Source organism: Lycium ferocissimum, chromosome 9 (assembly GCF_029784015.1).
Source record: "Lycium ferocissimum isolate CSIRO_LF1 chromosome 9, AGI_CSIRO_Lferr_CH_V1, whole genome shotgun sequence".
NCBI classification, from domain to species: Eukaryota; Viridiplantae; Streptophyta; class Magnoliopsida; order Solanales; family Solanaceae; genus Lycium; species Lycium ferocissimum.
Genome location: NC_081350.1, coordinates 44,135,653 through 44,265,976, shown reverse-complemented (window position 1 = coordinate 44,265,976; position 130,324 = coordinate 44,135,653). Strand labels below are relative to the sequence as shown.

At 33.6% G+C, this 130,324-nt stretch overlaps 6 protein-coding genes, 18 non-coding genes and 4 pseudogenes across 27 annotated transcripts; 4 read left to right on the top strand and 24 right to left on the bottom strand.

The window, feature by feature from the left end:
* Positions 1-27,649: 27,649 nt before the first annotated feature.
* LOC132031012 (proline-rich receptor-like protein kinase PERK1) lies at positions 27,650-33,063 on the top strand (annotated as a pseudogene).
* A 4,871-nt stretch (positions 33,064-37,934) lies between these two features.
* On the top strand, positions 37,935-44,795 carry LOC132031011 (chloroplast processing peptidase-like). The gene is made up of 5 exons (XM_059420844.1): positions 37,935-38,450; positions 41,871-42,008; positions 43,427-43,513; positions 44,126-44,193; positions 44,288-44,795. The coding sequence occupies exons 1-5, from the start codon at positions 37,998-38,000 to the stop codon at positions 44,421-44,423; spliced, it is 882 nt and encodes a 293-aa protein (XP_059276827.1). The 5' UTR covers positions 37,935-37,997; the 3' UTR covers positions 44,424-44,795.
* Positions 44,796-46,506: 1,711 nt separating this feature from the next.
* On the bottom strand, positions 46,507-46,593 carry LOC132032268 (small nucleolar RNA U61). Its single transcript, XR_009408408.1, has one exon. It is a non-coding gene; the product is annotated as a small nucleolar RNA U61 (small nucleolar RNA).
* Positions 46,594-47,645: 1,052 nt separating this feature from the next.
* On the bottom strand, positions 47,646-47,741 carry LOC132032252 (small nucleolar RNA Z43). Its single transcript, XR_009408398.1, has one exon. It is a non-coding gene; the product is annotated as a small nucleolar RNA Z43 (small nucleolar RNA).
* A 672-nt stretch (positions 47,742-48,413) lies between these two features.
* Positions 48,414-48,493, bottom strand: LOC132032262 (small nucleolar RNA Z101; annotated as a pseudogene).
* A 796-nt stretch (positions 48,494-49,289) lies between these two features.
* On the bottom strand, positions 49,290-49,383 carry LOC132032255 (small nucleolar RNA Z101). The gene has a single exon (XR_009408401.1). It is a non-coding gene; the product is annotated as a small nucleolar RNA Z101 (small nucleolar RNA).
* An 873-nt stretch (positions 49,384-50,256) lies between these two features.
* LOC132032261 (small nucleolar RNA Z101) lies at positions 50,257-50,350 on the bottom strand. The gene has a single exon (XR_009408405.1). It is a non-coding gene; the product is annotated as a small nucleolar RNA Z101 (small nucleolar RNA).
* A 9,910-nt stretch (positions 50,351-60,260) lies between these two features.
* On the bottom strand, positions 60,261-60,332 carry LOC132032260 (small nucleolar RNA Z101; annotated as a pseudogene).
* A 538-nt stretch (positions 60,333-60,870) lies between these two features.
* LOC132032256 (small nucleolar RNA Z101) lies at positions 60,871-60,964 on the bottom strand. Its single transcript, XR_009408402.1, has one exon. It is a non-coding gene; the product is annotated as a small nucleolar RNA Z101 (small nucleolar RNA).
* A 1,192-nt stretch (positions 60,965-62,156) lies between these two features.
* LOC132032257 (small nucleolar RNA Z101) lies at positions 62,157-62,250 on the bottom strand. Its single transcript, XR_009408403.1, has one exon. It is a non-coding gene; the product is annotated as a small nucleolar RNA Z101 (small nucleolar RNA).
* Positions 62,251-62,860: 610 nt separating this feature from the next.
* On the bottom strand, positions 62,861-62,952 carry LOC132032259 (small nucleolar RNA Z101). The gene has a single exon (XR_009408404.1). It is a non-coding gene; the product is annotated as a small nucleolar RNA Z101 (small nucleolar RNA).
* Positions 62,953-66,246: 3,294 nt separating this feature from the next.
* On the bottom strand, positions 66,247-67,631 carry LOC132029260 (uncharacterized). The gene is made up of 2 exons (XM_059418574.1): positions 66,620-67,631; positions 66,247-66,512 (listed from the first exon to the last, which is right to left on the bottom strand). Exons 1-2 carry the CDS (start codon positions 67,041-67,043, stop codon positions 66,496-66,498), a joined length of 441 nt encoding a protein of 146 aa, XP_059274557.1. The 5' UTR covers positions 67,044-67,631; the 3' UTR covers positions 66,247-66,495.
* A 10,117-nt stretch (positions 67,632-77,748) lies between these two features.
* LOC132032253 (small nucleolar RNA Z101) lies at positions 77,749-77,841 on the bottom strand. The gene has a single exon (XR_009408399.1). It is a non-coding gene; the product is annotated as a small nucleolar RNA Z101 (small nucleolar RNA).
* Positions 77,842-77,896: 55 nt separating this feature from the next.
* LOC132032277 (small nucleolar RNA snoR14) lies at positions 77,897-77,981 on the bottom strand. Its single transcript, XR_009408417.1, has one exon. It is a non-coding gene; the product is annotated as a small nucleolar RNA snoR14 (small nucleolar RNA).
* Positions 77,982-78,087: 106 nt separating this feature from the next.
* Positions 78,088-78,166, bottom strand: LOC132032267 (small nucleolar RNA U61). Its single transcript, XR_009408407.1, has one exon. It is a non-coding gene; the product is annotated as a small nucleolar RNA U61 (small nucleolar RNA).
* Positions 78,167-78,311: 145 nt separating this feature from the next.
* On the bottom strand, positions 78,312-78,411 carry LOC132032251 (small nucleolar RNA Z43). The gene has a single exon (XR_009408397.1). It is a non-coding gene; the product is annotated as a small nucleolar RNA Z43 (small nucleolar RNA).
* Positions 78,412-78,475: 64 nt separating this feature from the next.
* LOC132032248 (small nucleolar RNA snR60/Z15/Z230/Z193/J17) lies at positions 78,476-78,567 on the bottom strand. Its single transcript, XR_009408394.1, has one exon. It is a non-coding gene; the product is annotated as a small nucleolar RNA snR60/Z15/Z230/Z193/J17 (small nucleolar RNA).
* Positions 78,568-79,004: 437 nt separating this feature from the next.
* LOC132032254 (small nucleolar RNA Z101) lies at positions 79,005-79,098 on the bottom strand. The gene has a single exon (XR_009408400.1). It is a non-coding gene; the product is annotated as a small nucleolar RNA Z101 (small nucleolar RNA).
* A 58-nt stretch (positions 79,099-79,156) lies between these two features.
* On the bottom strand, positions 79,157-79,244 carry LOC132032276 (small nucleolar RNA snoR14). Its single transcript, XR_009408416.1, has one exon. It is a non-coding gene; the product is annotated as a small nucleolar RNA snoR14 (small nucleolar RNA).
* A 113-nt stretch (positions 79,245-79,357) lies between these two features.
* Positions 79,358-79,436, bottom strand: LOC132032266 (small nucleolar RNA U61). The gene has a single exon (XR_009408406.1). It is a non-coding gene; the product is annotated as a small nucleolar RNA U61 (small nucleolar RNA).
* Positions 79,437-79,733: 297 nt separating this feature from the next.
* On the bottom strand, positions 79,734-79,832 carry LOC132032250 (small nucleolar RNA Z43). The gene has a single exon (XR_009408396.1). It is a non-coding gene; the product is annotated as a small nucleolar RNA Z43 (small nucleolar RNA).
* Positions 79,833-79,936: 104 nt separating this feature from the next.
* On the bottom strand, positions 79,937-80,030 carry LOC132032249 (small nucleolar RNA snR60/Z15/Z230/Z193/J17). The gene has a single exon (XR_009408395.1). It is a non-coding gene; the product is annotated as a small nucleolar RNA snR60/Z15/Z230/Z193/J17 (small nucleolar RNA).
* A 4,519-nt stretch (positions 80,031-84,549) lies between these two features.
* Positions 84,550-90,567, bottom strand: LOC132031009 (protein CONTINUOUS VASCULAR RING 1-like). Its single transcript, XM_059420843.1, has 7 exons — positions 90,339-90,567; positions 87,326-87,378; positions 86,339-86,448; positions 85,893-86,060; positions 85,705-85,802; positions 85,075-85,201; positions 84,550-84,880 (listed from the first exon to the last, which is right to left on the bottom strand). The coding sequence occupies exons 1-7, from the start codon at positions 90,465-90,467 to the stop codon at positions 84,798-84,800; spliced, it is 768 nt and encodes a 255-aa protein (XP_059276826.1). The 5' UTR covers positions 90,468-90,567; the 3' UTR covers positions 84,550-84,797.
* A 3,639-nt stretch (positions 90,568-94,206) lies between these two features.
* On the bottom strand, positions 94,207-99,793 carry LOC132031008 (uncharacterized). Of its 3 annotated transcripts, none has more exons than XM_059420841.1 (5): positions 99,646-99,793; positions 97,694-97,765; positions 96,073-97,584; positions 95,813-95,957; positions 94,207-95,111 (listed from the first exon to the last, which is right to left on the bottom strand). In XM_059420841.1, exons 3-5 carry the CDS (start codon positions 97,576-97,578, stop codon positions 94,477-94,479), a joined length of 2,286 nt encoding a protein of 761 aa, XP_059276824.1. In that variant the 5' UTR covers positions 97,579-97,584; positions 97,694-97,765; positions 99,646-99,793; the 3' UTR covers positions 94,207-94,476. The 3 variants fall into 3 exon arrangements, with proteins under 3 accessions (XP_059276824.1, XP_059276825.1, XP_059276823.1); XM_059420842.1 differs by lacking the exon at positions 99,646-99,793 and adding an exon at positions 99,413-99,619; XM_059420840.1 differs by lacking the exon at positions 99,646-99,793 and having other exon boundaries at positions 97,694-99,619.
* Positions 99,794-106,005: 6,212 nt separating this feature from the next.
* On the top strand, positions 106,006-106,078 carry TRNAK-CUU (transfer RNA lysine (anticodon CUU)). The gene has a single exon. It is a non-coding gene; the product is annotated as a tRNA-Lys (tRNA).
* A 2,030-nt stretch (positions 106,079-108,108) lies between these two features.
* Positions 108,109-112,026, top strand: LOC132031005 (rho guanine nucleotide exchange factor 8-like). The gene is made up of 7 exons (XM_059420836.1): positions 108,109-108,640; positions 109,264-109,380; positions 109,528-109,682; positions 109,782-109,856; positions 110,309-110,575; positions 110,775-111,095; positions 111,585-112,026. The coding sequence occupies exons 1-7, from the start codon at positions 108,373-108,375 to the stop codon at positions 112,023-112,025; spliced, it is 1,644 nt and encodes a 547-aa protein (XP_059276819.1). The 5' UTR covers positions 108,109-108,372; the 3' UTR covers position 112,026.
* A 600-nt stretch (positions 112,027-112,626) lies between these two features.
* LOC132031007 (probable protein ABIL5) lies at positions 112,627-115,946 on the bottom strand (annotated as a pseudogene).
* Positions 115,947-118,022: 2,076 nt separating this feature from the next.
* Positions 118,023-120,838, bottom strand: LOC132031006 (probable protein ABIL5). Of its 2 annotated transcripts, none has more exons than XM_059420838.1 (8): positions 120,485-120,838; positions 120,020-120,102; positions 119,216-119,363; positions 118,971-119,070; positions 118,837-118,870; positions 118,546-118,682; positions 118,390-118,454; positions 118,023-118,302 (listed from the first exon to the last, which is right to left on the bottom strand). In XM_059420838.1, the coding sequence occupies exons 1-8, from the start codon at positions 120,593-120,595 to the stop codon at positions 118,204-118,206; spliced, it is 777 nt and encodes a 258-aa protein (XP_059276821.1). In that variant the 5' UTR covers positions 120,596-120,838; the 3' UTR covers positions 118,023-118,203. The 2 variants fall into 2 exon arrangements, with proteins under 2 accessions (XP_059276821.1, XP_059276820.1); XM_059420837.1 differs by having other exon boundaries at positions 118,546-118,691; positions 120,485-120,820.
* Between the last annotated feature and the right edge of the window lie 9,486 nt (positions 120,839-130,324).

The window sequence follows — 130,324 nt, the reverse complement described above, 5'->3', positions numbered from 1 at the left end:
AAATTAAATCTTAACATTCAATATTGAGTTGTCACCTGATTAGTCCTAAGTGAACGTTGAGAGAAGGAGAGAGAAAGTGTGTTCATTTCAAGATTGGGAAGAAGGTGGCATTGGAAAAAGTACTTTTCGAGAATGTTATGTCAAACAGCTATTTTGCGTCTAAAATATCGTTTTTGAAATAAAAAGAAAGATAAAATTTAGAAAATTTGGAAGTTTCTGAAAATCAGCTATTCATGGGTAGTGTTTTTTTTTCTTTTTCAAAAAACAAAATAATTAATTGGATGATTTATTCCCTTTTAATATGAAAGGCGCGTTATAATATGTTTGGTGGTGTTTCCATCCAGCTGTTTTCCCCCATTTTACTTGAGATTGCAGATCAATCTTTCATAGGGTCCGGACAAAAATGACTCAATAAAAAACCAAGTGAACCAAAATACCCAATAAAAAAAAAAGTTACAAAACTACGCCTTAGTGAAGAAAATACTGCGCTAAAAAAGCGATTCAGGAGACGGGCCGTTCAAGCTGCTTTAGCGGCAAGAAAAGAATTTTTTTTTTGTATAAGCGCGAGTATTTCACTTGCAAGTAATTACTAACCGAAAAAAAAAAATTTGGTAAACTTTTTTTTTTTGGAAAAAATTGAGTTTTTTCATACTTTGACCAACGATTAGGTGTGTGTGAAGACTCAAAAACGTTAATATTTTATATAGAACTCGATATTTTTCTACGTACAATAATGTAGGCCCAATACATCAAGGATACATAGACGTTCGGATAGTCGATTGAGGGGTTGAAAAGGTGCCGAAGTAAGTTTTGTTTGTTGTAAGGTTATTTTAGTCAACTTTATATGTCGAGAAAATTAGTCGACTTTATTTTCAAAAATTAGAAACGCGAAGGAGTGAAATTGACATTCACAACTACATTACCCCCGAGATTTTTACGTTGAAATCTATTGCGTATCATCATCTTATAAGTAAATAAAGCTGAAAATTTCACGCCAATTTGGGGAAAAGTTGAAATTGAATGGGATAAAAGGTGTTTTTAAAAATCGCTTACGGCGGCGGTTTGTCCGCATAGATCTCGAAAAATACGCAAGTTCAAAAAAAAATTAAGACAATTGCGGGAAGTTATGGACAAGGCTACTTTTTGACTTTGAAGTAAGTGTAAGTCGCATATTCATCTTTTATTGGTATGAAGTACGAAGGGTACATTTGGAATAAGGAAAGTTGGAAGTTAAGAGTTGGAGGAAATATTTCATGAAATAGCCAAGAATGGCCAAGTGGCCGTGGGTCCCACCCATGGTTGGCCAATTGTCTTAAGCCATGAAGAGGTACATGTGGTCACCTTGTATTTGTAGGGACTAAATGTGCATGAAAACAAAGATGACAAGGCAAGCAAGACAACTCTTCATCTTTTGTGACTTAAGGAAAAATCTAGAAAAATGGAGAAATTTGGAGGGAAAGAAAAAGAAAAAAAAAGGAAAAAAAAAGAAGAGCACATGATCAGCCATGTGCATATACTTATATATATATATATATATATGAGCAAGTCATGAGAAGGGAGGCACAACACTTCATTATTTACTTCTCTAGAAAATTCAAGAAAGAAGGAGAAAAAAAGAGAAGGAGAAAAACGGCCAAAAGGGGCTGGCTGAACCAGCCCCATAAGTTTGATCAAAAAAATTTTGTTCTTCATGCTTTCCTACCAATTGGAAGGTCCTCGTCGACGTGGAGAAGTTGTTGGAACAAGAGGAGCATTCGTTGTTGTTATAGACACTCCTAGCCGTGTGGAGGAGTTGCATGAAAAAGGTAAGGCTTAATTTTCTTTACATGTTTTGTGGATGAATTATGTATGTTGAAGTAGGTAGAAATGGATGAAGTTCATGGAATTATGGTATATGAGGTGTAGCCGTGTGTATATGATATGATATAGGAATGAAAAATTAATTTACTTAGCATGTTTGAATTGTTGTATTACGGATAGTTGAGTATGTTGTAATGTGAAGGAACGGATGAACTTCATGAATTTATGTATGTTGAAGCTTAGCCGTGTAGGGGCTGTTTTCGGTGGAACATGATGAATTAATTCTATGTAGTATTTTGGTTGTCGTATTGTGAATTCTACAAGGTGAAATGAAGATTTAATGACTTATGTTGGTGTTGCAATTGTTGTGGGCTGTTTTGAAAGTCAATATGATTTTAATACGTTTTCTCATAATTGTAAAGATCATGTTGTAATGTATGGGATTGTGGAGGTAATTTATGAATTTGGAGGAAGAAAATGTGTTATGAATGTTCCTAATGGAAGTAGAAGGTTTCGGCCACATTGTATGTTGGAGGGGCTGATTTGGAGCTTAATGTGATTTCAATATGTTTTCTTAAATTTATGGAAATGATGTTGTTAACATATGAGATTGTCGAAATAGTTTATGAATTTGAAAGAGAGAAGTGTGGTTATTGTTTTATTGGAGTTGGAAAGTCTTGAGAGGAAGTAGTATGTTGATTGAATTGCTAGAGTGTATCTTGGGTTGATTATTGAAATTGTTAGTATAATTGTTGGCATTGTTGTTGATAGATTGGCCGGGTTGAATTCCCGGATTGTTGTTGATTAAAATTTGCTAAGTTGAAGTTTTGGAGATGGTGTATTTATAGGGGAGGTCTTTCGAAATTTCGGTAGACAAGTGTTACTTTAAGATTTGATTTCTAAATGCTCTAATTAATGTTTGGCGAATGTGACCAAATTGTAGATTTTGGCGAATTTGGAGCTTGAATTTGGAGAAGTGTAAGAAGCGGAAAAGGTATGTAAGGTTTCACCTTCCTTCTTTGGCATGTCTTAGACGTATTAGGTTTGGATATGGGCCTCGGGGACGATCCTATTCCTAGAAATCTAAGATTGAATTTGACCCTTTTTCATTTAATAGAATTGAATTAAATGTTCTATGAATAGTTGGAAAAAAATGTATAAACATTTAGAACTTGCAAATGATAGGACCCGACTACCTTAAAACACTCGCAAGTGATGTCATAAAATGTAACATATGTAAATTGTGTATGCCACCTCATTTGACTCGATGGGCCCATAGTTGAAAATCTCGATTTTCTTTATTGCTCCGTTTATCAAACGATAAGTGTTGTAACTACTCTAATGAGAATATGTCTATGATAAATATGGCAAGAATGCTTCCATGACTAAGAGTCTTAAGTTAAGAATCTAATACGAATATGAAAGTGTTAAACTAGTTCTTGATCTTTAAGTTTATTCCTTGGTTATGATACTATTTTCAAAAGATTTCAAGCATATGAACTAACGTTTATGATGTCCATGATTTCGTTTCATGTTTTCTTTTAATATTATTTTCCGTTAATAGTTCCGACCTTATGTCACTCCGATGGATATATGATTTTCCTTGGACCCTCCCCGATGCTTATATAACATATGTATATGAGATATGTATATGTACATGGGCTGGGGGGAAGGGATACATGGGGGAATGGGAAGGGAAACATGTTTCATTGCCACCCAGGGAAGGCGCGTTATCATCCCGACGCGGGATGCCACGCCCGACGCGATATATGGGCGAGCCGATACATATTTCGGCGCTATGTGGGCGAGCCGACGTTGTTCGGTGCTATGACATGACACGATATGATATGACATGACACGATATGATATAACATGACACAATATATATATACGATATGCTATGACATGATACGATATGAAAATGACATGATACGATATGATACGATATGATATGATATGATACGCTATGATACGACATGATATGATATGATATGATATGACATGACATGATATAAGTTCTATATATATATATATGAAAAGAGATCCTTTTAAAAAAAAAAAAAAACAAGCATGCATGGTATCCGCCAAAAAGGCATTCACATGTACGGGTTACTCTCTTACCTCATTATCCGTTCTATGATCCCATGATGTTTATATTCATGCTTTATATCCTTCATTATGTTATTACTACCTTACATACTCGGTACATATTCCGTACGACCCCTTTCTTCGGGGCCGCGTTCATGCCGCGTGTACACCCGGTGAGTGAAGACATTAGCGAGAAGGTGTTCCGGCGAGATTGGCGAGCTCCATTTTCTCCCGGAGTGCGCCGAGTCGAGTATACGTATGTTATGGTATCTCGATTATGTTAGAGACTTTGCGACGAGTCATGTATATAAGATGTCCGTTGTCAACGGCTATATAAGCCGTCGTATTGCTATACATGTTATTACGATTTTGTATGTTACAAGTTTTGTTTGATTTGAAAAGATATAAAGTATGTTCGTTTGTCGAAAATTTTTCATTATGCATTCATGATATGACTAAAGGCCCATTATGACTACGAGTACTATGACACGTAGGGTTCGCTCGGCCCTAAGTAAGGGTCGGGTGCCCATCACACCCTATCGGATTAAGGGTGTGACAAATTGGTATCAGAGCGGTTCGTCTTGGGGGTGTCTGCAAAGTCGTGTCCGGTAGAGTCCTGTTTATGGTGTGAAGCGCGCCACACTTATAAACAGGAGGCTACGGGGCATCTAGGATGGTTACTCTTCTTTGCTATCTTAGATCGTGCTGTAGAGCCAAATTATAGGAAATGAGATCCTTTGTACTAATCTTTGATTTCGGATGTTGACGAGGAATGACATTGACGGGCGGAAGCGATCAGTTATGGAAGGTTACAAAGCACGCGGTAAGCAAGAAAGTGTGATATGTGTAGTCGTGCTGAGCATATGAGGTAAATTTAATATCTTCGGACTCTTGTGAATATTGGGAGCCCCGTGTGGCTATGATACGATACAATATGACATAATATGTATATATGACGATGGCCCTGTGAGGCACTGTTGGTATTTCCTGCGTGCAGGTTTTGGAATAGTAAGAAATATAGAGGAAACTCTGCCGAAATTTTTCTAGAAATAATACGAGAATGGGATACAGGTTGGAAAATATTTTGAAAGAGCCGGGATAATAGTAGCGATGAAAGTTGACTGAGCTGTAAAGTACGGCTGCCCTCTAGGAATAAGTTAGCTGTGGAATGAGTAGTGAAATAGTCAATAAGACGGCGGTGGAAATATGGTAGTAAGGAAATTTGGAAGGACTTGTGCTACTAGGAGATGATTTAGAAAGGACTGGCAGGTTTGGATGAAGTGATCTAATTAAGATAAGCGTAGGAGGAAAAAGAATCGTGACGAATAGGAATGTATCGATTGATAAGACGGGTAAAATGTCGTGTTGTAAGGGGACGTTTTGAAATATGTTAAAGATCCCGACTTACTCAGAATATGTAATGAAGGTTGTGCGGTGAGGTGGACGCGATCATACGGGCGCTTAAAGCACCGATTTCATTAAAGTCTCAAGGTTAAGCGTGCTGAAGTGAGAGCAATTTCAGGATGGGTGACCCCCCTGGGAAGTTTTCTGAAAGTTTTGCAAATTTCGATATGAGAAGTAAATAAGAAGCTAGAGTGGCCTAAAGGAAATTAGAGTATACGGAGTGGATGAAAATCTTAAGAGACCGCGTAGAACGGGGCGGATCAGGTCGGTGAAGAGAAGGAGTTAAGGGAAGAAAGGAATAAGAAGAGAGCGAGACAACAGTGTAGTAATAGGTTATGACGTATAACTGAGGCCACGGGTACCATGAGTGACAAGATTGTGAAAGGTTAAGTTATAGAAAGACGAGGAACAAGGCAGGATGAACGCTAGAAAATGACTGGGATGATACGGATAAAATGTGAACGAACAGAATACGTTTTGGAAATGAAAGAGGGACTATGTAAGAGTAGTGTGTTCTGAACGACACAGAGGTAGCATAAGATTTCTCGTGTGCAGAAAAAGAGACAGACATGAATGGATGATGGTATAAGCATACCCCTAAAGGGGGGAAGCGGGTGAGAGAAATGCAAGAGGATGATAGGAACAGTTGATGCGGTAGTGTGTTTGATATGAACGCTTGGGCTACAAATGAGACCCTTTACTGAAGTGAGTTAGTAAGATCGGAAAAAAAAAAAAAAACAACAATAAGTGTATAAGAGTCAGGATGGTGTTTGAGGCAGTGTGAAAGATAGCGCTAGTTATAAAAAGGGAACTCCCCCGCGGTGCTTATGAGACCCCGTAAGACTAGTTGAACATTCGAGGACGAATGTTCTAAAGGGGGGAAGGATGTTATATCTCGCATTTTGTACGTCGGAATATTTTAAGACAATTGCGGGAAGTTATGGACAAGGCTACTTTTTGACTTTGAATTAAGTGTAAGTCGCATATTCATCTTTTATTGGTATGAATTACGAAGGGTACATTTGGAATAAGGAAAGTTGGAAGTTAAGAGTTGGAGGAAATATTTCATGAAATAGCCAAGAATGGCCAAGTGGCCGTGGGTCCCACCCATGGTTGGCCAATTGTCTTAAGCCATGAAGAGGTACATGTGGTCACCTTGTATTTGTAGGGACTAAATGTGCATGAAAACAAAGATGACAAGGCAAGCAAGACAACTCTTCATCTTTTGTGACTTAAGGAAAAATCTAGAAAAATGGAGAAATTTGGAGGGAAAGAAAAAGAAAAAAAAAAGAGAAAAGAAGAGCACATGATCAGCCATGTGCATATACTTATATATATATATATATATATAAGTCATGAGAAGGGAGGCACAACACTTCATTATTTACTTCTCTAGAAAATTCAAGAAAGAAGGAGAAAAGAAGAGAAGGAGAAAAACGGCCAAAAGGGGCTGGCTGAACCAGCCCCATAAGTTTGATCAAAAAAATTTTGTTCTTCATGCTTTCCTACCAATTGGAAGGTCCTCGTCGACGTGGAGAAGTTGTTGGAACAAGAGGAGCATTCGTTGTTGTTATAGACACTCCTAGCCGTGTGGAGGAGTTGCATGGAAAAGGTAAGGCTTAATTTTCTTTACATGTTTTGTGGATGAATTATGTATGTTGAAGTAGGTAGAAATGGATGAAGTTCATGGAATTATGGTATATGAGGTGTAGCCGTGTGTATATGATATGATATAGGAATGAAAAATTAATTTACTTAGCATGTTTGAATTGTTGTATTACGGATAGTTGAGTATGTTGTAATGTGAAGGAACGGATGAACTTCATGAATTTATGTATGTTGAAGCTTAGCCGTGTAGGGGCTGTTTTCGGTGGAACATGATGAATTAATTCTATGTAGTATTTTGGTTGTCGTATTGTGAATTCTACAAGGTGAAATGAAGATTTAATGACTTATGTTGGTGTTGCAATTGTTGTGGGCTGTTTTGAAAGTCAATATGATTTTAATACGTTTTCTCATAATTGTAAAGATCATGTTGTAATGTATGGGATTGTGGAGGTAATTTATGAATTTGGAGGAAGAAAATGTGTTATGAATGTTCCTAATGGAAGTAGAAGGTTTCGGCCACATTGTATGTTGGAGGGGCTGATTTGGAGCTTAATGTGATTTCAATATGTTTTCTTAAATTTATGGAAATGATGTTGTTAACATATGAGATTGTCGAAATAGTTTATGAATTTGAAAGAGAGAAGTGTGGTTATTGTTTTATTGGAGTTGGAAAGTCTTGAGAGGAAGTAGTATGTTGATTGAATTGCTAGAATGTATCTTGGGTTGATTATTGAAATTGTTAGTATAATTGTTGGCATTGTTGTTGATAGATTGGCCGGGTTGAATTCCCGGATTGTTGTTGATTAAAATTTGCTAAGTTGAAGTTTTGGAGATGGTGTATTTATAGGGGAGGTGCTGCCGAAATTTCGGTAGACAAGTGTTACTTTAAGATTTGATTTCTAAATGCTCTAATTAATGTTTGGCGAATGTGACCAAATTGTAGATTTTGGCGAATTTGGAGCTTGAATTTGGAGAAGTGTAAGAAGCGGAAAAGGTATGTAAGGTTTCACCTTCCTTCTTTGGCATGTCTTAGACGTATTAGGTTTGGATATGGGCCTCGGGGACGATCCTATTCCTAGAAATCTAAGATTGAATTTGACCCTTTTTCATTTAATAGAATTGAATTAAATGTTCTATGAATAGTTGGAAAAAAATGTATAAACATTTAGAACTTGCACAGATAGGACCCGACTACCTTAAAACACTCGCAAGTGATGTCATAAAATGTAACATATGTAAATTGTGTATGCCACCTCATTTGACTCGAGGTGGGCCCACTGTTCCCGGATTTTCTTTATTGCTCCGTTTATCAAACGATAAGTGTTGTAACTACTCTAATGAGAATATGTCTATGATAAATATGGCAAGAATGCTTCCATGACTAAGAGTCTTAAGTTAAGAATCTAATACGAATATGAAAGTGTTAAACTAGTTCTTGATCTTTAAGTTTATTCCTTGGTTATGATACTATTTTCAAAAGATTTCAAGCATATGAACTAACGTTTATGATGTCCATGATTTCGTTTCATGTTTTCTTTTAATATTATTTTCCGTTAATAGTTCCGACCTTATGTCACTCCGATGGATATATGATTTTCCTTGGACCCTCCTGCATGCTTATATAACATATGTATATGAGATATGTATATGTACATGGGGTGGGGGAAGGGATACATGGGGGAAATGGGAAGGGAAACATGTTTCATTGCCACCTGGTCCCGGACGCGGATGCCGGACGCGTTATCATCCCGACGGACGCGGGATGCCGACGGTTCGGTGCTATGACATGACATGATATGATATGGGCGATATGCCGACGACATTTCGGCGCTATGTGGGCGAGCCGACGTTGTTCGGTGCTATGACATGACACGATATGATATGACATGACACGATATGATATAACATGACACAATATGCTATGACATGATACGATATGCTATGACATGATATGATATGCTATGACATGATATGATATGATATGATATGATATGATATGATATGATATGATACGACATGATATGATGATGATATGATATGACATGACATGATATAAGTTCTACTTTCTATTCCTACGAAAAGAGATTTTAAAAAAAAAAAAAAAAAAAAACATGCCTGGTATCCGGCCAAAAAGGCATTCACATGTACGGGTTACTCTCTTACCTCATTATCCGTTCTATGATCCCATGATGTTTATATTCATGCTTGATGCTGCTCATTATGCTGCTTTCTGTACCTTACATACTCAGTACATATTCCGTACTGACCCCCTTTCTTCGGGGGCTGCGTTCATGCGTGAGCTGAAGACATTAGCAGAAGGTGTTCCAGCGAGATTGGCGAGCTCCATTTTCTCCGGAGTGCTGCCGAGTCAGTGTATACGTGTGTTATGGTATCTGATTATGTTAGAGACTTTGCAGACAGAGTCATGTATATAAGATGTCCGTTGTGAGCGGCTCTATAAGCCGTCGTATTGCTATACATGATATTACAGATTTTGTACGGTCGCAAGTTTTGTTTGATTTGAAAAGATATAAAGTATGTTCGTTTGTCGAAAATTTTTCATTATGCATTCATGATCTGGTTAGGGCCCATTATGACTACGAGTACTATGTTGACGTTTCGTAGTCTTGACACACGACTAATCGTTGGTCAAAGTATGAAAAAAACACTTAAGTTTTTTCAAACAAAACTTACTTCGGGCACCTTTTCAACCCCTAAAATGATTATCCGAACGTCAACGTATCCTTGATGTATTGGGCCTACATTATTGTATGCAGAAAAAAATTATCAGGTTCTATATAAAATATTGTCGTTTTGGAGTCTTGACACACGACTAATCGTTGGTCAAAGTATGGAAAAAACACTTAAGTTTTTTCAAACAAAACTTACTTCGGGCACCTTTTCAACCCCTAAAATGACTATCCGAACGTCTATGTATCCTTGATGTATTGGGCCTACATTATTGTACGTAGAAAAAAATATTAGGTTCTATATAAAATATTAACGTTTCGGAGTCTTGACACACGACTAATCGTTAGTCGAAGTATGGAAAAAACACTAAATTTTTTCAAACAAAACTTACTTCGGGCACCTTTTCAACCCCTCAAATGACTATCCGAACGTCTATGTATCCTTGATGTATTGGGCCTACATTATTGTACGTAGAAAAAAATATCAGGTTCTATATAAAATATTAACGTTTCGGAGTCTTGACACACGACTAATCGTTGGTCAAAGTATGGAAAAAACACTAAATTTTTTCAAAAAAAAAAAAGTTTACCAATTTTTTTTTTGGTGCTAACAATAGCGCAGATAAAATCTTGCGCTGCAAAAAAAAAAAAAAAAAAAAAAAAAAATTCTTTAGCGCGGTAAAATCTCCTAAAGCATTATCTCCGTCTCGTGACCGCTTTTTAGCGCGATTTTTTCTGCGCTAAAGGTAGTTTTGTAACTTTTTTTTTGTTGGGGTATTTTGTTCACTTGGTTTTTTATTGAGTCATTTTTGTTCCGGACTCTCTTCCATACTAAAATATCCTATGTAAACAAAAAAAGAAAATGTAATATATATCCGCTAACTAATCCTTGACTTAGTTAGCCTCACATTAATCATTTACTTTAATCTAAGCTATATTTGTATTCACAACTATAGGTTATTGAGTGATTATAATAACAAATAAATTTTTATCAGTCGACACCTACTTCGATGACAAATTATTTAGCACTAATAATGCGTGAAGAGTAAAAACTTACTCGCATATATGCTATGTTTACACTAAATCAACAGATTCATTATATGTGCTAATAATGCGTAAAGAGTAAAAACTTACTCGCATGCTATGTTTACACTAAATCAACAGATTCATTATATGTGTGTGTGTATATATATACACACACTCACATCATTCAATTACTTAATTATGATTAGTTGAAATGATTTGATTTGAACATTGACCCAAAAGAAAGGTACAATATGATTACCGTGTGTGTAGTGTGACTCTCACATGGCCATGGGGATTGCCCCTAACATTGTTAAGATAGTAACTTACTCGTACTCAATATTTATATCTAATTAATTAAAGAATATGTGACATGTATTTTTTTTGTATATACTTATATCACTTAACAATAACTAATTAATGCATATTTTACTACACATCACGTAATCATGATTAATTAATATTATACGCGTAGAATCGTGCCACACTTTAAAAAGGAACTAGACAACCATTTATATCAATCTGAAAATCTACTTACTGCATTTTTGAATTCGGCTTGCAGGATCTGTGTAACCTATATTTAATGATTTGGTTCCTTTTCATTACAAAAACTAGTAGAAAAGATAATTAATTTGACGCGTAGAACATTAAAAGACATTCCATTTGGAGTCTGGAAGACCGTCACAAAACCAAACAGAAAAATAAAAAAAATAAAAAAAATAAAAAAAAGGAGCAAGGAATGTCAAGACAGCAGCCGTTACTCTTAAGGCCGTTTTGTTTGTACAGTCAAACCTCTTTATAATTTCAATTTGTTTCTTGGCGTTTCATTAAATGGCCTGATTTTCTCTGGAATCGATCTTTCATATTATATTTTACTTCTCTGTAACAACGTTTTACTTATAACAGTTGTGGCATTCATTATACCGGTATACTCTTTGTAAAATTACCTCTCTGTAATAGCCATACTCAAATATTGTGTAAAAATATTTTGTAAGAAATATATTACAATATTGTTTATACGGAAAATCGTTACAGTTGAATTTGTGTATGTGATCAAGGACACGTGAATCAATATGACGAATATTGAGATAATATGTAAAATTAAGCAAGATAATTATAAAGAAAGGTAAAGGAATTTAAAGCAATAGCCCGAGCCTTGGAGAAGCCTTTGAGCTAGAGTCTCTAGGCAAGCGAACAATCAGACCTTTGCTTAGTTGAACAAAAGCAATTAGAAACTAAGAGCAAAATAAGAGCAAATTAATTCTTGTATATATTTTCTGATGATTCTTACGGTGAGATAAGCACCTCTATTTATACTTGAGCATTGGTGTGCATGATCCACAAATCATGCCCTCTTCACTATCAATATTAATGCCAAAAGTAATAAAAGGTAATAAAGGTATTTAATGTAGATTTAATGTTATGACAATGAATGGCAATGAAGGGCAATAATGCACATTTAAGACAGGAGGAAGACTTGCGGTTTCTTGTAACGGTTGCATATTGAATGACGTTTAACTGGTGAGTTGGCATGCTTCTCCGTACCCTTTATAGTTTCTGTCTCCGGTAGCGGCTGCCAAGTTACTCCTCCGAAGCATCGTTATACTTTCCCGGAACCCCTGCTTGTTGACTCAAATCTGACATGTCACCATCGCCACGTGTCATCCTTTGATATGTCCACTTGGTGTCGACGAATTTTACCCTATGCAGATAGTCCCCCCACTTTCTGGTTATTCGCTCAGATGTGACCGGGAAGTGGAAGGTTTTTCCCTTCTTGCCGGAAAGTCATGTAATCACCCTTCGCCTGCCTCATTAAAAACCTTGCCATAAAAACTCAATTGGGACCAAAACTGGGCAAAGGGAAAAAGAGTACAGGATTTAGGGATTCAGATGACAACTCCGCCACTGGTTTTGTCTTCTGTCAATGACCGGTTAGTGATGAAAAAGTATCATCACTATAGAAAGCTTGATCTCAGATTTTTAGTGTTTATACGAAAATTTTAATCGTTGAGTTTCAACTCTCGGGTTTTTAGTTTTTCCTAAAACTTTTAAACTTTTGAATCTTGAGTCTTGTTTTTTTTTTTTTAATTGTTTTTATTACATAGGGGGTAGGAAAAGAGGAAATGAGGTAGGGGATTACAATGTGGGGATTCAAGCCCTTACCAACAAGGTAAAAGTTCAAGTAACCAATCAATTGAGCTACTAAGTCCCTACACTCTTGGGTTTTTAGTTTTCCCCAAAACTTTTATAACCTCGCAGTCTTAGAAGCAGGGGATATTAATGACTATGGATTTAAATCTTCTGGTTTTGGTAAAGTTCGGAATAACATGTCCGGTTAACTTTATGAGCTAGAAACAAAGCATCCGGCTTTTTTGCCATTTAACTTGATAGCTTTATAAGAGAAGGCCCTTTTATTTCGGTGCTTATGAAGAGGACGTCTCCTGTTCCTTTAGGCACAATTGTTTGGATTTGTAATCGTTATTTGCTTTTAAGGGTGAGCAAATTTAAGAATGATTTCATTTCATTCAGATGTATACAAGAATATTCAGAAAGTGCAAGTTTTGCTTCATTCTATTCCTTGAACGTACACAAGTGTTTACAATTTTGCGTATATGACAGTTTACATGAAATGAAAAAAATACATTGCAAGAGAATTATGGTCGGGCTGACATCTATTGGGTCTAGCCTGTTCCTGATTCTGATTCCTTCTTTTTTTAGAGATTGATCTGGCAACCCCCATTTCTTTTCTTTATTCCGGAGCCAGTTCAGTCTCTATATATATATATATATATATGTTGTTTTTGTTGTTGTTGTTGTTGTTGTTGTTATTGTTCCGGAGCCATCTTTAGATGCTTCCGGTACTTATTATTGTGGTTTCCGCTGCTTTGATGTAACAGTCCCTAGTGTCTTTCCAGTGACTCGCTCCGGAAACTCTTCTGCCTTTTGCTAGTCCGTGGTCCTGACGAGTATAGTTCAAACCGATGAATACCTCCGATCAAAGTTCAGTTGACCTTGATTATAGGCCGTAAGAGATGCCGGTATATTTACATGTTCATCTTCTACGGGAATCTTCGACGTACATCGATTGTAAACATCTTCCCACGTCGTTGCCTGAAACTCTAGCATATTTTCCTTAAGTTTTCGTGAAGCAACCGAATTCAGAGTGTTGAGACCCATAGTGAAAGCCTCAGCTCCCCATTCATCCGGAACCACGAGCAGAAAACATCCTTTCCTTCTGGAACCGGGTGATGAAGTCACAGAGCAACTCGGTCTCCGCTTGCATTAAGCGGAAGATGTATTCCTTTCGCGTTCGCACCTTCCGGACTCCAGCATGTGCTTTGATAAATATATCTACGAGCATAGCAAATGAATCAATAGAGTGTTCGGACAAAAGAGAATACCAAGTTAAAGCCCCTTTAGCCAATGTCTCGCCAAATTTCTTGATCAAGACTGATTCGATCTCATTCAGTTTTGGGTCATTTTCCTTGACAGCCATGTTATAAGCCGTTTTGTGCTCCTGCAGATCTGTCATCCCGTCATACTTGGAGATGTTCGGCATTTTGAACCTGTTTGGGATCAACTCCGGCACGGCTTCGGGCTTCTATGCTCGCTGACTATATCTCTTTGCATCTGGGCCCTTCAAGACTGGCGGAGCCCCCGATATTCGATCCATACGGGCTTGTAACTCCTTCGCGTTCTTTTCCCCTTCCTTAGCGCTTTTGTTCATCTTATCAGTTATGTCTTTTATAAATTGCAAGACTTGTGTTCGGAAAAGATCATCTTAGACAGATTCGCTCCTGGACGCGTCTTCATTCCCAACTGTCTTTCCCTCAATTCGATCTCCACTGGGTGTATTGTTTCCAATAGTGGGTGCCGGAAGAGTCCCCCCGGGCCTTCTGACTCCGGCGTTTGGATTGCCAGAAAGTGTTGAGATAGTTTGCCTCATGAATTTCATCTCCTCCATCAGTGACTTTTGTTGCTCCCTCGCGATCTACATTGCTTCTTGGGGTGTTTCGTCAGCAGGCATTATTTCCTCTGTAACCTGCTGATTTAGACCGTTTCCGAGGGCAGTTGCTCCAACGTTGTTTCTGGGAGTGATATGAGTTTAATCATCGGTAGTGTTTGTCATATCTGAAATATGTGTTCTAATAAAAAAGACTTAAGAGAATTAATATAAGACAATGAGTCACAATGATACCACAATTAGGTGGGCACCAAACTATTTACACGGAAAATTATTACAGTTGAATTTATGTACGTGGTCAGGGACACGTGGATCAATATGATCAAATAGTGAGATAATATGTAAAATTAAGCAAGATAATTATAAAGAAAGCTAGAGGAATTTAAAGCAATAGCCTAAGCCTGGAGAAGCTTTTGAGCTAAAGTCTCCGGGCAAGCGAACAATCAGATTTTTGCTTAATTAAACAAAAGCAATTAGGAACTAAGAGAAAAACAAGAGCAAAGTAATTCTTGTATATATTTTCTGATGATTCTTACGGTGAGATAAGCACATCTATTTATACTAGAGCTATGGGGTGCATGATCCGCAAATCATGCCCTCTTCATTACCAATATTAATGCCAAAGGTAATAAAAGATAATAAAGATATTTAATGCTATGATAATGAATGGCAATGAAGGACAATAATGCACATTGAAGACCGCAAGAAAACTTGGGGTTTCTTGTAACAATTGCACATTGAATGACGTTTGGCCGGTGAGTTGGCATGCTTCTCCGGACCCTTTGTAGTTTCTGTCTCCAGTAGTGGCTGTCAAGTTACTCCTCTGGAGCATCGTTATGCTTTCCCGGAGCCTCTCGCTTGCTGACTCAAATTTGACATGTTACCATTGCCACGTGTCATCCTTTGATACGTCCACTTGGTGTCGACGGATTTTACCCTATACAAGTATGTATAAAAATAATATATTAAAATATTTATGATAATCATCATTAATGTCATACACACAGAAAATTTCAAGTAAGAATATCTACAAGGATAAAAATTATATTTCTCATAATAATCTGATTTAGTTTTGCAAAATTTCAAAACCAATTCAAGTGTTATATGATACTAAGAGACCGGGATTTACGAAACAATCTACAATCGTAAAATTCTTACGTCAAACTTGAAATATTTAAGTTTTCAATTAATTTTAAATGCATATGTTCCTTAGATTTTAAATCTTTATTGGTATAGTACAACTAATTATGGATTTATTAGTAACTTATTAGTATTTTCAGTTTTTAATTAATGAAAGATGAAAATTAATTGAAATTAACAAGTATTTTGTTTTATTTTATAATATCAAAAGTAGAGAAAAATATTTTTTTGCGTACTTTTGGTTATAAGAACTAAATGAGATTTAAACATCATATACCAGTATACATGCACAATAGCACCTCATTATAGCAGTCATGAAATTTTCGGATAGACGCTGCCATTATAGAGAGGTTTGACTATAAATAAAATATAGGGAGATTAATTGATATTAATAATATGTTACTAATGGTAATATAGTAGTATTAAATTGCATTGAGAGAACAGAAAAGGGTTATATATACCCTTCTACTTTCAAATAAGGTTCATATATACCCTTCGTTATACTATTGGAACATAAATACCCCTACCGTTATAATTTGGGCTCAAATATGCCCTTATCACATGGAGGGTTGAGATTAATTTAAAAGACCCGGGTCATTTTTGCCCTGTCCAACAACCAAAATTATCCATGACCCGACCCAAATGAAGCTTCAAATATCAACAATGGAGCAATGTCGAAGTTCTTTCCTCAATTCAGTTTTGACAGTTTCAAAAACAATAAGTTAATGATTCTCAACGTCCAAGATGACACGACACTTCAAAAATCTCAGCAACTCATAATTTGATGAGTCAACAGTGAAGAACTGTTGATGAACTTTGATATTTTTTTTATTTTTTTTTTAAAATAGAGCTCAAATAATTTTCAATACTCAATTGCTTTACAGCAACTTCTAATACGAACTTTAAAAGTTTATCGACCACAACTTCGAATGTCAAGACCCAACAGATTCGTTTCCAACTTCTCCACCCAATGTGCATTCTAATTTTAGCTTAAAAATCCAAACCCAATTGAATTTCAAGCACCACATCAATTGAACTTTCGAAAATTCAGAAGTGAACTCAGACAATAAACTCAACGAGAATACAATGAACTAGTTTTTGAAATTTTGCATCTTTTAGTTTTTTTGCATTTATATTGCGTGAGGCTAATCATTTGTTTTGACCAACAAGTCGTTTTGTTTTCGTTTGACTTAATGGGTTTGGGCAAGAAAGTATTTAAGTGGGGGCAAATGGGTTCAGATGGGATACAAGTATGAAGAAGATCTGAACTGAAATGGCTTGAAAGATGATTGCTTAATGATATTTTAATTAATGCCTAACGTTTTAAGCCTTGATTTTTGCGAAGTTGCTGAGATATTTGAAGTGTCGTGTGTTTTTGGATATTGAAATAAGCAAAAACGAGTTGGGTGAATTAATTTGACGGGTCGGATTCAGAGAATAATTTGATCCGGATGAAATTATAAGGGGAAATGGGTTGGGCGTCTAGGATTAGGACACGTGGCAGTCTGGTTAGATTAGGGGTAAATTTGGACCATAGTATAACGGTAAGGGCATAATTGGCCCAATAGTATAACGAAGGTGTGGATAAACTATTTCTCAAAGTTCAGGGGTAATTTTGGCCCTTTTCTGTCGAAAGAAACTGGATGCACGGGCTAGACGTGTTATAAGTTACAGACTTATCCAATTATTCTTTATGCCGGCCGGGGACCATGTGAACACTCAAACACATTATTAGAAAGTTAATACATTAAGCCATCAAATGCGCCTTAAATCTAGTTTCATTGCAATTGGACTTTTTTTTTTTTTTTTACCATAATAAGTTCATAACCATCGACTTATTTATGGAAGATTTAATATTATAATCCAATATAAAAGTTATATAATTATATGATTTCTGCTTAAAGAGGATTGATATATTGACTATAAATACAACAGGAAATGAAATGACTTTATAGAGATTTCCTGCGTTTTATTACAGATATTCTGTGTCATTTTTCTCACTTAGTACGCTTATCCAAAGATAGTTAATTGACACTCCTTTGCAGAAAAATTGCACAGTGTAAATAAGAAAAAATATTTTATGTATATACACTACTCCATGTCAAATCCTCTTGATCTTTTCTAGTGTTTAATTAGTTTTTCATATTATAAATCTTCTTAGTAAGTTTATATTCTTCACTATCTTAAATAAAAAATTATAACAACAACCACATATCCAATGTAATTCATAATTAGGGTCTGAAAAGGATAAAGTATACGCAAACTTTATTCCTACCTTGATAGACAGAGAGAAGAGAAAGCATGACAAAGACGATCTTAAATAAAAATTATGTAATTAAATATTTGTAATAAATTACAAAGCCAAATCTCTCTTTTACTCGATTTAAAACCAGTAAGACTGAAAAAAGGAAACAAAGGAAAAGCAAATCCAAAAAGTAGAGCTGTTAAAGAAAAAGTATAATTTATTTAGATTTAGAGAATAAATAAATAAATATCTCCTTTTATTACTTCTTTTCTTCTTCCCTCTTTTATTCCTAACGACTACTACAGTACTACTATACTAACAGTCTGTTTTCTTTTTCTTCTGTCTCCCTCTCTCCTTAAAGGAGCAAAATTCCTTACGGAGAAACAAAAAGCTATACAAAACTTTACAAAAAACCACAATTCTTCCTAACAAAGTTTTAAGTTCTAACCAATTCTTTGTAGAGCTCGCATTTATTTCTGTGTTTGTCTCTCTCTCTCTCTCTCTCTCCATGGGACTTCAGCATACCATATGGATCTTCTTAGTTCTTGTATATTACGAAGTTAAAGTAATTTTGTCATAAAATTATTACAAGGACTTTTGTTGTCGTTTTCTGGAATATAAAATTTCTGTATTCCATACTTTATTACATAATAATTATTAACATGATGATATTATTTGTTATATTTGGATTTTACGTTTATCAGATCATAAGATCAATCTTAATTTGTAACTGTTTTATAGAATAATTTATATTTTACTTAGGGTCGATACAGACTTTATCCCAAGCTTATAGCCAAATCCTCGTTACACATTTCTTTTTTTACAGGAAGTTTTTACGCATCAATTTTTTTCCAGCAGAGTCCAATGTCAAAGCCGAGTGGAGCAATGACAACAACAGGAGGATTTTTCTATTTATACCCAATAAATTCTTCTCATTTCTTTAATTTGAGATATTATCACTTTATTCCCATTCACAGTATCCAGCCCAAAGGTCATGGATTCGAATCTCATTCACACAAAAAAAATATCTAACAATATACATAAATAGTAGGGCGTTATGCTATATTAGTGTGCTTTAACTAGTTGGGAGTAAGTTACCATATTTTCTTAGTTTATCAAAACTACACTCATTAACAGTTATAGTAATTTCCTCTAAGCGACTTCATAAGTAAAAATGCATATAATTTTTTTTTAAAAAGGGTCAAACACGCTGGACGGTCCAAACAACCAAGAGCTCACCAAAGAGGATCAAAGGCTGCTTTGATGTACGTGGGGCAGCAACTAGAAGTAGCGAGGAACAAGACAAGGTTTCAGCATTTTTGTTTGAGTTTTAAGTTATGTGCACTCATAGATTATAAGTAAAATATGTTTATAAAAAATAATTTAATTTGATATCATTAATAGGTAGCTATAACAGGTTAAGTTATATTATTAGTGTTATTACACTCTTAGTTTATATATATTTAAAAATGCTTTCTTATTTCAATAAGGTCTTGGGCCGTTTTATTATAATCCAAGATAAATATTCTGGGATTAATTTATCTCAAATTTGGTGCAACTCTGGTTTCAATAATTATTATTTTTATATCATACTTTACTCAGGATTTAACACTCCCAAAATTATTAATTCCGAGATAAAACAACAAATTTACGCAGTTCACTGATTCAAGTGTTTTAGATTGGATTGACATACATAAGAGTTTGAAAGGGCGAGTGAATTTCCAATCTCATAATGTTCCCTTCCATTTGGTTCGTATACATGAATTAATATTATTCCATGCATGCATTATCTTCTTTATTGCAGGCCTTTCCAAAAAAAAAAAAAACTTCTGGCAACTAGTTGGCATTTGACAACGTTCATGCAAATTTGCATTCAACGACATGTTCGTTGCGTTTTTCTTTTTTAAATTCATCAAATATTCACCTACATATTTAGAAATCAATAAAATTGTTTATTGTTACAAAATATCATTACGTTAACGCACGAAAAAGTCTAATGCCTGCCGTTGAATTAAGAATCGTGCATAACTTAATTATACTTTATTTGATGGTCTTTGACATGGTATCCACTGCCTCGAATAGAATTTTAAATATAAATAGAACATTAATTCCGAGCATACAAAATTTATTTTATATGTCCTTAAAAGATTTAGCCTCTCACAAGGGGAAAAACTTACTCTCATAAACTAAGGTCCTATTTTTTAATAAAGTAAAAAATTTAAAACAAGTAAGAAAATTAACGTTCCATAAAATTCTTGGAGCGGGTGGGGATTTCAAATTAAACTTATTAGGAATAAGGAAATTGGCTTCAAATAGGTGATTCCTTATTAACTTTGTTATATGCATGTGGTCTATTTTATCAAGCATTCTTCTTAATAATAATTAGTTTCAACTATTTGATCATCAAATATTATATACGAATTTTAACCAAACAAGCTAATGTCTCTTTACTGATTTTCAATTAGTATTAGGTTAGTCTTTTATATTTTATTTCATGAACTTGAGGGGAATTTTGATTATTGTTGCATGTATATTTCTCCAAATCCTTGTTTTGAAATATCGAATGTCAACTTTTGAGAAGGCAAATAATGTTGAGTGACGCGAATATTAGAAGATATTAGATTGAGATCAAGAGGAAGTTTTGTCATAATTGAATTAGAAGGGAAAATGAAAAATCAAATTGTTAAAGACGATTATGTTATATTGTCCTTAAAAGGTTTCGGTGTACGGAAGGATAAGCAATATTTTAAGGTAGCGAAGTGGTTAGAAAAAACGTTTCGTATGCTATAGGCATGGGGAAAAAGATGAAAGGCTAAGAAAATCCATATAAAATTGACACGCGATCAAAATGTCAAATCTTTAAGCTTTCCTTTCACGGTGGATAGATTTATTAAAGAACATAACCGTGAGATGGCTTCACATTTGCTAAAATCACCGTTCTATTAAAGCCAAAAGCTAGTTATTGAAAATATGGTTAATGCTGGTATAAAACAACCTATTCTTACTGCGAGAAGAAGGGGCGATGTTTTTAGGCTGATTCAAAGAAAGATTGTTTTAATTTTATAAACCGATCTAAGGTGGAAGGCAGGGATGCTCGAAAGTGTTGTTAATGAATTTAATAATAGACAAGCGAGTGAAAGTCTCTTTTATTGCAACTTGATTCGAAGGGCTGTGGCTAACTTTTAATCTAGAATTGACTATGAGAGGTGATGTCGTTTCTTTTGATACCACGTTACAAACAAGTTTTGATTTGTGCAATTTATTGGAATAAATCATACCGGCATATATGGTTGTGCTTTTTTATGCGATGAGTCGGCGAATTTTCAAATGGTTATTCTCATTTTTAAAGTCGATAGAGGCATTGCCCGCATACTATTAATTCGAGGAATGGGAATTGCTATTAGAGAAGTGATGTAGAACTTTGGGATCCCCCGAAATTCGTTTGGGCTCACTTAATAATGATAAAGGTTTTTCTAAACTTTTCAACAAGTGTATAAATGTGATTCTATTCTTGGAGTTTGAAGAAACCTTGAGATGATACTTACGATGTATAATATAGAAGAACATAAATGGTTGAAGAATCTTTACAATATTCGACACACATGTGGTCCACTTTTAATAATGATGTCTTTAGTGCTGGATTGAAAGCCTCGTCTCGAAGTGAAAGTACTAATCATGTATTAAACGGGCTTGGTGACTTGAGCACTTATTTGCACATATTTGTCACTATTCATTAGCATGAAGACTTCAAGTAAACAAGGTAGACCTACTCTTCCCAATTTTAGCTCGGGTTTCTATCGTCTACACTCGCAAGATTTATAACTGTTTGAGAAAGAGTTTCTCAAAGGAGCGGGAGCATGTTATATTGAGGCACAAGTATATTGTGATGATCAAGTGTCCAAATATGAAGTAAGAATGCATAATTCAACCAAGAATTTTGTGGAGTTTTCCAAACTTTACATGTGACATGCACTTGCGAAGTTTGAATGTATTTTATGTGCACATTGTCTACTAGTTTTCACTTCTAATAAGGTTAGAGAAATTCAAATATATTTTGAAGAGATGGACCAAAGATGTGAGGAAAAGAATAAAAGATTTGCCAAGCAAAGTATTCTGCAATGGAAATTCGGTATCATGCGAGATTGTTTACACTAATAGTGTGATGAAGACTTGTTACAATCTTGTTTATCTTAGCAAATCTGTTTCGAGAAATTTTTCAAAGACATCTCGAAAATGCTAAGCAGATGACTATCTATACAACACTCTTTATTAACCGACTTGGTAAGAAAAATATAGAAGACAAGGTATTGGATCCTTTGTAAGAGCACCAGGGCGTTCGCAAGAGCGTATTCAAAATCATTGAGAAATCCAAAAAAGAAAAAACTAAATTCATGGGAGAACTAGTAAGTATTATGTAGGTCTTCATTTGATAATATACTTTTGTAATAATCTAATTAGTTTTGTTTGATTATAGTGAAATCTCAAAAAGTTGATGCACCGCCAATAAAAGTTTGTTTGAGAACAATGTATACACTCCTAGTCAGCAACACCGCCTATATCAGAAGTCAATTTACAAGTTAGTTTTTCTTTTATTCTTTTTCATATAAATTTCTTATCTTAAACAATTGTTCTATATTATTAATTTGTCTTTTTTAAGGATCTGCTTTTGACTTGGATTTGGATGACTCAAATGTCTCAATTTTAACCTTGTTACAAGGTGTTGAGAATACTACACAGGTACTCTCACAACGTTAGGGGTAATATAATTATGATTAATATATTTGAATATTTTTTAATTCGAATTATTTCTTATTTGTGTAGCAATCATCTGCAAGTACATGGAAATCAGGACGAAACTACAATTGAAGTGTCATATCTTCACGGAGAATGATGTGATACTATGATTTTGAGGCATTTGGGCAGGAGAAGCTAGTCCTTTAATTTTTAGATAGTAGTATACTTACACACATTCGTAAAAGATCCTTAATTTCTTTTGTTGGATGGTAAATTTTTTTTTAGAAAACTTTTGATTGGTTCGTTGGTTAAAGCAACCAATAACAACTTATATCTGCTAGTTGAACACAAATTTTTCATTACCGAAATCTTCTTTGTTATTGCAGATTTCTGATTATTATATTTAGGTAGAGTATTTGTCGTCTATCACATCCATACTCTTAAAAGCTATTTTGTGAGGAAACTAGTTGACACGCCTTAATTAGTTTTCGAAATGTTTGTATGCGGAGTGTAGCTATGGTTTTCTTGGTGGTTCATGGTTCTAATATTTGTTGAACGATATTTAGATATTGTTTTGTATAAGCGTTTTGTAGCCAAGATGTTGCAACTTGGCATCTCCTCAATAGAAACAGAGAGAGCCTTCAGGCTTTCTTAAGAATCATTTGAACAACAACAATATTTGTTTATGTATTGTGGGTGTACCATTGAAAATACATATAGTTATGACCTTTGAGATGTAGTTAATTGCTGGCACAAAAGTGTTTGATAAGTTAAAAAAAAAAAACAGTCAATTACTTATTGTTAAGAAGATAAAAGAAATAGTGTGAGAATATTTTTATATTATTAATTAAGTTTATGTGCAAAAATTTGGTTAACTAGGGTTAAGTACTAATATTTATAGTTAAATAATGTAACAAGTGTCTTTATTTATTAGTTGGGTGTATACACGAGTGCGGGATAAGTTTTTAAAAAATACGAGGTTTGAATTATTTTCTTCCAGGATAAAATAAAATTTATCTTTGTTAGAACAGCAGTATTTCAAATCCAATAACTTCGAACGCCAAGACTGCAACAAATCACACAAGACTCTATATTTTAATTAATAATTCTTTCAAAGAAGCGACGACGATAATGCTGTGCGAGAATTTACTTTCTTTTCAACTTTTTAAGTCAGTGTAGAAGTGTATTTTCTTATATAAAACCAACAAATTCTTTTCTTTAGTGCAATGTGGGACAACACCCCTTTATTTCCCATCCCTGCACAATCCACATCACTAACCCCAGCAGTACTACAACCAGCAAAGACTTCTGAGTTAAACATTTTTAGTCAAAAAAAAATATACCGCATATATATTGAGAGAATAATTTTTGATATCTCAAAAAGAACTACTAAATTCCTAACATTAGATTTGGGAAAATTGTTTGACCATTTAATGGTCTTGAAGAGCTCTCATTGTGTGGTATTATTGTCTGTTACAAAACGTTTTCTTTTACCAATTGTAAGAATATTCATTAGCCATTACTATCCTTCATTACATTTTTGCAAATACTACATTAGTTTCAGCCATTGAATAGTCTTTATGGTTTTTAATATTCTTTAATCTGGGGAAATTACCATCAGGGTATTACCCTCTACCCATTTTGTTGCCTATATAAATTATCCTTCAACTTCACTTTAAAAGGTATAAAAGATAAAGAGACAAATTCATCTATTGTTCTTTTCTTGTGCTGGATTTTGTATAAGATAAATCTTTATTAGATTAAACTATTTTATGCGATACTGTGCAAAATATCGTAAGAGACGATATATTAATTGGCAATTAAATTCTTAACATTTTCCGTAAGATTTCCAACAATATAAAGGTCAAATATTATATTTCGTACATATAAATTAAATCTTAACATTCAATATTGAGTTGTTGACCTGATTAGTCCTAATTGAACGTTTCAAGATTGGGAAGCAGGTGGCATTGGAAAAAGTATTTTTCGAGAATGTTATGTCAAACAGCTATTTTGCGTAAAATACCGTTTTTGAAATACAAAGAAAGATAAATTTAGAAAATTTGGAAGTTTCTGAAAATCAGCTATTCATGGGTAGTCTTTTTTTCAAAAAATAAAATAATCTAATTGGATGATTTATTCATTTTTAATATGAAAGGCGCGTTATAATATGTTTGGTGGTGTTTCCATCCAGCTGTTTTTCCCCATTTTACTTGAGATTGAAGGTCAATCTTCAATACTAAAATATCCTATGTAAACAAAAAAGAAAATGTAATATATACACGCTAACTAACCCTTGACTTAATTAGCCTCACACTAATCATTTACTTTACTCTGAGCTATATTTATATTCATAACTATAGGTTATTGAGTGATTATAACAACAAATAAATTTTTATCAGTCGACACCTACTTCGATGACAAATTATTTAGCACTAATAATGCGTGAAGAGTAAAAACTTACTCGCATACGATGTTTACACTAAATCAACAGATTCATTACATGTATATGTACACTCACATCATTCAATTACTTAATTATGGTTAGTTGATATGATTTGATTTGAACATTGACCGGAAAAAAAAGTACAGTATAATTACCGTGTGTGTAGTGTGACTCTCACATGGCCATGGGGATTGCCCCTAACATTGTTAAGATAGTAACTTACTCGTACTCAATATTTATATCTAATTAATTAAAAAATATGTGACATATATGTGACATTTTTTGTATACACTTATATCACTTAACAATAGCTAATTAATACATATTTTACTACACATCACGTAATCATGATTAACTAATATTATAAGCGTAAAGTCGTGCGACACTCTAAAAAAGAACTAGACAGCCATTTATATCAATCTGAAAATCTACTTACTGCTTTTATTATGAGAAAATCAGTATATGTAGTTATTGAATTCGGCTAGCAGAATCTGTATAGACTATAGTTAATGATAATTAAGGAATGATAATTGATGATTTGCTTCCTTTTCATTACAAAAACTAGTAAAAAAGATAATTAATTTGACGCGTAGAACACTAAAATAAACTAAAATAAACATTCCATTTGGAGTCTAGAAGAACGACCGTCACAAAACGAAACAGAAAAATTCCAGAAAAAAAGAAGGAACGTCAAGACAGCCGTTACTCTTAGGCCGTTTTGTTCGTGCACGAACATCTTTATAATTGCCATTCGTTTTATCGGCATTTCACTATAACGGTCTAATTTTTTCTGAAATCGATTTTTCATGTTACTTTTTTATAACAACATTTTACCTATAACAGCTGTGACATTCATTATTACAATTATACACTCTTTGTAAAATTATCTCTCTGTAATAGCCATACTCAAATAATATATAATAATATTTTGTAAGAAATATATTACGGTATGTATAAAAATAAAATGTTAAAAATTTATGGTAATCATCATTAATGTCATACAAATAGTAAATTTCAAGTACGCATACCTAAAAGGATAAAAAATATATTTCTCATAGTACTCTGATTTAGTCTTGCAAAATTTCAAAAACAATTCAAGTGTTATATTATCACTAAGAGACCAGAATTTACGAAATGACCTACAATCGTAAAATTCTTACGTCAAACTTGAAATATTTAAGTTTTCCATTAATTTTAAATGCATATTTTCCTTAGATTTTAAATCTTTATGGTATAGTACAACTAATTATGGATTTATTAGTAACTTATTAGTATTTTCAGTTTTTAATTAATGAAAGATGAAAATTAATTGAGATTTTAAAATTAACAAGTATTTTGTTTTATTTTATAATATCAAAAGTAGAGAAAAATATTTTTTTGCGTACTTTGGTTATAACAGCTAAATGAGATTTAAACATCAAATACCAATATACATACATAACAACACCTCACTATAACATAAAATTTTTGGATAAATGTTGCCATGATAGAGGGGTTTGACTATATATAAAATATAGGGAGATTAAAATACATGAATTGTGATATTGATATTAATAATGTGTTACTAATGGTAATATAATGGAGTATTAAATTACACTGAGAGAAACTGAATGCGCGGGCTAGACGTGTTATAAGTTACAGACTTATCCAATTATTCTTCTATGCCGGCCCGGCGACCATGTGGACATACAAACACATTATTTTATTAGAAAGTTAACACTTTTTGTCTTTTTCATCATTAGAAAGATAATACATTAAGCCATCAAATGCGCCTTAAATCTAGTTTGATTGCAATTGGACTATTTTTTTTTACCATAATAACCGTCGACTTACTTATGGAAGATTTAATTTATCATCCAATACAAACGTTAGATAAATTATATGATTTCTGTTTAAAGAAGATTGATATAACTGACTATAAATAAAACAGGAAATGAAATAACTTTACAGAAATTTCCTGCGTTTTATTACGGATAATGTTCTGTGTCATTTTGTCTTACTTACTACCCTTATCCAAAGATAGTTAATTGACACTCCTTTGCAGAAAAATTGCACAGTGTAAATAGCAAAAAATATTTTATGTATATACACTACTCCATGTCAAATCCTCTTGATCTTTTCTCGTGTTTAATTAGTTTTTCATATTTTAAATTTTCTTAGTAAGTTTATATTCATCACTATCTTAAATAAAAAGTTATAACAACAACCACATATCCAGTGTAATTCATAATTAGAGTCTAAAAAAGATAGAGTATACGCAAACTTTATTCTTGTCTTGATAGACAGAGAGAAGAGAAAGCATGACAAAGACGATCTTAAATAAAAAGTATGTAATTAAAATAATATTTGTAATAAATTACAAAGCCAAATCTCTCTTTTACTCGATTTAAAACCAGTAAGACTGAAAAAAAGAAACAAAGGAAAAGCAAATCCAAAAAGTAGAGCTGTTAAAGAAAAAGTATAGAGAATAAATAAATATGTCTTTTCTTCTTCCCTCTTTTATTCCTAACGACTACTACTACTATACACACTAACAGTCTGTTTTCTCTTTCTTCTGTCTCCCTCTCTCCTTAAAGGAGCAAAATTCCTTACGGAGAAACAAAAAACTATACAAAACTTTACAAAAAACCACAATTCTTCCGAACAAAGTTTTAAGTTCTAACCAATTCTTTGTAGTGTTCGCATTTATTTCTGTGTTTGTCTCTCTCTCTCTCTCTCTCTATATATATATATATATAGAAGGGTCGCCTGAAAATGTCAACTCCGACCGCCCCTTCTCCTAAAATCACCGCCAAGTAATTCTACTTCTCCGCCGCCGTCAACTCCACAAGCTCCACCTCCGGCCACCCCAACCCCACCAGCAAACGCTCCTCCTCCGGCCACCCCAACCCCACCTGCAGCAACCCCACCACCAAGAACCACCCCATCACCTCCAGCAACAAGTCCTCCACCAACAACAACTCCTACCCCACCAGCAACATCAACTCCACCACCAACATCAACAACTCCATCACCACCATCAACAACTCCATCTCCTCCTTCGCCGCCGTCAACCACCCCATCGCCGCCGTCTGGTTCTTCACCATCACCGCCGTCTAGAGGGAATTCACCGCCAACACCTTCCCGGAGCACTCCGGTGCCATCTGGTGGAGGAAGGCAATCACCACAGGAGTCAGATGGGGGAGGGTCATCATCGGGAATATCGACAGGGGTAGTTGTGGGAATTGCTATTGGTGGTGTGGTAATACTGTTAGTGTTGAGTTTGTTGTTTGTATGTTGCAAGAAGAAGAAGAAGAGGAGAAATCATCAAGATTATTATGTTCCACCACCACAAGGAGTCAAAGGTAACATCTTGTTTGTCTTTTTTTCAGCCGAATTTGGTTTTAGTTGTCTGTTACACTTTTTTTTTTTTTTTTTTGATTCATCAAATATACTACTTGTTCTGGAGCCTGGACAATTGAGTACCTTGTTTGGGTAAAATTCACAAATAGCCACTTTTCAAGTGGAGTTTCAAATTCCAGCCTGTTGAATTTGAAATTTCTATCATAATGGCTATTTTTCTTAAGATCTTGTTTTATTTTGATTTTAATTATCTCTTGCACATTTTTTTAATTCATCAAATATACTTGTTCTGGAGCCTGGACTATTCAGTACCTTTTTTGGGCAAAATGCATAAAGATTCAAGCTTTAAGGGTGTGTTTGGTATGAAGGAAAATATTTTCCATGCAAAATGTTCTATTAGACAAGTCATTTTCCTCCTTTTTAAGGAACTTGTTTTCCTAGAGAAATTCTTTTCCAAAACCAACAAAATTGGAAAGCATTTTCTGAAAAATATTTTCCTCCATACCAAACACGTCTTACGTGTCTATGGATAGCTTTTCCTGTGAATATTTACAGAGTTTTGCATTATGACAAAATTTTGTCATCCATTATGTATAATTTTAGTTCTGGTTGATCATGAACAGGAGGTTGTTGACTTTTTTTGACCATCTAGTTTAATTGTAAAAAGGCTTTGTGGGGTTTAGTATCAATATTCAGATAATTAGCTGTGATAAAAAGTGATGAGCTTGAAAATTTGTTGGACAAACTTTGAAGTTGTATGCACTTAAAACATTGTAAATTCGTTTGTTCTGATATTTTTTGACTACTATAGTGAAATGCTGTTATAGAGAACATATTATAATAAATATTACATGAAAGATCGGTCCCACTGAGAAAATGGTTGTTATAGAGAATGACTGCTATAGAGAGGTCATGTATAAGCCATTGGGTTTTTTGAGAGCCTTATGACAATTTGTCATCATGTATAAGCCATTGGGTTTTTTGAGAGCCTTATGACAATTTGTCATTGTCATCCGAAATTTGTTCAGCTCAAAGTATCAGTGGTTGTCCTTCAACTTATTGGTCAATAAATTTGTTTGTTAAACGTGATAGTATCTTTTTTCTTTGTACGTGAAAGTGAATGTCCCTTGATGTTGTCATGTTGGTGAGACCATATGCAATATTTATGACTAATGTTGATAGTGTTTGTCAGCTGACCAGTATGGTGGGCCTATGCAACATTGGCAGCAAAATGCTCCACCTCCGGCAGATCATTTAGTCACAATTCCGCCTAAACCGTTACCTCCGCCACCTTCACATGCTCCACCACGTGCACCTTCACCTCAGCCTCCATCTTACATGAACAGCAGTGGAGCATCTTCAAACTATTCCGGGTCCGAAGTTGGGCCTTCTCCGGCCATGTCCTTAGGTTTCTCCTCACAGAGCACATTCATGTACGAGGAATTGGTTCGGGCAACTGATGGCTTCTCAGATGCTAACCTTCTTGGACAAGGTGGTTTTGGATATGTGCACAAAGGAGTCCTTCCTAATGGGAAAGAGGTTGCAGTTAAACAGCTTAAGGCTGGGAGCGGACAAGGTGAACGTGAATTTCAGGCGGAAGTTGAGATTATTAGCCGAGTACATCACAAGCATCTTGTGTCTCTCGTTGGATACTGCATTACTGGTGCTCAAAGATTGCTCGTTTATGAGTTTGTTCCAAACAATACTTTGGAATTTCATTTACACGGTAAATCTAATTTACTCCCTCTCTAGTAGAAAAAGCTTCAAATCCTGGATCCGCCTCTGCCTTAAACATGCTGATCTTTCTACTAATCCAAATTCTTATACTTGGAATTTCTTAGGAAAGGGAAGGCCTCCATTGGATTGGCCAACGCGACTAAAGATTGCTCTAGGGTCTGCTAAAGGACTGGCATATCTTCATGAAGACTGTACGTTTTTTCTCTCTTTCTTATTCTTGATTTCCATGGTTAATAAATCATGTATGCGAAATGAATCGTTTTCTCTCACAGGTCAACCTAAAATCATTCATCGTGATATCAAGGCAGCTAATATACTTCTCGACTTCAATTTTGAGGCCAAGGTAACAGTCTTTTGCACGTCGATTTAAGAATATGTAGCATTTTGTTTGTGTGATTTTTGAATCATTTGCGGTGATTTTCCAATCCCTTTTATAAATAGTTTTTGCAAATTATACATTATGGATTCCATCAGAAGCTGAATTCAGTTGTACTTATCTAGTAAATACTGTATCCTCAAAGAAGCTTTTTTGTTTTCTCAGGTTGCTGATTTTGGACTTGCTAAGCTAACTTCTGATGTTAATACTCATGTCTCCACCAGAGTGATGGGAACTTTTGGGTAAGACTTGGATTCTTGTGTCATAATTAGTTACTTCCTTTTCTTAACCTTGTTAGTGATATTCCTGATTAAAAAAACAGGGCTTTTTACACATTTGGTTGCTCACCCAAAAAATATACATATAATTATGTATAAGATATGTATATAACAATTAATATACAAAAATATACATTTGCTGGCTATTATTTTGGTTTGCTGCTTCTTTTCCATTTGATCATTTAGTAGATTTGACGTGTTTCTTCGTTATTGCCTATCCTAGGTATTTGGCTCCAGAATATGCGTCTTCTGGAAAACTTACGGATAAATCAGATGTATTTTCCTTTGGTGTAATGCTTCTAGAATTGGTAACGGGACGTCGGCCTGTTGATTCCAATCAGTCATACATAGAAGATAGTTTGGTGGACTGGGTGAGTAGTAGTTATGCAGATGTGTGGGCCCTTTTTTAATTTTCCTTCCACTAGTTCTACAGTTTTGATTTTCGTTCGGTATGTTTCAGGCACGGCCATTGCTCACACAAGCTTTAGAAGATGAAAAGTTTGATGCCCTTGTTGATCGTCGGCTAGGTAATGATTATAACCATAATGAGATGGCTCGTATGGTTGCTTGTTGTGCTGCTTCTGTCCGTCATTCAGCAAAGCGTCGACCAAAAATGACTCAGGTGAAATTCCATTTTGCATTAAAGATTATTTTATTTGTAGTGAATAGACATTAAAAGTAAAACATAGAAAGCATTGATGAAGTTTCGAGTTACGATAAGCTGCAACCTTGTACAGGTGAGAAATATTGAAAATGATGTTTAGAAGTTCCACATACACTCAACTTTTTACCCTTGATATTTTGTACTAAATTAAAGCTATAAAGCACTAGTTGTGATGCTCTAGTCAAGATGTAGATTGCAAACTTAAAGACCTACTATCTGCAAGCTTCAAGGGGTCGTTTAGATGTTGGTTAGGTAGTGAATTATTCATGTATTAAAACCAGCATAACTAGTACTCCCTTTGTCCACTATACTAAAAATAGATGCCATTTTTACTCGTCCAGTTTGTTTACCATTTTAACCTTATCATTAATTACTATATAATTATTTCTAATTCATTTCCCAGCATATAATTATTAGGTGTGATATAGTAAATTACTATTTTATTTATCGTTTCTTAAGGAGTGTGCGCCAAGTCAAACATGGACAAGTTAACATGGACGGAGAGAGTACCATGATTGGTAGCATTTTAGTTGTTGGGTATAAAATTTCAGCACACCAAGTACGATGACGGGTTATCAACAATCCCACGTAACAAATACATGTACAAGTTATGAGGGGATCTATGTATTATTTATTATGCAGGGCAGGGGTGGAGCCACGTTAGCTCCATGGGGTTCATCCGAACCCCCTCGGCAAAAAATTACAGTGTATTTTTAAAGTTAAAATTATTTTATTATGTATATATAGTAGATGTTGAACCCCCTGACTTCTTCGTGTATTTACCTTTTAGAATTTTTGAACCCCTTAGATGAAAATCCTGGCTCCGCCACTGATGCAGGGTAGAAGATAGAATAACTAAACTCTGCATAACTAATCCCTGTGTTGCTAGTCTAAAAAAAAATCCCTGTATTACTTGCATAACTCTAACCAGCAACCAAACAACCACTAAGTTTATACCGTATAATTGAGCAGGTTCTTAGAGCTTTGGAAGGAGATGTCTCATTATCAGACCTTAATGAAGGGATTAAACCCGGACACAGCACAGTATATAGTTCATATACAAGTTCAGATTACGACGCACTCCAGTACAATGAAGACATGAAGAAATTCAGGAAGATGGCACTAGCGACAAGTCAAGAATATAACAGTAGTGATCAGTACAGTAATCCGACAAGTGAATATGGGCTATACCCGTCTGGATCAAGTAGCGAAGGCCAACGCACAAGGGAAATGGAAATGGGTAAGGTGAAGAAAGATAGCAGAGGATTTAGTGGAAGTAAAGGCTTCAGTGGAAATTCTTAGTGCAAAGAACTCCATTTCTGTATAATCTTTCAACCTAACACTTTAAGATGTGAAGGGTCATTTTACTTGTTCAATAGACAGGGTTTTTTTTCCAGTGTTTTTTTTTTTAAATGAGAAAAGTTCTTCATTGTATGTATAATGGCTTTTACAACAGAGGGATGAGTTATACTGTTAATTCTTTTATTCTATTTCTTAAATGGTCATTTGACAGTTGGATTTGAATCAACTGATTGGTAGATGACAAAACCAAGCAAGTTGTATGTAGTGTTTTGAGTAGTTTATTCAACTTTGAATTTTCTCTTCTTTTGAATCCAAGCTGTCAGGACAAACTGCTGACTTTTTTTTTTAACAACTGTGAATATGTCACGTTTGGAGGCATCTCTAACTGCTGAATTCTTACAAGATGCGCATATCCTACGTGCACAGCATCATTAAGACTCTTTGAAGCACATTCAATCGCATAATGTAAGGGCAGTTTGTGCACGCCTTTACGATTTCACTGAGGGTGTGTTAGGTATGAAGGAAAACATTTTTCGGAAAATGTTTTTTAATTTTCTCATGTTCGTTTGGTCAAAAATTTTGAAAAACATTTTCTTTAGGAAAACAAGTTCCTCAAAAATAGGGAAAATGACTTTCCTAATAAAAGTAGGGAAAACAAGTTCACAAGTACATTCCACCAACCATCCAACCCACCCTCAACCACCAAACCCCAACCACGCCCACCACCCCACCCCTTGCCCTCACTCCCCACCCCACCCCCTCCCAAAAATAATTTTGTTTTGGAAAAAAAAAGTTTTGAATTTTTTTTTTTTTTGGTTTTTTGCACCACTCACCTTCACCCCCACCCCCCAACTATCAAACCCCAACCACTTCCGCAACCATGCACCACCCCACCCTCCAACCACTCCTGCAACCCATACACCACTCCCCCACGCTGCACCCTACCCCCACCCTCACCCTACCCCCACACCCCATTTTTTTTTTTTTTAAAAAAATTTCTTTTGGGTTTCTACATGACCACATCCCTTCAGCCCTTCCCCCTCTCCCTCCCAACCATGCCACCACTCCACACCCTACCCCCACCCCGCACCCCACCCTCCCTAATTTTTTTTTTTTTTTCAAAAAACATTTCTTTTTCGTTTCTACACCACCACATCCCTCCCCCCTCCCCCCCCACTGAACCCACCCTCCCCCATTTGGGGTTTGGGGGGGGGGGTGGGGGGGGGGGTGGGTGGTTGTGGGGTTTGGTGTGGTATGGGTCCCCGCGAGGTGGGGGGGGGGGGATGTGGTGGTTTAGAAAATTCAGAAAAAAAAATTTAATGCTAAAAAAAAAATAAAAAATTTGGGGGTTGGGGGTGGCGGCGTGGGGGTTGGTGGTTGTGGGGGTTGGTGTGGTATGTGTCTCTGCGGGTGGGGGGGTGGAGATGTGGTGGTTTAGATGGGGGGTGGGGGTGGAGTTGTGGGGCTTTGGTAGGTATTTTCCTGAAAATATTTTCTACCAGCCAAACGAACATGAAAAAATAAGTAAGAAATTCACTTATTTTCCGCTACCTAAACGAACATGAGAAAATAAGTAGAAATTCACTTATTTTCCAAAAACACATTTTTCAGGAAAACATTTTCCTCTATACCGAACACACCCTGAATATCTGCTTCTACGTTCCATCAGCGCAAGTACCACGTAGTTCATCCATTAACGATTAGATAGATGAGAAATTACCGAAGTATTTCTTGTTATTGCTAGATTTGTACCCGAATGATTTTTATAGGCCACACCCTTGGATGCTAAAGGGTTGAATTTTATAAATTTTAAGGCAGTTCCTCTAGTACATATGCTTGTTTGTCCAGATTTTCTTCATTCATTCGATTTCTTATCCAGATTGTAAATTGGACAAGTTATTAGAAAATCTAACCTCTCATATGAAGAAAGCTTGACTAAATGTTTAGATAATGTTGATTTATGTTTTTTGGTGCATAAACAAGTACTACCATTAATTGTTTAATGGAATTAGGAAGTGGTCCTTTGTGGGGAATTCAGTGGTAACATGTTACACAAAAGAAAAGAAAAAGTTAAAAAGGGGTATCCATCAAATGGTCAAGACAACCTTTTTGCACATGCAAGAAAAACATGGGGACAAGTCACAAGAATTTGGCAGTTGCAAGTTGCTAAGATCTCACCATATTTATTGACTTTGTTAAAACTTCAGCACATGGGTTTTTCTGCCAACTGTTGTATCTTATCAGTTGGTTGTATTATTCTGGTATGTTTGTTTGGTTAATCATTTATTTGGTGTTGTTGGTAACCAAAGGGGTAGGTTTAAGGTTGAGGGTTCCAGCTTGTCCCAATAATCCCATTTTTTTATTAGATAAAAAACAATCAGCTGCGAAGCTAACCTTTTCTTTAAGAGAGTCACAAAATTAAAAAAAAGTAAATATACAAAGAATTCAAAGGCAATTCAACATATATTATATATATCTTGAAAAATAACTTTGATCTTGTATATACAGTCAGGGGCGCATCCAGCCTTATAAATGGGGGTTCAATTGAACCTCTAACTTTCGACACGGAGCATAAATTGATGTGCAAAAAATTATTATAATTGTAATATATAGTAGATATGAACCCATAACTTTAAAAATATAATGGGTTCAATACTAAAAATCTTAAGATTGTACCCATATAATTTAAATCTTGGATCCACATCTGTATACAGTGTAATTTTTCGGCGAAGAGATTCGGATGAACCCCTTGTGCCTCTAGCTCTGCCACTGGTGGTGGAGCTACTCTTGTTCAAGGGGTATTAAAATGACTCTCCTATGCTGGAAATTATACTATGTAGATAGGTAATTTTTTATTATATTTATTTATGTATATCTACTGTATGTTGAATCCCCTTGGTTTCTTCATGTGGTTATATCTTTATATTTTGACTTAGTAAAAATTCTAACTCCGTAGTGTGATCAACTATATAAGACGAATTTCCAATTTAAAACACAATGCAAATAGATATTTTCCTGCGAAGCAGTAATGCAATTTGAACATAAAAACCCCATCTATTTTTAAGACTCAAAGGTGTGCTTAGCGGTTAATGAAGTGGATAAAAATTATGAGAGACTAGAGTTCAAATTCTAACATAGACAAAGAAATGTTAACTTTTTTGATATGTCTAAACATTAGTGGTAGAGTTTTAGTACCAATGTTGGTGGAAGGTAATAGATGTCTGATGAAGTAATTGGCAAAGCACATACTGATCCAAACACCACTTTCAGAAGGAAAAAGAAACAGAACCAACCATTTTCAGACTCCACTTCAGTGTCAAAACAACATTGTGCACTATAGGCCTATTTGTGGAGAACTTTTGGGCCGAATATGAAGAGTAGGAGACTGATGGACCATGCTAAGGCCCATGAATAACTAGGAAGCAATGATTAAGCTGAAGGTGGTGAGGAAAATTATAGCCCAATATCTTTGGGTGATCTAGTTTATAAAATAGCCAGCAAATGTATATATTTTGTACATTTATACATAAATATCCATATACTATACATATCCATATTATACTATACATATAATATACATATACTGTACATATAATATACATATCAATGTATATACTTTGTATATTTGGACCACTGCAGGTAATGAAGTTTGGCCGATAGAACGATGGAACATTTACGTAAGAAGCCCAAGATGGTGAACCATTGGCCCGTGCCTGGTGATTTGATCTGATGGGCCTCTGCCACTACTGGGTGCCAAAATTAGAGTAGAAAATGAGAACCGAGAGACAAGGAAGTTGGACTAGTAACTGATGACTTATTAGTGCATGAAAGTTGAATCATACTGTATTTTGTACACAAAAAGTGTAAAGATTTTTTACAACTAAAGGTTCGTTAAAAGTCAATTACAATTAAGTGGACATAACAAGATAATATGTTAACCTAAAAAAGATGATAGTCCACTTGCCACAAACATATACATGCCTATACAAAATTTTCAATTGATTTTATAGAGACAAGGAAGTTCTATTAGTAGTTGAATTTTAAGTGTGGTTTGATTGCATCTCGTGAATTGTGCCAAACGTATGTGAAGATATTGACTACCTAAGAGAGAATTTAGATGCAATTGCTTTTCTTTTATGAGGACAAATTAAAATAGGTAGAGTAACTTTCTAGATATTTTTTCAAAAACTTTAGCATATGAGATTTGTTGGGATGAATATTTTGATATATGAATTGTACGTGAAGCTGGTGACTCTTTTGATTTGCTAATGCATAAGTAAAGAAGTGTACCGTTTCAATGGTAAAAAAGTTTGAAGTGCATGAAAATTGACCCGATTTTACACCTTGATAGTATAAACTTCACTTACATTGTATTATTAAAAGTCAATTTACAGCTAAGGGATCATGACAAGATGATTGTTAACATGAAAAGATGATAAAGCCACCAGCTCCCTAATTTGTTTAGAACATCTTCAGATCCTATTTGTTTCCTTTCATGGAAGTTGATTTTCTCTTAAAAAAAAAAAACACAAGAAAAGAAAAAGCGGAATACAGGGATAACCTCATAAATTTGCTAGTAAATTTTATTTAATCACTAAATCTATTTCAATTGATCACCTGAACACAAAATAAAGTGTTTCTTAGATATTAATTCAAATTTAAGGAAAAAGAATTGCACTATTATCAAGCGTTTTTTACGTAAATAAGTTACTATTTAAAATATGTCGCCTCCTTTAATCATATACATCGCAACATCAGCCTCAATTGGAACATGTTTGATATTTTATGACTTATTGGAACTAATTGTATAAATAAAAGAGGTGACATATCTTAAACGATAATTAACTTATCTACGTAATAGGCGCTAGAAAATATCTACAGAAACGTTTTCAAAATTTGAATAAAAAATATTTAACAGGAATATTTTATTATGTGTTCAACTAGTCAATAAGTTATAGTTGGGATTATTAATAAAATTTTAATAACAAATTTAAAGGATTACATGTATTCTGCCATAAGAAAAATATTGGGAAAATGAGTGAGAGGAGAGGATAACCCCAAATGGAGAAAATAATGATATTAACTACCAATTCAATTTCAACACATATTGGAGGGGAAACTCTTGTAACTGTTTTAGCTAAAAAAAGAAAAATTCAATGACAACTCTTCAGCTCCTTCCTCAGTTCCCTTCCCTTCAAAACCCTAACTTTACCATTATCCACTCTTCAACACCCTCAAGATTTCCAACTTGCAAATTCAACCCCCAAAAGATTCAAACTTTCAATCACTATACATATAACAAACCTCAAAATCAATGCTTTATATGTAAAGGGGTTAAAGATGAGACAAAAAAGACAGTTTTGGACCAAGAAGGAGGTGGAGGTGATGGTGGTGGAGATGGTGGTGGTGGTGGAGATGATGAACAATTGGAGGGGCAAAATGGGGTTTTGCCAGAATGGTTGAATTTTAGTTCAGATGATGCTAAAACTGTTATTGCAGCAGTGGTTATATCACTTGCATTTAGGTCATTTGTAGCTGAGCCAAGGTTTATACCTTCTTTGTCTATGTATCCTACATTTGATGTTGGTGATAGAATTGTAGCTGAAAAGGTAATTCTTTTGCCTGATGTTGTTAGAAATATAATTTTGAATATTTCAAGTTCATGCACTTTGATGTTATGTATGTCGCTTTTAGGATATCTATGTGATTAGATGCATAGAATTTAAATGTTATTAGGTGCATTTGTGTTTATGAGATGACCAAGTTCATAGTGAAAGTGTGAAAGCATTTAGTAGTTTAATATCTAGAATTATCCTTTAGCACCTATATATACCCTCTTTGTAATGTTATTATGTAAGAGTGGAGTTCTTTATAATGATATGAAATGAGCATAATGTCTCTCTCCCTCTTCCATCCTCTTTGTATCCTGTGATATTATCAAGGGCCCGCCTTATATTTCCAACAAATGTGAGTTGAACTTAAATGAAGTAGTGAGGATTTATATAGCGGGCCCGACTTGTTTGAGACTGACGCGTAGTTGTTGTTGTTAATGTAGTTGAACTGGGCTTTTTACACATTTGACCGCTCGGCCAAAAATAATTACAACCGCTAGCCAACCAGTGGCGGATCCAAGATTTTCACTCAAGTGGTCCGAAAAAAAATAACAAAAGCTAAACATAAGAAATAATGTTGTCCCTCAGACGCTGGAGAGAATTTTGAACACCCTAGACCCCTTGAGCTACTGCTAACCTTTTGGATTTGTTTAGGGTATTCAAAACTTGTACATGTACACAAACACAGATTATCTAGCCCATATATACAAGTGTAATTTTTTGCCGAGTGTGTTCGGATAAAATTACACATTAATTCTGTATAAAATATGTATATTGCAATTAATATGCATTTGTTGGCTATTATTTTGGTGGGTGGCTATACAATGTAGAAATTCAGTGTAAAAACAGTCTAGCTGTGATGAATCATCAAAACTAATAGAGATGATCCATATAAGCTGACCCTGGTTATTTTGGGATTGAGAAGCAAAATGGGGTTTTGCTAGAACGGTCAAATTTTAGTTCAGATGATGCTAAAACTGTTTTTGCAGCAGTGGTTATATCACTTGCATTTAGGTCATTTGTTGCTGAGCCAAGGTTTATACCTTCTTTGTGTATGTATCCTACATTTGATGTTGGAGATAGAATTGTAGCTGAAAAAGTAAGTTTATTTTTTTTTGACTATATGTTTGTGAGTTTATTCCTCTGGTTGTTGATAAAAATGAACTTTGCTGAGTGTAGTTGGTCTCGAGTCTTGATAAAGGTGGAGTTTTAAGGTAGGTTGAATACCAGTGTAAAAGTAGTTTAACTATGACAAATCCTATATTGCTCGGATTCTTTGAAAATGTTGCAAGGTGTGTGTTGGATCTTCCAAAAGTAGGCATATTTGGAGGAACCGCTGTCTGGGCGCAACATTTTTGAGAGTCCCGAAGCGAGGCTCAAAACATGTTGAATGAATGGGCTGAGTGTCGTATCAAGGCTCTAAGACATACTTTCCTTGAAATGTAGTCTCTGGAAGAGGACACAATGTTGATATTTCACTTTATCGTGATGTTTTTACAATTTCTTTGTCCATATATTTGTTATTCATGATTTAACTTGGATAAACATCTATATTTGTATTTTGCATCATGTTTTTTTCACTAAAGCCCACACTTTATTTGGGAGGTCCCCAAGCCTTAGAGCTTTTTTGCGCTTATTTTTTTGATAAAGTGGAGGAACCGCTACTGGGTGCGTCAACATTTTTGAGAGTCCGAGCGGCATAGGATGAATCAACAAAATGAATAGAGGTGATTCATATAAGCTGACTCCGACTAGTTTGGAATTGAGGCACAATGTTGATAAAGTTGGACACTTTTTTGCTGAATGTTTCCTTCTGATTTAACTAATAACATCTGATGTATTTAGTAGCATGTTTGGCACTTTTGGAGAAAATATATTTTTTTAGAAACTGGCCACGCTTTTAGGAGAAAATAAGTGATTTTAGGGAGTAGCAAACCTTTTCCCAAAAAAAAAAAAAAAACACTTTGGAGAAAATATACTAAGAAACAGTTTAAAAAAGCTTGACCAAACAACCAATTGCTTCTCAAAAGTTCTTTTCGAATTAATTAGCCAAACAAAAAGTGCTTCTCACCAGAAGTAGTTTTTCGAGAAACACTTTTCAAAATGAACTGGTTTTAGAAGCTTGGCCAAACATGCTAAGTTTCCAACATTTGATGTTGGGGCAAATCGAATAGTGGGGGAATCAAATGTTGGATGCAATTGAAATGTAGAGGACAACATTTTTGTGGAATTTATGCTTCTTGGTCCCTCCTAGACCTAATGTTGAATTTGAAATGAAAATGTTAGTATCAGAAGTATAGATTATGTTGCTCAGACTCTCCAAAAATGTTGCCGCACCATGTCGGACCCTCCAATACTCTACTTTTGGAGGATCGGACATGCACCCGTTAGGATTTTTTGAAGCGTCTGAGCAACATAGAGTATAGACGTTGAAACATGGAATAGTTTGACTCTTAAATATGATTTTAGGATTGTAGAACTTACAGTGATTAGTGATTGCTTTGCTATTATTATCAGTTGTAAATGCATCAAATTGCCCTTGATGTTAGAGATAGAATTGTAGCTGAAAAGATAATTTGTTTTATCTTTGACTATATGTTTTGTAGTTCTTATTCCTCCGGTTGTTGATGAAATTGAACTTCGCAAACATTATTGGTATCGAGTCTTGATATAGGAGGAGGATTAAGGTAGGTTGAATGCCAGTCTAAAAATAGTCTAACTATGATGAATCATTAAAATGAATAGAGATGATTCGTATAAGCTGACCCCGGCTAGTTTGGGATTGAGATGGAATTGATATATAAGGAAGATAGTGATAAAGTTGGATCCTTCTGATTTAATTAACGACAGTTGTTGTAGTTAAGTTTTCAACATTCGATGTCGGAGACAAATTGAAATGCAGGGAAATCAAATATTGGGACGAATAATGCTTCTTTTATTGCTTTCTCCTGAGAGGCTAAATGTTGAATTTGAAATAGAAATGTCAGCATCAAGAAGTATAGTCATTGTAACACGGAGTAGTTTGACTTTGTATTTGGTTTTAGGAGTGAAGAAGTTGTAGTAATTAGCGGTGAGTTGCTATTGTATCAGTTGTAAATGCATCAAAGTACCTTTTACTAGGTGTCAGAGAATTACCTGCAAATTGCATCTATATCATTCTTGCAAAATAGTGTTTTTTGTTAATGCTGTTGTGTACCTGTGTTGCAATCATCAAGAGACAATTAGCTGAGGCTATGAACTGGGAACACATGTTTAACCTTCCTAAAGAATCTTATTGAACTAAAGTTAAGCTTCCTAAGAATTGGTTCTTTCCATCTTATTTCTCACCTGATGTCCTTCTATGTGTGTAATTATTAATATGCCGAATCGATTATTTCAAAGTCATTTTTGTTTGTAACATATGATGATCTTATGCAGGTCAGTTACTATTTTAGAAAGCCATGTCCGAATGACATAGTAATATTCAAAGCTCCTCCAGTTCTTCAGGAAGTAGGATACACAGATGATGATGTCTTTATTAAGAGGATTATTGCAAAGGAAGGTGATATTGTCGAGGTGAGTTCACTACATAATACAAGCAGTACTACTATTTTTTAATCGGAAAAGGCTCAAATATGCCATCGAACTATCAGAAAAGGCTCATTCATGCCACTCGTTAATAGTTGGGCTCAAAATTTTTTAAAAACACATAAAACTATTAATGAGTGGCATGAATGAGCCTTTTCTGATAGTTTGATGGCATATTTGAGCCTTTCCATTTTTTAATTGCTATGAACTTGAACTGCTGAGTTGTCACTGATCAGTTGGTATTTCATAGCCAACACTATTTTCTGTTATGTTGACTCCGCCACCCTCTACCCTTAAATGGCTATATAAGCAATGAAATGGTTGATAGGATGCCTGGGTGACAATACCCTCATATTTCATTTCTGCTATGGTCTCTCAACAATAAGAGTTAATAACACGTTCGGATAAACTTCCAAAATCTGTTTATTTTAAAAAGTGCTTCTCGGAAAAGTACTTTTGGAGGGTCGCAGTTTGTGTTTGGCCAATCAAATTGGAAAACACTTTTGCGAATATTAGAGCAGTAATTTGTGCTCGGACAAGCTTTAAAAACAGCTTATGTTACTATTCAGAACCACATTTTTTTTTTTCCTAAAAGCTTGGCCAAACGCCTGACCTCTCTATAATAAGTACTTGAACTAATTCCTGTGTACGTTGTCAAATAGCATGCTTCCTAGTCTCTGCTCTTGAGGAGAATTCCTAGTGAATTTGTTTACAACATTGATGTTCAAATTTGAGATGCTTGAAATATTTGATTCCACTGACGAGCTAGTCCTCAGCAAGATATTGGGCATCTAATTAGTCCCTTCCATTTTAATCACAAAGCCGAAGCCTCTCTTTTTCTTTCTGGCCAACCTCAGATGCTGTCGACTTCATTGAAATGGAAAAATTTATTTAATATTTTAAAAGAGAAATTATATACAATCCTCTTTGAGACTTTCCAATATTACATCCGAAAGATAACTCGAAAGTTCGACCTACTTTCCCATTTAATTATTTTACGTTGTCACTTTCTTCTGACTAATTTCTTCAAATAAAAAAAGAGCTTCAATTTGATATAGAGTAAAAGATTTACTAGTTAGGAAGTTTATCCTGCTTCTTGCTTCGTAAAAGATTTACTAGTTAGGAACTCGTAGCAGTGTTCTAGTTAGATCCTATTAAAAAAAAAGAAAAAAGAAAAAAAAAAGGAAGGTTGGAGAATTTTGCCTTCTTATTTTCCTTTCATATACTATAGAGAGACCCCTCTCATCCTTTTCGTGATGAATCTCCAACATGCACACACTCCAGTCGTTGCTATATTTCGTTTTTTTCTTTCTTTTTTTTTGGTGGGGTTGTTGTATTACCAGATATATGTCCAAATTGCCAGGAATAGTAAAAGGAAATAATTTTGGTGATTCTTGGTAGTGCAGGTTCATGAAGGAAAGCTGATCGTAAATGGGGTTGTAAGAAGTGAAGATTTTATAAATGAGGCACCCAAATACGAAATGACACCAGTGGTATGTTCCATTTTTACTGATTCACCTAACTCATCAATCAGCTTCCCTCCAATTCTTTTCCTTACGAAGTTTTGAATATACAAAAGTATTGGCTCATCCATATTTGACTGATACTAGAAGCCAAAAACCAGCATAGTCGTGGCCGAGTCTGTTGTTTAATTCCATTATGGTGTGTTTGGTATGAAGGAAAATGTTTTCCCCGAAAATAAGTGGGTTTCACTTTTTTTTTTTCTGTGTTTGGTACGTAAGCAGAAATTATCATCCCAAAGACCTTTGTATATAATCTAGGTAGTCATTATGGAGGTGGGGTTGAGGGCAAGGGGTGGTTTTGGGGGCGGGGGGTATGGGAGGTGGGGGATTGGAGGGTGAGGAGACAATTAGTATGAAATGCTACTTGTGGAACTTGTTTTCCTTAGTTCCATTAGGAAAGTCATCTTCCTCATTTTTAATGAACTTGTTTTCCTAGAGAATGTTCTCCAAATTTTTTGACTAACCGAACTCCGAACATGAGAAAATTGGAAAATATTTTCTGGAAAATTCCTCCATATGAAACACACCCTTCGTGTAAGAATAATGCATACTGTTCTTACATCTTTTTATGTCGTACTGCAGCGTGTACCTGAGAATTCGGTATTTGTTATGGGCGATAATCGGAATAACAGCTACGATTCGCATGTGTGGTGAGTTTTCTGGTCTCTAAAAAGCTTAAGCATCTCCTAACCTGCTAATTCGTTAAATGTGCTCACCTTAAGTCTGATTTTTTTCCTAAAACAGGGGAACCCTTCCTGCGAAGAACATAATAGGCAGGTCCATATTTCGGTATTGGCCTCCAAAAAGAATTGGCGGGACAGTTCTTCCTGAAAGTTGTGCTGTCGACAAGCAGCAAGAGAGTAGTTTAACGCCTCAATAACTTATTTCGCCTGAAAAATTGAAGTCGCGGTTTCTCCTTTCTTCTTTTTGGAATTGATGAAAATGTTGAAGTAATGATCTATTCAATATTTGGCACTGCAATTATTTTTGCATTGTACCATAATTGGAAACAACATCACTATCCCACAAAGGTAGGGTCGGCGTACATGCCACCCTCTGCATACCCCACTTGTGGGATCACACTGGGTTCGTTGTTGTTGTTGTAGCTGTACCATAATATGTCTAGTTTGAGGTAGGATGTAATGTATATTAACAGGCATTTGGCTTAGTGCTCTTTTCCAAATAATATCTCTTCCCTATTCTTCAATTGTATCAAAGATTCTCCCCTTGCAATGACAGGGCTGCCTTAACAGTTAACTTCCTGGCATCCGTTTTTTTTATTTTTATTTTTAAAATCATCGCGTTTCTAGACTGCCAGTGGTGACTCTGAAACAAATACCCAATAATTTCGCCGGATTTAGGTACAATATAGCACAGAAAATGAGACTCAACAATGGTGGCGAATGAGGGTGTTTTCCGTTCACAAGATGTATGTGAGGTAGCATGGAGGAGACTATGGGCAACAACATAGAACATCCCAAATGGCTATTAATACTATTCTTGATATTCATGAGAAGCTGTATGCCAAAGATAGATTGAAGAGATGGGAAATTCTCAAGGACCAAACATGTTCTATCTGCACCGCGACTGATGAGAGCCTAAAACTTTTTTTTTTTTTTTTTTTGAATGTCAATTTAGTAGACATTTGGTACAAGTTATTACAGTGGCAAGAGATCAATAGGCAGGTATATTACCATGGCAGGATGAAGTTACTGGAGCTAACAGACATGCTAAAAGCAAGAGTGCAGGTTCAATGATTTATAATGGCTTTTGCTGGATGCATATGTCATATGAAGGGAAAGGAACTATAGGGTATTTCAGGCCAAGGGGAGAGCAACAGATGATCTTGTTAGGCAGGTGTTAGAAGCATGAGGCAACACCAAGCTAACTAGTCGATTACAAGTGTTGGACTTTTATCCTTTGCTCAATAGTCTGGCATTAGTAATGCAAGATTGGAAACATTTTCTTTTGAATATTAAGGTGTGTGCAAGTAGGGCTTCAATACCATCGTTGTGACAAAATAGAACAGGACCAGCACAAATAAAGATGTTTAATTAATCTGAAGAAAATGAGGATGTGTAGATATAAATTCTAAGCTAGACCTAAGATATGCTTAGTGACCACATTTCTCATAACAATACTCTATTTTTCTCTTCCTTCCTATTTCACCTCTGTTATGTGTTTTGTTTCTACACCTTACTATGGTTTGCAATTTTTTTGTTCTTTCTCTTTTCTGTGATTGCTCTCTTATAGTTTGTTCTTTAAAGCTGCTCCGACTTTTTGATTTAATTCTTCTTTGGCGTGTGAATTTATTGGCTTTGTTTTAATGGTCGCGCTTAATTACAAAGTCATAACTTACAAAACGTGCCAAAATTGATTAAAAGGACAGAAAACAAGGAACTTATGATTCAAAAAATCTATCATTTATATACAACAAGCTTAGTCTAAAATGTGATTGCCAGGCAACATTGACAGGACACTCACAACAGAGATATATTCATGTAGCTCTTTCACGTCCCAATTCCACAACAACCTGCTCTACATAACAAACGTAGTTGTTCTACAAGGAATACAAAATAATGTAATACTATGGATAGATCTTAAATGGATAGATCTTAAATTCATCCTTAAACTATGATGATGCTTCTTGAACAGATGAGCAACCACCAAGAGACTTGCTGCCCAACTCCGTTGGTCTTAACCGACAAATAATTTGTCTTCACTAAAAGAGACGAATTCATGATTTGAACTTGGTAGTTTCTTACTAGTTAAACACAATATTTTTATATATCAACTCGGAAACTAAAAAATCGTCAAAACATAAGAAAAGGGCCTACTATTTCACTTCATTGTTCCTCAACACAAATTAGTTAAAATATATATTAAAAAAAAATTATGCAAAATATTTACAAGAAAAAACCAACTAAATAATAGAAAATATGTGAGTTGAAATTGAAAGATAAGTGCTCAGAACTTCTTAGAGGGTTGTGCAAACCATCACAGACCAGAAGTCCAAAAGTCTCCGACACAAGACATTTTCATCTCAGCACAAACTTATTAAAAAGATGGGATAAGGCACGCTTCACATACCCTGTAACACACCTTACCTTTCGGGGCGCTATTTAAACTTATTTAAAACGGAATAATTACCCCCCTAAACGCATTTAAAACGGAATAATTACCCCCTTAAGAGAGTGTGTTTCACTCTCTTTGAGAGAGTGAAAACATAAAAAGGGGAAAACTTAATTTTTTTTCTTAAAAATCTGCATTTTCTTAAAATTTGAAAATAAATCTAGTCTTCCACATTTAGTTTTAAAAAAAAGGGTTTTCCACATGTTAAGAAAATAATTAATTTTTTTCAAAATTTTATAAAAATTCAGTTTTTTTCACATTTTGGCAAGAAAAACACTTTTCGATTTTTATTTGAAAAATAAAAGTGTCCTAAGAAAATGAAATCAAGATTTTTTAAGACATTTTAAAAAAAATCAAGTTTTCCATATTTTTAACAAATCCATTTTTCCATATTTAAAAAAAAAAAATCATTTTTCAGTTTTTTTTTCTTTTTCAAAAAAACGGGTTTTAAAAAAAAAACAAATTTTCAATTTTTTTTTTTAAAAAGGGTTTTAAAAATCCTTTTTTTAAAAGAAAATTCAGTTTTTTAATCCATGTTTTTAGTTTTTTTTTTTTTTAAATGGGTTTAAAAAAAATCAAATTTTCAAATTAAAAAAAAAACGGGTTTTAAAACTCATTTTTTTTAATGAAAATTCGATTTTTATTTTTATTTTTAAAAAAATTGACACGTAAAAATTTGAAAAAATTAAAAAAAAGGGAAGAAAACAAATAAATACACATGTAAGGAGAGTGTATGTCGGCTAACATGAGAGTGGGCATTAATTATTAGTTTAAATAAGTTTAGGGGGGTAATGGTGACACTTTGGGAAGGTAAGGTGTGTCGTAGCGAATTCGGGTATGCTTGCACTTATCCCTAAAAAGATACAGTAACAAATTTAACACTTAAAATACATAATTAAAGGATTATAACTCAATATAAATAGAAACTACAAGTAGAAAATAAGTGAATTAACACAAGAGATTAATTATAGGACTCAGTTTATGGATGGTGATATATCAGAATGGTCGTCAAGGTGGATTTAACATCATTACGTGCTTGTCTATAAAATAAGTTTAATCATCGGCCAATGATATTAAAACAAACAAATCACCTGAAGATTAAAGTTAAATTCTGACCTGTTTCAAATATATCAAGATGAATATTTTAAATATTTACCAACACATCTCTTCAAAATTAATACAAACTCCAAATATCCAAGATTCTATTATCAATTTAAAAAAATTGCAATGGTTAGATCAACCCAAACTTTCACCAATCAATAAAGGGAAAATAATATTCCATGTCTATTTGAAGAAAGTATTTATCCAGAACGGCCCATATTTCCAATATTACCCGAATGGTGCTTTTATACATTAAAAAGGTTAATACATAGTCTATAATAAGTGTATAATGTTGTTTATAGTGTGTATAAACACTGTTGCACAAAAAAGTTGGCTATGCAGATTAAATTAAAAAAATAGCTACGTGAATATTATGTTGGACTCCATATTATTAAAATTATCCCATCAATAAACTCGACGCGTTCTTCAACAATCAAGCTCAACAAAATTCAATAAAATACCAATAACAGCTCTTTGACCATTTCTGTCTTTTTTTAATTCTAGTAAACATAGTCACTGGCTAAAAAAAGATAGAGATAGCTTTCTGAAATAGCTGATGATGGTGTCTATTTATATAATTTCTAAATCCCTAAAAGACTGTTTACAACAACAGAAACAGATATAGAGAAAATAATTTAAAAGGCATCAGTTCTCCAATGAAAAATTCAGACGCAAATTAACCTTTTACGATATAAAAGATTTCATCATATGCCCATAAAACTTTAATTATTTCAGTGTTTGAGGCATTGTTGTAGTTGTAGTTGTTGTCCGCAACATGTGATCAGAATTGTTTCTGTTTGAAACTTAAATAGTTACAATATTCATAATAGTTTACTGCTTGGAGTGTGATTGGATTTTACAAATTAATTTTATACTTTTTTGTTTTGTTAAGGTGGCGTTTCTTTCTTGATAAGCTGACGTGGGGTTTCCAATTGCTCATATGCAAACGGTGGTTAGAAGAAGAGTTACCGGAGAGGACGAGATGGAGTCTATGGAGTCGGAGAACGAGATGGAGTCAAAGGACGAGATGAAGCCTATCAAGTCGGAGAAAGGATGGGAGACCATGGAGAAGGGAATCACAAAGTTGAAGAAATTCTTGGATAAAACAATGGACGATGAGGAGCCTATCAAGTTGGACAAAGGATGTGATGACTTAGAGGAGGAAGAAATCACAAATTTTGTGAAAGCCATGAAAAGTTTGTTATGAGTGCTTGCGCCTCAAGATACATTATTCACCTCTAAAGAGTACACGATGATTAGGGATGGCAATTGGGGCCGGGCCGAGCGGGGCAAAACTTGATTTTTGAAAATTTTAAACGGGGCAGGGCAAAACTTTTTTTAATGCCAGTAAACGTAGTCATTGATTAAAAAAAGAAGGCTATAGCCAAACGCGAGCTGCTGTGATGTTTCTGAAATAACTGATGTTGGTGTCTATTTATATACTAATTTCTAAATCCCTAAATGAAGTTTACCATCAAAACTATGAAAGAAACAAATTTAGAGCAAATAATTTAAAGGGCATCAGGTCTACAAGGTGATCACATCAATGAAAAATTCAGACGCAAATTACCCATATACGATATAAAAGATTTCATCATTTGCCCATAAAACTTTAATTTTTTTTTAAACAAAGAATAAACAAAAAATGACTCTTACAATGATTAGAAACTGTGGGGATTCACACTTTACATCATAATATGTATTTCAGTGCTTGTAGCATGTGATAAGAATTGTTTCTGTTTGAAACTTAAATAGTGACAATATTTTTACTAATTCTTGCTTGGAGAGTGATTGGATTTTACAAATTAGTTTTATACTTTGTGTTTTGTTAGCGTGGCGTTTCTTTCTTGATAAGCTGATGTAGGGTTTTCAATTGCTCATATGCAGACGGTGGTTAGAAGAAGAGTTACTGGCGAGATAGAGCCTATGGAGTCGGAGGCCAAGATGGAGTCGGAGGACAAGATGAAGCCTATCTAGTTGGAGAAAGGATGGGAGACCATAGAGAAGGGAATCACAAAATTAAAGAAATTCTTGGATGAAACAATGGACGATCAGGAGCGTATCAAGTTGGATGAAGGATGTGAGGACTTAGAGGAGGAAGAAATCACAAATTTTGTGAAAGCCATGAAAAGTTTGTTATGGGTGCTTGCGCCTGAAGATACATTATTCACCTCTGAAGAGTACACGGTGATTAGGGATGGCAATTGGGCCCAGGCAGGGCGGAGCTGGGCAAACACTTAATACGGCAGGGCGGGGCAAACTTTTTTTTTTTTTTGAAAATTTTAAATGGGGCGGAAAAACTTTTTTTAATGCCAGTAAATAGTCACTGATTAAAAAAAGAAGGATATAGCCAAACGCGAGCTGCAGTGAAGTTTCTCAAATAGCTGATGTTGGCGTCTATTTATATACTAATTGCTAAATCCCTAAAAGACAGTTTACTATCAAAACTACAATAGAAACAAATATAGAGAAAATAATTTAAAGGGCATTAGGTCTCCAGGGTGATAACATCAATGAAAAATTCAAACGCAAATTACCCATATACGATATAAAAGATTTCAGCATATGCACATAAAACTTTAATTTTTTTAAAACAAAGAATAAACAACAAATGACTTTTACAATGATCAGAACCTGTGGGGATTCACACTTTACATCATAAAATGTATTTCAGTGCCTGCAGCATGTGATCATAATTGTTTCTGTTTGAAACTTAAATCGTGATAATATTCTTAATAGTTTACTGCTTGGAGAGTGATTGGATTTTAAAAATTAGTTTTATACTTTTGTGTTATGTTAATGTGACGTTTCTTTCTTGATAAGGGCGATGTGGGTTTTCAATTGCTCTTATGCAGACGGTGGTTAGAAGAAGAGTTACCGGAGAGGACGAGATGGAGCCTATGGAGTCGGAGAACAAGATGGAGCCCATCAAGTTGGAGAAAGGATGGGACACCATAGAGAAGGTAATCACAAAATTATAGTAATTCTTGGTTGAAACAATGGACGATGAAGAGCCTATCAAGTTGGACGAAGGATGTAAGGACTTAGAGGAGGAAGAAATCACAAATTTTGTGAAAGCCATGATAAGTTTGTTATCAGTGCTTGCACCTGAAGATACATTATTCACCTCTGAAGAGTACACAATGATTAGGGATGGCAATTGGGGCCGGGTAGGGTGGGGTGGGGCAGGGTAAACACTTAATAGGGCAGGGCGGGGTAAAACTTGTTTTTTGAAAATTTTAAACGAGGCAGGGCAAAACTTTTTTTAGTGCCAGTAAACGTAGTCACTGATTAAAAAAAGAAGTATATAAGCCAAACACGAGAAATCTTTGTGAAGTTTAAAATAGGCGATGTTGGTTGTCTATTTATATACTAACTAGTAAATTATATTTCGTAGAAAAATATTAATGCATTTATAAAATTAAATTACATTCTCATATATAAAATTATGTGTATTGATATCATACCAATAATAATTTGACCAAATACAACACTAAATATATTAATTTATATAGAGCAAACATTTTTTTTTCCTCTAATTGAAAGAGAGATAATCTGACAATATTTTAATCAACCAAAACTTCCTCCAAGAGATAATAATGCATCAATAATTATTAAATCCATACAAATTAATTAACTGTTGCAACAAGACGCACCAATCAACGCCCAAAATTTACAAAACCAAAAAGAAGGAGAAAGAAAAAATAAAATAAAAACTAACACGTTAAGCACAACTTATATTTCAATTTTGTGCAATTAAAGCGACAAAAGGCTAAAAGCACAGTTCAAAAGTACAATATTCCCAACTAAGATCAACAGAAAAGTAAATAATACAGAGGCTTTTCTCTATAGCTATTGTTGTCTTTCGGCTATGAAAAATACTCTACTTGCCAATTAAATAAAGCCTGAGAAAAAGTTACAACCTAATTAGGAGTTATACAATTTAAGTTTCAAAGGGCCAGTGATTTCGTTATAGCCTTTTTATGCAACTAATACTCCAGTATTTTTCTTGTTATTATAAATTGGTTTTCCTAATGCTTGGTTTTGGATTGACACGGCCTTAACATAGGTAACTAATAGCCTGCCTTTTGACGATTACGGTAAGATTTGGTTATTAATTTAACTGATAGAACGATGATAACCGATCGATAACCGCTAAATCAATATCAAACAATATCATAGCGGTTCAATTCGTGGTTTAATACATCTAAAATCAATAACCGATAAGCGAAATGTTAAGTACAAATATCCAACCGATAAGCACCCATTCTTCTAATTTCTACTACTTGTCAGAGCCTCAGTAATCTCCACTACTGATTTTGTGATTTGCTTTATACATACTCCCCCGTTTCAATTTATGTGAACCCATTTGACTGGGCACGACATTTAAGAAAGAGTGAAGACTTTTGGAACTTGTGGTTCAAAATAAGTCTTGAATATTTGTATGACTGTAAATCATTTCATAAAATGAATTTTCCAAATTAGGAAAGAGGTCATTTATTTTGGCACGGACTAAAAGGGAAATAGGTTCACATAAATTGAAACAAAGGGAGTATTAAATATTTGAATTATATTATGAGAATTAAGGACTCGCACAATCTAAGATCATTTGAGGAAAAATCTTCAACATACGAAAGACAAAATGTTACACCCTGTATCTTCGAAGAAGCACTTATCAAATTTGAAACATAAGTACGTTGAGTATTGTTAAGTAAAACCACTTAGGAATATAAGGAGCAAGCATTATTCAAGATATTTAATGAGTGAAGGATGTATATAAGGTATCTTTAGAAAGGTTTTATAAGGAAATGAGCGGAAGAAATGGAGTGGTACGACTTTGGAGAAAGGATGGGTAAAGTTTCGTGTGAAAATTTTGGTCCAACTTGAGGGAAGAATATCTCTTAGCATATGAAGTGTTTTGAAGTAAAACAAAAGCCTAAAATGAAGTTCAGTTCATCGTCTAGTTTCCAACGCAACAAACCGCTCGTCGATAGGACATCGGAGTAGAGAATTATGGACATTACAAGTTCGGATGACAGAGCAGAAACTCGTGCTACAGTAACGGCTACAGTGACCGGCTTGCTACAGTACTGCTACAGTGACCCCCGACCCGACTTTTGAACCTTATAAAAGGGGAAAAACCCCATATTTTTCACCCAAAATCAGTTTTAAAGCTCAGCAACATAAAGGGCAATTATGTCATAAAAAGTTGAGGGTTTGAGTATTTTTCAAGTGGCGGAGTATTAATCCAAGCTCGGATAAAGCATAGATGTGATTCTAGTATGGTTTTGCGGTGGCTTCAAGGTGGATATTGAAGATATTGCTGTTTTAACAAAAATAAGGTATGAATCTCTCTTTATTAATATTATTTTTGATTTATTTACGAAGATAGAGTGATTAAATGATTGTATAATAAAGTTGTTGGCTGAGAAATTGGACGAACATCGCGTGGGATGTTTTATGAAATATTTTGTTATTGATAATGATGTTGTTGATGTTGGTGCTGTTGTAGTTGTTATTTTGTTGGTATTGTGATTTCGGGCTAGGGATATAAACGGGGGAGATGCTGCCCGAATTTCGACAAATTTTAAGAGGATTTAATTTGAAGGCTTAAGACAAGCATATGATAATGAGCCTAACAATAGTATGAATGATCTTATGTAGATTGCAAGACAGAAAGTAAGTTGGAGAAGTCGAGAAGTAAGCTTCCAGGTATGTTAAGGCTACTTCCTTTCTTTCTAAAGGCATGATTCTTTTTCCTATGAACGCATACATGTATTCCATAATATCCTTATTTCCAAAAAGCTCGAAGTTCATGATTCCCAAAGTTCTTGTGATGCTAAAGATAGATGTTTCTGTGATGGTAATAATGATGATGATTCCATTTCTTAAGATTCCTACTATTGAGACCTCTTTGACTATTCGCACAAAGATGTGCTATTCACGAAGATTATTCTTGGGTTACCATAACCCTAGTGTAGTACTCCTCTCTAGTTAAAAGCTAGTATAAGAATAGTTGAGTTATATAAGATGATTGAATGTCAGGAGGTATAATTAGTGTATATGTTGTTTATAGGCTATTATGTTGCCTTCGAGTTATTATTATATGCATACGCACAGCCTATGGGTCATGGAGTTGTTGCCTAACCTACGGGTCATGGAGTTATTGCACGACCGACGGGTCACGAGTTGTGCGTACCCACGACCTGCGGGTCGTAGGTTGATTATGCGACTACGGGTCATGGAGTTGATTATACCTGACCTACGGGTCATGGAGCTACTTATACCTGACCTACGAGTCATGGAGTTGATTATACCTGGCCTATGAGTCACGGCGTTTTATTTATGGAGTTATGTTATCTATGCCTGACCTTCGAGTCACGAAGTTATATCTATAGAGTGATGTTATCTTGCCTCAGATGAGAGGCAACCCAGGTAGAGCACCTCCGGATGCTTTCTTGAAATATCCGGAGTATAGTTTGTTATTTCATTTCGGTTATGTTATCTTGCCTTACATATTCGGTACATTATTCGTGCGACGTCCCTTTGTGCGGGGCGGCGGTCATGCCCGCGGGTTCGGGTAGTCGGACGGACGATTCGGCTCGATGGGCCTTCCACTCGGCCACGGTCGGTGCACTCGCGCTTGGTCGGGCTGGGTCCGGCCCTTTGGTGGTATGCTATTTTGACATGTATATATGGGTGTGACGGGGCCTTGTCCTGTCCTTTCTGCAGCTCGTGTTCCCTAGAGGTCTGTAGACAGTTGTATGTAGTTGGGATATTATGTAGCCATGTTGGCTCTCAGTTTTGTTGTTCAGCTTACATAGCAGCCTCGTCCGCTTGCTCAGTTGTGTATATATATTTTAGGTGTGTGTGTGTGCCCAGTTCAGACGAGATAGACAGCATTTGTTTATATATATCCAGATTACGGCCTCGCCGGCTGGTTGATATTGTCGGTGTGCAGGTAGGCCTTAGCAGAGTTTCAAATTTAGAGTGGCTCGCTCGGGGCCTAGTTTGTTGCACGAGTGCGGTCACTAAGCCGTCAACGGGCCGATTTCACGGTTCTAACCGGTTGGACTTGTAAAATCGGAAAATCGGTTAACCGGTTCCTTAACCGTTTATTTTTTACCGGTCCGGTTTCAATTTTTTTAAAACTGGAACCGGTAAAATCGGAATCGGACCGGTTAACCGGTTAAACCGTTGAAATTAATTTTTTTTAAATTTTTTTTTATAGCCGTTGGGCTATGGACGTGGTGGACTAATTGGACTGTTGGCAACGGTCCATTTGCAAAAATGGCCGTTGCCAAATGGCCATTTACTCCTTTTTGCCCCCCCCCCCCCCCCCCCCCCCCCCCCAACCCCCAAACTTTTTTTTAACACTTTAACCCATCCCCCACCCCTATATAAACCCTTCTTCATTTTCATTTTAATCCATACCAATTCATCTCTTTCTCTCAAATCTCAATCTCTCAATTATAGTTACTTTGCAACAATTAGCCACTTTAAATTTCTCTCAAATAAATATTATAAAGTCTTATTATAGTTTCAATTATTAATTTTGCAATTATAATATTGTTGGTGGAGTTAGTGATTTTGCAACAATCCGAAGTACCTTTGGTGGATTTGCAATTCTAGCCGCCTTCACTTTCTTGAAATTAATCCGGCAATTTGGTACCTTCGTTCCAACTCTATCTTTATTTTTCGCAATTTAATTTACGCAATTTAATTCTAGCAATTTAATTTGTTGCAATTTATTTTCTTGTGATTTATTTGAGTGTTATTTAATTAATTCTATTTAATAATGGCAAAGAGATTTAGACGTGGTGCGGTAGTAGTAGTGGTATTGTTAGGGGTGGGCTTAATGAGGAAACATTTGTGGAAGAAACGCCTAATTTAGGTATTGATGTTGGTGGAAATAATCCACTTTTAGGTCATGAGGCAATGCAACAATATTTTACCGACACTTTTAATGAAATTGATGATGATGAAACACAAGCCCCCGAAATTTCCATATAAGATACATGTCCTGCACAATCACATACACAAGACAAACCGCCTAGAACTCGAAAGTCAACCGCTAAAATTTGAAAATTTATGACTAAGGATAGGGAAAGCCACACAGCTAAATGTAGCCTATGTGGACAAATATTTGCTTTTAGGCAAGAAACTAGTAAAGATGGTGGAACGGGTACACTAAATAATCATATGAGACTTAAACATATGGATGTTTGGGGAGAGCAAACGGGTTCAAATGTGGGGGTATTCAAATGACGATAGACCCACGAACCGGTAGAAATTTTAAGTATGACAAGAAAAAAGAGCGTGTAGAAATAGCTAAAATGGTAGCTTATGATTGTTTACCATTTTCATTTCCTTCGGGTTTGGGGTTTGTTACTTACATTCAACGTTGTTTATAATCCGTTATTTGAGGGTATTCCTAGAAGTACTTGTAGAGCGGATGTTATAGATTTGTACAAAAAATATAGATTTTATTTGCGCCATGTATTTAATTCTTTAAATTGTAATGTTTCTCTCACCGGTGATTTAGGTCTTAGTCTTAACAAATTAGATTTTTTTGCTATTACATGTCATTGGGTTGATGACAATTGGATTATGCAAAAAAGAATTATAGCTTTTATATGATGAAGGAAAAGGTCGTCACGATGGAAAATTTTTAGCGGATTCAATGTCTACTATTATGAGATTTTTTAATATATATAGAAAAAACACTTTGTATTGCTTTAGATAATGCTTCTAATAATACAAAGGCGATTGGTCTTTTAAAAAGAGAATTAAACCCTCCGCTAAAAAATATTTTTCATGTGAGATGTAGTTATCACATTTTAAATTTAATTGTTAAAGATGGTCTTAACTATTTTGACGAGTCTGTTCAAAAAGTTAGAGATGCGGTTGCGTTTCTTTTTTGTAATGCTAATAGGGGAAGACTTAGAGATTTTAAGAATGCTTGTGTGGAAAATAACCTTAGACCTAGGAAAATTCAAGTAGAAATTGAGACTAGGTGGAACTACACTTACATTATGCTACAAAAAGCATATGAGTATAGGATTCCCATACAACAAGTTCACAACAAATATAATATTAATAGTGATGATTGGTTAAATTTTACGCATTGGGAAGATGTTAAAGAATGTATTGAACTCTTAGAAAAATTTTATAATGCAACTCTTGCTTTTTCTAGACAATTCTATCCCACGGTAACCGAAATTTTAGCCTACTTAGCCGAAATAGCTAGAGTTTTACAAGAGTATAAATATAAACCCAGTTATCAAGTGGCTATTTTTGAAATGACAATTAAATTTAAGAAGTATTTTTTTCCATCCCAACTTTATTTATATTGGATTCTCTATTAAATCCTTGTTTAAAAGTGTCTTATACTAAAGCATTGGTTGGTCAAATTTATACATTTTTAGAAATTGAAGCGGGAGTTCAACCATCTTTAGCTGAAACCGAACTCGCTATTGATGATGAGTTTAGAAAAGTTTTTACTCATTATTCTAATTTGAAAGAACGTGCTACACCCGTTGCTCCACGCCCTACTACTTCTCAAAGTAGCAAAAAGGGCTTGTCGGGTTTATCGCATTTAAAAGTTTTACATTCACAGCCAACTCCTTCTTCTAGTGCAAACTTTGATGAATATAACTTTTATTTGATGCAGCCAAATGTGGATATCAAGGAACTGGATGAATTGGACGTCTTAGCATGGTGGAAGAAGTACAAGGCAAGTCATCCGATACTCTCAAGAATGGCTCGAGATATCCTTACGGTTCAAGTATCAACCGTGGCTTCGGAGAGCGCATTTAGCCAAGGAAGACAAGAAATTGGAGACCATAGACACTCATTATCCGGCTTTAGCTTGCAAGTACTAGTGTGCATTCGCGATTGGATTAGATCGGAGCGACGCAACCAAAACTTAGAAGCGGAGGAAGGCGAAGAGGAAGAAATTGAAGATTTGATAGCAAGTGGACCGGACCAAATGGAAGACTTTGAAGATATCTCCATGGCCGAATATGATATGGAGGAAATTAACGAAATGATTCACAATTGGTGATTTTATTATTCTACTATTTCTTTGCAACTCATGTATTATTTGCAAGTTAAAAAAAAAACTACAACTTGCAAATAAATTTTATCCAAGAATGAATAAAATATATGGCTCATTGAGCTTTCTTCTATTTACTTGTGTTCATATTTTTATTTATATTAAGTTAGGAATATACCTAAAATATACTAAGAATATACTTATAATATATATAACTTAAAATATATATATATATATATATATATATATATATATATATATATATATACTTATAATATATAATATAATATATATGTATAACTATATGTAAACATACATATATACATATACGTATATATATATATATATATATATATATATATATATATATATACATACACACATATATATATATATATATATATATGTGTGTGTGTGTGTGTGTGTGTATATATAATATATATATATATATATATATATATATATATATATATATATATATATATAATATAAGAAAAAATATATAAGCTATAAATATATATATATATATATATAAGATTATAATATATTATAAGTTATATATATATATAATATACTTATATATATATATATATATATATATATATATATATATATATATATATATAATATATATATATATATATATATATATATATATGTATATGTATATATCTATATACTATATTTTAGGTATATGTAGTATATACTATATAGGTATACATTAATTTAATATATATATAAGTATATAACTAATATATATATATATATATATATCTCTTACTATATTTTAAGTGTATATGTAGTATAACTTAAGCCGCTTAAAAGCGTATATAATATATATATATATATATACACACGTTATTGCTTTGTATTGCCGAACTTTGTAGGGCATCGTTAAATATTTAAACTTTACTTATAAACTTATATAACATATGTAAATATACCTACAATATACTAATAAATACTATAATATATATATACTATACAAAAAAAAAAAAAAGGGGTTTTGGACTGTTTGAACCGGACCGGTTTTGGGTTTGAAACCGGTAAACCGGAACCGGTGGCCGGTTCCTATTTTTTAACCGGAAACCGGCCGGTTCCGTAACCGGTTACCGGTCAGGTTCCGATTTAACCGGTTGACGGGCTTACCGGCCACACCGCTCCAAATTTAGGGCGTGACACAAAATAGAGTTGCCACTTCAGGAATAGTGTGTGACAACATAATGGCATTTCTATTGGTCCTTTAATTAATATCACTTTGAGATAGAACTACAATCTACTAGAGAAATGATTTCTTTAATTTCGTTTTTCTTTCCGTCATTTTTGTTGAATCTGCTCCATAATAACTGCACCAGTAAAAATTTAACTCTGTCATAATACTATGTTAGAAAATATGTTAGAACAATTTGGTAGACGATTATGCTTCGAAACAAAACTCTCATTCAACCAATTAAATAATGCTTGTAAACCTAAACGATTTATCTACTACAGAGTAATTGTTTTGGTAAAAATGCATGGATTTTGGCCCAAAAAAGAAAGCATTTATGTTGCCTAAACAGTAGTGTAAAAGCATTTATGTTGCCTAAACAATAGTGTACTTACAAACTAATTCCATCCATTTGACAGATTTCGTTTTGTTTTATGGATTAAGCTGGCATTGTCATTATAGATAATATTTTCAAAATAAATTACATGAATATCGTAATGAGCAAGAAAAGAAATAGCAACATATGTGGAGAGTGATCGAATGATTAAACTTTTTGAGACAAACCATATCGATGTGAAGTGTTCCACCGCTATTTGAGTATATGTTTCACCGGCTTTAGTACAATTTCTATAAACAAACACAACAAAAACATGGAATATTTGAATGATTATAATAGTTTGTTTCTCGTTTTAAAAATGAAAGTCATAGATGAAAATAAAAGACATAGAAAGACTCATGCTAATACCACAATTCCATTGCAAACGGAGTGGATTTTTTTTTTTTTTTTTGTTTCTAGTTGAAGAAAGATTCTTCACTTCTTCCCACTACTAAATAAGGCGGTGGAACTCTACCAAAATACCAAGCGGCAGTTATTATAGTTTTTGGGTAACTGTAATTAAATAAATAACGTAATTATGTAAGATTAGGAAAAGACGTGACTGTTGGAATAGTTTGAAGTAGTGACTTTTGATTTTTCCTAAAAAGAAGTGTTTTTTGTTCTTTTTTAAAAACACATAAATAATAAAAAATGAGAGAAAGGCCAAAAATTTGAGAAAAAAGATAAATGCAAATTCTAGCCTAAGAGAGCGCCACGTCACAGGGCCTCTGTCCTGCAATTATATATACAAAGGCCTGGTGACGTGGCACTCTCTTAGGCTAGAATTTGCATTTATCTTTTACAATCAAAACTACAAAAGAAACAGACATAGAGGAAATAATTTAAAGGGCATCAGGTCTCCAAGGTGATAACATCAATGAAAAATTCAGATGCAAATTTTCATCATATGCCCATAAAACTTTAATTTTTTTTTTAAAACAAAGAATAAACAAAAAATGACATTTAATGGAGGATTAATTGATTAATGATCAGAACATGTCGGGATTCATACTTTACATCATAAAATGTATTTCAGTGTCTACAGCATGTGATCAGAATTGTTGTTGTTTGAAACTTAAATAGTTACAATATTCTTAATAGTTTACTGCTTGGAGTGTGATTGGATTTTACAAATTAGCTTTATACTTTGTGTTCTGTTAACGTGGCATTTCTTTCTTGATAAGCTGACGTAGGGTTTTCAATTGCTCATATGCAGACGGTGGTTAGAAGAAGAGTTACTGGAGAGGACGAGATAGAGCCGATGGAATCGGAGCACGAGATGGAGTCGGAGCCTAAGAGATTGCCACGTCACCAGGCCTTTGTCCTGCAATCAATATATATATATATATATATATATATATATATATATATATATATATATATATATTTCTAAATCCCTAAAAGACAATTTACAATCAAAACTACAAAAGAAACAAATATAGAGGAAATAATGTAAAGGGCATCAGGTCTCCAAGGTGATAACATAAATGAAAAATTTAGACGCAAATTACCCATATACGATATAAAAGATTTCATCATATGCCCATAAAACTTTAATTATTTTTTAAACAAAGAATAAGCAAAAAAAAAAAAAAGACATTTAATGGACGATTAGTTGATTAATGGTCAGAACCTGTCGGGATTCACACTTTACATCGTAAAATGTATTTCAATGTCTGCAGCATGTGATCAGAATTGTTTCTGTTTGAAACCTAAATAGTTACAATATTCTTAATGATTTATTGCTTGGAGTGTGATTGGATTTTACAAATTAGTTTTATACTTTTGTGTTCTCTTAACGTGGCGTTTCTTTCTTGGTAAGCTGACGTAGGGTTTTCAATTGCTCATATGCAGACGGTGGTTAGAAGAAGAATTACCGGAGAGGACGAGATAGAGCCTATGGAGTCACAGAACGAGATGGAGTCAGAGCACGAGATGGAGCCGAAGGACAAGATGGAGCATATCAAGTTGGAGAATAGATGGAGACCATAGAAAAGGGAATCACAAAATTAAAGAAATTCTTGGATGAAACAATGGACGATGAGGAGCCTATCAAGTTGGATAAAGGATGTGAGGACCTAGAGGAGCAAGAAATCACAAATTTTGTGAAAGCCATGAAAAGTTTGTTATCAGTGCTTGCACACAAGATACATTATTCACCTTTGAAGAGTACACGATGATTAGGGATGGCAATTGGGGTCGGGATGGAGTTGGAGGACAAGAAGGAGCCTATCAAGTTGGAGAAAGGAGAGGAGACCATAGAGAAGGGAATGACAAAATTAAAGAAATTCTTGGATGAAACAATGGACGATGAGGAGCCTATCAAGTTGGACGAAGGATGTGAGGACTTAGAGGAGGAAGAAATCACAAATTTTGTGAAAGCCATAAAAAGTTTGTTATGAGTGCTTGCACTTGAAGATACATTATTCACCTCTGAAGAGTACATGGTGATTAGGGATGGCAATTGGGGCCAGGCAGGGCGGAGCTAGGCGAACACTTAATACGGCAGGGCGGGGCAAACTTGTTTTTTTGAAAATTTTAAACGGGGCAGGGCAAAACTTTTTTTAATGCCAGTAAACATAGTCACAGATTAAAAAAAGAAGGATATAGCCAAACGCGAGCTGCAGTGAAGTTTCTCAAATAGCTGATATTGGTGTCTATTTATCTACTAATTTCTAAATCCTTAAAAGACAGTTTACTATCAAAACTACAAAAGAAACAAATATAGAGGAAATAATTTAAAGGGCATCAGGTCTCCAGGGTGATGACATCAATGAAAAATTCAGATGCAAATTACCCATATACGATATAAAAGATTTCAGCATATGCACATAAAATTTCAATTTTTTTTAAACAAAGAATAAACAAAAAATGACTTTTACAATGATCATAACCTGTCGGGATTCACATTTTACATCATAAAATATATTTCAGTGTCTGCAGCATGTGATCAGAATTGTTTCTGTTTGAAACTTAAATAGTTACAATATTATTAATAGTTTACTGCTTGGAGTGTGATTGGCTTTTACAAATTAGTTTTACACTTTTGTGTTCTGTTAACCTGGCGTTTCTTTCTTGATAAGCTGACATAGGGTATTCAGTTGCTCATATGCAGACGGTGAAGATACATTATTCACCTCTGAAGAGTACACGTTGATTAGGGATGGCAATTGGGGTCGGGCAAGGCCGACCTGGGCAAACACTTAATAGGGAAGGGCGGGGCAAAACTTGTTTTTTGAAAATTTTAAACGGGCAGGGCAAAACTTTTTTTAATGACAGTAAACATAGTCACTGATTAAAAATAGAAGGATATAGCCAAACGCAAGTTGCTGTGAAGTTTTTGAAATAGCTGATGTTGGTGTCTATTTATATACTAATTTCTAAATCTCTAAAAGACAGTTTACTATCTAACTATAAATGAAACAAATATAGAGGAAATAATTTAAGGGGTATCAGGTCTCCAAGGTGATAACATCAATGAAAAATTTAGGCGCAAATTACCCATATACGATATAAAAGATTTCATCATATCCCAAAAAACTTTAAAAAAAATTTTAAAACAAAGAATAAACAAAAAATGACATTTAATCGAGGATCAATTGATTAATGATCAAAACCTATGGGGATTCACACTTTACATCATAATATGTATTTCCGTGCCTGCAGCATGTGATCAGAATTGTTCTTGTTTGAAACTTAAATAGTGACAATATTCTTAATAGTTTACTGCTTGGAGTGTGATTGAATTTTACAAATTATTTTTATACTTTTGTGTTCCATTAACCTGGCGCTTCTTTCTTGATAAGCTGATGTGGGATTTTCAATTGCTCATACGCAGACGGTGGTTAGAAGAAGAGTTACAGGAGAGGATGAGATGGAGCCTATGGAGTCGGAGGCGGAGATAGAGTCGGAGGACAAGATGGAGTCTATCAAGTTCGAGAAAGGATGGGAGACCATAGAGAATGGAATCCCAAAATTAAAGAAATTCTTGGATGAAACAATGAGCGTTGAGGAGCCTATCAAGTTGGAGGAAGGATGTGAGGACTTTGAGGAGGAAGAAATCACAAATTTTGTAAAAGCCATGAAAAGTTTGTCATCAGTGCTTGCGCCTGAAGATACATTATTTGCCTCTGAAGAGTACACGATGATCTACACGTATCCATAACATTCTTTGTGCTTAGAGTTCCTTTTTTTCTTTCTAAATCATGTTTGCTGCTTTAAACTTTTCATCCTTTTGGTTGCTACTTCTTTTTGGATTATCCTTAATTTGAAGTACATCATCATCTAAATTATGTGTACACAGAATCCCCTCGTGATTACTCTCAGCAGCTATATGAGAAATACAAGAAAGTTTTTGAAGAATATATCCATTCTACAGCAAGAACCATTGGCTATAAGATTTTCTCTATACCAAAGTAGCCTTATACGGCTCATGGGGGTTGAAGTTTTGTTGATAGTATTAGTGTGGGCTCATAATGTTTATTAACTTCTAATGCACTAAGTGGATTAAATCTTGCCCTGACAATGTTCACAAAATTCATAATTCATTAAATTTTTGAACAAAACATATGTATGGACCTAGTTCCTATGTCATTGAGGTGATTTACTTATGGAAGTAACTCATACTTCATTTTTCCAACACAAACTCACATGTAAAGGTATGTTGATCCCTAATAGTGAAATGGTGCAAATCCATCCAAAATACTTGTTGAGTTAGCACAATGCATTCTCATTGCTCATTTTGTCCTATTCAAGTTTCCCATCTGTGTTTGCATTCTTTTTTAGGTTCTCCCTTCTTTGAGAGAGAAGGATGGTGACGTTGAGATGAGGGAGCTTGCAAAAAGATGGAAAAATCACAAACTTATGGTTAAGCGGCTTTCACGGTTCTTCCACTATCTAGATCGAAGTTTAATTGCTCAAAAGTCACTCCCTACACTTAATGAAGTTGGTGTGACGTGCTTTCGTGATTTGGTTAGTCTTTGGCATTTTTATGTGATATTTGGTTTAATTATCTTACATATCTTTTATATTTCAAAGAAAATAGTTGTTCTCCCACTAACACTTTGGTACACAAGGTTCTTCTTCACATCTAACAAAATTGAAATTTTCAATTGTCTTGTTTAAGCGTATGTTCCAACTTCGAGAAGCTTGCTTTAGTCCATAAATGGGCTTTTGTAGCTTGCAAATTTTATTATGATCAGATGTGGATATGAAACCTTCAGGTTACTGTCATGTACACATCCTCTTCCAACTCACCATTAAGGAAAGTTGTTTTCACATCCATTTGCCATATTTCATAATCATGGTATGCTGTTATAGCAAGCAAAATCCGAATAGATTTGAGCATTGTCACGGGAGAGAAAGTCTCGTCATAATCTATTCCTTCTTTTTGACGATATCCCTTGGCAACAAGTCAGGCTTTATAGGTGTCTACTTTTTCGTCTGCTCCAATCTTTTTCTTCAAAACCCATTTACAACCAATAGGTTTTATATCCTTTTAAGGTTCAACTAAAGTCCATACTTTATTGACCTTCACGGATTCCATGGCTATTTGCCATTTCTCATAGTCAGAACTTTGTATTGCCTCTTCATAATTCTTAGGATCATTATCATTATGATCGATCCCATCTAAAACATCATCTTATGCCATTAGATTCAACCTATTTGGTGCATGACATTGTCGTGTAGACTTCCTAAGAGGTTCGTGTACAACTTATTCCCCTTGTATTGGATCTGGTTGTTCAACTTGGTTTGGAACTAGTTCAAGACATCCAATTAAGGTTCATCAACTTGTATCTCATCTTCTAGATCTTGTGTTGAAACATTAGTTTCTTGAGCTTCATCAAATTCTATTTCCTGACCATCATTTCTTTCTAAAAGAAATTCCTTTTACAAAAAAGTTGCTCCTCTTGCCACAAACACTTTATGGTTAGAGGGGTGATAGAAATAGTATCCCATAGTCTCTTTGGGATACCCAATGAATCTACACTTTATCAGATCTTGAGTCAAGTTTATCAGATTGCAGTCTTTTAACGTAAGCTAAAGAACCCCAAACTTTTATATGTTTAAGGTTAGGCTTCCGTCCTTTCCATCTCTCATATGGTATTGTAGAGACTGACTTAGTGTGAACTTTATTTAGTAAATATGTTGTTGCTTCTAAAGCATATCCCCATAAGTTCATTGGAAGATCAGTGAAACCCATCATGGATCTCACCATATCTAATAAGGTTCAATTCCTTCTTTCTGACACACCATTATGTTGTGGTGTTCCAAGAGGTGTCCATTGTGAGAGAATCCCATTCTCTTTGAGATATTTAGTAAAATCATCACTGAGATATTCTCCACCTCTATTAGACCTCAGTACTTGATACTTTTACTAGTCTGTTTCTCAACTTCACTGTGAAATCTTTTGAACATTTCAAAAGATTCAAATTTGTGTCTCATAAGATACACAAATCCATATCTCGACATATCATCAGTGAATGTAATGAAGTAAGAATAGCCACCTCAAGCTTGAATTTTCATTGGTCCACAAACATCTGTATGAATTAGGCCCAATTATTCAGAAGCTCTCTATCCACTTTCAATAAATGGAGATTTGGTCATCTTTCCTTTGATACAAGATTCGCAAGTTGGGTATGATTCAAAATCTTACTTGTCAAGGTAACCTTTCTTGTACAACTTGTTAATTTTTTTCCGCCACTATGACCAAGCCTACAATGCCAAAGGTATGTATGATTCACTTGACTATCTTTTTTTCTCTTAATACTAGAGACATGCATAATCAAATTAGCAGTCGCATTGGGTAAGACAAAAATACCACGTTGTAGACAAACATTCACATATAAATCATTACCACAAAAAATAGTGCAAATGCCATTCTTTATAACAACGTGAAAACCATGCTTGTCCAGCAAAGAAACTGAAATTATGTTCGCAACAAATGTAGGAACATAATAACAATCTTCTAATAAAGTGTTTCGCCCGTAGGCACTATCAAAGAAATTGATCTTACAGCTAAGGCCGCAACTATTGCACCATTTCCAACTTGCAGGTTAACTTCTCCTTTCTTCAACTTCTTATTTATCTGGAGCCCCTGCAACATATTGCAGATGTTAAAGCAACAGCCATTATCTAATACCCACAGTGAAGAATCAATAGTAGTTAAAGAAATCATGAAAACATTTTTCATTAAATTCTCACCTTGTTTCTTGTCATTCAAAGTTGCAAGATACCCTTTGCAATTTCTCTTCCAATGTCCTTTCTTTTTGCAGTGGAAACACTCTGCCTCAGATTGGTTAGTTTTGCCTTCTTTAATTTTGGGTTTGGTCACACCACCCTTAGGCGCAGTAGGCTTCTTTTTGGTTTTCGTCTTACCCTTATCCTTCCTTTTAGAAGAGTTACCAACCAGCATAACAGGTCCTTTCTTCTTCTCAGATGCAAGTTGATTCTCATAATCAATTAACATGTTAAGCATCTCATGAAGATCAGAATCCATTTTATGTATATTGAAATTAATAACGAACTGTGAAAAGGATTCAGATAGTGACTGCAAGATCAAATCTTGAGAAAGCTCTTTTCCAAGTTTGCACCCCAGTTTTTCTAGTTCTTCAATAAGATCAATCATATGATTGACATGGGTCCAATTGGAGAGTTTGCAGTCAACTTGGATCCAAACAAAGCCTTAGACAACTGGTATCTAACTGTCCTACTCTGTGTACCAAACATCTTCTTAAGATGTTTAATAATAGCAAGTGGCTCCATATCTTGATGTTTCCTCTGGAGTTCAGAATTCATAGAAGCGAGAATGATGCATTTAGCAGTAAGACAGTCTTCCATGTATTTCTGATAATACATGGTGTCCTCAGCATCATCCTCAGCTGGGACTTCCTTTTCAGGCTTATCGATCACATCGATAAGCTTTTCATGCGTGAGAACAATTCTCAAATTTCTGTATCAGTCTTCAAAGTTTGGTCCTACCAACTTGTTGGCATCAAGTATACCGCGCAGTGATATAGTTGACATATTGAGAAATCTAAAATAGAAAAGCAAAGACAACAATATAAGAACATATTTACACATTATAATTAAAAATATGGACTTTTATATAAATGATATCTCCACTAAATAGTTGAAACTATGTGCCCTTATTATAGTTTTAAGAAATCTTCATTTCTTTAGTGTAGTAAGGAATCCTCCAACAACATATATGAGCCTCTTGTCGTTTCTCACACATATTTTAAAGGTAGGTACTTTTACCAATTGCATCCCTATACAATTTCCTTAAATTAATTTGCTCTATGCCAAATAGTCCCCTAGTGGTCAGACGATCCTATTGACATAGTTGAGTTCAACTATCATGACGACAAAGAATTAATTAAATTTAATACTTTTCGGGTAGTCCAGACATTTAGTATCAAATTAAATAATTCTTTTCAACCATACATCTAATGCAATAAATAATTTTAATCATTCTTAAACTACAAGTCTCCTGCTTGTCAGGCCGCTACTTGTAAACAAAATTAAATAAATAAAAGTATTTATCTTGATGGATAGCTTACAATAAATATCTTATATTTTCTTGTTTAAGAACTCAATTTTAATCATTCAAAGGGTCTTTTAATAATTTGGTGATCAAATCAATCATAGCATGTTAATTTTCTGTTCTATTAGTTATGTGTTTAGTTCCAAACAAATTTACATCACATGTAATAGATAATTCATAATTTTATATAGAACAAACATTAAACAAATAGATAAAATTCCATATGAATACATACATATATTTCACATATATATCATACAATTTTGATTTAAGCTACACTCTCATACATCACATGTCAATCTGTCCTTATATTATTATTAACTAACATCTCATGAATCATTAACAATAATAAAGTTATTGTCTATTAAGCACGTATTATATGTTCAAATATAAAGGGTTGAACAAAATAGTAAAAGATCTTCAAAAAAAAACTTTTCATCACGGCATCATATGCAATTGTGGACTTTCTTATGTATCTGGTGAGTATTGTATCCAGTACAATATTTCACATTTATGTAATTAACTTACCATTAGTTTGACATTTATCTTTATTCATAATAAAATTAACACATAAGCTCTCAAAAAATTTGACAAATCCGCAAATACTATAGTTGTACTCTTCAAATATATAAACAAAGATTCAATAATAAATTTTAAATATAGACAACCAAGGCTCTGATACCACTGAAGGATTGCATAGGGTGTTCATAACACGCAGTGAAAGACAAAGACAATCCTAAGAAGATCTAGTTGTATTTTAAAATTTATTCACATGTCGAAGAATGGATCCAAGACAAACATGTTGGAGAAAGCCTTGACTTAAAATCTCTTCGATAGTACGAAGAGCCTATGTGTATCCACACCGAGACTAATCCCTGCTATCAACTCCTTGATTAATAGAACCCTCGAACAAATTGAATGAAAATAATTGTGCTAAAAGTCTCTTAGAATTTCAGCACAACTTGAAAGAACAAGAAAGACAATTTCTTGGTTCTCTTAGAATTTTTAACGCTGTGTTAATATTTTTGTTCTCTGCATATTCACGTTGCCCACAACTCCTTTTTATATGATATGATGGCAAGAGGTAGACTTCTTCTCAAAGTCCAATTCTGATTTGAATTTTGCAGATTTTCTGGTAAAGAATCAAATCCCATTCAAAATGGGATCACATGCACGTAATGGGAATTATCCCATGTCTCTCAAATTCTAAATTAGATATTACATAGGAGTCCTTAATTAATATTTACACATATCTCTATATAAATAAATATTAATTATAAGTATCAAATATATATCACATAAATACATTGATAATTATTTCAACCAAGAGATACAATTTTATTTACTATTCCAAATAGCAAGATTCAATTTATTCACAATATTAATTATATTCTATGTGCTAGCAATGAATATAATAATATTCTATTTGCACTAAAGTATTATTTATTTGACTAACTAAATTCTATAATTTAATTATCAAACATGAATAATTAATCCTTTAGCAAAGATTAGAACACTCGTTAGTGTGTGACCCCATAGGTTCAATACTAAACCGGTAATAAATCGATCCGATCAATATACTAATCAAGGGTGGCGTCTAGCAACACTCCTTAATGACCGGCTAACATGAAGTATACAAATTACTCTCAAGAATCCATAGAAGAATAACATATTATTTCCCTCTGTCTGTATAGCTCCGAATCACCCTAGGATATAGTTCAACTGTCAAATCCTGATAGGCGATCAACTATGCTTGCATGTAAAATATAACCAACTATTGAATGATCTAAGAAACTCTTTTCTTCTTTCATTTGAATGCCTTGTCCAAGGTCTTAAGTTAGTCGTTTACAATTCATGACAACATAGAGCTTCAACTCATTACCAATGACAGATTCCATTTTGATCATACCTAATATCCTTTCGACTATCGCCCTAGGTCCATAGGCGTCTGGTATCAAAGTACAACAAACAACAAGTCAATAACCATGATGATCTCAGGTCAAAGGAAAAATTAGTACATTACATTCTTCAAGAAAATATCTTATTGACAGTTTATGGTAATTATAACCATTAGGATTATTATTCAATGAGTATGTTCAATGATCATACCTCTATATGCATCATCTATATATGTAATTTAGTTAATGAGATCAACAAATCTTTATCCAATAAAGACCACCACATACATATTGATCTAACCGGTTACTAATATCCTAATTAGTAATCCTACGATCAAGAACATTTTTAGATTAAGTTATAAGAGACATGACTCTCTCATTATCAGAATCTCTATCATGATGTCACGTCTCAAAACTTTAATCAAGGATCTTATCATATTTAATCAAACAATTGATAATAAGCATGTACGATAAAAGAATATCAGATGACATATATTTATATTAAATAACGCTCAAAAAAATATGTTCAAATCATCATATGTGAGACTGGGTCGAGGGCATGTAAACTATATTCCTAACAGTAGATATATTTGTCGAAATTGGAAATGGGAAGATGGAGTGCTACAAAAGAGACTTTGAAGATGCCATCCTTGATTATACTACAAATTATTATAAACAAAAAGCATCATTGTGGAATGAACTTCCTTGTCCAAATTATATTTTGAAGGTAAAAATCGCATATGATTTTTTATTTAGTGCATAATTTGATTGTATTTGTATCCCAGAATGAATACTGATACCTGTTATTCCTAAAACAGGTAGAGGAGTGCATGAATAGGGACTTTGGTGTAGTTTCTCCTATTTTACCATCTTCCAACATTATAAAATTCTGGTAGGTAAGAATTTGAATTCAATGGCTCTTGAAAATTGAAATATTAGTATTTGCGTGGCCATTTAACTACTGAAGAAAAGCCATTTTGAACTTCAAGATAAACTGTTTCGTATTTATGATACGTTACAGTAGCTATTTAGCCTTTTTCTAGACGGTCAATTCTGTTGGTTTCTTGGAGTTCCCATTAATTGATGTCGGATAGTTGATTGCATTCCCCTACTTATGAAATGGAAAAAATCTTCTTTCTAAAACTTCCAATTTAGTTTGTTCGTAGTATTCAGAGGAGGAAGAGAGTATGCATCTAGTGTATTGAGAAGCCAAAAGCATCTGACTGAGTCATTTGATTCACAACTATGCTTTATCAGTGAGATGTTGTGCTCCCATTTGGTCGATATTCTGCTTCCCTTTTGGAGCAGAATTTCCACTTTAAATGAGAGGTGTTCTTCCATGATTGTGCACCATTAATGAATCTCCTTCTTCATTTTTCTTTTACTTAAAACACATCTTCTTCGTTGAGCCAAATGTACAAGATAGGGTTGTTAGTCAGTGATATTTTAAAATTTTATTCAGAGAAATACCGTACGAAAAGAAAAGTTGATGTTGATAAATTTGTTTCTAAGTCATTACCCGATATTTACTGGCTAAGTTTGTTCAGCTTTGAAATGAGTTATGTTAAAGTGCCTCTGGTTGCATCTATTTTCCAACTGACTAAACTTGTGATGCAGAAATTTGAAACACGGTTATTGGTTGTATATGAGGAGGGTTGCCAAGCTTTCCTTAGAGATAATAAGGTATTAAATCCTGTCATATTAGGTGTCTAATAGTCAGTGTATTTGACTTCTTATTTGATGATTTTGTCTTTTTTCTTTTTCCCCCACCCTCTGTTCCATGTCAGTTTGAGGATTTATCTCGAGTTTTTAGGTTATTCCAGGGGATCCCTAATGGGTGGGAAAAAATTGCAGCCATGTTTAAGCAGGAACGTTCTTCTATGTCATTGTTGAGCAATCAAAGGGTTTTCCTTGAAGTTTGTTTTTGGTGGTTAAACACTTTGTGATGGTTCATATTTTGTAGCACATCACTGAGGAAGGCATGATCTTCATGCAATAGGCCAAAGACACAGCAAGTAACAAGGTCTGTTGACTAAACATGTGCTTCATTTGACAATATGGTTTTTGGCCCCTTTTCTTGTTTTATTAATTTTCATGCTTCTAGAACTAGAAGAGAAAAGGTTTTATCTTAGGTGTATGAGCAGGAAAACACAAGGGAAGGTGGAGGAAGGGGTGGGGAGTATGCATAAAGCAACCTTTGAGAATTATCAAGTAACATAGAGAACAAGGAAGTTGAGTGGATTGAAAAGCATTAGCAGAAATAAGAACATATATATATATACACTTGCTTTTCTTATGATGTGCGGGCTATTTTTTTCCTTTGGATAGTAACTCATTATCCGTGCATTTTGAAGTACTGATATTTATGTAATTCTACAAGCTGAAAGTTCCAGTGGCAACTTTTTAGAATTGTCAAGTAATATAGAGAACATTTGAGTGGACTGAAAAGCATTAGCAGAAATAAGAACATATATGTATCCACATGTTGTTCTTATGATATGTGGGCTATTTATTTTCCTTTGTATAGTAACTCACTATCAAGTCAATAAGATATTAGTCATGTGTTTTAAATACATTACCTACGATGTTATTGTAAAAACATTATTTTAATAATATGAAGATTTGAGTAGTTTAGTTCAAACTTTTAAAATATTGCTCTTAAAACATAGATAGTGTTTTTTTCTTTCTTTTGTTATATATATTTTGTACTTCTTTTTACAATCTTCAATATTATCTAAGAGAAACTTAAAGCATAAAATCATCGGTAAAAGTTTTTGGAGCCTCAAAAGTTTGGGGACCTAAAGCAAAATACTAATGTTACTATATATGAAGTAAAAGACAAAAAGGACGAAAAATAAAAAAGGCAACACTAATTTTTGTGTACGTGTCTATACTTAAGGCCTCATATTTAAATGTGGCTTTATTATGAGGATCAAGCATATATATATATATATACGTGCTTTGCACGTGTATCTCATATTAATTAGTATAAACTCTTTAAAATAATATTAATAGTATTTAAATATGTCTGATGAATAACATAAAATTTAAACAAAAAAATACAAGCTCGGGATAAATAAGAGCAATTAATCTATTTATTTATACTCACATACACACACACATAAACGAGCGGAGGAATTAAAAGAAAAACAAAATGGGAATATAGTGATAAAATAATATGGAGAGAGGCAGCAGTAATTTTAATTCCTTGAAAAACTTGCTTTCATTAATAAAAAAAAATCGATACTCATACAAGGTAAATAGAATTACATCCCAATTAACAACACACTACGCCAAAGAATTACAAAAAAATTATTAAAAAAAAAAGATTCCAAAGGGCTGCCGCGGTGTCTAAAAGAATGAAAAAATTCAGCTAGTGAATAACGAAGATATATATATATATATATATATATATATATATATATATATATATATATATATATATACACACGTATATATTACTTACCATATGGTGGAGTTGAGAACGAAAAGCGGAGAAAAGGTAGAAAAATCAAGTTGGACATAACGTATAAAATGGGAAAAAATGGTTGCCTCTTTTAGCCCCTTCTTTTCCTGGACTGTCAACGACAAACTGAATACAGATCAAACTTTTATTTTCCTCAAAATAGACTTGCTCCTGTGTAACTATAAATTGATACATAAATTTATTAAGGGAAAAAAATGAGACTAAAATGAGTGAAAAAGAGAAAAGATGGAGGAACCACCATTTTATGTCTATATTTTCCCCCTCAGGCCTGAAGTAACCTAGGTTACTTCTCACCTTGTGTTGAATGGTCTAAGTTGGGTTTAATAATGAATGATATATTTGTAACTAATGAAAAATAAGAAAGGTCAAGTATGGGGAAATTAAATAATTTTCACCTCTTCTAACACCTTTAATGATAGGTAGTAAAGAGACTCAAGCATAAAATGTGGTACGTCACGTTGAGCAATTGCAAAATGAATGATACCATAGTTTGACATTAAATGAATGAGTAACGTAGTTTGATATTTGTTTTCTCAGGATGGAGTTTTTCTAATAGCACACATAGAAGGAAAAATAAAATAAGAGAAAGGTTAAAAATTGACACTAATTGCATATATTAAAAATACTTTTTAGAAAAGGACTATAGTATTACATTCTATACGCTTCTGGTACACATATCCCTCAAAATCTTAGCTCTGAACAATTAATTAGCTGGTAAATACACAGAAACAAAAGTTGCTTAGACTACACTAAGTAATTTGTAGTTTAGACTACACTAAGTAATTATTTTGTAGTAAGTGCTTGGCAGATTCATGAACTTCAGACTAATATCTCCATTTATTGATTCATGACATTTATTATACTGTAAATTTATTACTTATTTAGTAGTACAAAAAATTTTGAGGGACATTTTAGTAATTCAACTTTTGCATCTTGGAGCTTTCCACTTTTAATAATGTATGATGATATATATATATATCATTTATTTATACTTTTCTTTTATTATTTTATGTAATTTTACCTATTTAAAAATATTTATTGTAATTGTATTTATGAAATACTAAAAATTAAATACTCATGGGGCTTACGCCTCGCTGAGGCAAATGTAAAACGTCCCGCCTTACGCCCCCGCTTTTTAAACACTATTTGAATGTAGCATAGAAGTGAGACTGTTGCTCGCTTCTTTTTTCCATACCTTTTCTTTCCTGTTATTTTCCATTTCTTACCAACCGATGTGACACAGAGTTGCAACGGGAGGATATTGTCTATGGGCTGTGGCCTGTTATCTTTTTTTTTTTTTTATTTTAAACCTTCTCGTCTTCGTCGAAATTTAAATGAAAAAGGGTTATTTCAGTCCGAAATGGAGTAACCTTTTGAGGAAACTAAGCATTTAACCACTTGTCCATGACCTGGGAAGGAAATACTGAAATTTTCACTTTTCTCCATGACCTCTTAGGTGTCATGTATATATTTCCTCTAGTTCGGGGAATGTGTGACCACTCCAAAACTAAGACAGGTATCTGTATCTAACTGATAGTAGAATATAGCCAAATATATGCAGAGTGCTGAAAATTCTATGCTTTCTCAAGATTCCCAATATAGCTTTATCATATTCCCTTTTCAAGTGTTTTCTCTGCCTTCAAAGTAATTTTATGCTGAAAAAATAGTTAGAGTATTTGGAGATATAAGCTTCAAATTTTCTATTGTACCTATCCTACACGAATAAATTTTTCATTTGTAGGCTGAAGTCGAAGCAATCAGGAAGAGGATTAAAAGTCTTGTCGATCGTGGGAACTTGGAAAGTGACAAAGAGGATTATTAGTACGTGGCCTAATGCAACAAGCTGATACCTGGGTTAATTTGACTGCTCTTGGCACTAGTATTCTTGATGTTCATGGGAAGTTGTATGCCAAATATAGATTGAAGAAATGGGAAATTCACAAGGACCGAACATGTTCTATCTGCACCGCGACTGATGAGAGCCTAAACTTTTTTTTTTTGGGGAATTTCAATTTAGTAGACATTTGGTACAAGTTATTACAGTGGCAAGGGATCAATAAGCAAGTATTTTACCATGGCAGGATGAAGTTAATTGAGCTAACAGACATGCTAAAAGCAAGAGTGCAGGCTCAATGATATATAATGGCTTTTGCTGGATGAATATGTCATATGGAGGGAAAGGAACTATAGGGTATTTCAGGCCAAGAGGAGAGCAGCAAATGATTTCGTTAGGAAGGTGATTTAGGAGATTTTTGTTAAAGGCAGAGGCAACACCAAGCTAGCTAGTCGCTTAACAATTGGAGGACTTTTATCCTCAGCTAAATAGTTTGGCAGTAGTAATGCAAGGCTAGGGCTCTTTTTCCAATCTGCATCAATTTTGATTTTGTGTACATATCCACTTTGGCAATGAAAGTTTGCCAAAAAAAACAATGGCGGCCGATAGACAGTACAATAAAGACGTTAGTAGTAGCATTTGTCTCTTTAAATACATATTGGCAAATTAAAAGTTTCGTGGAAACATATTCCTTTGAATGATTAAGGTGTGTGCATGTTGGGCTTCAAGTTCCATCGCTGTGACAAATTAGAACAGGCCAAACACAATTAAAGATGTTTTATCTGAAGAAAATGAGGATGTGGGGATAAACTCTCAGCTAGACATAAGATATGCTTAGTGGCCACATTTCTCTCAGCAATACTCTATTTTTCTCGTCCTTCCAATTTCAACTCTTTTTGTTTCTAGAACTTAGTATGGTATGCAATTTTTTTTGGGGGAAAGATTACGGATGCCCCGACAAACTAAAATAGTTACCCGTCCATACCCCTATTACTTTCATAACCCCCAGAAAAAATAAAAAATATTTACCCAAGATGCCCCCCAATTATGATACCAACATGGTATATAAATATATTGAGATGGTATCATGAAAGATGTTTCAGTCCTTGTCTTAGTCCTCCATAATACCATCATGATATATAAATATACTAAGATGATATATGCTTCAGTTCTTCTCTTAGTCCTCCATGTATCATGAAATATAAATACCGAGACGGTATTATGAATGATCATGTTCATTTATTAAAAAAGACGCTTTTCTCGAAAAAAAATTCTATGACACCATCATATATATCGTGATGATATCATGAATGAGACACTCCTCAAGAGCATAATACCATTATGATATATAAATATACTCAAATGATATCATGGAAGGCCGTTTCAATTTTTCCCAAGATAAATATCTACAGCCGGTGGGGTAGAAGCAAAAATAATTTGAAAAGAACCATAGCAGGGTAAATATTTTATATTATAGGGGTATTAAGTGATGTTTTCCCTTTTTTTTCGTTTTCTTTTATGAGATTATTCTCTCTTATAGTTGGATCTTTGAGGCTGCTCCGATTTTTTTATTTAATTCTTCTTTGACTAGGAAAATTTGACAAGGAATTTTCGCCTTGTTAAGAATAACATAATGTGAATTTATTGGCTTTGTTATAATGGTGAAGTTTAAGGATGATGAGGTGCCAAAATTGAGGAGCTATATAGATATTTAGCCATTTGACATATGTGACAGATCAAGTGCCAAAAAAGAGTGGACAAACATCGATAAAAAATAAAAAAAAAATAGAACAACGTTGATTTCGAGTAGTAAATACAGAGTCAATTCAAGGTATACTCCCAAACATATCTAGCTAGGAGCTGAAAAGAAAAGCCCAGAGGGCAACATATCATTTGGAACGTGATCGGAAAAAAGGACGCAAGATAGTACTTATAACTCGAGAAGTCTTATAATTTATAATACAAGTAGTTTAGTCTAAAAAGAACCAAAATGTATCTCCCTCACACCACAAATCCACAATAACCAGCTGACAAAGGAATACAAAATAATGTGATACAAAGGATACAAAGATCCTAAATTTATCCGTAAATTATGCTGCTTCTTCAACAGATGCGCAACCAACAAGAAGCCATGCTGCCGAATTCCAATGTTTGGCCTTTGCCACAAAGCAGTTTTGTATTCACTAAAAGAGACAAACTCGTGATTTTACGGGTTAACACGATATGTGTTATATAAAGAATTCATAATGTAGCAATCATCAAAATTTAAGTAATATTTCACAGATAATTTAGAAGCACATCAGAAAAGGCCCTACTCTGTAAAAAATATCTAAACTCCAACTTGGGCCAAGTATACTAGTTCCATTTTTTCATTTTTGATGTTTTATTCAATGTAAGATCTCACAGAAATGAGCAATTGTAGAAAGTCATAAAGGAACTGCTTGAATGAATCAAAATCCTTTACAAGGTTGTGTAAAAACTAGGTTTTACAGTTCATAATAATAAAATGATGCAATCTACAATCCAGGCAAATTAATATCTAATTAAAAAAAACATTGACAAAAATTTAAAGGGCATCAGTTCTCCAAGGTGATAGCATCAATGAAAGATTCAGACGCAAATTACCCATTTACGATATATAGGATTCATCATATGCCCACAAAACATTAATGTCACGAAAAAAATAACAAAATAACAGTTAGTTGAGGATTAGTTATCGATCAGAACCTGTCGAGATTCACTTTTTACATCATAAAAAATGTAATTCAGTGGATTGAGCAAGAATTCTATCATCACTTCATTGTTCCTCAACACAAATTAGTTATAAATATTAAAAAAAATATTAAAATATTTATACAAGGAAAAAACAACTAAACAGAAAATATATGAGTTAAAATTAAAAGATAAGTGCTCAGAACTTCTTAGAGGGTTGTGTAAACCATCACAGACCAATAGTCTCCGACACAAGAATTTTTCATCAAAGCACAATAAAATGTAACATTTAAAACATACTTAAAAACACATTACAAATTTAACACTAAACAATTAGAACCATATATCAAGATTATAACTCAATATTAACAGAAACTATAAGGATAAGGCAAGTGAAATAACATAAAACTTCAATTATTGGACTCAGTTTATGGGTGGTGATATATCAGGATGGTCGTCAAGGTGGCTTTTAACACCATTACGACGAACGAGACCAATTGATACAAGTCGTCACTGTCCATTAACCATTTCAATTTAACAAATAAAATACCTAAAATCACATTTTTAAATATTTTTCAAGAAAATGAGCCATCAGATAGGAGCGAAAGACTAATAACTGTTTTATAATCACAAAGATTTCAGTTGAACTATGCTTCTAATCATCATATGACCCAACAAAAACATTTTTTTAATGAGAAAAAAGGACAAATAATAATTGGCCTCATAGAGAAGATTAGGCTAACAACATGATAAAAATTCAGACATATGCTTGTCTATAAAAGAATTTTAATCATCGGCCAATGATATTTAAACAAATAAATAACCTGAAGATTAACGTTAAATTCAGACCTGTCTCTACCAAATCAATATGAATTTTTGAAAATATTAATACAAACTCAAAATGTCCAAGATTCTATTAATCAATTTAAAAAAATTCCAGTGTGGTTAGATCAACCCAAACTTTACACAATCAATAACCCTCAATGCCATTCTTCAACAATCAAGCTCAACAAAAATGTTGGTGTCTATTTATATAATTTCTAAATCCCTAAAAGACAGCTTTACGGTTTACTATCAAAACAAAAAAGAAACATATATAGAGAAAATAATTTAAAGGGCATCAGTTCTCCAAGGTGATAGCATCAATAAAAGATTCAGACGCAAATTACCCATTTACGATATAAAAGATTTCATCATATGCCCATAAAACTTAAATTTAAAAAAATAAACAAAAAATGACATTTAATGGAGGATTAATTAATTAATGATCAGAACCTGTCGAGATTCACACTTTACATCATAAAATGTATTTCAGGGGATTGACAGACTTATGAATTATATCATCACCTCATATTCCTCCTCAAACATATAAATAAATAAATTACTATAAATATAAAAAAAGTATAAAAATATTACAAGCTAATAAATACAGAAAATATTTGAGTTGAAATTTAAAAAAAAATTAGTGCTCAGAACTTCTTAGAGGGTTGTGTAAACCATCACAGACCAAAAGTCTCCGACACAAGTTATTTTCATCACAGCACCACAAAATAAAAAAATAACATTTAAAAAACAATTAAATGGATATCAAATTTAACAATATAAATAATTATAGTGCTAGGATTACAATCCTAATGGGATAAGATGGAAAACCCAAGATTAAGCTAGGAATTAAATTTATACCATGTTTGGTTAATGAATAAATTAATAAGGTCCACCAAACACAGTATAAATTTTATTCCAAGTTTAATCCTGGCATATAACACATACCAAACGACCCCTTAATACATAATTAAGGATTGTAACTCTATGTAATGAATTAACATAAGACTTAAATTATAGGACTCAGTTTATGGGTGGTGATATATCAGAATGGTCGTCAAGGTGGTTTTAACACCATTACGACGAACGAGACCAATTGATATGAGTCGTCATTGTCCATTTACAATTTAAATCTCAATAATAAAAATCTAACAATAATAACCTAACAAATATCTACTGATATATAAAATAAATCTTCATTAAAAAAAATCACAATTTAAAAATGAGCCATCAGATAGGAGCGAAAGACTAATAAAAATGTTTTATAATCACGAAGATTTCATTTGAACTATGCTTCTAATCATCATATGACTCAGTGATTTAGTAATAACAGCAGCAAAAAAATAGATTTTTTGAGAAAAAGAAAAAGGAAAAATAATAATTGGCCTCATAGAGAAGATTAGGCTAACAACATGTTGAAATTCAGACATATGCTTGTCTATAAAAAAAGTTTAATCATAGGCCAAAGGATATAGAAACAAATAAATCAAAAAAAAATAAAAAAAAAATTAACAACATAGAAAGAAATTAGGGCTTACTTATGAAAGAAGTGAAACAAAATCAGAAAAATGAATGATTTTGCTTAGGGGGAAAGAAGGTACTTTATATAGGGACGGGTGACTGTGGTTAGGGTTTAGTGATGGGCTATTATGGAGCATATTGGGCTAACGTCAATTTGGTTTGGGTTCTTATTGGGCTATAATTCAAAAGGCTCATCTTAAAGGAGGGAGGTTTACACAGATAGGCTATTTCAGGATGGACAATTTGGACGATCGTCTGATTTGGCGGTGGTCTTTAATTTTTGGGAAAAATATTTGAAATACCCGCTATTAAACAGTATCTAACATTTGAAAGTCTTGAAATCACCCATAGGTGGTGTTCGAACCACTTAATGCCAAAAAATGGTATATCAGTCCTATATATATAATGAAAAGATAATGAAGTTTATGACAGGCGCTTAAAAAAAAAAAAAAAAGACTTTTGTGGCGACTTACGTAACAAAGGACGCGACAAACATATATACATATGTTAGAATTATATATACACCTTATATACAAGAATGATACGGTTTATATACACGTACGTTAATCATACATTTATTATACATAAATTATACGTTAATTATACATTTATTATACACGATTATACGGTTTGATATGATATTATTTTTTTTTACATATACAATAATGATACATACTATATACCACAATGATACGGTTTCTATAATACATTTTTTATACGTATGATATACTTTCACAAGACCGTATGCTTTATATACATATACAACGGATACATATTATATACACATATGATACGGTTTTTATACATATGATATATTTTATATACATATACGGCGGGGATACTGCATTTCCATAGCGCTTTGAACTCTTACCTTAAACGACCTCTTTTTATGCTTTTTTATTGAGCGGTGCTTTCGAATTCATGCCTACTCGAGGGGGGTTCGAACTAAGAACCCCGCGTTGTGGGATTTCAACGTGAGGTTGTTGTTGTTGTTGTATACGGCATACATATTATATACACATATGATACAATTTCTATACATCAAAGCTTTTCGGACCACAAATAGGCGTCTTCATATGAATCTCTGCCATTTTTGCTAAAAGACTCCGCAAAAAAAACAATCATATGGTCAATTTGGACGATTGTCTTATGAATTGTTGATTTTTTGTCTTTTGCACTTGTTCGTATATTTTAATCATTCTTATTTTGTTTATTTTATACTATTTTATTTGCATTCTTCATAAATATATTTAAAATTTGGAACAACATGGCTTAAATATTACTTTTGGTTTGTCATTTGCCGGTTTTGATCTTTGATGAGGTCGTTTTCTTCATATCAAGTTGTATCAAATAAAATTTGTCAACGTCCTCTCAATCAAATAAAATTGGAGAAATAAGGCGGAAGAGGAATCTTTAACTGGAGAAGAAGGTGGAAGAGACAAGAAAAATGGAGAAAGAGGAAAAAAAGAGGAAAAGTATCTTTCTTTGAATTATTTTAGTAGCTATAATTTGGAGATACAAAGGTCATTGGGTGGGATAAGTTTGGGCCGAAGCCGACATTTGGATTTTGTCTCAGAATTGCCGGTCTTTAATTTTTGTTTCACCTAAAAATCTATGGGTTCCGAATATGAACCACCTTTGTCAAAATTTAAAAAAAATTCGTTTTTGAAAACTCTTGCCTTATGCCTGGTTGTAGATGGATTGCATTGCCCATTAAACAAAACCAAACCAATATGAAATTTTATACACCAAACCAAACCAATAAAATTCGGGTTTTCAATCTTTTTCTCGGGTTGTTCGGTTTTCTGATTTCGGGATTTTTGTTTTCTCGGGTTTTTCGGGGTTTTTTCAATAGTCTTGATGCATAAACTTTTACTTTAAATATTTCTTTAGTCCTAGTAAGATACAATTATATAATTAAGGTGTTTCTTAAGAAAATAACACAAAATGTGAGAAGAGTGATGACATTGTATTAAAATATTCAACAAAGCTAATATAATCGGTTAAAATAAATATTGCTAATTAACAAGCCATAAAAGAAAATGACCATAATCTAAAAATACTAAGTCATGCTAAAATAAGTATTACTTACATGACAAAAGAAAAACTTAAGTTATGTATTTTTAAAACGTTATGAAAGCTTAAAAAAAATAGATATCAAATTATTGAATTTAATTAGGTATTTGAATTTCTTTTGTTAGGATTAGTGTTAGAGGTTTTGGTTTGAACTTTATTTGAGTTACTAACATCCATAGATATAAAACTTATTGACATTCAAAATTCTGAACTTAATAATATGATAATAGATAAAAAAATTACGAAAAAAAATTTAAGAAATATTTATAAATTACTTTACAAATAAATATTTTTATGTATAAAATGTTTTAAAAATTGAATTCATGTAATGTCGGGTTGGATTTTCTTTGACTTTTTTTAGTTAAAATCAAACCAAACCAATTATGAGTCGGTTTTTTTCCAACACCAAGTCAAACAAACCATTAGGTGGGATTTTCTCGGTTTGAAAGAAATATGGATGCGGTTGTCTTTACTTTGTACACCTACTTAGGGAGCTTCGGCATTTGCTACCTTAAGGTAGAGTTTTCTTAATCTTGGGATAACTTTTTCCCTATCAAAAGACCCTTACAGTTTTAAGTTTTGATCACGTTTAATTAAGTGTACAAAATTAATTTCCTGATCAGAAGTTGGAGATTAATTCCTGGTGGATCAAAAGACCAGCCTTGCCACAACTTATGACATGACCATAAAAAATTTAGTACTTCATTCGTCCCGATTTATGTGACATTCTTTCTTTTTTAGTCAGTTCTAAAAATAATATCACATTTCTATATTTAACAACAATTTAACTTGTAGATACCTATTTTTATCCTTAATGAGATGATCAGCCACATAAATATATTTGACTTATTTTAGACCACAAGTTATAAAAATATTTCTTTATTTCTTAAATAACCGAATAAACATTGTCACATTAGTTGGCACAAAAGGGAGTACAAAAATGTACAGTTGGATCGCTAAGAATTTCCGGTGGATCAGCTTGCCACAATTCTTGTCGAATCACAACCAGGAGTTTGATATAAATTGTGTCATAACTTGGAATAAATTATTCATGGATTCTGACAAATCACCAGGAGTTAATGAGCTTGCAATGGGATATGGTGATTGTCGGTACTTCGGCGCAAATTGTGTTGCAATGGAACAAATTGTTTACGATTCGTGGTGAATCATTATGAGTTTCTGCAAAATTTCACCAACACATTTTTGGTCCAAATTAACTCCAGATGACTTCAAATTTAATATTCAACATCTAATACCAATCCCAACAATTCTCAATGGTTATATTCGCCCGAAATCTTCAAAAATCAATAGACCCACTCAATAACGTAGCTACATAGACTGAAGGTTGATAAGTTGAACACCCTATTAGAAAATTATACCGTGTATATAGAAAATAATATTGTGTATATAGGTTGATTTTTTTATATATAAATATATGTTAAATCTTAAACATCCTTAGAAAATTCTTAACTTCACCACTGCATCTACTTTGTCTTCTTCAATATCAAGCTCAATAAAATACAACACGAATATTCGTCAATCTTCTTCGATCAAATCAACCGTAAATAAGTAAATAATCTTTAATTTTCTACGACACATATGGAGAAAGAGGAAGAAAGAGGAGAAACACACGTTCTAAGAAATATCCTCAATTGCATTACTTTTCTTAACGGACACTATAAGTTAAAAACAATGATGAAAGAGGACACCCACTGAAATTTCTTAGTAAAGGATTACCCCGTTGGCTAGTTTTTGAAATCTAGCAGTCTAGATGTAGATGGATGCATCGCCCATTAGGCATTAGCAATAGAACAGAGCTCAATATGAAACTCTTTGATTACACCAATAACGCGTAAATCCGGCTATTCTGTAATATTTTTTTTAACTCTATCAAGTTACCGATTAATGATAACGTAAAGATATATGTAATGATCTAATAAGTGATTTACTTATGCAACATGTTTTTTCATCTTGTGTGCATAAAATATAAACTCAAATATATTGGTATTATAAGTTGTTAAAGGATCTGTCTGAATTAGTTAGCCTCTCGTCAACAAAATAACCTCACTCACTCTTACAACGGAATGCCCTCCAGTTCAAAATTCAAATCAGAGAGTATGAGGCAATCCCCATATAACATAATTCTCCCATTTCACATAGAGCAGCTTACCGAGACCGAAACAATGTGTACTGTTGAAAAGTCGAGTATTATAGCACATTCAATATAGTTGGGAGATGAGCAAAAGGCGAGAAACCTATTAACTTAAAATTATCAACCAACTACATTTTCAAACCATTACTACTTCCCTACATTGTACACTGCAGCAATTGTCACATACGCGAACTGAATCTAACACCTCAAATATCAAAGTAAATGAGAAAAGAAAATATAAAAACAGATCTTTCTGGAACAAAAAGGGGAAAAAATTGATGACTGATGAGCGCTTCTCAGATGACTATTATCTTTACCCTCGGTTTCTGTAAGGTCAACTTCTATCGACTTGAATACTTCCTGGATCCAGGGTTGACAGTATCTGAGGCATTGACATGCCACCCGATACAACAATCTCTGCAAAGAGGAGAAAAGAGCATGTTGGAAAGTGCTTTGAGCATGAGCATAATATATCTTGATCAGAAAATTGTACTTGGGTTTTCCAAATGAGAACTCTCGAGTGAGAAGACATTGACACTGGAAAAAGGCACTTATCGAACAAATCAATGCATATATTTTCAAGAGAATTTGATGATGACAAGATCTCTTACCTATTCCTTCACGGACAGACAAGTTTGGTCTAATAACATCTTTTGCACTAACAAGGAATATATCACCAATGTAAAGATGATTTGTAGGAACATACACACAGCATAGCTCTTCGTCTCCTGAATAGTTCTGTATCGGATGGTAAGACAGAATAGCGCACAAGTGAATTTCAAATAAAATGGATGACAGATGCAATTTTTACATAATTTTTCCAACAGCAGGGATATATGATGCTAATGCCACCCATAGGGGAATCTTAGACTCTTAGGGCTCATTTGGTATGAGGGATTTCAATGATAAATAATTCCCCCTCTTATAATTTATGATGAGTTTTTAGTTTGTCCAAAAAGAATGATACATTTCCTCATTTGGGATTTAACTTAACTTTACTTTTTACCTTAACGAGATGATCTATAACAACACAAATATCGTTGGCTTATTTTAGAACTTTCACAAGATCAAAAGTCTTTCTTTATTAAACTCCGTGCCCATTTCCCCTATATAAAAATTTAGGGACATAAAATTTGCTACGCATGCCCACCATGTAATTAGAAATTTGTAAAAGGTCTAAAAACAGATGATAGTTGAATTCTCATTACTGACAAAAAACAAGCACGTCATAATCGGCATACCTGGAGGACGACAGATGAAGTAATAAACCCAAAGGCATATTCGCCAATGCGTGGATGCCTTATTATGGCGACCTCCTTGAAAGCTTGTGTGTTCTGATCTGCAGTAGGAGGTTATGTATCAATCATCATTTTCCAACTGAAAGCTATTTCGTGAAAATAGTATGAAACTGAAAATCCATAAAGCATACCTGGAGATATGGCAGAACTAATTTGTTTCGAAGCATTATAGATATGCCGAACAAATGGCATTCTTTTGATGAACCACTCCCCAAGACCCAAAACTGAAGCTCCCAACCATGATGACATGAACACCCCCACCAAAAAAATGAAAGTGATTGAAGTCATAAATCCAAGACCTGATAAGAACAGCCATAAGAAAGAAGGTCATCTCCCAAGAGAGTATCATCAACATGAGCTGCTAATATATCACAAGAAAAGATCCTCAACCTAACATGGCTGACATTTACATTTGGTAGGATTAAACTATTTGCTAATTTCTTCTTTAGCATGGCACTGCATACTATGTCCAAAGAGATAAACGTCATTACTTAAAGATACCATGAAACCAGTCAGTGCCAGTAACAACATAGGAATAAACTAAGTTGGTTTTCATGAAGAAGGGGCAAATGCTTACCAAAAACATCAATTCCAAGTTGAGCATAGATTGGAGAGAAAAAGCCATCCACGAAATGAATAAACCACCATGTTATATAGAAGGTGACTGCTATAGGAAATAGGATGACACTGCAAAAGGATGTGAGTAAGTAACAACTAAAAAAGTAAAGAGTAAGGCAGAGCCTCTATCTTAATCACAGCTGACAGTGAAGACAAAGACAAATGTTTATAAGCATATCCTGCTACTCTTTTCCCATGACACTGACAAGCAGCAATGTGGACCGTGGTATAGTTGCTTCCTAATCAAGTTTAGTTTGACAACTTTCATCCCATGGATTCTTATTCAGTAAAAGCTCATTGGTACAACATAATCCAAGAAAGAAGAACACTCCTTTTTTGTGATAGATGTGCTACCTAAAGGATTTTTACTAACAGTCTTCCCATAATCAATGAGGATTCATAGTAGTAGTTCTTTTATTACATGGCAGGAACAGCCTGGCTACAAGCCTTACTTCTAGTTTGTTTTAACAGCTAATCAAAGTTCCTCACAACAACTCCGATGCTTTTCTATGTTCCAAGATTGATTGTCCTGGTTATGTTTGCCGAAAAGCTATGTTGCTCGGACTCTTAAAAAATGTCACCGGCTTGGTGTCGGATCTCCAAAAGTAGTGCATATTTGGAGGATCCCACACGGTGCAACAACATTGTTGGAGAGTCCGAGCAACCTAGTTGAAAAGTGTTTCTATTTCAGTCTTTCGTAATACAAGCTAGAAAGTGGGTAGTATAGTAATCAAGGGACTAACAGAAGCTAGAAAGTGGGTAGTAGAAGTCTGGATCAGTTCTTCTGTAAGCTTGAACCCTTGCTTAACTAGTTCTTTTAAATCATTCTAGTGGCGCTTTGCTGTTTCTTCCTAAACTTTATTTTCTAAAAGCAAGGAACCAGATAAAGAGATACCGTCTATGTCTAGATCAAAGGGAAGATTGAAGAGAAGAGAACCATGTTTACCATCCGGTCATGAATTTCTTAGAAGCCCAGCTCCTAACAACTTTAGAGAAAGTCTGCAGTTGCAAAAAACACACAGCTTTGTCAGACAATGAAAAGAGAATTCAAGCTTAAAATATGAAAGTAGGAGTCAACGAACAGTAGAGTAATATTCACTGTGACCAGTCCAGTCACTATGCAATTAAATTTAATACTTGCCCCCTCCGTTCACTTTTACTTGTCTAGTATTCTAAAAATAGATTTTCACTTTTACTTGTCACATTTAGCATATTAAGAGAAGACAATTTCTTTTTTCCTGTTTTACCCATAATATTAATTACTCATTTCAAATGCATTAAAAATATGCACCCGCTTTCAGTAAAGGGCAGCCCGGTACACTAAGCTATGCGCGGGGTAAAACAAGGGTATGCACGACAGCCTTAATATGAGGTATCATGGTAAATGCACCGTTAATATGAGTATCCTGGTAAATTATGCACTTCACTTATTATTTCTTAAGGGGTGTGCAAAGTCAATAGTGGACAAGTAAAAGTGAACGGAGGGAGTATATGAATAGCAAGTAAACTAAGTTATACGCTATGACAACGGACTGTGGCAGAATTATCAAATTTAGACTCGTGATGCAAGAGAATGAAAGAGAGGCAGAGCGAAGAGGAGAAGAAATCAGATGAGTAGTCGAGTAGAAGAGAGAGATAAGAATAGTATTTGTCAAACAGCAAAGCCGAATAAAAGAGACCAGCAAGCAACTAAAAGATTGCCTCAACAGCACATAAAACATTACTGCAGAAGTCAAAGGCGCTAAAATTCACCTTACATTTATGCGCAGCACTGCAGGTAATGTAATAGTTAATTAACTAATCAAGTATGGTGCATGTGTAAAGTTCGTTCAGGGGGCTTAATATCATTTTGACACACTACATTTTCAAGGAAAATTGATGGGATTCTTTTTGGATTTTTATATTAATAAGACTAGTTAAAAATATATTTCTCAACAAAAATACTTCACACTAATTGAAGCAAACAATTTATAGCTTCTAAGAGCGCTATATATCTTTCTATATAACCGAAGGGGCAGTAGTATATTTCTTGCTATAGTGCTTTTCTCTATTTTATTCCATACCAATTACTTCCTTCAGCAATATGTAATCATTATTTTCATTTGGGTTCCTCACTGCTCATGCAAATCACTAAGCATCATTCCCATGCTCCAGCTAACACCATCTGGTACTATTAGATGCTACCAATTGTTATACCCATCCAAATCTAAATTGATCACTCTAACACCCGTCCCAATGCGATCTAGCACACAGACAGGCAGTAATATTATCGAATGTAGAAATGTAGTATGCCATAGATGTTACTACATGCAATGAAGACAAAAATACGAATACAACATCCGACAGAATGCAAACACATGAAAACTGAGTGCAGGACATCCGAATAATATATATTGTAAATATCTTTTCACTCATGATCAGAATAATATATTATAGATTTTTACACAAAACCTATATCCAACATAAAATCACATATACTGATATACATACATACATAAATCTATAGATATCTTATGCAGCACTTATTCCGGTCCATCAAGTAAAGCACATGTTGGTAGTTAAAAAAAAAAAAAAAAAAAAGAATAAAACATGATTGGAAAAGTCTCTAACACCAAACAGGACATAATATGCAAGGCTTTTACAGACTTTTCTGCTTCGTGTATGTAAGACGTCAACACACAACACCAAACAGACATGGAGAACACATACTTTAATAATTCAATAAGCTACAAATGTATTACCTTTTTGATATATTAATCTCATTTTATAAAAAAATACCACAACTAGCATATCATAAAGAGGCGGTACAAGAATGACTGAAGGCTGTCAAGGAGAAGTTTAATTAAGTATGTACTTCACCTGAATCCTCTCCTACCATAAAAGGTCAAAGCTTTAACAGAGTTTCTAAGTAACTAATTATGTTAAGTTCTTCTAAACTCGCTAAGTATTTATTTTCCTCTCATACCAACAACAACATACCCAGTGTAATCCCACAAGTGGGAACCAAAATAGTAGGATATTTACCTTACCCCCCCTACCTTTGAGGGTTAGAGAGGCTGTTTCCGATAGACCCTTGGCTCAAAATAAAATAAGACAGCAAAACAACAAGATACAAAACAAATGCAACAAAAAAAAAAAAAAAGTAATACACCCTGAAGAATAGGAAACTATGCAATAACAAAATAGTACTACTAAAAACAAGAAACTACTCGGATGACTAAATAATACTACTAAAAAAGAGAAGAGGAGATGAGTAGGCTAGCCCCCATCCTCAGCCACACAAAGTGCTACAATACTCCTACCTACTAACCTTCTACCCGAATCCTCGACCTCCATAACTTCCTATCTAATCACCTTCCCAGTTCTTCTTCAGCCTACCTCTCGCTCAGGGGTGTATTAAAATCTACTTAGCCAAGATTCATGGTGTCTTGAAGTCTAGCCATAGTTTGGGGACTAAAGTTGTAATTCACGCTAAGTTTAGGGGTGTTTTAACCACTTCAGCCAACAGTAAATAAACAAACTGAAAAATTAACATCAAACAAGGCTTAGAGCAAAATTTTCACGATCCCTATGATCAACTAACCTCTTCTAACATCATAACTGATAAAAAAAAAAAAAAAAAACAAATAGTACTAAATAATTAAATACAAAATTGCTTCTTTCCAGCATTCTTTCAGTAACTTTGCGCTCTTAACAAGTAAACAACAAACATAACAAATAAATTAAGCTCATACGAAAGATCTACCTTTTTCCTTCTATAAATACTTCAACAAAATCCTAAAGTTCAAAACTTTACCGGAAATAACCTAATTTCCAGCAGAGCAGCTAATCGAAACAAATCAAATCACCAAATCCACTTAAAACCCTAACAAAATTCCCAAAAAAAAAAAACATTTAAATATAAATATATTTACTATGCATCGAATTTTTCATAAAATTTAAGAAATTACGAAATTAACCTCGCGACCAGAGTGATGATGGCTTGAAGAGGAAGAAGAAGAAGAAGGTTTGTCGCCGGAGACATCATCGCCGGCACCGGAGTTAGCTACCGGAATTAGAAGTTCACGATCTCTGTTAGGGTTTGCCATTATTAATTTCTCATCTATCCAATTCCACTAATAATAAATGCTTCTTTGAACTGTAACTGTTTTTCAAATCTATAATACTCCAATTTTTTATATTGATGTTATTTTATTTTCTATATATGTATTGTTTGGTCATAGAGGAAATGTTGGGTAGTGGGGACAGATGAGGAATTTAAGAAAAAGTTATTGTCTTAGTTGTGACTTTGTTGTGAGTAATAGTTAGCTCCACAATAATTTAGTGGGTTTTGGCTGGGCCAGGTTGGATTTTTTTGTCATGCTCATGACTATTGCATCCAATCATATTATGCCAACTCACAGGTCTTTCTTGTTTTTATATAGTTTCCTCTCTTTCAATTTACGTGAATTCATTTGACGGGACACAAATTATAAAAAAATAGAGAAAAATTTTAAAAAACATGGTATTAAATAAGTCGCGTATTTTTTGTGTAACTATAAACTATTGCATAAAGATAAAGTATTTCCAAATATAGAAAGAGGTATTCTTTTTTTTTGCGGATTATGGACAACTAATAAAACGTAATTATTCACATAAATTGAAAAAATAGGGAGTATATAGTTTTTGAAATACTTACTATTTCCTACAATTCAATATAAGTGATATTGTATCTTTTCATTTTATTTTGAAGTAAGTGGTGTTTCAGGTAATCAAGAAGGTTTTAATGATATTCTTTTAATTTTACCCTTGTTTAAATAAAGAGAGTTTTATATAATCAAGAAACTACTAAAGAGCTACATCTTTTTCAGGATATTTATTAAGGGCAAGTTAGTAAGAATAGATCTTGCTTTATTTTGAAAGGTAGTGAGTAGTTTTTCTTAGGGAATATAGCTAAAAAGACCAGTTTAATTTAAAAACTACTAAGATAATTTGACTTCTATGGACAGTTAGTAGGGGTGGCAAATGGGTCATTTGAAGCTTTTAAGTTGGTAGGATTAAGATGGAAATTTGAACTTATAGATGGGTGAAAGCCCAACCCTCCCCAAAACTTGTTTGAAAGATGGGATGAAATTTTGAGTCGAAGATGAAATTTGCAAATGAAGGGTTATAATCCAACTCGCGCAACTTAACCCACCTTTTCAACATATTGAGAAACTAAAAATATCGATATTCTTTGATTGCAAATATTCTCTCGCTCATGCTTTTCTAAATAAATTGTGTTTTGAAAATCAAATTTAAATACTTTTTGGATATAAAAAAAACTCAAACATATGCTTTTACTCAAAATAATAAAGATATTCACTGTAAATATTTCCTCATAAGTTATCCCAGTAGATAAATTATATTCGAAATAATTCCGAGAAGTAATTCAAAAGAAAATTAAATGTTAATTAACGTAATGAATGGTGATTTTGTCAGATTCCTCTCTTTTACCCCTTTGTCTTATTTATATATTTTTATGGTTGTCGTGTGCATAGCTAAGAGTGGAAAACATGTGTCGGATATGGGTGGGTGAAAAATAGGTTAAACAAAAATGGATAAGCATAGACCCTCAGGGAAAAAAAAAATAAGAAATAAAAAATTACTAGTCAAAATTTTAAAATAAGGAAATAAAAAATAAACTTTTAAAGAAAAAAAAATTGAACTAATAATTAAAAACGAAAGTAATCATGTTTTTTTTTATATTTATGAACAGAGGACAATGATGGGTCAGTTTGGGGTACCGTTTGATGGAATCGGTTGGGGTGATGATTTGTGATGAGATCTACTTTGGGCTAGTTGGCCAAATCAGCCCGTTTCTTGAAAATCAATCATTTCAAAACCCAAAATTAAAGCTTGGGTGGGTTGGGCTAGTCAAATGGGATTGGGCTTTAGTTTTGCACTCGTATAGCTTAGATACAGATTCAGGATTTAAGTTTTATGGGTTCAACATTTAAGATTCTTTGCATTGATCCAATTGTATTTTAAATGTTATGAGTTCTTATCCACGATTTGTTACAATCTTATTGAATTTTTGAAGTACTAGGTTAACATGAATCCGATAGCTAAGAGTTGTGTCCTTTGTTAACAATGTTTCAATCTCACAAGTGAATCAAAAGTTGGATCTACATTAGATGTCCCTCAAATCGCCACATCTATCTTCCTGCGGAGGAGTTTGGTCTCAAACCCCTTTCCAAATGAACGAAGACGCCATGCGAATGTGCTTCAAATGATCCGCATTTTAGCGATAAGCATATATTGAACTATCTGTATGATTGAGAGCCCTCATAGCCAATGCATAATTTACCCTCATAGCCAATGCATAATTTTAGTATCATCGTGTCTTCTAAAAGACAATTAAAATAACCTGTTATACTAAGTGAGATCAATAACTTAAAAAATAAGACAGATAATATGCTATAACATATTAAAATACATTGATAGTGTATAAGTTCTTTATACTAAGTATATGAACTTTAAAACACCGAAGAAATATTTGAAAGGATCAAAGACAACTTTTTTTTGGGTCTCATTATTGTATTAAATCTTTGTTTATATATTTATCAAGGGATATGTGTGGATGAAACTTGAGAGGTCGCATGACCGCAGTCATATTTTTTTAATTTTTTTTGAGATATCATATGATTTTTAAAATTTACTAGCCCGATTAATGTAAATTCACATCGTAAGACTCATTAGAAGTAAGAAACACTTCCCATAAGAGATTTAAACACTGAGTGCCTAAGTTTCGATAGTCAAGTCAGCGAGTACTTTTTTATAAAAAGCTAATATGATAATATTGTTTTTCCTTATAGTGTAAGAGTGATTAGTCATGAATTAATCATTTAGCTTATTACTAGTATAGTATAAGCTATGGTGGCAAGTTCTATGTAATCAAGCAACTCAAGAAATAAACTTAAAAAATTGTTTGATTCTTGTAATCAATTCAATTGAACATGTTCAGAACCGATTATACAATTATTGCCCAATAATATAATTTCAATCAATTGCCCCTAACTCCAGATTAAACTAATGACCACACAGATAGTACATACTCCAAAAATGTCTGATTTATTCCTTAACTGTTGACATTTCATAAAACCAGAAAATCTAATCTTTGAATGTATCATAATTAACGGGGATAATAACACTTTTGGTCTCTCAGATATTGATAAGTTCCGATTTTGATCCTTGTGATATCTGAACGAAGCACATTTAACCTTCAATTAATCGAAATGGGTGTTTTTAGTCTTTCTTTATGTAAGAAGTACATCGTATTTGAACTACTTTCAAAACTATATTATCCTCAAATATGGAATATATTACAAGTTTAACATAACATATAGGTAATTAAGTGGTCGAGCGGCTAATTCTTATGGTAAACACAAGCAAAGGGATCAAAAGTGCACATTTTAATTAATTGAATGCTAAATGCGATTAGTCAAATATCACAAGGACAAAAATTAGATTTTAGGAACCAAAAGTGTTATTAACTCCTAATTCTGCATGTAAATTTTAATAGCAAGTTGCGATAGACTATACAGTCCAAGTCGTTACATTTAGGTTCATATCAATCCAATACTAGGAGTATATAAAATAAAATTAAAAAAAAAAAAAAAAACAACATACCTAGTGTAGACCCACAGATGGGGCTTGGGGAAAATTCAAAATAAGAATAAACATAAAAAGTTTATAAATGTTCTGTATATTCTACTGAATCAAGCTTTGAATTTGCAATCAAATAAATGACGTAAAAAATGACTTCAGTGTATTCCTTTGGCAGCAATAAATGTACAATCCTGAAGATCTATTCAGCAATCAGCAACAATATTATTAGAGCCATTCAGCTTTGTGTTATTCTGTAATTTTGTACTTATAAGAGTGTTTTTTTTTTTTTTTTTTTTTAAACACATTATGTAAGTCAACCTGAATATATACAGTGGCAGAGCCACAATATACGTTGCGGGTTCGGCAAAACTCAGTAACTTTGACCCTGATCCTTTATATATATTGAGAAATGGTCATCAAAGCCCATAAACTTCAAATTGTGGCTCCGCCTTTGAATATATGCAATAACTATAGTGTGAACTCCGTAAATACATCGTCAATAATTCCGTTCAAAAGATGCTTCTCAATGTAGGTCACAATTTGTTCAACTTCATCCAAAGTAAATGCATTTCTCCAACCAAGATCCCATGTTGTACTAACCATTCCATTGCACCATATATCTCTTTCATGCAAGGCATAAAGAGTATCGACTGAAAGGCTATTTCCATCAACCTTAGTGCAATTTTTGAAGACATCAATCGAGTCACATATTTCAGTCACCAACTTGTCGAAGGAGATGGAGACTCTTGACTCGTTAACGGGGTTTTTTGATATTTCCAGGGCATGAGACCTTTTGTTTTCTAACAATTCATTTGCACATTCCAGTACAAGTTTGCTGTTAGAAATTTCATTGTCTAGACTAATTGTCTGCCATAATGTTGGTTCCCATGCATCAGTATCGAAAAGCTCCTCTGCTCGACTGAGGAATGCTTCGCTGCTCAACAGTATGTGTCTTGTAGTGGCTCTAGATTTGAGGTTTTCATTTTCAGTTGAATCTAGATTGCCTTGATAGCTAATGTGCTCCATTAGTGGGATGTCATTGACACACTGGATAGATGGCATGGCAGATTCAGCAGCAGAACTTTCATCATTCTTAAGATTATCTGCAAATAAAGAAGTATCATTTGTAAATAGTTGTACCATGTCTAGAGATCAATCTACTTGGATCAATAACTAGAGTAGTAGAATATACATTTTTCTCTTGTGCCTTGTAAAGATGCAATAACATATTGGATTCGAAAGATGTCTAAACGTAGCTACTTTAATGTGTGGCTACTTTTATTATCTTCTAAGAAGGTTGCTAGAGGAGAGCGACCAGAGGATACTCTAGGCAAATGGTCAACTCTGGTTAAGCTGTAGTATTAACAAACCGTGCATATTCATTGAACAAGTTCTAGCAAAATTTATGTAACATCCAGGGCAAGTTTCATGCTTTCGCAAGGACCAGTTACTTGCAAGCCTACGTACATGAATATTTGCAAAAGGTTTGCTAAAGCACTCACATAACGCAAAGTTAATACTCCCTCTGTCTCAATATATGTGAAGGTGTTTGATCGAGCATGGAGTTTAAGAATGAAAGAAAGACTTTTGAAGTTTGTAGTCTAAAATAAGTCATAGATATTTGTGTGGCTATAAATCAACTCATTAAGGGTAAATGGGAAGTTTAAAGTTAAATTGTTACTAAATATGGAAAGATGTCATTCTTTTTTGGACCGACTAAAAAGGAAAGAGTGTCACACAAATTGGGACGGGGGAGTATCGATTACATGACACAATGCCAAACATAACAAAATAAGTGCCTTACCAATGGCAACACTTTCAATGATTTCTTTCACTTCTTCACAGGGAAGCCCTTCTGAGAATGTAACTTCAGTGATGGTTATAACACTGTCTCGTTGGACTGTGTGCACAATCTGGATGTTGTCATCCTGTTGTTCCATATTCTCAACCTGCATCGACATATTCCATTAGTCTGATTATAATCTTATACGAAGAACAATAACATATGAGAGTAATAAAAAGGTTAGCTAAGAATTCAAAATAGAAGGCATAAATGTCACTTACCATAGGAACAATGGAGGAACTCCTGACTGACTTGTCAGTTTTGACATTCTTTTTCCTTTTTGTGGAGTTATGAGATGCAACGGCTGTGATGCTCTTTGAGATATTGCTATTTGAAGTTGCAGCAACTTTTTCTGGTGCATTCGACTTTTTCTCAGGTTTCCTCACTTTAGCAGTGGTCCTCTTACTTTGACCCTGAGATTTAGTGGTGTCATTGAGTTCAGCATTTTTCATTTCTACAGATTTCTTCGCACCAGGAGCTCGTTGAGTTCTCTCAACCCCTTTTTCTATCACTTCTTTCTTTGTTTGCTTAATCTTTCCAGCACAAGAAGCTCTATTCTTTGTAGAAGGAAGTTTTCCTTGAATGGAAACTTCAATAGCCTTCTGACCTGCAGGTGCTACACGATGGTCGTTGGATCCTTTTTCTCGGCTGAAGCTAGACTTATCAACTTTTCGTGTATGCAATTTTCGGTACATAGTGAAATTCACAGGTAAATTCTCTTCATTTAAGTTCCATTTTCCAAATGAATCTTTAGTATCTGGAGGATTTTCATCACCGATGGAAGTAGAAAACCGTTCTGCCTGAAATTCAGGAGCGTACATGGGCTTCATGATCACAATAGAAGGGGCATCATCAGCAGAATTCTTCATGAAATGAGAAACACTAGATTGATGAGAGATCACATCACTAGATTTGCTTTTCAAAAGGCCTTTGAATTGCATGGTTTCAATTATTCCGTCCAATGTTCTCTGTTTTGGATCTGCCTCGGGCAGCCTCTTTGCTTTTGGTAAATCTAATTCAAATATAGAAATTCTCTGCTTAAAAATCTTGTCCTTCTCTAATTGTTTCTGATGCAAGGGTGTCGAAGGAATCTCTTCAAGTCCCATTAGCCTTGCAATCAAATTTGGCACTTTCGGCTTCTCCTTTTGAATCTTGGCTGGAGAACAGCCAAAAGAAGCAAATTGGCTTGAGCTACTGGACGGGAACTCGGGTGACATAACCAGTTTTCTCCCATCAACAACACGAGCCTTTTCTATCGATGACTCACTCGTGCTAGTGAAGCTAGTAGAGGGGAAATCTTGAGACACATCTACTTTTCTTCTATCGATACGAGCCTTTTCTGAAGCACAACATGGTGGCAACAGATTTTGCCTAGCAAGGCTATCTCTTATTACTTCCCTTAGCTCATCATAACAATCGCGAGAACGATCAACAGAAAGTCTTGGCTTTTCAAACTCCAACTTATTATACCTGTGATCTGCAACACGTTCAGATTTGGTCCTCAACTTTGTCATATACTCTGAAGCTTCTTGCAATTTTCCCAGCATCACTAAAGACTCTTGTAAATTAAAAGCTCCTTTCAACAAGTCTTTTGCAACATCCTTTGAATCCTTTTGTTTTTCAACCTTAAGACCTTCGATATTTCGAGGGTCAATCTTGGATTTTTTAATTGTCTTACCTTCAATAACCCCTTTGGGATCATCACAAGTGACAAATGATCTGTACATAACGGTCTGTAACATAAAATTTCAAGCAGAACTAGTCAAGATGCCGACTTAAAATCTGAAAAAAGAAAAACAGAATGAAAGTTTTAAATTAATAGGATTTGCCAAATGTACTCACATAAACTCTTGAAGAATTTTTCAAAGATCGATGTAGATAGGCAAATGAAACTTCTTTTTCAGCTTTGAATCACTGAAAGCAGAACAAAGTATAAAGAATTAGTTGCTGTCTATTAAAGACAAATATAAACTTCTCAAATATTGAATACATCCATCTCCTCTGAAATATTCAAATTAGAACTATGGGTGTATTCATTTCTAAATTCTCATTATATTCTTTCTTAATCTTTAAGAATAACTGATAATGAGAGGAAAGGGAGACAAGTCAATGGGATAGCTACAAATATGATAAACATAAAAAGATGGATCCAAACAACAAATTTACATCTCAGATGACAAAACTACAAGCACTGAAAACAAATGAAAAGCAGCTTAAAGACTCATTTTTATCTCAATTTGTTCTTGTATAAGCTGATACTTTGATTAAAAAAAAAATGAATTTCTTATCTTCAGCTTCTATACAAAATGAGATATGAATGAAAAGGAATCAAACACAACACATATTTAACACAGTAAAGCAACTTAAAGACTCCATTTTTATCCCAATGTGTTCATCTTTACCTTCAGCTTCTATACCAAACATAATAAAATAAAAAAAAGGACAAAACATCTGTAATAAAATGCAACCAAATGAAAATCAAAAAAAAAAAAAAAGGACCCCAAGTGATAAATTCACACACACACACACACACACATATCTGATCTTTTGATCAAAAAGTTATTCTATATTATTCTCAGCCTCTATATAAAGAGAAACTTAATGAAATGCACCCCAAATAAAAACCTTGAAGAGAAAAAGATCCCAAGTGATAAATTTGCACACACAAAATAGCTTAAAGACTCCATTTTTATCCCAATGTGTTCATGTATAAGCTGATCCTTCCATGAAAAAGTGATTTTTCTTACCTCCAGCTTCTATACAAAAGACAAATGAATGAACAAAAAGACAAAACATCTGTATCAAATGCACCCTAATGAAAATCTTGGAAAAGAAAAAAGGACCCCAAGTGATAAATTTACACACACACACACATATATTTAACACTGTAAAGCAGCTTAAAAGACTCCATTTTTATCCCAATGTAACATGTGTATAAGCTGATCCTTTGATCAAATATTGATTTTCTTTCCTCAAGTCTCTATACAAAAGACAAAACATCTGTAATCAAATGGACCCAAATGAAAATCTTGGGAAAAAAAAAAGATCCCAAGTGATAAATTTATACACACACACACACACATTTAACACTGTAAAGCAGCTTAAAGACTCCATTTTTATCCCAATGTGTCATGTGTATAAGCTGATCCTTTGATCAAAAAAGTGATTTTCTTACCTCCAGCCTCTATACAAAATGAGAAATGAATGAAAAAGTATCAAACATCTGTAATCAAACACACCCAAACGAAAATCTTGGAAAAGAAAAAAGGGTCCCAAGTGATAAATTTACACATCACACACACACACACACACACATATATATATTTAAACTCACATATATTTAACACTGTAAAGCAGCTTAAAGACTCCATTTTTATCCCAATGTCTTGATCATGTATAAGCTGATCCTTTAATCAAAAACTTATTTTATTATTACCTCCAGCCTCTATACATACAAAACACAAATGAAGAAAAACAAAGACAAAACATCTGTAATTAAATGCACCCAAATAATAATCTTGAAGAAGAAAAAAAGATCCCAAGTGATAAATTTATACACACATTCAACACTGTAAAGCAGCTTTAAGACTCCATTTTTATCCCAATGTGTTCATGTATAAGCTGATCCTTTGATCAACAAGTGATTTTCTTATACAAAACACAAATGAATGAATAAAAAGACAACACATTTTGTAATCAAATGCACCCAAATGAAAATCTTGGAAAAAAAAAACAAGTGATAAATTTACACAACACACACACATATTAACACTGTTTTTTCCTTTAATTCTCACCTGTATTAACTCTTACACTTGGTCAGCAAAAGAGTGAACAGACCCCAGATCCCAATTATTATATATCATAATGATGATGATGACAATATCCCTGTATATTCAAGAACTTAGACTTTTTAGGGAATTTTCTATTTTGTCAACTTTGTTGTGCTAATTTAATACTATTAGCATTAAAAATGTAAGATTTTAAATGTGAATTGTGGTTGGTTGTTGAGTATGATCCTTTGTCCCATGTGAGTTAAGTGTACCTAAGACTTAACTGGATATGGAAAAAATAATTTTAAAAAAGGATAATTTCAATAATATACAATTCAGTATAAACTATCACATTCATGTAGTCGTATTTTTAATTTACATTCGCGTAGCCAACTTTATAATTTGCAATAATGTTTATACACACGATATACAATATTATACACTTACTGCAATATATAATGTATCAACCTTGTATGAAAGTGTATAATAATGTATAAGAAGCCCATTTTGAATAAATATTTTCTCCAAATAGACATAGAGTGTTAGTTTCCTTTTTATAAAAGCGTGGGTTTGGTTTTTTTTTTTTTTTTTTTTTTTTTTTTGGGCGGGGGGGGGGGGTGGGGGTTGGGGGTTACTAATTGGAAAATTGGTCTGAAAATTTTGATGAGAGGAAGGTGGATCAAAAAAGGGATTATGCAACATGTTTACACAAATCTAATCTAACAAATACATTACATTACATGTGTCCTTCCCTACAATTTTTTCACTACACAATAACTACTTAATACTCCTTCCGTCCTAATTTATGTGACATTTTTTTTTTCGTGAGTTAATTTGACTAGTCTTTAAAGTTAAATTGGATTATATAGCTCAATATTTTAAAACTAAAATTTTAGATATTCAAAACCTATACAAAAAATACTAGAAGTTGTAATTCTTCTCATATCAATATGATAAAAATATATCTATTTTAAAAATGTCGGTCAAAGTTCACGTAGTCTAAATCTCAAAAATCGAAAAGTGTCACATAAATTAAGACGGAGGGAGTACACATATTCGCTTTAATTTATTACTTAGATAAAATAGTCCGTGCACAAAGCATCTTGCATTAGTAGGGGCCGGAGAAGGACGATATTGATTCCAAGAATCACCCTCATAATCTATAGGTTATATTGAAATAATTTTATTGTTATTCCAAAGTTCCCATTTCAATTTATTACTTAATCAGAGCTAATTAGTATAGTTTAATATAAATGTAGAGTAAGTTTAACCATCACAAAAACATGTTGCAAATTTGAGTCTTATTAAGAGAAGCTACCATGAAGTGCCTGTGAATTGATTAACATGCAGCCAACCATTTGGTTGTGCTTAATTGCAGCATATTCTCTGCAGGGGACACTTTTCGATGAGGAATTGTCTGCCCCATAAAATTATACAATGAAATCTTACTTCAATTACCTCTGATTTATTTGGAAATAACTTCGTTATAATTATTGCTACGTATGCTCCATCCGATAAAAAATGACATATTTTACACGATATCAAAGCCCGGTGTGATCCTTATATTATATCATCCACACTCCAATTGGTGATCCGGGCGATCCATATATGGTGATGCTACATATAAAGTAAGGATATTCTCTCAATATATATATTACAAAATATAAAAATATATCTAGAGCTGTTAAAAATATCTGATAAAAATTAAAAAGGTAAGCCCACCCTTCCCCTTTTCCTATTCTCTATTTAATGAACTTGTACACCTCCCCCCTTTCCTATTCTTTTCCTATTCTGTAATGTATCTCTTCTTCCACCCCCCCATCCCCATCCCCCGCCCTCCCCTTTTCCCTATCTTTTCCTATTCTCTGTTTAAGTAGGGTTCCCCCACCTTTCCTTATTCTTTGTTTCGCCATATCCGTACTTCTCTTCCCTTCTCCCGTTATTTCCTCCGAGAACTCCACCACCTTTTATCCCGCTTTGTGTAAGAGATTGATGACTCGGGCCGTATCTAAAGAACACGATATGGAAAAACATCATTTGGCCATTTTTATCAAAGACTTTTGATTTGGTTGATGACCCTTCATTGGATTCGGTTATTCTTAGTGTAAGCGAGAAAGCTTTTTAATTGCATTGATGTGAGATTTGAAGCGTGATTTTTTCTAATTTTGGAAGCGAGATTCAAATTTGTATTTAAGTTGTATAATAATTGTATGTAGAGTTTGTAATTGTAAATTAAGTTTTTTATGTTGTTGTTGTTGCCAAAAAAATATTGGATAAAAGTTGTATCAATGTTATTGTAGTTGTTTTGAATTTATGTAACATGAACTTAACAAAATTTACACGGTTATATAAATATTTCATACAATTTTCACATACGAAAAATGTGAAACGAATGATATACACATTTCTTTTTTAATTTGTAAACAGAGAGAGATTCACTTTTTGAGTGAAATTTTTAGATATACACATTTCATACATTTTTCATACACAATATTTAAGACTTATTTTGAAATTTTTTTGTATATGTTTTGTAAGAAATCTATTGTTATATTTTGTAAACTGAAAAGTATCGTCATATTTTGTAAATATACTCTATTCATATGTATATATACGTAAATGGCCCTATTCTCAATGGTATAAGTAGAAATGGATTCACATAAATTGAATTTAAGTAGGAAATAATAAATTAATTAATTTTCTTGAAAAAAATATAAGTACATTAAACAAAAAAAATAGATAAAAATTAATTAACTTTTAAAAAAATATAAGTACATTAAACAAAAAAAGATAAAAAGTAATGAGAAAAAAGAATGTACTTACTACTAAGTAGTAATTAGAAACTGGAGTAATACTTTTTAGTCTTAGACTTTATATTATGTTTAATTTCTTTTGAACGTGATCTGAATTAGTGATAAAAAATAATAATTTATATTTGTTCTCTTGAATTTTTTTCTTCTATAATATGGATTTGCCCAAGAATGGGTGGTAGAAGATTCTATTTCATATTGCAAAAGTTTCATGTTCAAATTGCACCAAAAATCACTTAAAAAATGTTATTTCGGAAGACGAAAAAACTTAAAGGGTTGGCCCGTTCTAGCCACATGACCGCTTTAGAATTTGGGTTGAGTGCCATTTTGCGGGCCTTCAATTAAAAGAGGCATGGTATCCTAGTCCATTTAATTCTTTGTGCCTTTAGGGCTAGGTTGGTTGGGTTAATTTGGGCTAGCTTGTTTGACACCTCTAGGTATAAGGTCTTTTTGAGAGAAATTATTTGGATTTGGCCCAAAGCGAATAATCACTTCAAGGGTCATTCGCACCGATGTCCCTATTTTGGAGCGGTCTTTAATTTTTGTCCCTCAAATTTGTGTTCTTTAATTTTTGCCTTTCAGCATTTTTGGCGCGGGATAAAAGGCGAATTTCGGTCGGCATAGCTAGAGTTTAGCTTCAACATATGTATCATAACATCCCACAGGTTGTGCCAGATAAGGCAAAACTTTCAATATTTAACATAATTTGAAAATAGGCATAAGTTTAGATTTTGCTCGGCATAATAAGCATTTAGCTTCGGCATATGTATCATCACATTCACACAGTTATGCCGAAAAAGACAAAACTATCAACGGTTGACATAATCTGAAAAATATTACACAATTTATGCCGCATTACTTAATTCCTACAGAACTTGTGTCGAGTGAGGCCAAAGTTCAGTTTCCGAAGATAAAAATATTACACAACTTACGCCAAGCGAAACATATCTGGATATTTTCATTAAATAAGCTGGACGGGCAAAAATTAAAGACCATAGATATGAGGGCAAAAATTGAAGACCAATCCGTATAAAGGGTAATCTGGTGCAAAAAGTTGTCACTTCAATTTAAGAGTATTTTGTGTTGATTTAGCCCAATAATTGATATTAGAGCCAATGATTCATTAAGACAAGCATATGAAGATAGCAGAATGTTGACGTTGGACCTGACTTTGTGTCTTTTTGCGTCTACGGGTTAGTTACTACTTATTTCTAGATAAGTCCGTGAGTTGATGAGTCATGTAAAACTCAATTTGAGTGGATGATTGTTGGGTGCGCAAGCGAAATCCCACCTTCATAGTTGAAAAGAAAATGATGCAACACATAAAATGTAGAATACTTGCAACATTGTCAAGCCTTTTAAGAAAACATTACAGGCTTGACTCAAAACGGATAATGACACATCATATTAAGGAAAATTTGCTTGCCATAGCTACCTCTAAGACTTATTTATTAATAATAACTACCTTAATTTTTTATTTAATTTTTGTAGCTTTATTTTTTCAAAATTACATTGCATAACTGGTCCAATAACTTTCAAAATATATATACCTCTCTCTATTCTCCCTCACTACACATTTAAGATTTTTCATCTTCTCCAAACCCTAAAAAAAATTCTCTCTCCTCTACTTCCCCTCACTGTCGCCTCTCTCCCTCCTTCTCTCTCCTCTCCTTCCCTTCATTGCCGCCTCTCTCCCTCCTTTTTTCTATCTCCGGCAAAATCCAGTTATGGGCAAAGGCTTGTATTTACTTTTACCCTACGATTAATGGCGGTGGCTAAGGGTTGGTTCAATGACAAATCAACTGAGTATCACTACTGGAATTTCCGAAAATTTAGACTACAAATCTCATTGAAATGCCGTTGGTGACAATATATTTCTAATGGCGACAAAGCTGTCGGAGTACAATTGTCTAAACAAATTTTCTAGGGAGAATTATGCCCATCGAAAATTTTCAACTGTTTTTCATGTAGATTGAACTGGTGCTGCATGCATTTTTGGTTACAAGAAATTTGCTGAGGTTTTGAGGAGGTTTTTTCCGGTTGTTGTATTTTTTTTGGATATAATGTATTTTTTTTGTATTCGCTTGTATTTCGAAGGAGAAAATGTGTATTCGTCATTTTTTTAGTGTATTTTTTGTATTTCACTGAAGATTTGACTGGAATCCATGGTTTCTTCTCCTTCTTCTCTCTCCTTGTATTTCAGATTTTAAGTGTATTTCGTCCTTTTTTGAGTGTAAATATAAGTTTAATATATTTGGTTGATTGTATTTTTGGGAAAATGAGATGTATTTCGCTAGGACATTTGTATTTCGCTGTATTTCAAAATGATGAAATACAGCCGCTGGTGTATTTACATGTATTTAAAAAAATTGAAATAAAACCGAATCAAGCAAAACGATGTATTCTGGGAGACTTCCGTATTTTTGGAAAATTATCGTGCTGAGTTTTTTTAATTCAAAAAATTTGGAATGGAGTAATGTGGAGAGAGAGATGTGAGCTGTAATGGAACTTTAGCCGTTATGCGTGATACATGATTGATTTAATTTGACTTACCATTTAAAATGAAAGAAGAGAATTTGTTCCATAAATACAACCTATTTTTACTCTGTCGGATTTTATATTTTCGTGTATTTCAAAAACGCGAACTCTGCCGGGTTTTGTATTTCCGTGTATTTCAAAAATACAACCGAATACAACAAAAATTAGCTGATTTGTAAATATAGAAAAAGTAACTATAAATTGTTAAATATTATTAAAGGTAAACACATTTACGTACGTAATTTTAATCCAACACAAATTGCTAAGCGATAGAGATCCAACAAAAGTTTTAATGAAATTAAGTATATTATTTGCTTTCACATTTTCAATCTAGTGATAAATCTTTTATTGGATTATAAAAGTTAGTGAAGTCAATACAAGACGCGGATATTCAACAAATTTCGATTATATAGTATAAGAAGGCCGGCTGTTCATTTTTAAAATGTATGCGGCGAATATTATAAGAAATGTATCTCTAATTTTGTCACCTTATATTTCTCCGATAAATAAGGGAAATTATTGGTCTTCTATTGACTTCGAAACAAAAAAAAAGAAAAAAAAAAGAAAAAAAAAGAAATATACAATTACTTACTTCATAGGGAAAAAGAAAAAAAAAATATAAGAATTCTCTGTGGCTGAAACTTTAATGATCTTAGACCAAATTAAATGACCACCCTTTCATAGTTACTAGAGAAACATAACACAATAATATGTTCTTCTTTAATGAGCTAAAAATGAGATCATCTTTACTAGTAAGATATTATATTAATTTATCATAGTTAGTGACAAAATGACGTGAATATAGTAATTAATTATGGTTAAGTGATATATACTTATGTTAAATTAAATATAACATATATTCATTGATTTGATATAAACATTCAAGATGAATAAGTTTTATAAGATCATTCCTTTCTAACGGACTAAAAAAGAAACAAATATTACATCAACTAAAATGGAGGAAGTAATTACTAAAGTGCTTAAGACTGAGATAGCAAATGTCAGATCGTATTTATTTAAGCTCATAAGTAGTCCACAAGCCCGTCTAGCTCAGTTGGTAGAGCGCAAGGCTCTTAACCTTGTGGTCGTGGGTTCGAGCCCCACGGTGGGCGCTTTTTAAAAATTCTATACTTTTTTTTTCTTTTTAAATATTTTCTTGTTTTATTTTATATGATATTGTGTTTGACTTAATATAGTTCGATCCTTGCAGCATTTCACAGAAGTACAAAGTAAAATTGTATATAATAACTTCAATATGATTGATTCTTCCTCAAACTTGGTGCTTAACGAGAGTTTATGCACCAAGCTGCCCCTTTAATAGATGTAATTATTTTTCTTGTGTTTTCTATCCTCGAAAGAGATTGTGGTGGTCAACAATGATTGAGAGAAGAAGCTAGTATTGAGTCAATTTCATAACAAAATCTCACATTAGCTAGCTTGGTTGAAAAAAAAAAAAAAAGTAAAGTGCTAAGGTCATAAGTTTCATGCTATGCGCGGGGTTCTAGGAAGGAACGGTCAACAAGGGTCTACTATACGCAGTCTTACCTTGCATTTCTACAAGAAGTTGTTTCCACGGCTCACCTTAGCTATCTTGGTAAATGCTCAAATTCAAAAACTGAAGTAGATGAGGGGCATCGCCAAGATATTCAATTCAGTAGTATCGATAAGAATTTTTTATACAATACAATTATTTGACTATTTTTAAAAAGATCAATAAAATATAGTAATATGAGAAATTTGTAAATAAACTATCGGAGTCATTATTTTCTATTCAGATTGTAAATGAGGCCATTTATTTTTTGGAATGGCTCTACCTAAATGGCTGGACATGCTTTTACTCTTTCAACTCATTCTATTAATAGAAGTAAAAGAAGTACAATTACACGAGGCAGTTCAATTTTAATCAATCCGTTTAATTTTATTTGTCCACTATATTAAAAATAGATTTTCACTGTTATTTGTCCAATTATGTAAATCAAGAGAAAACTTTTTTTTTTCCTTCTTGTTTTACGCTTAACTGCTCATTCTCCAAATCATTTCACAAGTCCATTGAGACTATATATCAATTAGTATGGATATTATAATAAAATATACACTTTATTTATTATTTTTCTTAAAGAGAGTGCAAAATCAATTATGACCAAATAGAGATGAACGAAAGGGAGTATTTTTCTTGAATAAGATTATCCTATTTTATAAAAGAATGCGAGAATAACGCTCTAGCAACCAGATGATAGGATAATTATCCTTCATTTTAAAGAATATTAATGCAGCCACCCTTAACCTTTGTTATAAGATTTTAAAGTTATGCCTTTATTCATATCTTTCTTTGCTTTATCGATACTTATATTAATTAAGAGAGTATATTAGGAGGTTCTTATGCCCTATTTACGCACTTAGTAGCTAAGGTAAATACTCATTCGCATCCCATGCTTATATTAACTCAAATAATTTAGTCTTAGCAGTAAAAGTTAAAAGTGAGAACATATATATAACGAAATCATGCTAGTTGATCAAGCTGTTATGAAACACATATGTTTTGCATCTATTAGTTTGACTTAAATATCGGGTGTATATAAAATTCTACCATGTTTTTATGGATACACGTATATACTCAGGGATGGATGTAGAATGTGATGCATGGGCTCATCAGAATCCTATAATTTTACCTTGCACACTGTATATGTGTTTAAATTTTTACTAGATAAGCATGAATGTTCCTCAAATTGCAACATGGGAAGTCCCTTTTATTGCATATTTTTGGCACCGGATGTTCCTCAAATGGGGCCGACTTTTTTAAATGAATTTAAATTTTATACACCGACTTAGAAACAAATGGATAAAATTGACCTACAACAATAAGCGATTTTTTTCATATCAAGTATAACAAAACAACCTGAAAAATAGAGTAACAACTTACTGAAATCCTATTAATATTAGGCTTCATTGGGGTTTTGTTTTGGGGCCGGGGGGTGGGGGTGGGGGTGGGGGGTGGAGGGATAGGAAAATAAGGGCAAGAAAGATATTTAAAAGTGAGTTAGTTGATCACTGTATGCTTTCCCGGGCTTTTTGCTATCATTGAAGATTCAACCAATAAGAAATCCAAAAATAGCACAAAACATGTTCTTTATTTATACTTCCACTTATTTTCACCTACCCCTTTCCTTTTCTCTTCATCAAACATGCACCCCACTTTCCAAAGAAGTTCGTTAACATAGTTAGCAGCAAAACATATCTCCCACTATGTCCCTTCCTTATTGTTATCAAAAACAAGAAAATCAATTTTCTCATATTCATCATATCATTGCCTTTCATTTTTTGACAAAATTGGTGTTTTTTTCCCTCACTCTTGTACTAATATTTCTTTCAATTTCTATGTGCCAGTGTTGCATAATTAGGCATAAAAATGGTTAGAGAAATATACAAGATTTCAAAGTCAAGGTCTTTCAATTTTAGGAAGATGTTTGAAGGAAGACATGCACATAGTCCTGTGGTGTTAGAGAATGGACATGGCAGAGAGATGAAATTTAGGAGTCAAGGTGTAAAATCATCTTCAGCATTAGAATTACATCAATTAGGTAGTATTTTTAATAGGTCTGTTGATCCTATTTCGCGCTTCGCCAAAGAAGGAGCAAGATCAAGAAACATCCACAAAGATAATAAACAGGCTTCAGGTTTGTACCATTTTATGTGTTATGATAAATTGTAGTTGTAGAGGCGAATCTAAGATGGTTCTGTGGGTTCAACTGAACTCATGATCCTTTCAATCGAACTATGTATACATATGCAAAAATAGTATTAAAATGTATATGCAAAGAGAAATTAGAATGTATATGCATATAGTGAGATTACATTCATTCTGAATTCGCCGTCTCTAGATTATGGATTTACCTCTACATGTTTGAATTACAATTCCGCCCCAGAAAGATTAAAAGGCTTTAGGCTTTTACCATTGTACATGTTATCGTATTTGTTGTCATAAACTTGTAGATGCAGAAGCGAATCTAAGGCAGCTTCTATAGGATCAACTGAATTCATGATCCTTTTCGCTCGAATTATATATGTATACATATGCAAAAAGAAATTAAAACGTATACATATACTGAGATCACATTCATTCTGAATTCACTGTCTCTAGATTCTGGATTCACCTCTGTATGTAAGTGTTGCATGTTTGAATTACAATTTGTGCACACATTGAATATTGTTTTACCCTTATCCTTCTTATGATCATCGATTTTGTGTTTCTTTGTCCAAGTTAGATATTAATGCATGTTTTTTCTTTATTTGGATGTAGACATGGAAATGATGAAAGAAAGGTTCGCGAAGCTACTTTTAGGAGAGGACATGTCCGGTGGAGGAAAGGGCGTTTCATCTGCTCTGGCTTTATCAAATGCCATTACTAATCTTGCAGGTGATTTCCACTAGAATCAGCTACTGTATAACATGTGTGTTATGAAATTGTGGAAACCATCAAGGTTCTGTTCTTTACAAGAAATATTCATATACATGGAGAAAATATTAACTCTTTGTATGTTCTTTCTGTGTGTAAATTATATAGCTTCTGTTTTTGGAGAACAAAGGAAATTGGAGCCAATGTCTCAAGAGACAAAAGGAAGGTGGAGAAAAGAAATCAACTGGCTTTTATCTGTATCAGACTACATTGTTGAGTTTGTCCCTTCTCAACAAAAATCTAAGGATGGAACAAACATGGAGGTCCTATATTATGCTCTCTCTCTAATTTCCATTTCTAGATTTAAAGTAGAAATAATGATCATTGAAAAAAGAAATGAAATCTTGAAAGTGATTTCACAGGTAATGGTGACACAACAAAGAAGAGATCTGCTCATGAATATCCCAGCCTTGAAAAAGCTTGATGCAATGCTCATTGTGAGAACCTGCAATGCCCTCTTGCTATGCCATTACTTGATTAGTCCTATGTTGTTCGGACTCTTCAAAAATATCGTCAGGTGTGTGTCGGATCCTTCAAAATCTATGCATATTTGGAGGATCTGACACAAGTTCCACAACATTTTTGGAGGATCCGAGAAACATAGGATTAATCTGTTACTCTCACCGTTTCATTTTATATGGTAAACAGAGTTTAATAAAAAAAGAAAAACCTTTAGTACATACAAAAAGTATCCTTAAACTTGTGGTCTAAAACATTCTATGACGTTTCTATGACTACAAGAGCATGTTACTAAGGGTACGTAAAATGGAAATCTAAAAATTAGTTTCTGAATTTAGAAATTTGTCATTCTTCTTGAAACAGACGTAAAAAGAAAGAGTTCTCTATGAAATGAAACATGAGTTGTGGATAATTCCATGATGCTTAACAGGATTGCTTAGAAAATTTTAAAGACGAGAACGAGTTCTGGTATGTGTCAAGAGATGCTGATGAATCTGAGAAAGGTATCCAGAGGGATGATAAATGGTGGCTACCTACTGTCAAGGTTCCACCAGAGGGTCTATCAGATGAATCCCGAAAATGGCTGCAATATCAAAAGGATTGTGTGAACCAAGTACATAAAGCCTCCATGGCTATTAATGCACAAATACTCTCAGAAATGGAAATTCCTGAAAACTACATTGAATCTCTTCCAAAGGTAAGTAAAAGGACGCCCTCTGTTGGATACACTTTTTTTTTTAATCAATATCGCTCAGACTCTCCAAAAATGCATAGCTTTTGGAGGATCTAACACACACACGACAATATTTTTGAAGAGTCCGAGACATAGCTTTTTATAAGGGACTTGGCTCGAAGATACTGATATTTCTGTTATTGCTTGTTCCGGTTTTTTCAAGAATGGTAGAGCAAGTCTTGGTGATTCAATCTACAAGAACATCACAATCGAGTTTTTTGATCCTGAACAATTCCTTTCAACCATGGATCTGTCTACAGAACACAAAGTCCTTGATCTTAAGAACAGAATTGAGGCATCTATAGTGATTTGGAAGAGGAAAATTGACCATAAAGATGGAAAATCTGCTTGGGGTTTAGCTGTGAGTGTGGAGAAGAGGGAGCTCTTTGAAGAGAGAGCAGAGACTATCTTACTCTTGTTAAAACAAAAATTTCCTGGACTACCTCAATCTTCTCTTGACATCAGCAAAATCGAATGTAACAACGTAAGATATTTCTCCGTCCCATTTTACGTGGCACGTTTTCCCTTTTAGACTATTCTAAAAAAGAATGAAACTTTTCTATTTTTATAACCAATTTAAACTTACAATTTTCCATTTTATCCCTAATCACATGATTTTGAAGGGAAGCCTTGGAGTAACGGTAAAGTTGTCTCTGAGCCGGGTAATCAGCCACTGATGCTTGCGTCCCCATGGGGTGCGGCCCTTCCCAAGCCCTGTGTGAACGTGCGATGCTTTGTGCACCAAGCTGTCCTTTATCCCTAATGACATGATTCTATAGCCACAGAAATGTCATTAAATGTTTAAGACCACAAGTTCCCAAAGCCCGTCTTTCTTTCTTAAACTTCATGCTCAATCAAACACATTTGCATAAAATAAAACAGAAGGACTAACAAGCATTGTTGGAGGAGAATAATTCCTCATTACCTCACAAAATCATAACCTGTTTATTTCTCTTTTTGTTATTGTGTACAGGATATAGGACATTCTATTCTTGAGAGCTATTCAAGGGTGCTAGAAAGCCTAGCTAACACGGTTATGTCGCGTATTGAAGATGTCCTATACGCGGACTCTCTAACACAAGATCCAGCACTTGCAATAGAAAAGTTGAACCTCTCATCATCTGATTCCTCACCTCCACTTCCACTAAGTGGTATGTCAACTCCAAGGGAATTAGAGGCAGATGTGTTAAGTTCTGCTACACAAACACCAACTTTATCCGATTTCATTGGCTGGGGTGTGGAGCTAGGAGACACAGGAATGAAGAAGAATCATTCGACGGGTAACTTAGAAGCTTATTTCAAAGGTGAAAATGACTACAAATGCATGGGGAAACTAGCTAGTATTACTCCCAAAAGATTTTCCTACATTGAAAAGATTGGAAGTGGCCTAAGAAGTCCAACAGCTCGACATTAACAGCGCTAGGCCACGACAATGAGGAACGAAAAAAGAAACGAGAACAATGTCAGGGTGATATGAAGATATAGGAAGCAAACAAAATCTAAAGTAGTTAGGGAAGTTTACCTGTGTGTAAATACTCCGACATTTTTTAAGGAGTTGGATGTGGTTAGTGTTGTTCGAAGTATGTGACTGCTCTTCCTTCCATTGCGGATAGGGAAGTTCAAAGTTTTATTGAATATTTTCTGTAGCATATCTCCATATTGTGAATGTGCAGTACTTCGAGTTGATTTCTTAGACGGTCACTCAATTAACAATAATTATCTCTGACAATCATTTTTTTCTATTTTGTAATAGAAAGTCACTTTAGTTGAGTGGCTTTTCTGTTACAAAATAAAGAAAAGTGACATTCTGAGATAATTAATGTTAGTTGAGTGACCGTTTACGAAATCAACTCGTAGTACTTCAAATCTTTGATTGTGGATAGGGAGCTGTGCCAATTTCAACAAGCAAGAAATCTTCATAATATTTTTGCATCAGTTACTAAGCCCCCTTTATAATATACATAATTTTGCAAAACAAGAGTATTAGTACATATTTTTAAAACTGGTAACTTGAGGCCTACACAAAGCTACAAAATCATGAATGGAAATTTCATGGCAATCATGTTACTATTCTTCTACCCCGTCGAATGAGTGAGCTGATGTCCTTATGATGCATCGGTCTCCAATTCAATATGTTTCGTTTTAGCTTTCGAGCATCCTGCATTCACAAGGAAAAAAAATACATGAGCATGGTGTCTAACACTATCCATATCGACAAATTGCTGACATAAAAAGGGCACCTTAAACTCAAAGTTGGAATTTTGTGATTTTGGTATTATAGAGAGGCCGTCACGAACTGGAAGCACTGCATATCCATATGTGAATATTGAAAATTGAACATTTCTCTCTAAAAATCTAATGTTGGAAATTTCCATATTGTGAATGTGTTTATTTACCTGAAGGTGAAAAGGTAGACTTTTGCTCTGAATCTTCAAGTAGAGAAGGCAGTTGTAAGTGTACAAAAATAATGGCACATCTTCCTCTGCTTCAAATTCATCCTTGTCCACAACATTTTTATTAATTGGTATACTAAATCCCCTTCATTCATACAAGTCCATTAGGCTTTTATTCTCCACAATTGACACTGTTCTCGATACGGAAAAGGGCCTAAAATGCCCCTGAATTATCGGATTTGGTACAAAAATATGCTCCGTCCACGTTTTCGCTCCAAAATGCCCTCACCGTTATCCTTTTGGCTCAGAAATTCCCTTATTTTTAACGATAATATAATTAAGAATTTCATTTAATACGTGGCATGTTCTTATTGGTTAGTTTTATAATTAACCTAAACTAATTAAATTTCAACCCAAAACCCTGATCCACTTAATAACACGTACCCGCCCAAATTAAAATCCCTAATGAACCAAGGAGAAAATCCCTGGAGACCAGTCCCTTGCCAACATCAGCATCTTCTTCTTTTTCTTCTTATTTTTGGGAGCTTCGAAATCGAGAAGTCAGTCTAAGAATTTTTGGGTTGTTTGAGTTTGAATTTGATTTTAGATTGTTTATTCAGTTTATTTGTGTTGTAATCTAATTGAATACTGGAAAAAAATAATATATACTTCTTGTTTAAACTCAAGAAACCTCCACAAATTCAGATATCCATCGATGAACGTTCAGCTCAATTTGAAATTTTGATTTCAAGATTTGTTGGCTATTGGAATTTCCATATTTGTGAATTTGGATGTTAAAATCAATTGGGTGATACTAATGTCAAGTTGGTAGAATGAATAATCATAGAATTAGAGCTTAGAACCTGATAAAAATAAACTGAAAACTCCATGGAAGCCATTAATGAAGCTTGAAACTTCAATTTAGAAGAAGACCTGATGTTATTTTAAAAGAAGAGAGATTGGATCTTTGACATGGTGGCGGTAAAGATTTTTTTTTTTCAGTCTGGTCGGGTCAAAGTTATGGGTTGATTTTGGTTTTTTAAAATTTGGGAGGGTTTAAATTTGGGCCAATCAGATTAGACCACATAATAAATAATTATTTTATAATTTTATTTAAGGGACCGTTAGAAATAAGGGCATTCCTGAGCCAAAAGGTTAACGGCGAGAGCATTTTGGAGCGAAACGGTGGACGGAAGGTATTTTTGTACCAAATCCATAGTTCAGGGGCATTTTAGGCCCTTTTTTGTTCTCGAAATAATGGACTCGATAAAAAATAATTTAATTACCTTGACCTTTTCATTCTCCTGAGATCTTGAGTTGCTGGCTTAGAACAGAAGTATTACTCAATACATTTATGTTTGGTTTAAGAAAATAGTGAACTTATTAAGTGGATTGAAGATGTTAAAGATTACGTGGTGATATATAGCGACGATGATATGTTGCTAAATCAGTATTCCAACAAAACCTTGTGAGAGCAAGCTTTTGAGAGTATTGCTGGCAGGTCGCTGGCCTCTAATTAAATTGAACCAACACAGAAAAATATTAGTAAAAATTATCAAAGGAAACAAGAGAAGGTAGAATAAGGTGAAAAATTGATAAATGTGTTAAGTTTTATATTCATTGACAGTTATAAAAAAATTGAGTAATAACTACGAACTTGAGTCAAGCCATCAATTCGCAGTTCTGTTTCAGAAGCCGTGTCAATCTTAGAAATCCGGCATTCAAGTTTAGATGAGACGTTCCCTAAATGATCGACGACTGTAACAACAGCTCTGCAGAGGTACTCTTTTGTGTTTTCCACTACACTGCAAATGAAATATAGTTTGTTTACTTTAGTAAATTGCCTATTTGAACATCAAGATATCTCAGGAAATGTCATTTATGCTCTTATACATTGGTTTTGCATGTATGTTCCTATTATCTCCTAATCTTGAGTTCTGTTTCAAAATTTTCAGCTGAGGTTTGCTTGAAAAAGACTCCTAACAACTAGCTCCTTAGTCCTTCAATGTACTAGAACAAGATAATAATTTGAACAAGCAGATATTGTTAAGGGAACAGGTTCATTTTGGAATTACAGAAGAGCATAATTTGAAAAATTTGACCAATGGGGAGTATTTGGTATGCCTGAATTTTCATTAGAAATTCATTTTATGATGTTTGATTAATTAGTAGAATCATCAAAAGGGGAAAACGACATTTCTCACTAACGTGCAGAAGTCATTTTCCTTATAGCTATCTTAACTTTTAACTGCTTATTACTTGTTCCAACCAAAACTTTATTATTAATCTTTCAGACTAAAATATGTTATCAAAACACTCTCGAATTTGCTAAATTATTAATCTTAATATATACATTTTTTGAGAAAAAAATTCCACTTACTATTAAACAACGAAAAATCATTTTTCATAAAAAATGACTTTCATCATAACAAACACACTATGTTGATGAAAGGCGATCGCATAAATACTCACTGTCTTTTCTCTGCAGCTTTCTGAAAACTTTTTTCACAATAACCTGCAGCATGGTGAAGCTAAGAGCACAAGTCCTTGAGTTCCTGCACCCAAAAGAAATATAAGCTCCACAAGTAATTGTTGAAAAGAAATACCATACTTAAGTATACTCTTCTAGCACTCGAAACAACAAAAACAATTACGTCACAATTCCAAGAAAATTAGAATCGGCTATATGAATTCTCACTGCAAATAATCATTATAGTTACTTACATGCAGGGAGTTGTTAAACTTAGTTGCATCATCAGTTTCAGCTTGTGCATATAGTTTGGTGAATGAACTAGATTTCTCTTCCATTCTGATGTCTCTGCAATAAGTCCTGATGAAGAAGCAAGTAAATAGTAATAGAGCAAGTCGAAGTCTCTCAATATCTCTTTATTTGAAGGCTACCAGGTGCTGTTTTATGCCCGAAAAAAAAAGTGGAAAAAGATTCTCCATCCCAATTTATGTGAGGGCGTTCAATTGGACATTCATTTTGCAATCTTTTGCAAACTCGTTTTTAGTTTTATATCATTTTAATAAGAGACTTAAATATTTTCACATAAAAGATCTAAAAAAACACACGAGATATTTGAAAAGATCATTTTCTTTTATTTAAATTGTAAGTGGGTATAAAAGACCTTTTCTTCTAAAGTTTAATAAGGAAAGATTTTTTTTAAAAAAAAACTTGTAGTACTGTATAATATTTCATAGATACTTTTAATGATTGCTCTATTTCAAATAGTTCATAGGCATGTCTGCTCTATTTGGCTAACCGCAAGACAATTTTTATGCTGAAAAGCAAACTGATGGCATAATTACTCTACTTCTAATAATTCCAGGTATATCTGCTTCACTTGGTTAGCCGTCAAAGCATTTTTGTGCAAAAAGCAAATAGAGGGGATAATTACTCTATTTTTATTAAGAATAAAATGAGGTATTTAAAATTAAATTATTTTTAAATATTGAATATATTATTTTAAAGAGGGTGTGGTGTACGCTGACCTTACCCTGCCTTGTATGAGGTAGAGAAGCTATTTCCGATAGACCCTCACCTCAAGAACAACGTTTTCAAAAACAGGTATGACAAATACTATTGGGCTAAACGGTCCAAAAATACTCTTAACATGTTGTGATATTGTCCGCTTTCAGCCAAGCCCGCACGATTTTCCCCAAAAGATCTCACATCATTAAGAGTATCCAACACTTTTTCTTTTTAGCTACCAACGTGGTGCTTTACACCCAACTCATCGAACTAAGTTCGTGATGTCTTAATTCACGTTAGATTTAACATGTATGTGTGTCACAGGCAAAGGCACTAAGCCAAGCCTCACACCACACTCTTAACATGATGTGATATTGTACGCTTTGGGCCAAGCCCGCACGGTTTTCCCTAGAAAGCCTCACATAGTATCCAACACCTTATAAGTAGCTTTATTTTCTTTTCAGCTACCAATGTGGTATTTTGTTCGCACACCTAACAAATACAAGAGTAAAAGCTATAGTGAAAATGCTATAGAATGTTAATGTGCATACTTAATGTTATGTAATTGTTGAAAGAACATTGATGCTAGATTATCACTTGTTCCACATGTTTCTTGACTTCTTATTGTATGGTTATTGAGAAGGCCTTGTAAGCTAGTGTGTGGTCAATGGACCATTTGTATGTTCATTCCCTTTCGTTGCTATTAAATGAGGTGCTATAATGAATATGTTCATAATATGTATATCAAGTTTATATGGACTTGACAGTACCATTATCAAGGAAAAATCAAGATATATGACTACCCGGTAGGCAGCTATGTTTATCAGGATTATAAAGGTATATACGAGCTGTACGGTAAGTAGCTGGGTTTATCAGGGTTACTAAGCTAAAAGGCATAAAGTATCAAGGTTTTCAAGGCTATACTGCCCTAAAAGGAGCCATAAGCTTTCAAGTTTATCAAGGATATAATGATTAATGAACGAAAAAAATAAACGAGAACAATGTCAGGGTGATAGGACAGGAGAGTTGATTTCTCATACTGTCAATCAACTAATGACAATAGTTGTGTGACTTTTCTGTTACAAAACAAAAAGAAAAAGTGATTTTCTGAGATAGGTACCATTAATTGAGTGTATTTTCTGTTATAAAATAAAGAAAAGTGATTTTTACGAGATAATTATCATTGGTTGAGTGACCGTCCGACAAAACTACTCGAGGATAGGAAGTAAACAAATTCTAAAGTAGTTAGGAAGTTCATCTGTGTGTAACTACTCCGACCTTTTTGAGGAGTTGGATGTGGTTAGTGTTTGAAGTATGTTACTGCTCTTCCTTCCATTGCGGATCGGGGGGAGCTAGGTAGGCACTAGGGGGCTCATCCGACCCTCCTCGGCGAAATATTATAATGTATATAAAAGGTTAAATTTTTTTTTTTTATATATATATAATAGATGTTAACCCCCTTAGCTTCTTCATGTATTTACTTCTTTATATTTTTGAACCTCCTAGGTGAAAATCCTTGCTCCGCCACTGTTGCGGATAGGGAAGTTTGAAATGCATGATGTGTTTTATTGAATATTTTTTGCAGCATAATCTCCCTTTATAATATACATAAGTTCAAAACGAGAATAATACTACATATTTAAAAAACCGGTAACTCGAAGCCTGCACAAGTGTACAAAATCTTGAATGAAATTTTAGTGGCAGTCTTCATACTCTTCATAAATTCATGTTATTATTCTTCTTCCCCGTCGAATGAGTGACCTGATATCCTTATTATGCATCGGTCTCCAATTCAATATGTTTCGTTTTAGCTTTCGAGCCTCCTGCATTCAAAAGAAAAAGAAAAAACAGAACACATGAGGATGGCGTTTAACACTATCCATATATATAAATAGCTGTTGTAAGGGTACCTTGAACTCAAAGTTGGAATTTTGTGCTTTTGGTACTACAGAGAGGCCATCTCGAACCGGAAGCACTGCAAATCCATGTGTGAAAATTAAATGTGAACATTTCTTTCTAAAACTCCAATGTTGAAAATTTCCATCTTGTAAAGGTTTTTAATTTACCTGGAGGTGAAAAGTTAGACCTTTTGTCTGAATCTTCTAATAGAGATGGCTTAAAGTTGTAAGTGTACAAAAATAGTGGCACATCTTCCTCTGCCTCAAATTCATCCTTGTCCACAATTTTATTATCAATTGGTATACTAAATCCCCTTCATTCATGCAAAGTTCATTAGGCTTTATTCTCCACAAACAAAGTCAAGGAGATGGAATCAACTCAATAGAATTAGGTTTTTTTTATTAACATTGTTCTCGAAATAATATAATGCACTCGATATAAAGTACGTAATTAATTACCTTGACATTTTCGTTCTCCTGAGATCTTGAGTTGCTGGTTTAGAAAACAAAAGTATTAGTATACAGTTACGTTTGGTTTAAAAAAATAGTGAACTTATTGAGTGGATTCAAGGTGTTGAAGTTATAAAAATTACGTGGTGATAAATAGCGACGATGATGTGTTGCTAATTCAGTATTCCAACAAAGCCTTGTGAGAGCAAGCATTTGAGAGTATTGCTGGCAGGTCGCTAGCCTCTAATTAAATTGAACCAACACAAAAAAACATTAGCAAAAATTATCAAAGGAAACAAGAGAAGGTAGAATAAGGTGAGAAATTGATAAATGCGTTAAGTTTTATATTCACTGACAGTTATAAAAAAATTGAGTAATAACTACGAACTTGAGTCAAGCCATCGATTCGAAGCTCTGTTTCACGAGCTGTGTCAATCTTGGAAATCCGGCATTCAAGTTTAGATGAGACATTTCCTAAATGATCGACGACTGTAACAACAGCTCTGCAGAGATACTCTTTTGTGTTTTCCACTACACTGCAAATGGAAATATAGTTTGTTTACTTTAGTAAATTGCCTATTTGAACATCAAGATATCTCTCAAAAAACTGTCATTATTTATGCTCTTAAAAATTGGTTTTGCATGTATGTTCCTATTTTCTCCTAATCTTGATTTCTGTTTCAAAATTTTCAGCTGAGGTTTACATGAAATAGACTCCTAACTACTAGCTCCTTAGTCCTTCAATGTACTAGAATAAGATGATAATTTGAACTAGCAGATATTGTTAAGGGAACAGGTTCACTTCTTGGAATTACAGAAGAGCATAATTTGTCCAATGGGGAGTATTTGGTATCACTGAATTTTCTATTAGAAATTCATCCAAAGGAGGAAAAATGACTTCATTCATTAATGTGCAAAAGTCATTTTCCTTGTAACTATCTTTCACATTTAACTACATATTATGTGTTCCAACAAACACTTAGACATTATTATTAATCTTTCTTCAGGACAAAAAAATTTCATCAAAACACTCTCAAATTGTAACATGATTATTAATCTTTAATAAATATCCTGGAAAATAATTTCTACTTACTAATTCACACCGGATTTTTTTCCCATGAAAATCATTTTCCATAAAAAATGACTTCCATTATAACAAACACATGATGTTGCTGGAAATAGAAACACTCACTCTCTTTTCTCTTCAGCTTTCTGAAAAGTTTTCTCACAATAATCTGCAGCATGGTGAAGTTGAGAGCACAAGTCCTTGAGTTCCTGCAACCAAAAGAAATGTAAGCTTCACAAGTAATTGTTGAAAAGAAATACCAACACATACACACACTCCTCTAGCACTCAAAACAATAATTATCTCTATGCCTCAATCTCTATGTGAATCACTACTGTTTGTGTCGCTCCATTTAAGCTTATCTTAGTCTAATGTTGTAAGATTCATCAGAAATTGACTAGTTTTACACTAATTGTCAGTCTACCGCAACTCTGCTCCTTTATTCGAACATGGGATCAGTAATGTGAGCAAGCTCACACAGGCGTAGAGTTTTCAGCACCCAAAAACCAGACAAAAAAAGAAGCTAAAAAAACAAACAAACAAAGTACTCACACAATTAGATACTGTTTAATCATGTCGCTAGATACTTACTTGCAAGGAGCTATTGAACTTAGTTGCATCATCAGCTTCAGTCTCTGTATATTTTTTAGGAAATGAATTAAATTCCTCCTTCTTCATTCTTGTGTCACTACAAGTCTGCATTAAGTCCTGATGCAGAAACAATAATTAGAGCAGGCTATAAATTGGCCTTGTATCATTATTTGATGGCTACCACGTGCTGTTTTATACCCAAAATAGGTGAAGAGTACCCCTTCCTCATTATTTATGTGGCAGTGTTTAACGGGGCACGTAGCTTTTAATTAAAAAAAAAAAAAAAAAAAAAAAATTTGTAGTCTGTAACATTTCGTAGATATTTTCTATAGTTGTTCCATTTTTAATGATTCAGAGACATATTTGCTCTACTTGCCTAACTGTGAAGGTATTTTTTCACCAAAAGCCAAAGGAGTGACATAATTGCTCTATATTCAATAGTTTGGGCACTTATCTGCTCCACTTGGCTAACGAGTAAGGGATTTTCTTTGTGCCAAAAATAAAATAAAAATGAAGGACATAATTGCTCTATTATCAATAGTTTAGACATTTTTTATTCTTTTTTATAAATCATTTCATTTAAGTTAAAATATGAAATTTAAAGTATAAATATATCATTCCCTTTCGAATAAACTAAAAAAAAATATGCCACATCAAGTCAGACAGAAATATTTGAGTTACTTTTGTATTTATCTAAGCTTAGATGCGGAGAACGAGGGCTTGTCGGTTATAATAAAATCCCGTGACAATTATTCAAATTTCACTTTATATAAACAAAAAACCAACAATAGAAACAAACCAAAAAAACTTTTACAGAGAGATTCTCTTAATAGAAGTTTATGGAATGGACTGTGCTGACCACATCCTAAAAGACAAGTTTTTTTGTAAGTCTCGTGACTATTTTGTTCCTCACTTTATCTAAAAGTGATCTGTCAATTGATAATACACACAGCTTTCAGATGCCTCAAAGCTGAGGAAAAAAAAGAAAATGAAAATCTTGTATACATTGATGTTGTAATTACACCATTAAGAATAAAGATATAATTATATGCATTGATTGTGTTAATTTCTTTTTATGTTGCTATTAATGTACACAGGTTATTACGTTGATATATTTACCATGTTACGAATTAATGCCTCTCATAGCTATTCATTTGTATTCTTTATATGAGATTTAATCGCACAATATTTTTTACACTAATGTATCCTATGTAGGTAACTTGTTATAATAGGTTAAAACGAGTTTTTGCTTAGTTAGTTCTTCGATCGGGATACTATTACCTAAATTACTAACTAAACTTGGCAAAACGTAGATGATCACAAGCAGTTATATGGATACAACACGCTTTATAAGCTCAAAATAAATTCAAGATTTTAAATTTATGAGCTCTCAAGCAATAATTCGTTTTACTTATTGGGTTCGAGATAGATTATTTATACATATTAAGTGAATTTATTAACATAAATATAAAATTCGGTCAAAATTAATTGGTTAGATCAAACCTCTAAAAATTATTGTAGATCAGCTAGTACAAGACGTTTCTCGACTCTCCCAAAAATGGTATGGGAATCACTTTCAGACGGACTTCCCTAATGATTGTATCGAGGAATTTTACTAAAAGTTCAAAAAAAATTCTAATATCAATGTATATAAATTAAATTTTCCTTTTCTAAACAACTATGCAACGATCCATCCCAAAAATTGGAAATAGAGAGGAGGAGGATGGTGTTGTGTCCCAATGCTGAGCACATGCAAGAAAAAATGTGTGCAAAGACTAGTTCCAGCATAACTCCAAAACTAAGGAAACTGATTTTTATTAGAAAAGGTAAAAAATAAATTGTGGTAATGAAGGTAAAAAGAATATTTTAGAGACTGTGGTAAGTATTGAAGAAATTAAAATTCCTTTCAAGTGAGATTAGTAAGCTAACTTTCAAAACAAAAAACAAATGTTACGAGGAATGAAGTACTCCCTCCGTACACTTTTCTTTGTCGATCTTAGCTAAAAAATGACATAATTAAATTAGAATATATATTAGCATGTTGCTACATTGAAGATAGAATATTATGTAAGATAATTTATTTTTAGATCTGTTTACCCAGGTATTAATTACTCACTTCAAATCATTTAAGGTGTCAAATCCAATAAAAAATGCATCAATTAATATGGGTACATTAAGCCTAAATTAAATTTTCCTTTTCTAAACAACTATGCAACGATCCATCCCAAAAATTGGAAATAAGAGTGAGGAGGAGAGTTGTGTCCCAATGCTGAGCACATGCATAGCCTAAATGGTGAGTTGACTAGTTCCAGCATAACTCCAAAACTAAGGAAACTGAATTCGAGGCAATAGAAAAGGTTAAAACAGAAGAGTTCGTTACAGAAGAATTTTTTAAAGAATCAGGTGCAAATACAATTCCTTCCAAGTGAGATTAGTAAGCTAACCTTCAAAGTTATAAAAAAAATATATCGAAAAAAAATGTTATGAGGAGAGATATAAGGTGCTATAGCCAGGCGAGTTGATTTTAAAAAAAAAAAATCTTATTTCAGTTTTTTTCTCTAAAGCCACATTTTTTTTTTTTTTTGGTTCAAAAAATTTTAAATCAAGAAGAAAATAGATTTTTATTAAAGCCACGGAGATACTTTTTAAATCAACCCACTACCCACCGAAAAATGTAAAAATGTTTATTTTAAAAAATATTTATTTTAAAATATATAGGTATTTGGTCAAGATTTTTTTTAAAGCCACATGGGATTTTTTTTTTAATTAAAAAATAAATGAATGACTTTTATAAAATCCGGTTAGCGAAAATGGTGTGGGTTCGCGCACTTATTTATCCGAACCTTGTATAATGTGAAAAGTATATTATAAAAAATTTGAGCGAGAACCAGTGTATATATACACCACCTTTTTAGTTGAAAATCGCGTTTAAATCACAATCGTTGAAACGAATATTTGCACATAAACAAAACAAACTCAACAAAAAATAGAAATAAAGTGACTTGATGGGATAATAATTATTAGTTGAGTGACCGTATGAGAAATCAACCCCTTTGTTTGGCTCGATTCCTAATATGTCAAAATTGTTTATTTTTATTATTTTTAAAAATATAGGTATTTGGTTGAGTTTTCGGTGAAGATTTTCTTATGTTGCAATATTCCATTAGATAAGCCACTATTGAAGTCATAAAACTCTATATTAGAACAGGCGTTTTGTTATCTCTTTCTTTATATAAACTTTGTTTGATAAGGTTTTTAAGTTTCCTTCTTTATTTTGGTATTTTCAAACATATAACAGACAGTTAACCATCAAGGATGTGTGGTGATGAGATAGATGAAATTCCCTCCACCTTAATCACAAGTCTCAGATTTAAGTCTTGGATATGAATTTCGTTTTGGTAGGAGCCCTTTTCCTTTAATGGACCTTAACAGCACGAATGCATATTGATCGGAGCTCCCATGTGGTGACAAAAACATCGATGGAAGGAAAAAAAAAATAGACAATTAAAGTACCATTTTGAATTGGTTACGTACCTCAAAGAATAGTTAATACTCTCTAGATGAAAGTAAAACATATATATAAGTACGATATCACTTGGTGGGACAAGTTTTAATTGTTGTTGATACACTTACACTTCATCTTGTATATGTCAAGAATTATTTATTTACTTATTTGTTTGGATATTTTTATGTGAATAGAGGGTACAGAATTTCTATTTTGACAACTCCTGAACTTTTTTTTTCTGTATTGAAATATATTGAAACCTTTGTGTACATCTAATCGACTTTAATTAGTTTGAAATGAAGTGTAATAGTAGCAGTTAAAACAGTCCCTCGGAAAATATAGATTGAAAATTGTTAATATCAGATTCAAGACGGTTGTAATTCTTTTAAATCCATCTAATAATCCAATGAGATGATGCGATTTTTATGCTTCGATTGTGTGGACATTGTAAAAATAATTAAACTCCTACATTCTTGCTTCCCCCTCTTTTGCTGCATATCAAGTATTACCTGGTAAATTACTAAAGGCAAATTCAAGAAGTTCCATTGTTAGAAATAGACCAATTTAATTTGGAAAAATGCAATGAAATAAAATGCGTCAAAGATGATCCTTCGATCAGAAAAAGAGAGAAAGACCGACCACATAAAGACGAAATAGAAGTACTAGTACTCAATATGCCTCTACTTAATTAATAGGTAAAATGATGGGTGCCTTTGTTTTTATTTCATCCTCTTCCAATTAAATATGGATGTTATACGCTAAGCATGCAACGTTACATGCAAGTCTCTATCCACAATTCCTTTAATACTATTTTGAGATATGAAACACGGTGTTGTGGTCTCTGTTATGATTTTTGCAAGAAATTGCAAACTCTACCGATTCACATGAATGTGACAATATAATTGGATTCATGTGGTTGTAATAGTTCATGGTGTCAGAGGGGCTGATCTAGAGGCCCAGGGTCGTATCTATTGGGAAAGGTATGGGTTCGTGTGAATCCATGCTTCTCCTCCTATCCCATGTGTAATAATGTTACAATTTTTTTAAAATCACTTCAATATATATATATATATATATATATATATATATATATATATATATATATATATATATATATAACACCTAACCACTCGTTCAATAACACCAAATTTCTGACGAAACAAATCAAGTAGGAACCACGTATAAACAATAATTAGTTTAAAAAACCATTAAGAACTTAAATAGAAAGCATTAAAAGCTTCAATACAACTGGATTAAGAAATAGCTTCAACAGAAAACAAAAGGTTTTAACATAAATGGAGTAAAAAAAGATTATCGAAAATGTAACTGATATGAGAGTTATGTACTACTATTCTAGTCAATTCTTTGTTGGTAATGCAAAGCCAAAGTCTCTTTGTGGGTTCTTTTTCCTTACTTATTTTTTCTCCTATATGAAGTGCAAATATCCCACATAGGTGGAGGAAAGTTTTTTTCTTCTCCTTATATTGAATTGTGTGTTGTTGGGTTAGTAAATGGGCCAGAATAAGAGATGGGCCTTGTGCACATGAGAGTTAGGCTCACTAAGCAAAAGTGATGAATTTGAGACGCCCATCCCGCGCGCGCGAGGTAGCCATGAAGCCCAAATTAAGTTTGGTTTTGCCTTGCCCGAAATTGTCCAAGTACATGCTTTCTGGATTAATGTCCAAATTCATTCCATTTTGTTGTTGGATTACATTACAGGAAGTTTCTTATCTCGTCCTTTACTACTGAGATATTGTTTACTACCCATATATACCAGTAGAGATTTCTCTTGTCAAAACACCGAAAAATACTTCTTCTCTTCTACACAAAAGTTAATATTCTTTTGGTTTTACGGGCAATGGTTTGTGCAACCTCCATACTTCCAACCACTAGTGGAGGTGTTCGGGAGTTGTTGTGGAACCTTGGGAAGCGTACCGGGCTAAACGATTTGCACCGTGGTCGGTCCCAAAATCGCTTTCAAGGCAGTGACTTGACACAATAGTGGTTTCATAATTTGTTTTCTTGTTTTTCTTGTTGATCTATATTGTTCTCAATTTTTACAAACAACTGATGCACAAATAACAAAATCTCTATGCATATTTTAATGGAGGATTTTGAGAAATGAAAGTAGTAAAAAGAAGAGGAAGAAGGAACTTACCTTTAACGCGTGAAAAGACTCACACGAGCTATAGAATCCTACATGGAAGATGGGTCAGTGGGTTTGGATTTTAAAAAATGAGTGAGTTTTAATTATTCTGAATTAAATATGTGGCACAATTAGAAAATGCCACCTCACTTTTATAAAGAGTCAAATTTGACCTGAGTTCATCCGTTAGTTTGAGGGGTATTTTGAGCTCAAAAACAAACTTTAAGGGTATTTTTAGACAAGGTTGAATGAGGGTATTTGTGAGCCATTTTTAATATGTTAGGGGCCTTTTTGACCATTTTCTGCATTTTTTATTTCTAAAATAATCCCCACGTTTTTTTGGTTCATTTTGTTTGTATCCATCAGCGCTTCCAATTATCAAGTAATTCAGAAGGCTCGCCAATATTATGCCTTGAGGAAAGGTATCACTTGCCAAAAACTATGTTATTCGGATCCTCCAAAAATGTTGCTTCACCCGTGTTGCATCCTCCAAAAAGGCCCAAGCAACATAGGCTAAAGAAGCAAATCTTGAAGCATGACTTTGATTATTAGATCAGAAGGGCTAGTCAAATTTTAGTTTCTCTCAGAAACAACCAGTGTCTTCATTTTGGCAGTCAATATCGGTGACTGATCGAGAAATTATTGATATGATACTCTTTCTAGTGGTGAACGAGACATGTTGTGTTTTGGACGAAGGGGTAGTACCGTAGTAGTCCGACTGTCTGACCTTGATGTTTCTTTTGTACTTGGAATGAGTTTCCCATCTTACAAGTTAGTAGTTTAAGTGTATGTATCTGCACTGGATTCGGTCAAGCTAACTTGGATGTTTTGACTAAATCACTGCTAGTCAAGAAGTATAGGTTGATATTAATTGGTACAGTATTGGATTTATGTCATATACACGTTCATACGTGATAACTTATGAATAAAATGTTAAGTGTTTACAAGGAATTTAATTATAGTAGCTTTAATTTAACAACTTCAATTAATTGTCGGAATCTGAATTTATATAGTATGTCGTAATATGCATCCATTAGTTGTATCTCAACAGCTGTGGCCATTCTCCTATCCGTATCCTCGAATCCTGAGCTGTAGGTGAAGATGAATCTGACATCTAGATCCGCACCGGTGTCTGGTACCGCACACGTATTCAGAGAAATATAGTTGAAAATCATGATGCTTGCTGAAAACAAACCATGATCACTAGTTTTTCCAACCTTTTTGCTGACTTAGCTTGTAGCTGGTCTTTTCATTGTAGTGAGCACATTTATCTCAAAACAGGTAAAGTTCGGTCGCATTCGAAACACTACGCATCATTATCTGCGATCCGAAGAGACGGACCACAAGGGTCTTTGTTTTTTTTTGGCAGAGGTGGCATTTTTTTTCTGGGGAACCGTTGGGATTGATCACATATATATATATATATATATATATATATATTAGTCTTCAAAAGTGGTCAGCCATATATGGTAATTTCTTCAAGCCATCAAAGTTCTTAGAAGAGAGAGCAGCAAAGGCCAAAGGGCATTCCCTTGGTAAGAATCAATATGCGTATACAGTTGAATTTCCACTACTTAATTATCCTTGTAGATGGAATTAATATTATTTCATAAAATTAACCAAATAACCAATAACTTGAAATTCATCACCCATAATTATGAGCCTCCAATATCTGCAAACCCCATAAAGCAATTACTCCGATCCCTACGCCCCAATTTATATGGCATCATTTGACTTGACATGAAGTTTAAGAAATAAATGAAAACTTTCAAAATTTATGATTCAAAATAAGTTTTAGATATTTATGTGACTGTAAATCATCTTATAAAATTAAATTATTTTTAATATAAAAATATGACATTTTTCTTTGACAATGTATCACATAATTTGGGATAGCGGTGGTACTACAGATTGGTGGGACTAGTGAACGCGAAAGTGGATAAATCATGATAGCTGGCCACTGCCACTATTGGTCAATTTCATCAGCATATGTTCAAATTGGGACCGCTGAAAACCAGAAATTCCAACAAGGGATTAAGAAAATGCAAGAATACCAATATTTCTATTTCTATTATATATATTATATTATATATTAGTGTCAAAGGAAGACCATTAACAAATTATACATAGAGCATTCCATGTTGTACCCATATATTTCTATTATATTCTATTATATATATTTCTTATATATATTATTATAGTGCCAAAGGAGGACCAATATAGCATTAATAATAATTGTACATAAAGCATTCCATGTTGTACACCAACATAGCATTAACAAATTGTACATAGAGCATTCCATGTTGTACCCATCTATTTCTATTATATTCTATTATATATATTATTATAGTGCCAAAGGAGAACCAATATAGCATTAACAAATTGTACATAGAGCATTCCATGTTGTACCCGTCTATTTCTATTATATTCTATTATATATATTTCTTTTATATTATATATAAGGGTGAAGAGAGGACTACCACAACAATACAAATTCGTACCACAAGCTATATAAATTGTACAGTTTAACCAACTACTTTTTTATTCCACGTAGACATATGCCATGGTACTGAATATTTATCTCTTCTCATGTATACACGTATGCACTTCAAATTTAATTCTCCAACACATTTATTTTCTCTGTGCATTTATACTTGTTGACTTATGACTTTTCAAGTTCTTTAAGAAATAATAAATGAAGTACTTCCTCTGTCCCATATTACTTGGCCACATTATTAAACTACTTTTTTATCCCACATGGACATATGTCGTATTACCGAATATTTATTCTCTCCTCATGTATACACGTATGCACTTCAATTTTAATTCTCCGACACATTTATTTCCTCCGTGCATTTTTACTTGTTCATAAATGAAGTACTCAACATTACTAAAAATATATGTCCAAATTTCTTGTTCAATTACAAAATCAAGATAAAATTAATTAAATATTTCCCATCTTATCCTCTTCGTCCCATATTACTTTGCGACATTACTAAAAATATGTGTCCAAATTACTTATTCATTTACAAAACCAAGATAAAATTAATTGAATCTTTCTCATCTAACCCTTAGTAATAAATGTTCTTGAAAATAGTTAATTTTGATTAGAATGTATTTATTGGAGAGAGATAGGGGTAAGATAGTAAAATACATCTTTTATTTATGATTTCTTAAGGGGCGTGTAAAAGGGAAAGTGACAAGTAATATGGGATGTAGGGAGTATATATTTTATCATAATATTCATATTTATTGGTGTAAGTCTATGAAAGTCTCTATAGCCTTCGAAAATAATTTGAAAATGAGTAATTAATGTGAAGGGTAAAATTAATAATAAGAACAAAAATTTCTTTCTCTTGATATGTTAACGTGGACAAGTAAAAGTAAACGGAGGGAGTGACTTTTATCCCCGTTATTCTTGTGTGTCAATACTTTAAACGTAAAGAGAGGACAAACAATAGCAATGCAAATTTGTACCAAAAGTTATATAAATTGTACACTTTAACCAACTACTTTTTTGTCCCACTTGAACATATGTCATAATACTGAGTATTTATTCTCTTCTCATATATACACGTATGTACTTCAACTTTAATTCTCCTACACATATTTATTCCCTCCGTACACTTTCACTTGTCCACTTTTGACTTTTCACGTTCTTTAAGAAATAATAAATAAAGTATATATTTTATCATAATATCCATATTTATTGGTGTACAGTCTCAATAGCCTCAGAAAATGATTTGAAAATGAGTAATTAATGTGAAGGGTAAAATAAGAAGAAGAAAAATTTCTTTTTCTTGATATGTTAACATGGACAAGTAAAAGCGAAGGGAGGGAGTGACTTTTATCCCTGTTTTCCTTCTTTGTCAATACTTTACTTATTTTACTCTCCTTTGCATTCTCTGATTATTGTTTCTTTACATTTATAAAAGTATTACTTTATATTTTTATTTCGGAATTAAAATTTGGTGATTTACGATATAACATATATCTTTCTAATTTTGATTTCTTTGTAACAATTCCTTTTATCTATAATTGTTGATATAAAAAATTATAATATATTTTTTAATTAATTTAATAAAAATATTTTATTAGTTTTGCTTTTAAAAATTTCAATATATACAACAATGGTTCTTATGTTTGGATTTGAACAATTAGTTAATTGAAATGGATATCAACCTATCGA

Bases quoted from the DNA above. Each gene is read 5' to 3' on its own strand.
- LOC132031009 (XM_059420843.1), bottom strand. From the start codon at position 90,467: ATGGCAAACCCTAACAGAGATCGTGAACTTCTAATTCCGGTAGCTAAC. The intron at 86,061-86,338 runs GTAAGCATTTGC...TGTTCTTATCAG, and splicing joins ACTTGGAATTGATGTTTTTG to GTCTTGGATTTATGACTTCA. The intron at 84,881-85,074 runs GTAAGAGATCTT...TCCTCTTTGCAG, and splicing joins GTCTGTCCGTGAAGGAATAG to AGATTGTTGTATCGGGTGGC.
- LOC132031006 (XM_059420837.1), bottom strand. From the start codon at position 120,595: ATGCAGACTTGTAGTGACACAAGAATGAAGAAGGAGGAATTTAATTCA. The intron at 120,103-120,484 runs GTAAGTATCTAG...TTTTGGTTGCAG, and splicing joins AGTTCAATAGCTCCTTGCAA to GAACTCAAGGACTTGTGCTC. The intron at 118,455-118,545 runs GTAAATTAAAAA...ATGGATTTGCAG, and splicing joins GTCTAACTTTTCACCTCCAG to TGCTTCCGGTTCGAGATGGC.
- LOC132029260 (XM_059418574.1), bottom strand. From the start codon at position 67,043: ATGATTGATCTTATTGAAGAACTAGAAAAACTGGGGTGCAAACTTGGA.
- LOC132031011 (XM_059420844.1), top strand. From the start codon at position 37,998: ATGACAACTCTTCAGCTCCTTCCTCAGTTCCCTTCCCTTCAAAACCCT. The intron at 42,009-43,426 runs GTGAGTTCACTA...TTGGTAGTGCAG, and splicing joins AGGAAGGTGATATTGTCGAG to GTTCATGAAGGAAAGCTGAT. The intron at 43,514-44,125 runs GTATGTTCCATT...GTCGTACTGCAG, and splicing joins AATACGAAATGACACCAGTG to CGTGTACCTGAGAATTCGGT.
- LOC132031005 (XM_059420836.1), top strand. From the start codon at position 108,373: ATGGTTAGAGAAATATACAAGATTTCAAAGTCAAGGTCTTTCAATTTT. The intron at 109,381-109,527 runs GTGATTTCCACT...TAAATTATATAG, and splicing joins TGCCATTACTAATCTTGCAG to CTTCTGTTTTTGGAGAACAA. The intron at 109,683-109,781 runs GTCCTATATTAT...GTGATTTCACAG, and splicing joins AGGATGGAACAAACATGGAG to GTAATGGTGACACAACAAAG.
- LOC132031008 (XM_059420841.1), bottom strand. From the start codon at position 97,578: ATGTACAGATCATTTGTCACTTGTGATGATCCCAAAGGGGTTATTGAA. The intron at 95,958-96,072 runs GTAAGTGACATT...ATGTCGATGCAG, and splicing joins GTTCCTCCATTGTTCCTATG to GTTGAGAATATGGAACAACA. The intron at 95,112-95,812 runs GTAAGGCACTTA...CTTTATTTGCAG, and splicing joins CATTGAAAGTGTTGCCATTG to ATAATCTTAAGAATGATGAA.